Source organism: Musa acuminata, chromosome BXJ3-3, assembly GCF_036884655.1.
Source record: "Musa acuminata AAA Group cultivar baxijiao chromosome BXJ3-3, Cavendish_Baxijiao_AAA, whole genome shotgun sequence".
Lineage (NCBI taxonomy): Eukaryota > Viridiplantae > Streptophyta > Magnoliopsida > Zingiberales > Musaceae > Musa > Musa acuminata.
In genome coordinates this window covers 11399542-11540247 of record NC_088351.1, presented here as the reverse complement: position 1 = coordinate 11540247, position 140706 = coordinate 11399542, and the positions used below count along the sequence as shown (strand labels likewise).

Here is a 140706-nt window from a genome sequence, read left to right as displayed (position 1 = left end):
TAAACATAATCATGTATATATATATATATATGTATATATATATGTATATATGTATATATATATAAATGAATGCATACATATGTATATATACATATTGATAGAATTCCTTTACGCGTGAAAGAGGGAGTCAGTACGGCTTGGTTCGGTCCCGGGTGCGCAAGATCGTCCACGTCGGTGCACGGGCGACGAGGATCATCGTTCGGTGAGGTCAGGCTTGGGCTCTGGCTTCAGAGTCTGGAAGCTCCCCTTAGCTGGCCGCCTACCTCTCTATCTTCGGTCCCTGCACATAGGTCGGGGTCGGGAAGGAGGGTTCCCGACTTCGACCCCTCCGAAGATCTTATTATCACTAGGTCAAAAAATCAGCCGATCACGGTTACTAGCCCCACGAGTGGTTTTTATCCTCTCGCTTGGGGGCTAGTCGTACCTGTCATATTTATGATTGTCGGTGCTGTACTTGGTCGGTGCTGACCCGATCTTTACGGGATGGCATAGTCCTTGGTCAGCGCCAACCTGGTCTTCACGGGATAGCGCAGCACTTGGTCAGCATCGTCCCGACTCTCGCGGACCAACATCGTCCTTGGTCGGCGTTGACCCAGCCTTCATAGGATGACACTGTACTTGGTTGGCACTGACTCGGTTTTTACGGGACGACACTGTCCTTGGTCAGCGTTGACCCGGTCTTCACGAGATGACACTGTACTTGGTCAGCGTCGACCTGGTCTTCACGGGACGACGCCATACTCGGTTGGCGTCGTCCGACCTTTGCTGAATGGCATTGACCGGGGGGTACGGTTCGACATGTTGTCCTTGATGCTGATGTGGTCGTGGATAGTGGCAAAATTGACACTAAGAGGAGGAGAGGGTGGGGGTTGAATTAGTGCTTTTATAAAACTTACGCTGATTCGAAAACTCATTCAATGTAGAAAAACCGTTTCGATAAAACCCTTATTGGAAAATGTTTAAGCTTGACTTATAGTAAATGTAAAGTGAAGTGAGCAGCTAAGTAAGCAATAAAAGTAAGTAGCAAAGAAAAAGAGCACACTAGATTTATAGTGGTTCGGTCGTTCCAACCTACATCCACTCCCGATTTCTCTTTACTCAAGGCCATTGGCTTTCACTACCGATCTTCTTTCTAACGGGTAAAGATTAACTACCCTTATAACTCTTTCTAGTTTTGACAAGCTCAGGAAAGAACCTTTACACCCTCTTTTTATAAGGTAACCCTCGTACACCTCCCTTAGATCTACTTCTAAGCTCAAGGAGGAGGGAACTCAATATTTTGGTAGAGTTTTCTCTATTTTTTCCTTAAGAATTCTTGCTCATTTTTTGCTGCCCAAGTGGTGTATTTATAAGCCCCAAATGGTTTAAAAAATGGAGCTGAAAATTTAAATTTTTGGGTCTTCCGGGTACGGGCGGTACCATCGCCTACCAGTCTAGTACTAGTGTTAGGTGTTAGGATCGAGAGCACTAAGAGGGGGGGGGGGTGAATTAGTGCAGCGGAAATCTTACAGCAATTTAAAAGCTAAAGCTGCGTTCGTCCGATAAAAAATGATTTCGATATAAAAGCAGAATCACAGTGCAGTTTGCGTCTAAGCGCAGTTTTGCGTCTAAGCACAGTTTGCGTCTAAACACAGTTTGCGTCTAAGCGCAGTTTGCGTCTAAGCACAGTTTGCGTCTAAGCGCAGTTTGCGTCTAAACGCAGTTTTACGTCTAAACGCAGTTTTACGTTCAAACGCAGTTTTACGTCAAAACGCAGTTTTACGTCTAAACGCAGTTTTGCGTCTAAACGCAGTTTTGCGTCTAAACGCAGTTTTACGTCTAAACGCAGTTTTGCGTCTAAACGCAGTTTTACGTCTAAACGCAGTTTTACGTCTAAACGTAATTTTACGTCTAAATGTAGTTTTGCGTCTAAAAGCAGTTTTGAACCTTGAAAAGCGTTTTACGTAGAAAGCAATTTGCAGTTATAAATGGAATCCGAATGTAAGCGTAAACCGCAATGTGAAGATCGTACGAAAACACGATTTACGTTTGAATGCAGATTCTGAAAGATCAGAGCTTAGAAACTCGTTCGTAAAGGCGCAGAGGGCAGTAGCAATGTAGGAGGTTTGCAGTAATGATAAAGTGCTCAAGGTAAAAGCAAACCAGAGATTTAGAGTGGTTCGGTCAGTCTTGACCTACTCCACTTTTGGCTTCCTCCTCCGACGAGGTCACCGACGTCAACTAGCTGCCTTCCTTCAATGGGCGAAGGCTAACTGCCCTTTTATAGTTTCTCTCCTTTTGACAGGCTCAGGAGACAACCTTTACAGATCCTTTCTCTCCTCTCTTTACAACTCAAGACTTGAAGAACAGAAGGAGGAGAACTTTAGGACTTTACACAAATTTGAGCTTTTAGAATCACTGAAAAGATCAAGAATTCGGTGTGGATCTGTGTCTTTTCAGTGTTGAATGGGTGGGGTATTTATAGGCCCCAACCCAATTCAAATTTGGAGCTCAAAACGATCAAATCCCGGAATTCCGGGATCAGGCGGTTGCACCTCTTGACTGGAGAGGTGGCACCGCCTGGCAGAGCTCGAAGACTGAGCTCAGGCGATTGCACCTCTCTGCCAGAGCTCGAAGACTGAGCTCAGTGGTTGCATCGCCTGGCAGAGCTCGAAGTCTGAGCTCGATGGTTGCATCACCTGGCAGAGCTCGAAACTGAGCTCAGGCTGATGCACCTCTCTGCTAGAGGTGGTTGCACCTCTCTGCCAGAGCTCGAAGACCGAGCTCAGGCGATGCATCTCCTGTCCAAAGAGGTTGCACCTCTCTGCCAGAGCTCGAAGACCGAGCTCGGTGGTTGCACCTCTTGGCAGAGCTCGAAACTTGAGCTCTGGCGGTGCTACCTCTTGACAGAGGAGGTTGCACCGCCCAGTCTCGCTTGGAGACTGAGCCCTGGGCGGTTGCACCGCCCAGTCCCGCAGCCCAGGCGGTTGCACCTCCTGGTCTAGGCGGTTGCACCGCCTGGTGCAATCAGGGTCCGAATGGTTCGCTCCATTCGGCCCAATTTGAATCTTTTCAGGGGCCCAATTGCCCCAAGATTAAGCTAATGGGATCACCTCCCATTTTCAAGCTTAATCATCGTGCTAACTACGATTAACTCTAAGACAACTTCTGCAGCTATGCTCTGATGCGTCAATCGCTTCTTCCGGCGAGTTTCCGGCGAACTTCCGTCGATCATCCGATAAACCCTCGGTGATCCTTCTGCGGACATCCGGCATACTCCTGGACTTTGCGACGATCCACTTGGCGAGTTCCGACGAGCTTCGCTTGGCAAGCTTCTGGACTTCTCGGATCTGTTCTCGCTGAACCTCCGACGACCGTCTGAACTTCCGTCGAACTCTCGAACTCCCAACGTGATCATGATCTTGACTCCGGCGCAACACCTGCTGCTTGTCTTACTCTCATCATAGTTAATCCTGCACACTTATCTCAACACATAGATTAGATAACAAATGACAATTGACTTCATCATCAAAATCCGAGATTCAACAATCTCCCCCTTTTTGATGATGACAATCAATTGATAAAGGAGTTGTCCTTAACTCCCCCTATCTATATGCCATAGTTGAGATAAGTCAACCTTGAATTCAAGACCTAAGAATTCAAGTGACGTATTGATAAGTTAGATCAGTTAAACTTATCAATGCTCCCATCATGATGCCCATCATGATGTATCTCTTCAAGAATGATGTCAAGGCATGACATACATCATCAAGTTTGTATGATAGTGTTTGTAACTATTCATCATGTAATCATATAAAGCTACGAAGGACTTTTTACATGATGCACACATTTGAGATTTTCTAGCAAGTTTGCATTTTCTTCACAATATAGAATATCAAATCAAGACATGATGCAAACTATAGCACATGTTCACATATCTCTTGGTGATGCAAGGATGGCATAACTATAACATTGTTTATAGCATCACTCAAGTATTTGCAACTATGACATAGACATGATTATGGCAGTTCAGCTATGACATAGTGTTTATCAATTCATATGTTTCTCCCCCTTTGTCATCAACAAAAAGCATGATAGCATTATCAAGCACATAAAGGAAGTCATGACACATATAAGACTTTGAATATCTCTTTATTGTTTGTTGCTTGAAGGAGGAAAGTCATTTTTCAAAAAGTTTTCATAAGAGTGTACAGGAACATCCCATTTTTAGCATACAAACCGAAAAATGAACTTCTTACATGCATTTGGTTAAAAATATGTGTCACATAATTTGCAACATGTTATTTGATCAAGCGTTGTCAAGGCATGTAATAGTAATAACATCCGAAAAATAATTTTAACTAGTTTAAGTATTCGGACACATCAACATTCCTAATTCTCTTCTTATGTAATCAAATTGTTCTTCACATAGGGGTTTTGTAAAGATATCAGCTCGTACGATGCAAATTTTTGTTTGATATCTTGATACAGGGCATGATAGCAATCATATTAGTAATAGCAACCATATCAATGTCATACTGCTGACTTATCAACTACATTGGTATGTTGCTTCATATTTTTCAAGGCATAGGCTTTTAAACCTTTTTAGTTTCAGTGCAAAATCCGAGATAAACAACAAGAGATGTTTGCAAATATGCTTACACAAACAAAGATAACCATATCAGGGTAGCATATGTACAGCATATCAGGTAACCATAAAAACAAAGTCCTTCATGAATAACATAAGGAGTTTACAACATGTCATATCAAAAACAGCAGATGTTCATACAAGCTCATTCATGGGGTGGAAGATTAAAGTGCCTAAGTAAAGAGTCAAATTGTCGATGGATTTGCTGCAGCTCGGTTAGGATTTGATCTTGTCGAAGTTCAAGCCGTTCTTGTCTTTGTTCAAATCGGTCCATCCGAATCCCGATATCTTCGATGGATGATGTGTGAGTTTGCTCAACCGGATGTGTTTCCTCAAAGGGACAGATCGGAGGAGATTGGGTACTCCTAAAGACTGGGGTTTCCGGCTCTGGTTCAAGTTCAGGTTCAGGCTGAGGGGGATCAGTTCTTCTAGGCATTCTAACCCAGTTACCGTTTCTATAGTGACATCTTAGTCGGTGAAGTAGATTTTTGTTTATTATGCTGAATCTATCTACTTTCATTACTTCTTCTTCTAGTAGTATTTGAATGTCGTAAGCTTTCATTATTCTAGTAATTATTCCACCATATGGGAGCATCATATCTTTCGTAGATAATTCTAACATGTTTTGTTGGATCAGATAGCCAAGACAAATGTCACGTCCTTTCATGATTAGGTACATAATTCCTAATTCTAATTGACTCACTTCATCATGATGGTATTGTTTAGGAAGAATTATACTAGTCATGATATGATGAAGTATCTTAGTGTTAAAAGGCAGTAGATGTTCACAACTTTTAGGAACAGATTCTATGTTAGGATCGGCAAGGATTGTTCCTAAGGCTTCAACGTAGGATGTTTCAATGGTTTTTTCATCCCATAATCCTTTAAAGTAAAGTCCTATGCTTTTCATGGGAATACCTATCATATCACAAATGAATCTATCAGTGATTGAGATGTGTTGTCCTAAGAGATAGGTTGACATCCTTTCTTCATCATCTATTTGCATGTTGTTGTAAAACAATCTAACTAGTCTAGGATAGATGGATGGGTTCGTTGATCTGCAAAATTGAAAGTAGATTTAGGTTTGCAAACCATTGGATAGTCTCTACATCTCTTATTTCATTCAGATCTACGTATTTTCCCTTATTGATGCTTCTTAGTTCGAAGGAGAGAAATTTTTCAGCATGGTTTTTGGAATAAAAAAGAGTGAGATCAAACTCTTCTACTACTCTCCTCTTTCCCTTATCCCTTGAGGATCTTCTAGAACCCATAGCTACTGCTGTTTAAAGAGATAAAGATAAACAAGAGTGAACAAAACAGAATTTTAGAGGTTCTTAGAGAATACCTTAGTGAAATCTTTAAAATAGGGAGAGATTCTTGATGTTTTGCTCCGAAATGGGAGGTATTTGGGAGGCTAAATGGAGTGAAATGAGGATGGAGGAGGCTTGGAGGAGTGGAGAATGAAGGGGAAGTGAGTTGGGGTCGGTTTCACCGCCGGCCCTAGTGAGGGTTTAAAAGGGCAGAGTTGCGGGCGGTTGCACCTCTGGCTGGAGCGGTGCAACCGCTGGCAACTCGTGATGGCTGGAGGTGCCACCGCTGGCTGGAGAGGTGCCACCGCCGGCTGGAGAGGTGCCACCGCTTGTAGGTAGTGAAAATTGTAATTTGATCAGGTAGGTTTTGTTTTGAGGAGAGTTTTGATCCATAGCAATTAACGTTGCTTACATGATTACGTGTGTGTTTTGTTTCAAGGCACAATCGCTTGTACGATCAAGATAGAACTTTTTACGTGCATACTCCTAATGTCGTACATGTGTTTGTGATTTGAAAAGTCACATTAGGTTGTATCCAATTTGCTTTTGTGATTTCATAATTACCACTTGTTGTTGTCTCCGAAGGTGACATATCCTTCGTTTGAGCTTAGAGAATTGGGATGAATCTCCGGTCATATGCCTTGAGCATCCACTGTCAAGGTACCATCTCTTGCTCCTAGCTTGCGATGGTTTAGTTTTCTACAAGAAAGGGTGATGTTTAGGTACCCATTTGCTTTTGGGTTCCTCACAAATAGATCTACATTTTTTATCATGTTGCATAGAATTTGTCATGGTTCCTTTAGGAACCCATATCAATTTGTTTGGACTCCATTTCCTGAATGGACAATAATGTGTCTTGTGACCAAACTTGCAACAAAAGTTACATTTGCTTCTAACATGTAAGATGGGGCCTTTTACAAAGGTAGTTGGATTTTGGTGAGGACTCCTCACAAATCCAATCCCACTTCTTTTGGGAGCATGACCCTTGTTTGTAAGGATCATGTTTAATGACTTGCTACCAACCTCGAATTTCTTCAAGGTGTCCTTAAGTAGCAAGTTTTCTTTTTGACAGATTTCTAGATCATGACATTTTATACATGAATTTAAACTATCATGATATTCGATTTTCAACTTATTAAAATCACAAGTAAGACTATCATGTACCTTTTTTAGCAATTTGTATTTTCTATTTATAACTTTGCATTCATCAAATAAATCATGGAAGGCATTTAATAATTCCTCGAAAGATAAATCAGCATCTAATAAATCCGTTACCTCCTCTCCGATGGCCATTAAGGCGTAATGAGCAACTTGCTCGGTGTTGGACTCCTCTTCTTCAGATGCGCTCGAGTCATCCCATGTTGCTTGAAGAGCCTTCTTCTTTGATGTTCTTCTTTTGACTTGGGGACAATCATTGTTGTAGTGTCCCGGCTTTTTACATTCGTAGCAGATCACTTGGTCCTTCTTGGGTTCAAGTTTATTTTTCACATCGTTTTTAAACTTGTTTCTTTTGAAGAATTTCTTAAACTTTCTTGTCAAAAGTGCCAAGTCATCATCACAGTCCTCATCACTTGAGTTTTCTCTCAAGTGGCATTCAGAAGTTTTAAGTGCCATATCCTTCCTGTTCTTTGGAAGGATGTCTTCTTGCTCTTCATGAGCTTTGCAAGTCATTTCGTAGGTCATTAATGACCCGATTAGTTCTTCAAGAGGGAAGTTGCGCAGATCTTTTGCCTCTTGAATGGCAGTGACTTTAGGATCCCAACTTTTAGGAAGGGATCTTAGTATTTTATTTACGAGTTCAAAATCCGAAAAACTTTTTCCGAGTCCTTTTAGACCGTTGACGACATCCGTGAAACGGGTAAACATGTCGCCAATGGTTTCACTCGGTTTCATTCGGAAAAGTTCAAAAGAATGCAGCAACAGATTGATTTTTGACTCTTTCACTCTACTTGTGCCCTCGTGGGTCACTTCAAGTGTGTGCCAAATATCAAATGCAGTTTCGCAAGTTGAAACACGATTAAACTCGTTTTTATCAAGTGCGCAAAATAAGGCATTCATAGCCTTTGCATTAAGAGCGAAAGCCATCTTTTCCAACTCATTCCAATCGATCATTGGAAGAGAAGACTTTGAAAATCCGTTTTCAACAAGGTTCCACAGTTCAAAATCCATAGAAATAAGAAAGATCCTCATTCGGGTCTTCCAGTAGGTGTAGTCCGTTCCACTGAACATGGGTGGACGTGTAATAGAATGCCCCTCTTGGTTTCCGGCGTATGCCATCTCTCTTGGGTTTTAATCCTTTAGAGAGTTAACCTTGCTCTGATACCAATTGTTAGGATCGAGAGCACTAAGAGGGGGGGGGTGAATTAGTGCAGCGGAAATCTTACAGCAATTTAAAAGCTAAAGCTGCGTTCGTCCGATAAAAAATGATTTCGATATAAAAGCAGAATCACAGTGCAGTTTGCGTCTAAGCGCAGTTTTGCGTCTAAGCGCAGTTTGCGTCTAAACACAGTTTGCGTCTAAGCGCAGTTTGCGTCTAAGCACAGTTTGCGTCTAAGCGCAGTTTGCGTCTAAGCGCAGTTTGCGTCTAAACGCAGTTTTACGTCTAAACGCAGTTTTACGTTCAAACGCAGTTTTACGTCAAAACGCAGTTTTACGTCTAAACGCAGTTTTACGTCTAAACGCAGTTTTGCGTCTAAACGTAGTTTTGCGTCTAAACGCAGTTTTGCGTCTAAACGTAGTTTTGCGTCTAAACGCAGTTTTACGTCTAAACGCAGTTTTGCGTCTAAACGCAGTTTTACGTCTAAACGTAATTTTACGTCTAAATGTAGTTTTGCGTCTAAAAGCAGTTTTGAACCTTGAAAAGCGTTTTACGTAGAAAGCAATTTGCAGTTATAAATGGAATCCGAATGTAAGTGTAAACCGCAGTGTGAAGATCGTACGAAAACACGATTTACGTTTGAATGCAGATTCTGAAAGATCAGAGCTTAGAAACTCGTTCGTAAAGGCGCAGAGGGCAGTAGCAATGTAGGAGGTTTGCAGTAATGATAAAGTGCTCAAGGTAAAAGCAAACCAGAGATTTAGAGTGGTTCGGTCAGTCTTGACCTACTCCACTTTTGGCTTCCTCCTCCGACGAGGTCACCGACGTCAACTAGCTGCCTTCCTTCAATGGGCGAAGGCTAACTGCCCTTTTATAGTTTCTCTCCTTTTGACAGGCTCAGGAGACAACCTTTACAGATCCTTTCTCTCCTCTCTTTACAACTCAAGACTTGAAGAACAGAAGGAGGAGAACTTTAGGACTTTACACAAATTTGAGCTTTTAGAATCACTGAAAAGATCAAGAATTCGGTGTGGATCTGTGTCTTTTCAGTGTTGAATGGGTGGGGTATTTATAGGCCCCAACCCAATTCAAATTTGGAGCTCAAAACGATCAAATCCCGGAATTCCGGGATCAGGCGGTTGCACCTCTTGACTGGAGAGGTGGCACCGCCTGGCAGAGCTCGAAGACTGAGCTCAGGCGATTGCACCTCTCTGCCAGAGCTCGAAGACTGAGCTCAGTGGTTGCATCGCCTGGCAGAGCTCGAAGTCTGAGCTCGGTGGTTGCATCACCTGGCAGAGCTTGAAACTGAGCTCAGGCTGATGCACCTCTCTGCCAGAGGTGGTTGCACCTCTCTGCCATAGCTCGAAGACCGAGCTCAGGCGATGCATCTCCTGTCCAAAGAGGTTGCACCTCTCTGCCAGAGCTCGAAGACCGAGCTCGGTGGTTGCACCTCTTGGCAGAGCTCGAAACTTGAGCTCTGGCGGTGCTACCTCTTGACAGAGGAGGTTGCACCGCCCAGTCTCGCTTGGAGACTGAGCCCTGGGCGGTTGCACCTCTTGGCTGGGGCGGTTGCACCGCCCAGTCCCGCAGCCCAGGCGGTTGCACCTCCTGGTCTAGGCGGTTGCACCGCCTGGTGCAATCAGGGTCCGAATGGTTCGCTCCATTCGGCCCAATTTGAATCTTTTCAGGGGCCCAATTGCCCCAAGATTAAGCTAATGGGATCACCTCCCATTTTCAAGCTTAATCATCGTGCTAACTACGATTAACTCTAAGACAACTTCTGCAGCTATGCTCCGATGCGTCAATCGCTTCTTCCGGCGAGTTTCCGGCGAACTTCCGTCGATCATCCGATAAACCCTCGGTGATCCTTCTGCGGACATCCGGCATACTCCTGGACTTTACGACGATCCACTTGGCGAGTTCCGATGAGCTTCGCTTGGCAAGCTTCTGGACTTCTCGGATCTGTTCTCGCTGAACCTCCGACGACCGTCCGAACTTCCGTCGAACTCTCGAACTCCCAACGTGATCATGATCTTGACTCCGGCGCAACACCTGCTGCTTGTCTTACTCTCATCGTAGTTAATCCTGCACACTTATCTCAACACATAGATTAGATAACAAATGACAATTGACTTCATCATCAAAATCCGAGATTCAACATTAGGATCAAGTCATCACTAAGAGGGCGGCCTGAATTAGTGTTTTCGATAAAAATGATGTTGATTGAAAGATTTGTTCGATAAAGCTTGTATCTAAAAAATCATTTAAACTTGAAAACGTTTGTAAGTGATTGATGGTAGTAAACAAGTAAATCAGTGAGTGATGAGAATGAAAAGCATGAAAAATATAGCATAAAAAGAAAGCACACCAGATTTATAGTGGTTCGATCGTCGTGACCTACATCCAGTTTCGATTCCACCTCTGTTGAGGCCACCAACATCCACTAACGATCTTCCTTCAATGGGCGAAGACTAATCACCCTCTTACAACACTTTCTCCTTTTTACAAGTTTAGGAAACAACTTTTTACAAGCCTCACACCTCTCTTAGATTGATCATAAGGCTAAAGAAGGAGGAGGACACTTAGCATCTTTTCCACACTTTTATAACCAAAATTTCAAGACTTTTGTTCATACTTTTCATGCTCTTTCATGTAGAAAAGAATGGGGTATTTATATGCCCCAATGACTTCAAAAATAGAGCAAAAAAGTATCTCATCTCGAGTTTCCGGGGTACTGACGGTACCACCGCCAGTATTGGGTGGTACCATCGCCTACAAATTGACACTGGGCAATACGATCACCTAACAGAGCCTTGAAGACCAGGCTCTAGCGGTACCAACACCTGATAGGGTGGTACCATCACCTGACAACATTAATTGTCGGCGATACCATTGCCTAGACCACTTGGGAGGCTGAGCCTCAAGTGGTTCCATTATCTAGTTTGGGCGGTGCCACTGCGTGACGTGGCTCCAAGTGGTTGAATGGGCCTTTTAACATACCCAATTCAGTCCTATTTTGGGCTCAGTTAGCCCATAATTGAGTTAGTAGAATTTCTCCCAAAACTAACTTAAATTAAAGTCTTAACTACGATAGTTAGGCTAAAACAATTACGATATACGTAATCTAAGTTGTCTGACACATTAATTGTTCAATCGAACTCTCAGTGGACTTCCGACGAACTCTCGACGATCTTTCGATGAGCTTTCAGCGAACTCCCAATGAACTTCTAGTGAGCTTTCATTGCATCGTCTGATCCTTCGATGTATCCCCCGATTCATCGGGCCTGATGCCTAATCATTGACTCTAGCCCAACTTCGATTCTTCTTTAATCCTTTTGCCTTTCTCATGATTATAGTTAGTCCTGTATCACTTATCTCAATACATTGATTAGATCATTAATTCACCAATTGATTTCATCATCAAAATTCGAGATTCAACACCCTCCCCCTTTTTGATGATGACAACCAATTGATGACAGAGTTAACCTTAACTCCCCCTATCTATATATCATATTGAGATAAGTAAACTTGAATTCAAAAGGAATCATAACCTTTGAATTTAAGTAAAATAATTTCGATCATAGTGATCAAATGCAATATATGAAAATTTTATACATTGTGTATCATCATAATTTCAAATCATCAAAGTATACCATGTATAATTTCATCACTTCATGCATGATAATAAATTACTTTGGGCATAATCTACATGATACTAAATCATTCATCACTTCATGCATGATATCAAATTTAATATACATGATACTAAAGTATTTTTTAACCATTTATCACTTCATACATGATACCACATTCAACATCATTTTGGCATGATTCTAGATATTCATCATTTCATCCCCTTTATCATAAATAAAAAAGGGAATTATTCAATAATTTATGTGAGTATTTTAAACTATTCAAATAAGTTTTACACCAATTTATGTAAGCTAGCAAATTTGTGAAATGAGAAGTCAAGTAAAAACTTTTCATGATAACTACTTTTGCTTCTTGAAATTGGCAAGCTAGCATTTTTGCTTTAGATGTCTAAGCACCTTTTGGTTTTTCTTGAGATGTGCAAGTTTCTTTCTTCCTTTTATCATAAAAATAAAAAGAAGAGGAAGAAGAAGAAGGGAGGAATTCAAGTTATAAGTGTTGAGAAATCTTAGGGGGGCATCACATGCGTAACAGAAGAACATTAAAAATAAAATTTTAATTTTCCAAAGATGTGTTTGTCGTCGTACGAATATTGGTGCACAAAATTTGTGAAACTTAAAACTACGGATATGAAAGATTGTTTTACCTAGGGAGATCGTATATCCTTGAATCCCTGCAGATTTCCAAGAAAGGGTGGAGGAGGTCAAGCGTCCTCCTCTCTAGTGGTGATCTACATAGCAGGGCTGCGACAATGCTCCTTGAAACTCTAAGCCTACTATCTGAGGAGGAGAAGGGGAGGAGAATATGAGAGGCAATCCAAAAAGGCTCTAGCCTATGAACCATTAGTTCCCTCCTATTTATAGAGGTCCCTTGTCAACTTAACCCTAATGGATCATGCTTTATTGGGTATTAGATCTCCATCCAACTACCCAAGCCTTGTAGATTAGTGGATCTCTATCCAATAATCTCTCATTGGCTCTTATTGGATCTCATCTATATGATCCAATAATTCAATGGCTTATTGGATATCCAATAAGATAGGGGCTCCGAGTGATATCTCATATCTGAACCTCTATTTGTCACAACGCCTACCATATATGTGACTCTCTAAGGTCAATATCGAGCTTACCATAAGTCATACCTGTCAGAACTCCTTCTGGCTCAGTGAATTATTATCTCCATAATAATTCACTCGACTCATCGATTGTGAACGTACTAGGCCACTACGTCGTAATCCCGAGACGATACAAGAGAATCCAATTTATTGGACCTGTCTGTCCTCAGTTACCATATACCTATAGTCCATCATCCATCTAATATCCCAGAGACTATATATCGAGCATGGTGCTGTCAGACCCATACAGTTTCTGCTCGAGTCTTGCTCTAATCGGATTCTCTCAGAGAACTCTTTCTCTCTTAATCCGAATGATCCTGGCCAAGGATTTATCTAAGCAAGAATACATGGGATATTCCTCTTATGATACCAAGAGTGAATGATCCTCTATCAATACTCAATAATCATCGTAAAGTTGGGTACTACTCCCGATAACCAGTTATGCTAGATTTGAAACCTCCAAACATGTAAGTCTAGTATCAAAGAGTAGAGTACTCATACAGGATATCCTTGGTATCTCAAGTTTAAGGATCAGATATACCACTAGGATTACAGAATCACTATTTGACAATAAGGAATCATCAATCATCCAACATTCCGTAAGCGGATCAATTAGTGAACTCATTCTCCAATGAGCACCTGTACTGTATCCCTAGTGTCCCCACACGAGCAACTATGAGACTAGCTGCATCCATCATATGAACGAGTATATAGCACACCAGTATATCCGATTATCTCGATGTCCCTCTCGAGTAACCTATGACCGAGATTATTTAGGATCTGTGTTTAAAGGCAAACCAGTCTCATTATCGTGATTTCATCACGATCCGATTCTCATTGCACAGATCTATGGACATCGCAATATATTCAAGTAACATGCAATATAAAGTGATAAAATGCTAAATAATAATAACAAGCAAAAAGTCTACGTGTCAAGTCACACATATCATCTCTCACGTAATTAGCTTATAGGGCACCTATGACTAGCTATAAGAACTAAATCCATGAAAGGATTTGAACCAAATCAAATTCATGAAAAAATAAGTTTCATTGAATCAAGCTTCTACTTTCGTAAGGAGAAATGATTCGTCATAAAAGATCAAAATATGCATACTAGAAATTTATGAATTAAATCTTTATTCTTATAAATAGAAGGAAGAATGATTCAGAGAAATTGATTATCGCATAAAAGGTCAAGTATACCAAAAGTTTATAGATAAAAACTCTTCTTTAGCGAATTGTATGCAGAAGGAATAAAGGAAATGATCTTGATTTAAAAAGAAAACTCAAGTTACGAAAAATCGAGAAATCCGAAAAATGTATAAAGAAATTCATACATTCAGAAGATTTAACATACTTAATTCCCTTATAATAAAATCAAAATGTTCATTATTTAAAGGTTTTATAAAAATATTAGCTAATTAATTTTTTATATTAATAAATTCTAAAGATATATCGTGGTTATTAATATGATCTCTAATAAAATGATGCAAAATGTCAATATATTTAGTTCTAGAATGTTTGAATGAGATTTTTTGTTAAACATATTGCACTAGTGTTATCATAGTTTATAGGTATGTTTTTCAATCGAATTTCATAATCTTCTAAAGTGTTTTTCATCTATATAACTTATGCACAACATGCACTTACTACTATATACTCAGCTTCAGTTGTAGATAATGTAACCGAGTTTTGTTTCTTGGAAGACCGAGAGACAAGTGCATGACCTAAGCGTTGACATGTTCTAGGTGTATTTTTTTTATCTATTTGACAACCGGTAAAATCAGCATTGGCATTAGCAATCAATTCAAGATTTTTAGTTTTTGGATATTATAATCATATATTAGGAGTTCCTTTTAGGTATCTAAAAATTCTTTTAATAGCTTTTAAGTAAGATTGCTTGAAATTTGACTGAAATCTATCACATAATCCAATACTAAACATAATATTAAGTATAATTATTGTGATGTATAATAAACTACCTATCATACCCCTATAATTCTTTTGATCAAAATATTCTCCATTAATATCCATATCTAATTTTGTAGAAGTGCTCATTAATGTATTTATAACCTTAGCACTATCTATATTAAATTGTTTTAGTAGATTTAATGCATACTTAGTTTAATTAACAAAAGTTTCATCACTATACCAAAGTCAAGCATCATCATTTAAAGCAGAGAAGCACATTTCAGTACTTAGTTCATCAAGGTTGATAGTGTAAACATTATATTTTGTTTCAAAGTAATCATTGACATGTTATTGTTTGATTTTTCAATAATGCACACATTATATTCAAATCTAATGATATAATTTTTATCGCATAATTGACTAATACTTAAAAGATTATGTTTTAATCCATCAACTAGTAATACATCATCAATAGAAAAACTTAATTTATTACCTATGGTTCCCTTGTTAATGATTTTACCTTTGTTGTTGTCTCCGAAGGTGACATACCTTTCTTCTTTGCTAATGAGCATAGAGAAATGAGATGGATCTCCAGTTATGTATCTTGCTCCTAGCTTATGGGTTTGTCTACAAAAGATGATGATTTTTAGGTTCCCATTTGATTTTGGGTGCCTCAAAAATTGATCTATCAATTTGGTTATTCATTATTGAACTATTTATAGTTCCTTTAGAAACCCATATTAATTTATGTGGACTAATTTTTCTAAATGGGCATGTGTAAGCAACATGTTCGAATTTACAACAAAAGTTGCATTTCAAACAAGATGAAACATGTATTGTGGGTCCTTTAATGAAAGTGATAGGATTTTGGTGAGATCCTCTCACAAAACTAATTCCACTTCTATTTACGACGTGACCCTTGTTTGCAAGGATCATGTCCAATCCCTTGCTACCGACCTTAAACTTGTTTAAGGTCTCTTTAAGTAGCAAGTTTTTATTTTTTATTGCTTCTAAATATTCACACTTAGAGCATGGAGGAGTTTGAAGACTATCAAGCTTATTTTGTAGTAAGACACACTCTTTCTTTAAGATATTAAACTTCTTACTAATAGTTCTACACTCATCAAATAATTCATGAAAAGCGATAGAAAGTTCATCGAAAGATAAATCTTCATTAATTAAATCACATGCCTCTTCTTCTAAAGTCATTAGCGTGAAGTTTGTCTTCTCTTTGTTGCTAGCTTCTTCACTTTCGGAATCACTTGAATCGTCTCAAGTCACTTTTAGAGGTTTCTTCTTCTTTGGTTGCTTCTTTTTGGCTTGGGGCATTCATTTTTGAAGTGCCCTGGCTTCTTGCATTCGTAGCATATCACTTGGTCCATTTTATGTTCAAGTCTGTTTTTAGTGTTATTTTTAAATTTGTTCTTTCTTATAAATTTTTAAAATTTTTAAGTTAAAAGTGCAATGTTATTGTCACTGTCCTCATCACTTGATGTTCCTTTCAAGTGGTCTTCTTGTGATGTGAGCGTCATATCCTTCCTGTTCTTTGGAAGGGGGTTCTCGAGCTCTTCATGAGCATAGCACATCATTTCGTAGGTCATTAGAGATCCAATAAGTTCTTCAAGAGAAAATGCTTTAAGGTCCTAGGCCTCTTGAATGGCCGTAACTTTTGGATCCTAACTTTTAAGAAGGGATCTTAAGATTTTAGTTACAAGTTCAAATGTAGAAAAATCTTTACCAAGAGCTTTGAGTCCATTGATGACATCCGTGAAACGGGTGTACATGTCTCCGATGGACTCACTTGGTTTTATTCGGAAAAGTTCGTAAGAGTGCACAAGAATGTTGATTTTGGATTCTTTCACTCGGCTAGTACCTTCATGAGTGACCTCAAGAGTTCTCCAAATATCAAAAGTCGAATCGTAAATTGAAACACAATTGAATTCATTTTTGTCTAATATACAAAATAAGGCATTCATAACCTTTGTGCTTAAAGCAAAAATCTTCTTCTCCGATTCATTCCATTCACTCATCGGAAGAGAAAATTTTTGAAAATTTTGAAATTCACTTTCGACAATTGTCCAAAGCTAGAAATCCATTTTCGACAGTAGACAGTTGACTTCAACCCTAGCATAGAGTGGTTTAAAGAGGATGAAAGTTTTAGATACATGATTAGATTTATTATTCATAAGTATATAATATGGCCCAATCGCGAACTTATGAGATAATTATGACCTAAAAATTATGAATGTGTAGAACTAATAGCAATAGGAATGGGAAACCTACACCAACATGCAATCATGTTTCAGTCTTTATGCTGACCACACAAGTGTATGTGCTGCATATGTACGTAAAAATATATGTGCTTTGGACAATTCATGCTGGACATGTAGTGCAAACATTACAACTCGAGTAGAAGTAGCTTTCATGGGAACAGTAAAAGGGAGATCCCGCAAGTGTGCATGGGAAGCCAGGGGGTGATGGCTTCCTGCTTTTGATCAACACAAATAACGCCTCGGCTTGTTCTTTTCTTTCGCTGGTCCCCAGATCTTTGCCGGAGAGGACATATTGGTCTGCTTTCTGCGTTGTTCTAGTAAGACAAACATCTCATTCCACCTAAAGAAGACAAGTGGGATGCAATCCCTTCCCTCACATCATCCGACCTCCTGCTGCTGTTACTGCTGCTTCTGCTGCTGCTGCTGCTGCTGCTGCTGCTGCTGATGATGATGATGATGATAATGCACTCTGAGCATTACGCAGCTGCTCTGTAGTTGGAGCCACTTTATTTATATAAAGAAGGCAAGACATGATCTACATAGAGATGCATTCTGTTGCTGCACCAAAGCAAAAACATCCCTCATGGTGCCCAAAGGTGTCGGTGGCCTTTGTCGCTTTATTCGTATCCACCCTCTCTCTCTCTCTCTCTCTCTCTCTCTGTGGGTGTGTTTGTGTGCAGGTTACGGTTTAAGAACCTCTAAACTACTTGTGTTGGTCTTGCTTTATAGAGACGATCACGAGCAACTTAATCGTCCACACCAAAGTTGAGATCCATTAATTGATTCTCTTATCTTATTCATCGGTTGCTTTTTCTTTGAAGAACTAACATATGTTATATAAAGTTTGATCTTCTTCTGAATAGAATGACAACACGTATCTCTATTGGACAAGCTGTACCACTTAAGAAAACTAAGTTTCGGTTCCCGAGGATTAACGTCGGAGAAGATGGAATGCATAAAAGTTGAAATCTAAACATCTGATGCAAGATTTTTTGCAATCCTTCTTGTGAGGGAGTGTCGTGAATCAGTGGTTTCAATAGCATGCAAAACAACAATATGGCACGTGTGACAAAATTCGTCCATGGTTTTAAATTGATATAAACATTTTTTTTCATCGTGATTTTTCGAGAAAAATTGTGTATATTGTATGAAGCTTTAGAATTCAAGTCTCGGGAACAACCGATGGGATTACATATGTTGGATCCTTCCCAAATCCCACATAGGTCATGAGGGTGTGAGAACTATCGCATGCCTAATGCAACAAAGACTTTTTTGGTCCTCCAATTTAGAGGTCAGATGAGAATTGGGTCAAATTGGCATTTTTTGGTTTAAATGCATATTATATTAACAAAGCAATTCAATGTGCTTAATCAATTATCTAAACATGAATTCTAGCTTGAATGCCACAAGTAGGAATTGTCCGTGATAAGATATTAAATGGAAATTAGTTTTACTTTTCTCATTGTCTAGTTTCATCTTGAAGTCAGCAGGCAACTATTTTTGATGAGTGTGTGTGTGTGTATGTGTATATATATACATATATATATAGGTATATATATATATATATATATGTATATATATACATACATATACATATACATATGTATATATATACATACATATATATATACATACATATATATATATATATATACATACATATATATACATACATATACATATATATATATACATACATATACATATATATATACATACATATACATATATATATATATACATATATATATATATATATATATATATATATATATATATATATATCTCCCTATGAGTACTTTCATTTAGACAAAAGGCACAAAGAAGAACAAGAAAGCAATCAACTCATCTCAACATGCAAATGTAGATCATGACTCCAGCAGCAGTGCAAAAGCAGGTATACCAATAAGGAGCTCAAGAACCATCTAACGCAGCAATTCATGAATGTATAACATTTTAATCTTTTCTTCATCACGATCTAGTTCATCTTCAGTATGATCTTCTCATAAGTTAAGTGCAAAAACATAAGTATGATTTGCTAATGCAGCAATACCTGTTTTTTCCTAACATTATCTAAATCTAGTAGTTTCATTAAGAAGGCCTCTGAATTTATCCAAGTTTTAGGTGTGTCCATTGTCTCACTTGGACATCTTGAGGTCAAAATTCATTCTTAACATTGCAGTTAAAACTAGTTTCAGAAGCAGTTCAAGAAGGTAATACTTTGGTTAGCTCTTGTTTGGCATGTATGATTCATCATTGTTATGATCATTTATCCTAGTTTGAGGTCTTTGACACCTGGATATAGCGAACCCCAAACCATTAGAAGAACTGATATCTCTCAAATATGTGTGTATATATATATCATATCTTTCACTTTTACTTTCTTCACGAAAGAAGGAAAAAAAAAAAAAAGCTTCTACTTTTATGAATAGCTAATTCCTCTCTCTCTCTCTCTCTCTCTCTCTCTCTCTCTCTCTCTCTCTCTCTCTCTCTCCACCCCGCCCCCCCCCCCCCCCCACACAAGACCACAAAATAAAGGGTAAGGATAGCTTAAAATGTGAATTAGTTTTCTTCTCGAGCAGAAGGCTTGTTTTTTGTATTAACTCTCAGCTAATTGTAAAAGATGGTCATAGTTTGGCAACACTAGTGACAATTTCACATTAATCCATGACATTGAATTCAAATGAGTTGCTATTTTGGAATTATTATTATTATGATTATTCACTGAAACTATGACGAAAAGGGCCAAAAACTGATTAAAAGGAATGTTTGGAACATTGGAAGAACTGCGTGCGTTTCCTTTGTTGTATACTAAAGCAACTCTTTGGGAAAACCTTTTTATTTTGCATGCTATTGTTTAATCTCAAGTTAGCGTTGCCATAGAAGTCTGAGATCAATTAGGATCAAAATAGAATACGATTTTAAAGTTTTTAGTTAAATGTTAAGCTGCGTATTAGTAGAATATGTGGGTGAGGGTTAGCAACGTAGGGCTCATTAGATTCCCTTAGTCAAAAAAATTATATTTTCGTTATATTACATAGTGTTAGTATTTAGGTTGCTTAATCCTCTTTTACTATTTATTCAACACGCATCGAGCGCAATTAACGCTTGTAACACGTAAGCAAAAGATGTTGCAACATTTCTCTACTAGTCTTAGATTCCATTGTGTTGGTAAAGAAACGTTAGCTCATGCAATCTATAGTGCCAAGATTAAACCGATGATCCTCACTTAGGTCATGCATACATGCATACACGCTGACATGCTCTTGACGATGAGATCTTACAACAGAGTGTAAAGTGCAAAATTTTGTCTGAGGCTGACATAAACCTTGTGATGAGTGCATGCAGTGAACGTAATCTATGACTCTTTTCTTTCTCTTTCCCTGGTGCTTTTTTAATGTATCCCAAGACCTGTAAAGACTGCTCTTGTATGCAACTAAATCATTTCCTCTACTATTCTCACATGAAAAGTTGAGAGACCTAAAAGAAAAGGAAGCTCATCAAGATGATCAAAGAGGAGTTAAAGCAAGTTCCTTCAGTTTTGTCTTCTGCCTCACGATTTCCAAAGCCAATTACACAGCAAGTCATCCAGTAGAGATCGAGTATGTAAGGGTAGACTATAAGATCATGCATGTCCAAGTCAAATTAATAGTAGCCAGAGTACTCCCCAAACAAAGCATACGGGTGGTGTGATGATAGCTGGTAAAGAGAGGTTGCAAAGATACTCGAGCTTGTACAACAATCTGGAAAAGATAAAGCGAAAACTAGTTAGAGCTTCGAATCCTTCTAAATGCAGACGGGAGGCAAAGCACAAGGAGGGTGTGTGTGTGTGTGTGTGTGTGCGCGACCGAGAGAGAGAGAGAGAGAGAGAGAGAGAGAGGGGGGGGGGGGGGGCGGTGTGGGGGGGGGGAGAGGAGAGAGAGTTCGATGGCTCCGGTGGGTCTGCCGCCTGGCTTTAGGTTTCACCCTACAGATGAGGAGCTGGTGAATTACTACCTCAAGAGGAAGATCCATGGCCTCAAGATCGAACTCGATATAATCCCGGAAGTGGACCTGTACAAGTGCGAGCCATGGGAATTAGCAGGTCGTCTGATAAGCCAAACCTGTTCTTTGTTTGTAAACTAATTCTTGTTGAGAGAATCTTCAATTCTTCTTCTTTCTTTGCTGTATGTGTTGTGGCAGAGAAATCATTCTTGCCGAGTAGGGATCCAGAATGGTACTTCTTCGGGCCGCGGGATCGGAAATACCCCAACGGGTTTCGCACCAACCGTGCCACCAGAGCAGGATACTGGAAGTCGACAGGAAAGGACCGGCGAGTTTGCTCTCAGAATCGAGCTATCGGCATGAAGAAGACGCTGGTCTATTACAGAGGCCGAGCTCCCCAAGGCATCAGAACGGACTGGGTGATGCACGAGTACCGCCTCGACGACAAGGAGTGCGAGGACACCATGGGATTTCAGGTCCTCATCTTCTTCCTCTAGGACGCATGTGCTGATAGTTTAGACAACAACTACACGAGAAACCCTAGTCAAAGTTGACTTGCCGATGCTTCATTTCAAGGATCGAAGAACATAGCGACATAGCAAGAACACTCTCCTGCTACGTGAATATTGTGCATGGGAGCGCATGCAAAGTTAGGGTTGTGATCCATAGAAGCTATTCCTTTCTTTGGCTATACATAGATAATGCATTCGTTAGTTTCTGGGTTTGCTTTGGGTGTTCCAGTAAGACAAATGTGATATCCTCTTCTCTCACAACATTGCATCTGTCAGTAATTAGACCTACCTTTTTACTACCACCCGACATAAATCCATGTAAGCTCATGGTGTCTAATGGTGTCGGTGGCTTTCCACTTTATTCTTTGCTGTATCCTTCCACCTCCAAAGAGAAAAAGCACAGTTGGTAGTCTCAGTCACTCTTCTTCTTCTTCTTCTTCTTCTTCTTCTTCTTCTTCTTCTTCTGCAGGATTCGTACGCACTGTGTCGAGTGTTCAAGAAGAACGTTATCTGCACAGAGGTGGAAGAGCAGGCGCAGTGCAGCATAATCCTGGGGGAGAGCTCCCAAGGAGTCGTGGTGGCCGCCGAGTACGAGACCACGTCGCCGGACATGCCGGTTGGATCATCTTCATGCGTCGAGGAGGAGGACAAAGACGACGCTTGGATGCAGTTCATCACGGACGACGCATGGTGTTCTACATTACCGAGCAACGAGGGCGGCGAGGAGGCCTCATGCGTCGCCATTGTCAATTCATGAACAAACCAAACCTTTTTCTCCACATAGATCTGCTTGGGTGGTAAATAACAAGATTGGGTTTTTCTCCACATAGATCTGCTTGGGTGGTAAATAACAAGATTGGGTAAGATCATTTAATCAAATAATACTGAGATCATTAAAGTAAGCGTTTTTGGTGGATTCAGCTTTGCTCGACTCCACCCCACTGCGTTGCTTTCTTCTTCTTTTTCTCTACTTAGACCTTTCACTTTCTGTGTATTGAGTAATCAGAACATCTATATGCATTGAGGAGAGAAATGTTATACGGTTCACGGTTGTATGATCTCGATCTCTCTCTCTCTCCTTCTCTCTTCTTCCCTCTACTTCTTTCTCCCGCTATGGATAGAGTTGAAGCTGAACTACTTCTACATTTTGCGTACAAGATTAAGAGGACAGATACCAGCTGATTCGGTTCTTCTATTGATCTTTGATGCTGGATGTGCAAATTGCACATCTGACTTCCATTACAATAGCCTCTCTTTTCTCGAGTCACACCATTTCATGTTACTGGTCGATGAACTACTACAGCTCACACCACTGAGAGGAAAACCATTCAAGTCATTCGTCCCACATTCACATAAAATAGCAGCAGAAGAAGACATGTTGCTCATTGATTGCTGTTCACAACATCAGCTATAATTATAGACGGAGGGTTTCATGAAGAATGGAGGAGGAAATAAATCGCGAGCGTTCGACTACAGCTTCCAAGATTTCCATTTCGTGAATCCAAAATAAGATGACACCTTTTTTTATCTCCGATGGCCAGTAACCAAAAGGAAAACGCTACCCCGATCGAGCTCGCCAGGCATCACGGGCAGCGGCGGCAACAGCGACAGGGGCGGTGCGACTCGTTCACCCACCAAAGCCGTAGAGGGTGCGCCCCTGGCGCTTGAGGGCGTAGACGACGTCCATGGCCGTGACGGTCTTGCGGCGGGCGTGCTCGGTGTAGGTGACGGCGTCGCGGATGACGTTCTCTAGAAAGATCTTGAGGATGCCGCGGGTCTCCTCGTAGATGAGCCCCGAGATGCGCTTGACGCCGCCGCGGCGGGCGGGGCGGCGAATGGCCAGCTTGGTGAAGCCCTGGATGTTGTCGCAGAGGACCTTGCGGTGGCGCTTCGCCCCGACATTGTCGTGAATCAAAGCCCAATCCTACTAGTTAGGGTTGCCTGAGATTTAGCCGACTCGAGTGGGACGAATAAACTCCATGTGGGGGGAAGAAGGCTTTTATAGATGTTATTAGGAAGGTAAATGGATCCCCAATGGACGGTGAGGATTGGATAGCGTCATGGTTTTGGATCGGTGACATGGCGAGTAAAAAGCATAGATTAACATAACAAGAACGTTTCGCTTAAGGAGTTGGCCTGATCAGTCCGGCCCGGCCCAACCCACCCATATTTACTGGAGACCGGACCACGTTGGTCTGAGGCCCATGGCACACGGGCTCCATGTTATGTGTGTTGGTCTGTAGGCCACTTTTTATTTCAGAATTATGATTAATTTGTTTTTAATTATAAAATAATATTGATAATTTGCAAAAAATATATATTTTTTAAAAGCACTTTTTTCAATGGTTCAGTTTACAAAAAGATAAAGAAATAATGACCAACAATTCCGATCTACATCTTTCTCAAATTATATAATAAAACATATTTATAAAGAAGCAAATGTGCTCATTAGTGGATGACCCTTTTATTATTTTACAGAGGAAAGACAATAATTCATACTTTCATCATTCAGGCCAAAACTTGGATGTTTATTTCTGATATCTGCTGGTACATGAATATGTTTTGCCAGAAAAAAAACAAAAAAGAATATAAAAACATTGAATCATTGAAGAAAAAAAGAGTTACAAGACTTGCCAGCAAACATCTAAGCGTACATAATTTCATCAGTGGGGTGAATGAAATATAATGTTCAGGAACATGGATGTATGCTTGTCAGGTGAAGCCCCAAAAGATACCCAAAGGTTGCAGCTATAGAATCTGCAATCATCTGGTCCTCAAACCTACGTGATTCAAGACTAAGAAAGCAGGACCATAAGGATGGATTCCTTTGTTTAGCATTTCTTCTACCATAGGAGTAGCCATAGGATGGATTCAAGCTTTATGTAGCCATAGGAGTGCCCTGAATCAATAGCATAAATATCATATAGAAAAAGTTTGAGCGTCCTGACGATGAATCCATCTTTAAGTGTCAATCAATCGATATTGCGTCTAGCCACTGTTACAAACATCTAGCCACTGTTCTATCAATGCTGCAGAATAAACTGAATTCAGTCTTCGCTTCGTAGCTTCATAAATTATCCAAGGATTTCAGATACTTTCTCAACATCCCTTCGTTCATGACCAGCCTTATCGCAAGTAGTCTTCTATATTAACCATCCAACATTACCATATCAGAACCCATATACTCAACGCCTGCCTGTCGTCTATTACCTGCATAAACAACCAGGCTTCTCACAAGCAGTTGCCGCCCCTTGCAGTATCTGCTTATTAGTGAAGTATAAAATATCTAAAGGAAACCATATAGCAAATCCTAAAACAAAACACGGGCAAGCTCCAATCAGTCCATAAAAGCAAACTCCATCTATAGTAATTTGCATCATGGGGTTATAATGCCAGTTCCATCCACAGTTGTCCCTTGCTTTGAGAAGCCCAGAAAAAGCATGTCATCTTTTCTTGTGCCATGGTGTTACAGGTAATTACAAACCATTTCACTAAAAAACCACAAATCATGTAATTTTCCTCCTCTTCCAGTATTCTAAGACCTAATTTTGCCACTCAGAGCTTGCCACCTCCTCATAGATCATCAATTAATCCATATTTACAGTTGACATTGATGCAGAAGAGATCATATATGAAGACCGACCAATCTTCTTCATCCATCAAGGAATAGGGACTAGAGCTTTACAATGTTGAATATAAATCACAAGAACTTACTGCAGAGTTTGCTAAGCAGTGCAAAATCTGGGACTGAAAGAATTAAAACATTGATCAAAACTGAAACATATCAACCATATTTTAAGGCTAAGAAGAATTTGCACCAACATACCTTCTCAAAGCAATCCAGTTCCTTCAACCCCCACAGATAATGTTGAATAATTACCTAACAACTAATGCATGTTATATTCAGTTAGATCTCAACATAAAATCTGAAATGCAAAATGAAAAAAATGAACAAATGAAAAAAAAAAAGTAGCTGAAGGAGATTCATCCTTTAACACTGATTTTAAATCTAATCATACATCAAAACTTACATGATTTTGAGCATCTACATACAGCGTGAGGCAACAAAACCAGAAAAAGACACCTAGTTGAATATACATAATCAATAAAAATAATTTTGAACATAGGCAGAAGAAGAGAAATACAGAGGGCATGAATTAGGAGAGAACTTTTGCAATATTAGGATACAGATTATTCAAATTGGCAATCAAACACAACTTCAACAGATACTATCAATGGAAGAGAGAAATGATCCCATAAAATGGTAAAACCTGCTGCAGCTTTCTTCCCCCTATTTTCAATCTTACTAGACAGTAGTACAACATGCAATGGACACTAACGGATCATACATGGCCCTGAGAACCATGAAGAAATTGAAATTTATTACTTGTAATGAGAAACAAATAAAAAAAAAGAAAAAAATCTGGGATTAATAATCAATCTTAAAAACCCACCACTAAGAGAAAAGAATAAAATATCCTTGTACCTAGAAAGATGATCAAAATCATATCTGCAGTCAAGTCTGGTACATCACACAGACTATGAGGTGATTTATGCTGAAAATGCTTCAGAATTTGATGAGTAGCCTTTGATTCTGGACTTGGAAAGGATCAAATGGCTTTTTTTCCCCTCAAGAATCAGATGCAATTATTATCATGCTATTGATCCTTGATCAGCTTACCAGACCAGCCATGGGAAGAGCTTTCTGCAATGTGATTTAATTGCAGTTGAAAAAACCCAGAATAAAGAATCAAGTGTATCTCAAAATAGATATATTATTCCTCAACTATGTCCTGAAAAAGAAAGGAGATGGTAGTGATGCAAGATAAACAATGACTGCAACTGACATGATCTTTACCGTGCATTGAGATATAAATAAATACAAGAGTTAGATTTTCTTTCTTGAGGGAATAAAACAACAGACAGACCAGTTGATAAAGTTAAAGACGAAAATGAATGCCTGTAAACAACAAAAACAGAAATTGAGTTAATGTGATTCAGAGCGGCTAGAATAGGATTCTCCTGCTGAAGAGTCTCGTTGTAAAAAATAGACTATCATAGCAAAAACAATTCCAAGTGACATATGGTGTTTAGGCAGATTTGTCAAGGCAATTTCAATAGAGAATCTTATTAACTATCAGCAACATAATTAGGTTCATGCAGCATGTGATATATATTATTCACAAGCAAACTAAATGAAAATAATGTTCAGGAGAAAAGATAGAATATTTTTCTTTCTCACCTTTGAGGTATGTCCCTGATGCTGTCTGAGGTTTTGGAATAAAAAATAACTCAGCACATCAATTGTTGCTACTGAATCTGCAAACTTTTTGAACACAAGCTTCCACGGTCCAAGATTGAGAATGTAAGACTGCTGGGCTGGATTCCTTTGTTTAGCATTTCTTCCACCAGGCCTTCAGCCTTTTCTATATTCCCCTTGTTACAGTACCCAGAAATTAGAGCGGTGTATGTGAAAGCATCAGGTGTCAGTCCTTTTTCAATCATTTCATCGAAGAGTTTATGAGCCTCCTGAAGATCATCTATCTTGCAGTGCCAATCTATCAATGCTGTATAGAAAACGGAATCAGGCTTGACTTCCATATCTCTCATGCTATTTAACAATTTAGAGTACTTTTCTCTTACTTCAGTTTTCCATCTTTCCTTATCGGAGTCTGACCTTCCCTTTTGCAAAGTGTCTTTTAAATAACCATCCAACATTACTGTATAAGCAACAACATCAGGTTTAGTACCTCTTTGTATCATCTGAAAAAACAACTCACAGGCTTCTTGCAAGCGATTGGCTTTGCAATATCCTCTTATTAGTGTTGTATACAAGATGACATCGGGCGAAAGACCTTGGTGTACAAAATCATCAAACAAAATCTGAGCATTATGCATATCACCCACCTGACAATAAGCAGCAACAAGATTATAATAGCAAGGCTCATCAGGAGTAATTTGCATCTCTTGCATCAACCTGAAGGCAGCAGAAGCTCTTTCAATGTCCCCGTCTCTACAAAGTTCATTTATAAGCCTACAACGGGCAATCTCGTCTACAAGGGTCCCTTGCTTAGAGAACTTAACAAAGAGCATGGAAGCTTCTTTTGTGCAACCGGATTCCAAGTAACCACAAACCATTGAACTGAAAAGAACGGCACATTGTGCAATTTTCCTCTCTTCCAGTATTTTAAAAAGTATTTCTGCCTCCTTTAGCTTGCCACCTCTACAGAGACCATCGATTGCCACACTATAGGTGAGAGCATTCGGCTCTATGCCTCTATCCAACATATAATCCAGAAGATCAAATGCCTCCTTAACAAATCCATTCCTACAAAACCCACTGGCTAATACATTGTAAGTAAAAAGATCAGGCTCAACATCCTTCTTCACCATATCAGCAAACACCTTCTGGGCATTATACATTTCTCCTTTGCGACAATAACCATTTATTAAGTTTGTGTAGTGGATCTTGTCAGGATTCAACCCCTTACTCTTCATTTCTTTAAGCAATTCCGCTGCATCTCTCATTCTTCCCAGCTTGCAGTGTGCGATAATAATGATATCATACAGAACTTCATCAACATGAAGCCCTGAGTCCTTAAATTTCTGGAAGAACTCTATTGCTTCAAAATCCATACCCAATTTGCAGAAGCAATGAAGGAGAAAGCTTATAATGGTGGCATCTGGTTTGATGCTGTGAGTCACCATTTCCTCATACATATCCAGAGCTCTTATCAGATTGCCTGTGTCACAGTAACCTCGAATAAGAATTCCGTAGCTAAATGTATCTGGGTGCACACCTCTTTTTATCATCTCTTTTAAAAGCATTTCAGCTTCCTGTAGTCTCCTACCTTGAGACAGTCCATCAATCACCTTATTATAGGTGAAAACATTCACATCAATACCATTTCTTACTGTTTCTTCAAGTATTGCATGACCCGCTTCATATCTCCCACAAGCGCACAAGCCTTCTATAACGTCCGAGTAGATGATTGGAGAAGGTTCTAGTCCAGATTCCTTGACGTCCTCCAAAACTTGAAGTGCATCATCTAACTTCCCTGCTTGAAAGAGAGCCTTGATCACCACTGAAGATAAATTAGCAGCTATACTAGTCCCTAATTTCTTCATCTGATCATAAACTGTCATTACAGTCTCCAAGTCGCTATCTTTAGTGATAAACTTCAGAAGAACGACACAGGACCATGCCGATGGGATAAACCTCGACGAATTCAGCTGGGAAAACATATACACAGCCTTTTCAGGCGTCAAACAGAATGTGCATGCTTCGATCATAGCATCGACTGCACACGTCAACAAGCTCGAATCGTTCAGTTGACGTGCAAGGGCATCAAAAAGGGCCGGTACTTCGAAACCATGCTCCCTGCCAGAAGATATCAAATCGCAGAAGAAAGTCACCAATTGTTTGTGACAATGGGACTCCGCTAAGATTCTGACGATCGCCGAGTAGGTGGAGTGGTCGTGGCGGAACCCGAGGGCCACGCTGTCCTTAAAGAAGGCGAGGGGAACGTCGGGCTTCCCTCTCAGACACCGCAGCTTCCGCGCGACGCGAGAAGCCGACCCGCAGGAACTCTGCGAAAGGAGATGGGGAACGGGACGAGCCTTGGGTTCGACGACGCAACGTGTGTCCTCATTCAAGGCATCGGCGGAGGAGAAGGCGGCGGCGAGAGGCAAACTGCCGCAGTTTGACAGACGAGTTAAGATCTTTACGGATCGAAGCGCCGGCCGCTTGAGGAGTGATTCGGCTCTACGGGATCGAAGCATCCAGGGGATCAAAGACCGAGACTTGGCTATGGATGACTCATGGGAGGGCTCCGGCGGGGATGGCAGACGGAGTACGGTGATCGAATCGAGGAGGGAGATCGAGAAGGGCAAGGATTAGGGTTTGGATGGGGTTTTGGGGAGCCGTAAAGAAAAGCGTCTCGGGAGTGGTGGATTTAGCTGTTTGGTGTTGCATGGCTTTTCCGTGATGTCGGTTGACCCGTCTCCGTTGAATTTGACCGTTGACCCTAAATTAGCACACCAAATGGTTCTAATAGAGACAGACAAGATCGCTCCAAATTTAACTTGGTCTTCATCCTAATTCCTGGTCATAAGCAAGCTCAGGCTTCGAAGGGCGTCGACGTTGTCCCCCTTCCTTTCCTCCCCACCTTGTGCATTCACGTAGACCAAACCATAGAAACCAAAGAACCAACCATTCGCAAAAGGCAAATCGATCTCCTCCGCTTTCCTCGTCTCTCTCTCTCTCTCTCTCTCTCTCTCTCTCCCTCTAAGAAATCAAGCACAACGTCTATGGTTTCAGTGAAATCATGGTGATCTTTTCAGTGTTAACATTGTGCTCGTAGGTGATCCCGTCGTCGTTAGATGGGCAACACCTGCCGTGGCGGATCGTTAGTAGGAAGCAGGTACTTTCCCAGCTACAGCGGGCCTACCGACCGGTCCTCCTCTTGCTCGTCCTCCGACGGCACCCCTCGCTACCACCTGTCCTTCTCCCACCTCGACCCGGACGAGCCCCCGCAGCCGGCAGCAAAGCCCGATCGTGACGGCGCCATGCGGCGCAGCGGCGAAGGCAGCGCCACCTGGGTCCTCGGCCACAGGACCGCCAACCTCCGCGACCTCTATACCCTCGGCCGCAAGTTGGGGCAGGGCCAGTTCGGCACTACGTACCTGTGCACCGAGGTGGCCACGGGGAGGGAGTACGCCTGCAAGTCCATCTCCAAGCGAAAGCTGATCGCCAAGGAGGACGTGGAGGACGTGAGGCGGGAGATCCAGATCATGCACCACCTGTCGGGGCACAAGAACGTGGTCACCATCAAGGGCGCGTACGAGGACCCACTGTACGTGCACATCGTGATGGAGCTGTGCGAGGGCGGGGAGCTCTTCGACCGCATCATACAGCGGGGGCACTACAGCGAGCGCAAGGCCGCCGAGCTGACCAGGATCATCGTCGGGGTCGTCGAGGCGTGCCACTCGCTGGGGGTTATGCACAGGGACCTCAAGCCAGAGAACTTCTTGCTGGCTAATAGGGACGACGACTCCTCGCTCAAGGCCATAGACTTTGGGCTCTCCGTCTTCTTCAAGCCCGGTAAGCAAGAACGATTGATGATTGGTACTCGCCCTTTTGGAACTGGAGTCGAATGATCATTTTGATCTGTCTGATGTTGTCAATTATCTACCAGCATTGCTAATAATATCTGATTCTGCTGTTGTTGGTTCCATATCATCACATGTTTAATTTCATTAAAATGTTCTGCGATCCTAATTTTTGGAATTCATGTTGTTGCAGTGTCTTGTTGATGCATAGCTCGGTAGCACTATATGCATAGCTCAGTAGGAATAATCAAACACCTCTGATATGCCTTCAGTAAATTTACTGTTCCCAGTGGCGGTGGCAACATGGCTCGAATAAGCTACTGGATCTTTCGTTTGCTGAAACACCATTAATTGTTTTGTTGTGTGCATAATTCGGTACTGAATTGCTAGAAATGGTTAGCATAGTCTTGAGATCCTTTGAATCTGCATCACCAAATACAAAATTTACTTAACAATCCTCATTTAACTGGATAATGCTTGAAGCATTTAGAATGACTCTTACACCTCATCTACTGCATCGTAGAATTCCTTACGAGGCCAGATTTCTTTGTTTTTCTTCATCCAGAGAGGGGCTAAGCCTAAAAATGATAAATTGACACAGCACAATCATGAACCCTTCTATAATTGACTAGGAATTAATCCGAGCAGATTTCTTGCCCTTTTCATATATATTTTCCTCCAAGCTTATTTCAGATGCCATTAATCTGTTTTCTTGCTGATGCGATCCATGACTATAAGCCGAAGGTTGAGTTCTATTACTATATCTTCTATTGGTTATACAGGCAAATGATGTTGTTCTTAATTTAGGTTCTATCAACATTAACTTGGTTCTCTTGCAATTTCAGGCCAGATCTTTACAGACGTTGTTGGCAGTCCATATTATGTAGCTCCTGAGGTACTATGTAAGCACTACGGACCAGAAGCTGATGTCTGGACAGCTGGGGTGATACTATACATATTGTTGAGTGGGGTGCCACCCTTTTGGGCAGGTATAGTTCTTATTTGTGCTTTTACAAAATTTTGTGAATTCCTAGGACTGAATTGTGCCTGTTTTTCAGAAACACAACAAGGAATATTTGATGCAGTTTTGAAGGGAGTCATTGACTTTGACTCAGAACCATGGCCAATGATCTCTGATAGCGCAAAGGACCTCATAAGAAAAATGCTCTGCTCTCGACCTTCAGATCGCCTAACAGCTCACGAAGTACTTTGTACGTCATCTGTTTCATGATAATCATGTATATGTTGTTTGCGATAAATTATCACTATCTCAAATCTTGAGCACCAACTTTTAACAAGGCACAAATGCTCTTATTTTGGTGAACATTTTCATCAATTTATATTGTGTTGCATAAATTGATAACTTATTTTGCATCTGTGTTCCATTGACCTTTCTCTGATCTTGTCCAAATTATCTATTCTTATGAGTGAATTTAACTTAACTAACCATGAGCTAAGCATATTGCACAAGAGATTAATTATTATCTGCAAACATGTATAATGTGGAAAAGCCTGCAAACCTAACTGAAAATATTGTTTAATGATAATGCTTTGAATTACTCTCATTCTTAGGTCACCCGTGGATATGTGAAAATGGTGTTGCTCCAGACCAAGCACTGGATCCAGCTGTACTCTCTCGGCTTAAACAATTCTCGGCAATGAATAAGTTGAAGAAGATGGCTTTAAGAGTAAGTCCATATATTCTTCTGAGTAAGAAGTTCTGACAGATATTCGTGAATCAACTCATATATTGTTTAAAAAGTTTTATCCAATGTGAACTAAGGTTCATTTTCAATAATTTGTTGTTTTTCATTATAGTTTTACTGGATTTATCGTCTTCATGCATATATAATCAACCCACTTTACTTCCATACAAAACAGAGAGTTTTCTGTTTTGCTGAAATACTTGAATAAGAATTTATTTGCATGTTTTCACATAATTGTTTAGTCTCCTTCGCAAAATCATTAGTTGAGTTGGGGAGATAAGTATGGCACAGTGAGATATCCCCCAATGTGGAAATACCTCTATTACTTGGAATTTTTATGAAGCTGTTGTTGTTGTTGTTGTTTTTCCTTAAATGTTGTATCTATTATATTTTTAATGACTATTGACATAAACCATTTTGCTGGCTTAAACTGGTATCATGAGATTATGTTAATTACAAGATTTCTGTAGCCATGAAGTGACTTACAGCCGCATCCTGCATTCTGAGTGTATTATGACACTACTTGTGGACAATTTGTCAGAGTCTCTTTTTCATGTGTTGATGAACCAACCTCTGTTAGTTAAAAAAGAAAAAAACTGCTCTCAATCATGGTGCTGCAAACTTTTGACTATTTTCTGGTATTTTTTATTGATTACTTAAGGAACTAAGTGGACATACAATTCTTACTGTTCCCTCAGTTATTACTAGAGACTATTGTCACTAGATTTGGTATTTGAGCATTGATTTAGTTACCATGGTATTATCAAGAGTACTAATCTTATCGTACCACTCTTCTCAAGTACTGGTTGAGTATCTCCTATCATGCCATGGGTGTACACAGTTTGCAATATGACTGGCTAGAGCCATATCATCCAACTGGTACATGCCAGTGTTCCCAACAACCAACACAGGATAAGTGCACCAAAAGGCAATTATTGATCATGAGTATGAATTTGATAATATCTATTAATTTTAAACATGTATGATCCTTTGTTAGTTTTTGAAACCATCAATTTTTTTTATTGCAAAAAATATATTCTATAATCTCTGCCCCTTTTTTTTTTCTGGTTAGGGTTTATTAGTTCTTAGTTGAGAGATAGGAGATTTACTGATTGTGTTCCTTAACCGCAAGTGACAAGGGAAACTACAACTTCTCTTGTTCTTAATATACTTATGCTTGTATTGCATTTGATGTGGAATTGCATTGTCCATTCGCAAACTTTAGTTTTAAGTAAGGTTCTCATTGAGAGTGTTCAATTTCTATAATTGTCCTCAAAATTCATCAAAGGTCAATTATTTTTCAATGATATTCATTCTTATTGAAAATAAATGTCTCGTATTTTTCATAATTGTACCAGGTAATAGCTGAGAGCCTTTCAGAGGAGGAGATTGCTGGACTTAAAGAAATGTTCCAAGCAATGGATACCGACAGCAGTGGTGCAATCACGTTTGATGAGCTAAAAGAGGGTCTCAGACGATACGGTTCAAATTTGAAGGAATCTGAAATCCGTTCCCTCATGGATGCTGTAAGTGTATCATCTAGGCTTCTAAATTTCATCTATAGTTATATTAGATATGGAATTAAGAAAAGTAATTGTGGAAAGCAATTATTGGAATTATTAAGTTAAATTAAGTGTTCAAGTTAATAGATAGAACTAGTGATATAATTTAGTCTAAGACATATACGTAATAATTTTCAAAAGGGTGATGTAGTTTGAAGCAATTTTTCGAGTTGTGTTCAAAAGGGTGATTTACTGTACAAGGCTTCTACCAATATAAGGTATGGAGATAGGTCAATATATACAGCCTCATCTCATGAAAGCAAGGAGGTGGTTTTCATGACTCAGACCCTCTCCACCCGAGTTTCAAAAGAGCACCTTGCTAAGCTTGGTGTGCTACAAGGCAATATGGTTTATTGGATTCCCAAGATAAGCCTGAACCTAATTTAAGCTTTGTGTGCTAGAAGACAATAACTTCAGCGTACTCAAAATCACAAAGCAGCCTGATGATGGTTTTGGGGTAGCCTGAGGACCTTTCCATGTTCAATAGGCAACATCCTTTTTTAAGTTGTTTTAGCATGCAATCGCTCAAGTTTACTAGTAATGCTGCATCTGAATTATTATGTCTTTTTAATGCTTTATTTAAAACTAAAAAAGATAGATACATGAACAGCAGAAGAAACAAATTCCTGACTTAGACTACAACTAATGATGCTTTTGTTGTTTCTGAATTCACCTAGCAATTTGATCTATCTGTAAACTAATGTACATTTTATTCACATTGATGGTTGTCATGGAAGGAGTTGATATATCTTCTGTAATTTGAATGACCAATTCATTTGAAATTTAGGCTGATGTGGACAACAGTGGCACCATTGATTACGGGGAATTTGTAGCCGCAACAATACATCTAAACAAACTAGAGCGTGAAGAGCATTTAGTGGCAGCATTTTCTTACTTTGACAAGGATGGAAGTGGTTACATTACAGTCGACGAACTTCAGCAAGCTTGTAAGGACCACAATATGACTGATGTTCAGATTGATGATATTATTAGAGAAGTTGATCAGGATAATGTAAGTAATTCTTCTTCAATCTCTCTAATAAAAGTACAGCTCCAAGTTGTGATATTAGTCTTGAGTGCTGGAGTGCTATTCATGGTTAACAGCCAACAGATCGGGCACTTAATTTACTCTAGTTAGCAGAATGTTTTGTAGTTTGTCTTATTTTCCATTGATCATATGCTATACTTGACACATTAAGATTTAATTATGTTGCTTGTTTGACTTGCATTATTTGTGCTAGACATAAGATCTTTTGCTTATTGCTTCCTTTATCTCCCCCTTTAGCATGAACAATAAGATCATTTTATTGGATCTTCTCATAAGTTACCATTATAATGTTGTTTGCCACCTGGAAATTGGTAGCAGATCTCTCAATTTCAGGACATTTTTGTTGTTACCAAGATATAGTTGATCTGTTTGGAGATGAGCTCTGTTTTAACCATCTGCATATGCTAACCCTGGCTCATGACTAAGCAACAGGATGGAGAATTTCTTTTTCTTTTTTTTTCTTAAAATCTCTTACTATATTAGATTTATGCATGAGTTCTATATGCTTTGTGCATTGTGGGTTTTCCATAGTCAAAACTCATTATGCCATCTCTTTGAAGGTTATCAAATTTTGATCGAGCGGCTTAATTTGACAGTTCCTTTACTTGTATCTTAATCTTCTAGACTAGAAAAAATTGCATTACTTCTAAGAACTTAACAATACTGATTTCATGTCTCAGGATGGTCGTATCGACTATGGTGAGTTTGTTGCTATGATGCAAAAGGGTAACATGGGGCACGGAAGAATAACCATGCAGAGAATGCGGAATAGTTTGAATATTAGCATGAAAGATGCACCAGGAGCTCACTGATTTCAAACCGCATGCATTACAGGTTCTGTAAATTTGAACTTCTTTTTTTGTACTACGAAATGAACGTGAAAAAAAGACAACAAAGAAGTTTGTGGTATTCATTTACTGCTGTAAATCGAGTGAAAATGAGAGATGAGCAACACTAAACTTGAATGTTCAGAGGTAATCATCAAATTCCTAAGCTGTACCATATTCAGGATTTTGTATAAATCAAATTATTTTCATTTCAGTTTTAGCTTCGCGTGATCTGATTCAGGCACATTCTGACATCGTAAGGCTTGTGTGAGAAAAGAGATGAATAATGCAATCCATCAATATACGCTACAATCCTTTTTCTTCTTCTTCTTCTTCTTCTTCTTCTTCTTCTTCTTCTATATATATATTGGGGGTGCAAATTGGAAAGGTAATCAATCATATATTACCTCCATCCTCTGATGCATTTTACTGGATCATTAGGCAAAGCAGAAGATGGTCACCAGTCTCAGCCAATTCTTGTGTCTTTCTGTGCGTGTTTAGTATTCACTTGGCATTTCTTCTGGTGTTGTACTTCTGCCGGTGTTGTGCAATGTGTGTGCTCTGTTTGGAGTTTCAGTATCAATCTCACAGTAGTGTGACAGAGTCAGAATGTTGGTGAACTGACGACAGATGAGTCAACATGGTTTGGTCTACAGATCGATGTCGGGAGTTTGCGATCAGTTGAGCAAGGCGTCGAGGGTGGCTTCATCCGCAAGTCGGGGTGCCGATGTCGTCTGAGGGGAGGCGCTTCTCGATCGGGGCACTGGCGTCGTCTTCGGGGAGGGCGTCTTTCGGTCGGGGTAGTAGCACTTTCGAGAGTGGCAGCGCTCCTGCACAAAAGGCCCTCATCGGGAAGTTCCCGATTTTGGCCCCTCGATGACTAAATTAGTGGTTGATTCTCCTTTTTTTTCTCTCCCCTAGCCAGATGTCGGTCATGGGCTTTTATACTACTATGCGAAGACCGGCTGTACACGAGTTTGGCACAGTAATCGATCCCCGAGGGGTGAGGTGGTACCTTTGTACGGCCGTCGTCCCGGAATGCGTGGAACGGCACCAAGCGGCATCGTCCCGAGCTTTTCGGGACGGGACATATCGAGGGGTGCCTCGGCATGGCTTCTGACTTGGCATGTAGGGTCCCCCCTCGTGCCGATGTGATAAGGGCACGGGTGGCGACGTGGCTGGAGTCCAAAATATACCTTATCACTTCTTCCCCTACCCCCCAACACCCTCCCCCCCATCGAGACGTGCCATAAGATCCTTGCAAGAGGGAGAGGGGTGCGCTTGGCTTGTAGGAATGCTGCGTATGGATCAATCGCTTGCGAGGGGTGGCCGGGCTGATTTGATATTGGGTGGAGACTGGACCTGCTGGCCAAGCAACTGACCTCGACCATAGGTTTGGGACTTACGAGTCACTGGTCGGGGGATCGAACTGCATGACTCGGGTAAAGACTGAACCTAATGGCTAAGCGATTGACTTCAGGCCTAGGTTTGGGACTGGCAAGTCACTGGTCGGGGTACCGAACTGCGCGACTTGGGCAAAGACTAAACCTATTGGCCGAGCGATTGACCTCAAGCCTAGGTTTGTGACTGACGAGTCGTTGGTTGGGGAACCGACTTGGGCAAAGACTGAACCTATTAGCCGAGCGATTGACCTCAGGCCCAGGTTTGGGACTAACGAGTCGCTAGTCAGGGAACTGAACTGTGCGACTCGAACAAAGACTGAATCTATTGGTCGAGCGATTGACCTCGGACCCAGGTTTGGGACTAACGAGTCACTAGTCGGGGGACCGAACTAGGTGACTTGGGCAAAGACTGAACCTGTTGGCCGAGCGATTGACCTCAGGCGCAGGTTTGGGATTGATAAGTCACTGGTCGGGGAACCAAACTGTACAACTCAGACAAAGACTGAACCTGTTGGCCAAGCGATTGACCTCGGGTCCAGGTTTGGGATTGTCGAGTCGATGGTCGATGGACCGAGCTACGCGACTCGAACAAAGACCGAACCTGTTGGTCAAGCGATTAGCCTCGGTTCCAAGTTTGAGATTGTCAAGTCGTTGGTCAGGGGACCAAACTGTGTGACTCGGACAAAGGCTGAACTGGTTGGCCGGGGGACCGAGCTGCATGACTCGAGCAAAGACTAAACCTGTTGGCTGAGCGATTGAACTCAGGCTCAGGTTTGAGACTGACGAGTCATTGGTCGGGGGACTGAACTGCGTGACTCGGGCAAAGATTGAACCTGTTGAACGAGCGACTGAACTCAGGCTCAAGTTTGGGACTTACAAGTCGCTAGTCGGGGGACTGAGCTGCATGACTCGGGCACAGACTAAACATGTTGGTCGGGCGACTGAACTTGGGCTTAGGTTTGAGACTGATGAGTCGCTAGTCAGGGGACCAAACTATGCGACTATGGCAAAGACTGAACCTGTTGGCCGAGCGATTGACCTCAGGCCCAGGTTTGGGACTGACGAGTCACTGGTCGGGGGGACCGAACTGTGCGACTTGGGCAAATACTGAACCTGTTGGCCGAGCGGTTGATCTCAGGCCTAGGTTTGGGATTAATGAGTCATTGGTCGAGGAATCAAACTGCGCAACTCAGACAAAGACTGAACCTGTTGGCCGAGCGATTAACCTCGGACCCAGGTTTGGGACTAACGAGTCATTGGTCAGGGAACCGAACTATGCGACTCGGACAAAGATTGAACCTGTTGGCTGAGCGATTGAACTTGAGCCCAGGTTTGGGATTAAGGAGTCGCTGATCGGGGAATCGAACTGTGTGACTCGGACAAAGACTGAACCTGTTGACCGATCGATTGGCCTAAGGTCCAGGTTTGGGACTGTCGAGTCGCTGGTCGGGGGACCGAGCTGCGCAACTCGGACAAATACTGAACCTGTTGACCGAGCGATTGGTCTTGGGTTTAGGTTTGGGACTGTCGAGTCACTAGTTGGGGGACCGAGCTACGCGACTCGAACGAAGACTGAACCTGTTGGCCGGGGGATCAAGCTGCACGACTCAAGCACAGACTGAACCTATTAGTCGAGCGACTAAACTCGGGCTCAGGTTTAAGACTGGCGAGTCACTGGTCGGGAGACCGAACTATGCGACTCGGGCAAAGATTGAACCTATTGGCCGAGTGACTGAACTTGGGCTCATGTTTGAGATTGACGAGTCGCTGGTCGGGGGACTGAGTTACGCGACTCGGGCAAAGACTGAACCTGTTGGTCGGGCGACTGATCTTTGGCTCAGGTTTGAGACTGACAAGTCGCTAGTCGGGGGACTGAACTACGTGACTCGGGCAAAGATTGAACTTGTTAGTTGAGTGACTGAACTCGGGCTTAGGTTTGGGACTAACGAGTCACTAGTCAGGGGACCAAGCTGTATGACTCGGGAAAAGACTGAACCTGTTGGCTGAGCGACTGAACTCGGGCTCAGGTTTGAGACTGATGAGTCGTTGGTCGAGGGACCAAACTGGGCAACTCGGGCAAAGATTGAATCTATTGGTCGAGCGAATGAACTCAGGCTTAGGTTTGGGACTAACGAGTCACTAGTCGGGGGGCCGTTGGGCGGCGCACTGAAATGCACATGTGGTAGTGTACTCGCATGTCCAAGTGCTCATGTCGAGCATGGTAACATAGGTCCTGGTGGGAAACTTCCCATCACGAGTGGCTTCCGACGAGAGATTTCCTATCACAAGCGGCTTTTGGCAGGAGACTTCCTATCATAAGCGGCTTCTAGCGGGAGCATCGAGACTAGGGAATCTGGGAGTTATGATAGGTTTTAAGTGTTGCGATCATCTCTTTCCTCGGGGAGCCCAAACGTCAACTTGGGGGCAACGAGTTTCTTCTTTATAAACCCCTGACTGTGGGAGGGGGTGGCATTGCTTCGCTACTGCTTTCCCTGCTTACAACTCGGCTTGCTGCTCGTTGTTTTGAGGTCATGATGTCTTCGTCTTTTTCTCCCCCCTCTTCTAGTCAGTCAATTTCCGAGATCAACAGCTCAGGCTCCGGTAGTTGTAGGGTAGAAGTGATTAGTTCTTCGTCGAGTGGCTCGACCCTGGTGGATTCGAGGGCCTTTGCATCTCTATAGGTGATTAGGTCATGGCATGATGTTGACTCGGTGGTGCCTGAGAACTTGTTAGGTCTGATCCAGGATCGTTACAGTATCCCAAAGGATTATGAGCTTCACACTCCATATCCAGGTCAGCGACCTTACGACCCATTTCCCTGTGGATTTGGGCTGACCACGGACGTTTTGGAGGCAGGATTGCATTTCCTACTGCACCCGGTTATCCAAGATTGCCTCCGTTGGTGGGGAATTTTCCCGTCCCAGATGGCGCCGAACTCTTGGCGCTATCTGGTGGTTTTCCTCAAGGAGTGTCGGGAAGCAGGGATCGAACCGACCTGAACTCTCTTCTTGGCCTGCTTTCGCTTGTGCAAGGGGTGGGGCAGGTATTATCTAATTGCCCAAATTGGGTTCAGGATTAGCGATGCTCCCTCCAACAACAAGGGGTGGAAGGCCCGAATCTTCTTTGTGAGTTGCAGTTGGGGATGGGAGTTTTGCGTTGGGTGGACCTCTCGGGCGATCAACAATGTTCCTCCTTTTCTTTCGAACAAAGAGGCCGAGCGTGTGGAGTGACTGAGAGAGATCCTGTCCTCCTCTCAGGCCATTAGGGGGATGACCGAGGAGTGGTTGGTTGATGCGGGGCCAAGTCCGACTACTAGGGATACGATCAGATTCGTGCCCGGGGTGCTTTCTTTTTTCTTTTCCTGATATCTCACCGATCATGTCTTTATTTTGCAAAGGTGGTGAACCTCCAGATCCTGAAGGGGATGCCTTGTTCTGCGTGAAGGATTTGGTTTCAAGGCTCCCTCAAGAAAGGGGACACCGGCACGGGAGTCGAAGTTGCCTAGGGATCCAGAGGTGAGTCGGTCGAAGAAGAAAGCCAAGGTTGGCACCCTGAAGGTTTCGGAAAGTATGGCAAACTGCGAAAAGGCAACGCTAGGGACGGGTGAGCCGGGTGGAGGCTTTGAGAGCGAGGGCTCTGCGTGCCCGCGGGAGAGGGGGCGGTCGCCTGTCCAGGTGAGGGCCCATCGGAGAGACCTGCAGTCCACCCGAAGTCGATAGGGGACTTGTGTTGCATCCGCGCTCGCTCCAAAGGGGAGCTTTTCCAGGCCCTTATTATGGCCGACCTCGCGGAGGAGGGGCCAGGAGCTCCTTATAGCACCAGATGGCCCACTCTCAAAGCCGAGAGTAGGATCTTGTCTGATGGGTCGACAGCCCTGGAGTTCTCACGAGGGGTGCTGCATCCGACACTAGCGAAGCAGCTATACTATTCGCCCTCCATGGTACTGATGGATTGGGCGGCCAAGTACCTCGTTTGGGTGAGTTCAGCATTTTTCTTGCTACGGTCTGGAAACGGTCACTGATGCCGATCTTTGCGCAGAGTGACCGCGTCCACGACGCCGGTAGAGTGATCGAGCGAATGGGCAAGATGAACTCGGGCCTTCATCGAGAGATCAAGGAGCTAAAGGGCGGGCCTGGTCTAGCGGCCATGGTGGCGGCTGAGTAGTGTGTCACGGATTCTGAGGTCGAAGTCGAATGACTGAAGGCCAAGCTGGTTGACTCTCAATGCCAACTGAAGGAGAGTCGAGGGTGGGTTCGGGCTTTGGATGATGAGCTGCTAACCCTCTTGTGAAACATCAAAGCTACACGGTCTGCATCTCGGGCTACAGAAGATGCTCTAGCTAAGGAGCGTCGGCTGGTGCCTGAAAGGGTGAAGGAGGCGATCTCCGAGTACAAGAAGTCCTCGAGGTTCTAACTTAGTATGGTGAGGTCAGGCCAAGTGACCTATGAGTTTGGGTACTGGGTCGCCCTTGCGCGCATTCGGGCGAAGTGTCCCAACTTGGAGGTGGAGCCGGATCCCTTCGCTAATCTTCTTGAGGACCAGAGCGTCGGGATGCCAGACAAAGTCCCTTTCGACGATAACTTGGAGGGTCCCCCGAATTGAGGGATGTAATTTTTTCCTTTGTCCTGGTTGGGGAAAATTTTGGGTTGTATTGTCTCGACCACAATGTGTACACCCCTTTTGAATAATGGAAATTGTCCTTTTTGAAATCTTGACTCTTTACTTTCATGGGTAAAATCTTTTCAAGTTTGCTGCATTCCAAGTCCTTGGCATGGGACTCCCCCCCATGGTCTCGAGGTGGTAAGTTCCTAATTGGACCATGTCATAGACCCGGTAGGGTCCTTCCCAATTCGACGCAAGCTTCCTTCTTGCCCGGGTTGGGTCACTTACTTCAGTCTTTCAAAGGACGAGGTCTTTGATCTTGATCGGTCGTGGGCAGACCTTGCGGTTGTAAAGTCAAGATATAGCTTTCTTGTAGACCAGGGTGCGTAGGTGTGCCTCGGCCCTTTTCTCTTCAAGGAGGTCCAGGTTAGCCCTGAGGCCCTCCTCGGAGTTGCTTTGCTTGAAGGTGGCGATGCGCAAGGTCGAGAATACCACCTCGAGCAGAAGGACCACTTCAATTCCGAACGCCAGGCTGAATGGGGATTCCCCCGAGGCAAACTTGGGGGTCATTCGTAGTGCCTACAGAACACTAGGGAGTTCGTCCACCCAGGCCCTGAGCGCACCTGAGACCCTCTTCTTGAGTCCTTCCAGGATTGCCTGATTTATCACTTCGGCCTGACCGTTGGTTTGGGGGTGTGCGACCGAGCTAAACTTTAATTATATTCCGTACGACTAGCAATAGGCCTTAAACTTAGCATTGTTGAACCAAGTTCCATTGTTGGTGATGATAGCCCTTGGGATCCCGAACGGGGTGATGATGTTCCTCCATGTGAAACCCTAAACTTGTTTCTCCGTAATGGATGCTAGAGGTTCGACTTCGACCCATTTCGTGAAATAGTCAACCCCGACTATGAGGAAGCGTCATTGTCTCGAAGCTAGAGGAAAGGCCCGAGGAGGTCAAGACCCCATTGGGCGAAGAGCCAAGGCGCATCCATCGGGGTGAGAGTGACTACTGGCTGGTGATGCAATCGGGCGTGCTTTTGGCACTATTGGCACCGTTGTACATATGACTAGGCATCTCGGCGCATCGTCGGCCAATAGTATCCTTGTCTTAGGATCTTGAAAGCCAATATTTAGTCGCTTCCCCACAGATTCCCTCGTGGAGCTCGACGAGAACCATATTGGCCTCGGGCAACGCGAGGCAGCGTAGGAGGAGTTAAGAGAAAGCTCTTCAGAACAACTTTCCACCAATCTCATAGTACCAAGCATGGGTTCGCCTCGGGCAGCGCGAGGCATCGTCCCATCCTTCTTGAAGCGGAGGGTTTCCTCCATCCAGCTTGGCAAGACCTCAGTCCCGGTGATGTCATGGGTCGGCACTATCGGGGCCATGAGGAATTCATGTGCCAGGGCTCCTCCCGAGTCGGGAGCAGAGGCTAGTCTGGCCAAGGCATTGGCTCACACGTTCTGCATTCGAGGTATCCTTATAACTGAGAGGCAGTCAAAGTGGTGAGCAAGTCGTCTTACTTCCGCCAAGTACAGTGCCATGGTTGGGTCTCGGGCTTCGTAGCTGTTGAGAGTTGCTAAAGGTCTCGAGGTCGTCCACGTGCATTTCCAGGGCGAGGCGCAGTCCGTGGAGTAACGCCTCGTACTCGGCTTCATTGTTGGTGGCCCTAAATCGTAGCTGAAGCGATCGTTCATAGGTTTCTCCGATCGGGCTCCTGAGGATGAGTTCGGCCCCTCTCCCTCGGTGGTCGTCGACCCGTCCACATGTAGGGTCCACGTGCACTCGTCGTGTACCTATCTAATGGCATGATCCTCGAGAGTTAGTTCGGAGATGAAGTCGGCCAATACCTAAGCTTTTATGGCCGTCTTGGGGGAGTATTGGATGTCGAATTCACTTAGCTCGACTAACCACTACAGCATCCGACCTGATGCATCAAACTTCGGGAGGATTTGCCACAGGGGTTAGTCAATTATTATCTTGATTGTGTGGGCTTGGAAGTATGGTCATAGCTTTCGGGCCATCTTTATTAGTGAGAGGATCAGCCTCTCGATCGGGGGGTATCGTACCTCGGGTCCAATGAGAACGTGGCTGACATAATGGACGGGTTGCTGTGTCGATGATGCCTCTCGGATTAATACCAAGCTGACCGCCCATTTCGAAGCCGCTAGGTAGAGGCCGAGGACTTCGCTTGGCTCTGGTGATGCAAGTCGGGGTAGTTGAACGAGATGCGCCTTGAGTTTCCAGAAGGCCTCCTTGCATTCCTAGTTCCATGTGAAGGTGTCGATCTGTCGGAGTGCTCGGAAGAAGGGGAGGTACTTGTCTCTTGATCATGATATGAACCTACTGAGTGCTGCCAGCCTCTCGGTGAGGCATTGTACTTCCTTGATAGAGCGTGGAGGCTGCATCTCTATTATGACCCAAACCTTTTTTGGGTTTGCGTCCATTCCTCTCTGGTGGATGACGAACCCGAGGAATTTTCCCGAACGGACTCCGTAGACATACTACGATGGATTTAGGCGCATGCTAAATCACCTGAGGGTCTGGAAGGTCTCTGCTAGATCGGCCAGGTGTGTGCTTGCCGACTTGCTTTTTATGATCATGTCATTGATATACACCTCTATGTTTCTCCCGAGTTGTTGTTGTTGAATCTCGGATTTTGATGATGAAGTCAATTGTCATTTGTTATCTAATCTATGTGTTGAGATAAGTGTGCAGGATTAACTACGATGAGAGTAAGACAAGCAGCAGGAGTTGCGCCGGAGTCAAGATCATGATCACGTTGGGAGTTCGAGAGTTCGACGGAAGTTCGGACGGTCGTCGGAGGTTCAGAGAGAACAGATCCGAGAAGTCCAGAAGCTTGCCAAGCGAAGCTCGTCGGAACTCGCCAAGTGGATCGTCGCAAAGTCCAGGAGTATGCCGGATGTCCGCAGAAGGATCACCGAGGGTTATCGGTTGATCGACGGAAGTTGGCAGGAAACTCGCCGGAAGAAGCGATTGACGCATCGGAGCAAAGCTGCAGAAGTTGTCTTAGAGTTAATTGTAGTTAGCATGATGATTAAGCATGAAAATGGGAGGTGATCCCATTAGCTTAATCTTGGGGCAATTGGGCCCCTGAAAAGATTCAAAGTGGGCCGAATGGAGTGAACCATTCGGACCCTGATTGCACCAGGAGGTGCAACCGCCCCAGCCAGGAGGTGCAACCGCCTGGGCTGTGGGGTTGGGAGGTGCAACCGCCCCAGCCAGGAGGTGCAACCGCCTGGGCTGTGGGGTTGGGAGGTGCAACCGCCCCAGCCAGGAGGTGCAACCGCCAGGGCTGCGAGGCTGGGAGGTGCAACCGCCCCAGCCAAGAGGTTGCACCGCCAGAGCTCAAGTTCCGAGCTCTGCCAGGCGATGCAACCACCGAGCTTAGTCTTCGAGCTCTGGAAGATAGGTGCATCAGCCTGAGCTCAGTCTCGAGCTCTGCCAGGTGATGCATTCACCAAGCTCAGTCTTCGAGCTCTGGCAGAGAGGTGCATCAGCCTGAGCTCAGTTTCGAGCTCTGCCAGGTGATGCAACCACCGAGCTCAGATTTCGAGCTTTGCCAGGTGATGCAACCACCAAGCTCAGTCTTCGAGCTCTGCCAGGTGATGCAACCATCGAGCTCAGTCTTCGAGCTCTGGCAGAGAGAAGCAATCGGCAGAGCTCAGTCTTCGAGCTCTGCCAGGCGGTGCCACCTCTCCAGTCGAGAGGTGCAACCGCCTGATCCCAGAATTCTGGGATTTGATCGATTTGATCGTTTTGAGCTCGAATTTTGAATTGGGTTGGGGCCTATAAATACCCCACCCATTCAGCACTGAAAAGATACAGACCTATACCGAAATCTTGATCTTTTCTGTGATTCTAAGAGCTCAAAAGTGTTGTAAAGCCTTTAAGTCTCCTCCTTCTGTTCTTCAAGTTTTCAATTGTAAAGTGAGGAGAGAAAGGTCTGTAAAGGTTGTCTCCTAAGCCTGTCAAAAGGAGAGAAATTGTAAGAGGGAAGTTTGGCCTTCGCCCATTGAAGGAAGGCACCTAGTTGACGTCGGCAACCTCATCGGTGGAGGAAGCCAAAAGTGGAGTAGGTCAAGGCTGACCGAACCACTCTAAATCTCTGGTTTGCGTTTATTTTCGAGCACTTTATCATTACTGCAAACCTCCCTCATCACTACTGCTCTCTGCGCTTTCACGAACAAGTTCTAAGTGCTGTTCTTCCAAATCTGCATTCAGACGTAAATTCGTATTTTCATACATTACAGTTTACGTTTACGTTTGATTCTGCAGAACTGTTTTCCACGCTTTTACGAACGAGCTTCCTTGCAGTTTACGCTTACATTTTAATCCTATTAATAACTGCAATCTGTGCTCTACGATTTTACGAACAAGTTTCAACATTTAGACGTAAAACTGCATTCAGACGTAAATCGGCTTTCCTCGCTCAATCATCAGATTTCAGTTCACGTTTACGTCTTGATTTCAACTGCATACTGCCTTCTGCGAGTATACAAACGAGTTTCAAAGTTTAGACGTAAATCTGCGTCTAGACGTAAAACTGCGTTTAGACGTAAATCTGCGTTTAGACGTAAAACTGCGTTTAGACGTAAAACTGCGTTTAGACGTAAATCTGCGTTTAGACGTAAAACTACGTTTAGACGTAAAACTGCGTTTAGACGTAAATCTGCGTTTAGACGTAAATCTGCATTTAGACGTAAATCTGAGTTTAGACGCAAAACTGCGCTTAGACGTAAAACTGCGCTTAGACGCAAAACTGCGCTTAAACGCAATCTGCGCTTAGACGCAAACTGCACTTAGATACAAACTGAGAATTTGCTTTTGCATCATAATAGTTTTTGAACGAACGCAGCTTTTGGTTTTTAAATTATTATAAGATTTCCGCTGTACTAATTCACCCCCCCCCCCCCTCTTAGTGCTCTTGATCCTAACAATTGGTATCAGAGCAAGGTTAACTCTCTAAAGGATTAAAACCCAAGAGAGATGGCATACGCCGGAAACCAAGAGGGGCATTCAATTACACGTCCACCCATGTTCAGTGGAACGGACTACACTTACTGGAAGACCCGAATGAGGATCTTTCTTATTTCTATGGATTTTGAACTGTGGAACCTTGTTGAAAATGGATTTTCAAAATCTTCTCTTCCAATGATCGATTGGAACGATTTGGAGAAGAAGGCTTTCGCTCTTAATGCAAAGGCTATGAATGCCTTATTTTGCGCACTTGATAAAAATGAGTTTAATCGTGTTTCAACTTGCGAAACTGCTTTTGATATTTGGCACACACTTGAAGTGACCCACGAGGGCACAAGTAGAGTGAAAGAGTCAAAAATCAATCTGTTGCTACATTCTTTTGAACTTTTCCGAATGAAACCGAGTGAAACCATTGGCGACATGTTTACCCGTTTCACGGATGTCGTCAACGGTCTAAAAGGACTCGGAAAGAGCTTTTCGGATTTTGAGCTTGTTAATAAGATACTAAGATCCCTTCCTAAGAGTTGGGATCCTAAAGTCACCGCCATTCAAGAGGTAAAAGATCTGCGAAATTTCCCTCTTGAAGAACTAATCGGGTCATTAATGACCTACGAAATGACCTGCAAAGCTCATGAAGAGCAAGAAGACATCCTTCCAAAGAACAGGAAGGATATGGCACTTAAAACTTCTGAATGCCACTTGAGAGAAAACTCAAGTGATGAGGATTGTGACGATGACTTGGCACTTTTGACAAGAAAGTTTAAGAAATTCTTCAAAAGAAACAAGTTTAAAAACGATGTGAAAAATAAACTTGAACCCAAGAAGGACCAAGTAATCTGCTACGAATGTAAAAAGCCGGGACACTACAAAAGTGATTGTCCCCAAGTCAAGAAAAGAACAATAAAGAAGAAGGCGCTCCAAGCAACATGGGATGATTCGAGCGCATCTGAGGAAGAGGAGTCCAACACCGAGCAAGTTGCTCATTACGCCTTTATGGCCATCGAAGAGGAGGTAACGGATTTATTAGATGCTGATTTATCTTTCGATGAATTACTAAATGCCTTCCATGATTTATTTGATGAATGCAAAGTTATAAATAGAAAATACAAGTTGCTAAAAAAGGTACATGATAATCTTACTTGTGAGTTTGATAAATTAAAAGTCGAACATCATGATAGTTTAAAGTCATGTATCAAATGTCATGATTTAGAAACTATACAAAAAGAAAACTTGCTACTTAAGGACACCTTGAAGAAATTCGAGGTTGGTAGCAAGTCATTAAACATGATCCTTACAAACAAGGGTCATGCTCCCAAAAGAAGTGGGATTGGATTTGTGAGGAGTTCTCACCGAAATCCAACTACCTTTGTAAAAGGCCCCATCTTACACGTTCAACACCAAACCAAGTGCAACTTTTGTTGCAAATCTGGACACAAGACACATTGTTGTCCATTCAAGAAAATAAGTCCAAACAAATTGATTTGGGTTTCTAAAGGAACCATGATAAACTCTATGCAACATGATAGAAAATGTAGATCTATTTATGAGGCACCCAAAAGCAAATGGGTTCCTAAAGATCATCCGTTCCTATAAAAACATTAAAAGTCTAGGCCGGAGCAAGAAATAATGTTCTGCTCCTTGACTCTCAATGGTCATAAACCAAGAATCAAAAAGGGACTCGCAACGCTTAAGTAACAAGTGGAAGCTATGAAATCACAAATACGATACAATTAGAAATATATCATATCCAAATTCACATACCCCCCTGATCTTCAAAACCTGTTCATCTACGAATTAATTCTTGTAGAAACTAAATATGTCATGATCTTAAAAGGGACACCAAACAAACATACGTACGCACGTTAAAAGATCTATCTTACAAAGAGCTTCTTCCTTAAATAAAAACTCATACGAAATCATGTAACAAACATCAATTGCTCTGAAACTCTCCTCAAGGCAAAAGCTCCCTAATCAAATCATCTTAAGTGCTCACCTGCTGCAGGCGGTGGCACCTCTCCAGCTGGCGGTTGCACCTCCAGCTATCACGGGTTGCCAGAGGTTGCACCGCTCCAGCCAGAGGTGCAACCGCCAGCAGCTCTGCTCTTTAAAATCACGCTAGGGCCGGCTGAGGAACCGACCCCAACTCACCCCCATTTCCTCCTCTACTCTTCCAAGTCTCCTCCATTCCCATTTCACTCCTCTAAGCCTTCCAAATACCTCTTATTTCGGAGCAAAACATCAAGAATCCTTCCTTCTCTTGAAGATTTCACAAAGGTACTCTCTAAGAAGCTCTTAAATTCTGTTTTGTTCTTCATTTACTTTAGCTCATCATCATCCCTCTAAACAGCAGTAGTAATGGGATCTAGAAGATCCTCAAGGGACAAGGGAAAGAGGAGAGTAGTAGAAGAGTTTGATCTCACTCTTTTTGATTCCAAAAACCATGCTGAAAAATTTCTCTCCTTCGAACTAAGAAGCATCAATAAGGGAAAATACGTAGATCTGAATGAACTAAGAGATGTAGAGACTATCCATTGGTTTGCAAACCTAAATCTACTTCCCATTTTGCAGATCAACGAACCCATTTATCCTAGACTAGTTAGATTGTTTTATAACAACATGCAAAAAGATGATGAAGAAAGGATATCAACCTATCTCTTAGGACAACACATCTCAATCACTGATAGATTCATTTGTGATATGATAGGTATTCCCATGAAAAGCATAGGACTTTACTTCAAAGGATCATGGGATGAAAAAACTATTGAAACATCCTACATTGAAGCCTTAGGAACAATCCTTGCCAATCCTAACGTAGAATCTATTCCTAAAAGTTGTGAACATCTAATGCCCTTTAACATTAAGATACTTCATCATATCATGACTAGTATAATTCTTCCTAAGCAATACCATCATGATGAAGTGAGTCAATTGGAATTAGGAATTATGTACCTAATTATGAAAGAACGTGACATTTGTCTTGGCTATCTGATCCAACAAAACATGTTGGAATTATCTACAAAAGATATGATGCTCCCATATGGTGGAATTATTACTAGAATAATGAAAGCTTACGACATTCAAATACCACTAGAAGAAGAAGTAATGAAATCAGATAGATTCAGCATAATAAACAAAAATCTACTTCACCGACTAAGATGTCACTATAGAAACGGTAACTGGGTTAGAATGCCTAGAAGAACTGATCCCCCTCAACCTGAACCTGAACCAGAGCCGGAAACCTCAGTCTTTAGGAGTACCCACTCTCCTCCGATCTGTCCCTTTGAGGAAACACATCCGGTTGAGCAAACTCACACATCATCCATCGAAGATATCGGGATTCGGATGGACCGATTTGAGCAACGACAAGAACGGCTTGAACTTCGACAAGATCAAATCCTAACCGAGCTACAACAAATCCATCGACAATTTGACTCTTTACTTAGGCACTTTAATCTTCCACCTCATGAATAAGCTTGTATAAACATCTGATATGACATGTTGTAAACTCCTTATGTTATTCATGAAGGACTTTGTCTTTATGGTTACCTGATATGCTGTACATATGTTACCCTGATATGGTTATCTTTGTCTGTGTAAGCATATTTGCAAACATCTCTTGTTGTTTATCTCGGTTTTTGCACTGAAACTAAAAAGGTTTAAAAGCCTATGCCTTGAAAATATGAAGCAACATACCAATGTAAGTTGATAAGTCAGCAGTATGACATTGATATGGTTGCTATTGCTAACATGATTGCTATCATGCCATGTATCAAACAAAAATTTGCATCATACGAGCTGATATCTTACCATGTGATGCAATGCTACACTTGCTGAAATAAAAATCCTGCTATGCAATATGATATAATGCTGCACTTGAAATAATTGTGTTACTACATCAAAATTATTTTTCGAATGTTATTACTATTACATGCCTTGACAACGCTTGATCAAATAACATGTTGCAAATTATGTGACAAATATTTTTAACCAAATGCATGTAAGAAGTTCATTTTTCGGGTTGTATGCTAAAAATGGGATGTTCCCGTACACTCTTATGAAAACTCTTTGGAAAATGACTTTCCTCCGTCAAGCAAAAACAATAAAGAGATATATGTGTCATGACTTCCTTTATATGCTTGATAATGCTATCATGCTTTTTGTTGATGACAAAGGGGGAGAAAAATATGAATTGATAAACACTATGTCATAGCTGAACTGCCATAATCATATCTATGTCATAGTTGCAAATACTTGAGTGATGCCATAAACAATGTTATGCCATCCTTGCATCACCAAGAGATATGTGAACATGTACTATAGTTTGCATCATATCTTGATTCGATATAGTGAAGAAAATGCAAACTTACTAGAAAATCTCAAATGTGAGCATCATGTAAAAAGTCCTTCGTAGCTTTATATGATTACATGATGAATGGTTACAAACACAATCATATAAACTTGATGATGTATGTCATGCCTTGACATAATTCTTGAAGAGATACATCATGATAGGCATCATGATGGGAGCATTGATAAGTTTAACTGATCTAACTTATCAATACGTCACTTGAATTCTTAGGTCTTGAATTCAAGGTTGACTTATCTCAACTATGACATATAGATAGGGGGAGTTAAGGACAACTCCTTTATCAATTGATTGTCATCATCAAAAAGGGGGAGATTGTTGAATCTCGGATTTTGATGATGAAGTCAATTGTCATTTGTTATCTAATCTATGTGTTGAGATAAGTGTGCAGGATTAAATACGATGAGAGTAAGACAAGCAGCAGGAGTTGCGCCGGAGTCAAGATCATGATCACGTTGGGAGTTCGAGAGTTCGACGGAAGTTCGGACGGTCGTCGGAGGTTCAGAGAGAACAGATCCGAGAAGTCCAGAAGCTTGCCAAGCGAAGCTCGTCGGAACTCGCCAAGTGGATCGTCGCAAAGTCCAGGAGTATGCCGGATGTCCGCAGAAGGATCACCGAGGGTTATCGGTTGATCGACGGAAGTTGGCAGGAAACTCGCCGGAAGAAGCGATTGACGCATCGGAGCAAAGCTGCAGAAGTTGTCTTAGAGTTAATCGTAGTTAGCATGATGATTAAGCATGAAAATGGGAGGTGATCCCATTAGCTTAATCTTGGGGCAATTGGGCCCCTGAAAAGATTCAAAGTGGGCCGAATGGAGTGAACCATTCGGACCCTGATTGCACCAGGAGGTGCAACCGCCCCAGCCAGGAGGTGCAACCGCCTGGGCTGTGGGGTTGGGAGGTGCAACCGCCCCAGCCAGGAGGTGCAACCGCCTGGGCTGTGGGGTTGGGAGGTGCAACCGCCCCAGCCAGGAGGTGCAACCGCCAGGGCTGCGAGGCTGGGAGGTGCAACCGCCCCAGCCAAGAGGTTGCACCGCCAGAGCTCAAGTTCCGAGCTCTGCCAGGCGATGCAACCACCGAGCTTAGTCTTCGAGCTCTGGAAGATAGGTGCATCAGCCTGAGCTCAGTCTCGAGCTCTGCCAGGTGATGCATTCACCAAGCTCAGTCTTCGAGCTCTGGCAGAGAGGTGCATCAGCCTGAGCTCAGTTTCGAGCTCTGCCAGGTGATGCAACCACCGAGCTCAGATTTCGAGCTTTGCCAGGTGATGCAACCACCAAGCTCAGTCTTCGAGCTCTGCCAGGTGATGCAACCATCGAGCTCAGTCTTCGAGCTCTGGCAGAGAGAAGCAATCGGCAGAGCTCAGTCTTCGAGCTCTGCCAGGCGGTGCCACCTCTCCAGTCGAGAGGTGCAACCGCCTGATCCCAGAATTCTGGGATTTGATCGATTTGATCGTTTTGAGCTCGAATTTTGAATTGGGTTGGGGCCTATAAATACCCCACCCATTTAGCACTGAAAAGATACAGACCTATACCGAAATCTTGATCTTTTCTGTGATTCTAAGAGCTCAAAAGTGTTGTAAAGCCTTTAAGTCTCCTCCTTCTGTTCTTCAAGTTTTCAATTGTAAAGTGAGGAGAGAAAGGTCTGTAAAGGTTGTCTCCTAAGCCTGTCAAAAGGAGAGAAATTGTAAGAGGGAAGTTTGGCCTTCGCCCATTGAAGGAAGGCACCTAGTTGACGTCGGCAACCTCATCGGTGGAGGAAGCCAAAAGTGGAGTAGGTCAAGGCTGACCGAACCACTCTAAATCTCTGGTTTGCGTTTATTTTCGAGCACTTTATCATTACTGCAAACCTCCCTCATCACTACTGCTCTCTGCGCTTTCACGAACAAGTTCTAAGTGCTGTTCTTCCAAATCTGCATTCAGACGTAAATTCGTATTTTCATACATTACAGTTTACGTTTACGTTTGATTCTGCAGAACTGTTTTCCGCGCTTTTACGAACGAGCTTCCTTGCAGTTTACGCTTACATTTTAATCCTATTAATAACTGCAATCTGTGCTCTACGATTTTACGAACAAGTTTCAACATTTAGACGTAAAACTGCATTCAGACGTAAATCGGCTTTCCTCGCTCAATCATCAGATTTCAGTTCACGTTTACGTCTTGATTTCAACTGCATACTGCCTTCTGCGAGTATACAAACGAGTTTCAAAGTTTAGACGTAAATCTGCGTCTAGACGTAAAACTGCGTTTAGACGTAAATCTGCGTTTAGACGTAAAACTGCGTTTAGACGTAAAACTGCGTTTAGATGTAAATCTGCGTTTAGACGTAAAACTACGTTTAGACGTAAAACTGCGTTTAGACGTAAATCTGCGTTTAGACGTAAATCTGCATTTAGACGTAAATCTGAGTTTAGACGCAAAACTGCGCTTAGACGCAAAACTGCGCTTAGACGCAAAACTGCGCTTAAACGCAATCTGCGCTTAGACGCAAACTGCACTTAGATACAAACTGAGAATTTGCTTTTGCATCATAATAGTTTTTGAACGAACGCAGCTTTTGGTTTTTAAATTATTATAAGATTTCCGCTGCACTAATTCACCCCCCCCCCCCCTCTTAGTGCTCTTGATCCTAACAGTTGTTTGAATAGCTCATTGACCATTCTTTGATATGTTGCCCCGACGTTCTTTAGATCGACGGGCATTACTTTGTAACAATATACTCCCCTATCGATAATGAAGGCGGTGTGCTCCTAGTCTTGTGGTGCCATCCGGATCTGGTTATATCCTGAGAACACATCCATGAACGTTAGAAGTTCGTACCCTGCTATGGCATCCACCAGCTGATCTACTCTCGAGAGTGGATAGCAATCTTTAGGGCATGCTCGGTTGAGATGGTGTAGTCAACACACATCCTCCAGCTCTCGTTGTGTTTCTTAACAAGGACTATATTTGACAACCACCGGGGATATTTCATCTCGGTTATGAATCTAGCCTCTCTAAGGTGATCTACTTCATCATTGATTGTCTTCTATCGGTCGGGGGTGAACTTCCTCGGCTTCTGCTTCACCAGCCGAGCCTCGGGGTGGATGTTGAGGTGGTACTGGATCATTTCCTAGTCGATCCCTAGCATATCTTTTGAGGACCATACGAACACATTAGCATTTCTCTTCAGGAAGTCGATGAGCTAGAGCTGGTTTGCTTCGGGGAGTGTCGTCTCGACTTTCACGGTCATGTCGGGTCGGTCCCTCTTCAAAGGTACCTTGGCGAGTTATTTAGGTGGCTCTAGGTGTGTTGGTGTCCTGGCTTCCTCACGGGGACCCAGGGCTCGGCGGGGGTGTGACTTCTCCAGAAGAGTGACCGTTGTAAGGTAGCACTGCCTTGATTCTCCTGGATCACTTCGGGATTCCCTGACCCTTGCTGAAGTCGAAATTTTGATGGCCCGGTGGTAAGTGGAGACCATCGCTTTCAATTTGTTGAGTGTCGGGCAGCCAAGGATGTCATTATAGGCCGATTGCAGGTCGACTACCATGAAGGTAGTCATCATTATTTTGGCTCTCGGTTCTTCCCCGATGGTAACGGGGAGGATGGTGGTTCCGAGTGGGGAGATGGAATCCCCCATGAATCCGGTGAGTGTCGACGCCATGGGAGTGAGGTCCTCATTAGTTAGGCTGAGCTTCTTGAAGGCGTCGAGGTACAACATGTTGGTAGAGCTCCTAATGTCGACCATCACTCTTTTTACCCGGGTATTAGCGATCTGGATGGAGATCACCAAAGTGTTGTCGTGGTGGGAGCGTTCGACCTCTTCGGTTCTGAAGGTGATTTCGGGCTCGAACTCGGGTCTGGGGTGCTTTTCCACCATGCTACAGGCGTAGGCCTTCCTCACCGCCGAGCTACTACCACCAACCACTGGTCCACTAGTAATGATGTCGATTTGTTTCTCGACTGGACCCCTGGGACGCGGGGATGCTTCTTTTGGTTCCTTGAGGTAGCGCCCGAGGTGACCTCTCCGAATTAGTTCTTCAATCTGATTTCGGAGGTCGTGGCAGTCTTCCATATCATGGTCATAGTCCTGATAGAACTTGCAATATTTAAATCAGTCTTTATGAGTAGCCTTCAAGGGGTTGGGTTATCGCAGGAGGCCTTTCTCCTTGATCTAAAGAAAGATCTCGGTATGAGAAGTGTTTAGAGGTAGAGGCGAGGGCCTCGGGAGTAACTGCTCGGGTTAGTCGGGCCTCCTACGGGGCTGCACCGGTGGTGCCAAAGTCGTTCCTCGGGCTGGCTTCACTCTCGGCCTCTTGCTATTCTCGTGCCTTCCTGCCATTAGGGCTTCAACGACAATATACCGATTGGCGCGTTGAAGCATCTCGGGGATAGTTGCGAGTGGCTTCTCGATTAGTGACTAGAAGAACCTCGAGGGTCTCAGGCCCATCAAAAATGCCTGCAAGATCAAAGAGGGATGGGCATTTGGGAACCCCCGAATTTCAGTGGCAAAGTGCGTCACGAATTGTGAGAGTAATTCGTCTTCGCATTGGGATAACGCGAGCAATGTGGCCATGGAAGGCCGGGGTCATACTCTAGCCAAGAAGTTTTGCTCGAACTCCCTTGCGAGCTGATCAAAGGAAGAGATCGAGGATGGTCGTAATCAGTTGAACCACACTATCCCTCTGAAGGTGGTCAGGAATGCCCAACACATCAGGGCATCAGAGGTGTCGTAAAGGGCCATTTGTGCCCTAAACACGGTGACATGTTCCGTGGGGTTGGAGTCATCATCGTATGTTTCCAACACTGGGAGTACGAAATTGAGCGACATAGGCTTGTCTTGGATTTCCTAAGTGAATGGGGATCCACCTGAGCTACCGTCGCCCGACTCGTCACACGACTTCTGGAACTCATGCTAGAACTTGTCTAGTCATCGGTTGACCATGGACAGCTGGACCCTGAATGAGTCATTCGCCGAGTCTGATGATAAGGTATCGGGCTCGAGGGGGCGGGGGGCGGTGGACCGCTCTACTCAGGGAGGCTTCTCAAGTTTGCTGTCTGCTCTCGGGCTTCTCTTATCTCAACTTGTTCCCTATTCGGCCTCTGCTGTGTTGGGTTAGTCGAAGGAGTCGTTAGCTACACGATATACGGGATAAGCGAAACAATTGTTTGCATCATTCCCACCAAGGTTTGTATCTGCTTGGCCAGGTCCAGGAATGCCTCGAGCGAAATGACCGAGAGTCCTGCAGCATATCCAGGGGGGGAGAGCCTTGGATCGTTGAACAGACGCTAGCAGTGATCTAGCGTCGGAGCCAGAATCCCCCCGTCCCTGAGGACAGGGAAGGGCTGATCGCCGAGTCCGAAAGGGGGCTAGTCAGGTGGTAGCTCTCCCTCAGGGGGGAACTCCTACGAGGTGCTCCTACGATATCGGCCCTCCTTCTAGCACCAAAAATGTTAGTGAACTGATGCACCATGGTCGATAAGTCAGCACAGCTTGGTCCATAGGTCAATGTCGGGAGTTCGCGATCGATTGGGCAAGACGTCGAGGGTGGTTTCGTTCGCAAGTTGGGGTGCCGACGCTGTCTGAGGGGAGGAGCTTCTCAGTCAGGGCACTGGCGTCGTCTTCGGGGAGGGCGTCTCTTGATCAAGGTAGTTGCACTTCCGAAGGTGGCAGCGCTCTTGCACAGAAGGCCCTCGTCGGGGAGTTTCTGATTTTGGCCCCTCGATGACTAAGTTAGTGGTTGGTTCTCCTTTTGTTTTCTCTCCCCTAGCCAGATGCTAGTCATGGGCTTTTATACTACTATGCGAGGACCGGTCATATGCGGGTTTGGCACGGTGACCGATCCCCAAGGGGCGAGGTGGTACCTTTGTGCGGCTGCCGTCCTGGAATGCACGGAACAGTGTTAGGCGGCGCCGTCCCGAGCTTTTTGGGATGGGATGTATTGAAGGGTGCCTTGGCATGGCTTCAAGGAGGCTTCTCAGGTTTGCTGTATGCTCTAGGGCTTCTCTTATCTCGACTTGTTCCCTATTCGGCCTTTGTTATGTTGGGTCAGTCGGGGGAGCCGCTAGCTGCACGATCTGCGGAATGAGTAGCACAATTGTTTGCATCATTCCAATCAAGGTTTGTATTTGCTTGGCCAGGCCGAGGAACGCCTCGGGCGGAACGACCGAGGGTCCTGCAGCATATCCAGGGGGAGAGAGCCCTGGATAGTTGAACAGACACCAGTAGTGATCCAGCATCGGAGCCGGAATCCCCCCGTCCCTGAGGACAGGGAGGGGCTGATCACGGAGTCCGAAAGGGGGGCGGTCAGGTGGTAGCTCTCCCTCGGGGGGAACTCCTACGAGGTGCTCCTACGACATTGACCCTCTTTCTAGCGCCAAAAATGTTAGTGAACTGATGCGCCGTGGTCGATGAGTCAGCACAGCTTGGTCCACAGGTTGATGTCAGGAGTTCGCGATCAGTTGGGTAAGGCGCTGAGGGTGGCTTCGTCTGCAAGTCGGGGTGTCGACGCCGTCTAAGGGGAGGCGCTTCTCGGTCGGGACACTGGTGCCGTCTTCGAGGAGGCCGTCTCTTGGTCGAGGTAGTCGCACTTCCAAGGGTGGCATCGCTCCTGCACATAAGGCTCTTGTCGGGGAGTTCCCGATTTTGGCCCTTCGATGACTAAGTTAGGGGTTGATTCTCCCTTTTTTTTCTCTCCCCTGGCAGGGGCTTTTATCGTACTATGCGAGGATCGGTCATACGTGGGTTTGGTGCAGTGACCGATCCTCGAGGGGCGAGGTGGTACCTTTGTGCGGCCACCATCCTATAATGTGCGGAACGACACCAGGCGGCGCCGTCCCGAGCTTTCTATGATGAGATGTACTGAGAGGTGCCTCGGCATGACTTCTGACTCGGCCTGTGGGTGTCCCCTCGTGCCGATGTGGCAGGGGCGTGGTGACGTGGCTGGAGTCTAAATTATATCTTATCAAGTATCAATCTCATAGCAGTGAGACTGAGTCAGAATGATGCAGAGCTGTTCATTTTCCAAAATTTTAGAAGAACATGAAAAACAAATAGTCAAATGAAAGAACAGTCAAGTTATTTTACAGTCAAACTTCAACTGTATATTCATTTTAATGTCAACCCCATGGGCATCTGTACATTTTACACAGGCTGACTAGTTCCCACTTCTACTCATGAAACTACCAATGCACAGCACACTAGTTGCTCTTCTTCGACCAAGATGTTGGATCAGTCGTTCCCATGGTGTTCGACTGTTCTGGTATCAAAGATGGTTGACCAGTATCAAGAGATGAAGCAGGAGCAGCACCGGCTTCCCGCTCCACCGCTGCCGCCGAGATCGACGACAGTAGTGGGGGACTTGCAGCGGGCCGAAGCTGGTAGCCATGGCCGACGACGAAAGGTTTCTTCCAGTCTACCAGATCGTATATGCTCATGATCTGTGCTTCGGTGCGCAAAGGGGCGGTGATGTTTCTGATGTCATGTATGCTCGGGCGGCGCTTCCCCACGTTGCGTGCGTGTTCCATGCGGTTGAAGTACTTCTGGGCATGGCTGGCGACCTGCGTTGGGGTTCTGGTGGTGACGAAGTACTTAGCGATGTTCTTCCAATCACCTCTCCCATACACGTTCAACCCCATAAGGAACAGCCTGTGCAATAGCAGAACCGAACACTGTATGGCTTCTCTTTGGGAAGAAAGATAGCAGTGAAATCTTTGCAGATAGATAAATAGAAGATCTTTTACCGTAGCAATTGGTGATTACAGCGAAGTGCTTTTAATTAATACCCACGTAAGATGCTATCTAAAGAATCGATTTGTGAGAATAAACAGGATTTGAGAGTCAAATTTCAGCATTAACATACATCCAAAGACTCATATATGAGGGATAGAAATTTGAAACATATAATGAACATGTAGATGGTTAATTTCCTCTTTACAAAAGAAAGAAAAAGAAATCATATTATATATGACTAACAAGAAAATATTTTTTTTTTCCATTGTGATACGAAGAATTCAAAAAGAAATCCACTCGTATCTATCAAAAAAAATCCCATTTAATAGTTCATCCACTAGAATGCATGCACTTTGCTCGAGAACTTGGATTCATGCAGCAAAGAATGCATCTCAAGTTAATTAGGGCTGAATCCAATCGAACAGATTAAGAAGCAGCAAACCTGTGCTCCTCCTCGGTCCAATTCACCCCCTTCCTGGATGCAGGTTCTGCAACCCTAAGTAGCCTTCTCGTCCCTCCCGGCACCAACCTCTCTAAATGTTGTTTCTCAGAGTCAGTGTCGAGAGCCATCATATTGTCCACATATCCCGAGAACACTACTCCAGCTGTTTGATCCATGGCCTCAGACGAGGACGTTCCTGATCCATGCACTGAAGGCAAGGGAAACTCTAGGTCTCCATCCATCTTGTTCTTCTCAGAGTCTGTGTACTGATGCTCCATGTAGCGTCCAGATTCTATCAAGTCGATATCCATCACAAGATCAATGTAATGGTCCCTCACCTGGTCGATGGTCTTTGAAGGGAGAATCTCTGTTAGCTGTTCGAGCCAGTCGGGGCCATCGAGGTTGAGCTCTGCAAGTGCATTCTCAAACGTGTTGTTCTCCAAGAAGGTCCAGTCTCCATTCTCGGAGAAGGACATTGGGGAAGCAGACGTTCTTCTTCGGTTTCCTCACCAGGATTCAAGTTCGATCTCTTATGGAGCTTGCTGGCAACAAGACGAAGGCTTTTATATAGAGCATTGGCTGTCTTCGAGGCAGGTCGCCGGGTGGATGAACAAAACGAAGAAATCTGTGTACGTACGTACGTAGGATTTTCCTTGTCAGAATATAGTTTTTCTTTTACGTGTTTTCCTTCGAATGAGCAAGAAACATCAAACATTTTACTGCAAATAATTCTGATAATAACATATAAATTAATTGCACATGAGTAAGAGTTGATATATATTTGAAGACGATGAATAAACATCAAAGAATCAATTTTATGGACTTTCTTCTCTGACAGGAAATAGAAACCGTGTGCGAAGGAGATCTTTTCCACCTTTTCTTTCTGAGAAAAGAACAACGGAAGAAATCTAGAATTGACAGATGAAGACAAAACAAAACAAGTACATTCATCCCCCTCCATCAAAACTGACAAAAGAGAAGGTTGGTCGGTCGGTGGGAATCGGCCATGCTTGAAGCTGTAAATTACAATCCCCCGTAACCGGGCATGCAGGTGTTTGCTTCTCTGTACTGACAAGGAGATGGAGGTATTGCTAGCCATGGGGGACAAGCGGAAGCCGCGTTTCTAAGGGTTTCATCCTTCAAGTGTTTGGAGGTTGAAGCTGGTTTTGCATGCATGGAATGGCACTGCAGGATCGCAGCATAAACTAATATTAAACCAAAAGGATCATATGATAATCTTATGCACATCAAAATAATAATGTGTTTTGACTACATGAAAAGAATAAATGTTGGACTGGACCGGGCTGGGTTCAGGAAATTAAGGTGGTCTTGGGAGATGTAGATCGGGCTTGTTCTCATGGCCGATGCCGTTGATTTGTCATCTCTCTGTAGTTTCAGTTTTCTAATCAGTCAGTCAGCTGTGTGATAAGACTCTAAAGTATTATCGTAGGCTCTGATACCAAATGATAAGACTCTAAAGTCTTATCGTATGCTCTGATACCAAGTGATAAGACCCTAAGGTCTTATCATGGAAGAAATGAGAGAAAAGGGAATGATAATGATCACTTCGAGGGGATCGACCCTCCTTGATCTCTTCGAGGGGATCGGCCTCCTAGGGTTTATCCAAAGACAATAGTATTTTTTATCGATTACTGAAAAGAAGCAGTTACATCCCTATTTATAGAGTTCCACCCAGAGTCCATAAGGACTTGAACTCTAATAATAAATAAATATTAAATAAATTTCTACTTGATTCTAACTAAATCAAACCGACTCAATAAACAACTAGACTAAACAGACTCAATAAACATTATTCAAAAGCTTAGAAAAATGGTCCTAACAGGAGCCGATCCCCTTGAGGGGATCAAGGAGGCCGATCCCCTCGAAACAATCATTATCATCCTCATTTCTCCTCTTTCTTCCACGATAAGACTTTAGGGTCTTATAATTTGGTATCAGAGTCTACGATAAGACTTTAGGGTCTTATCACTGTGAAAAGATTGGAAGATGCAGTAACGAAAGCTTCCAATTTCATCAGGGAAGATGCAACAGTTTTCTATTGATTCCCACCTCCCCCGATTGGCTCCGATAGGTACTCGTTGAGACATGGAAGCCTGACTCCTCCGATAAACAAACAGATGAGCTTCTCCTCGCAACTACGGCTGCATTATGAAGCACACATGCACACCTCCAGGACTAATGTTCAGGAGTAGACCCAGAAAACAAAGTCCATGATTGATGTGTCTCCACCTGGCCAGTAATAGTTTACACTATGATTACATTGGGTGATGTGTATGAGATTCTGTGTCTGCAAACACATGGTGGATCGATCTCACAAGGAAACAAGGAGAAAAGATCCTCTCCATCTGATCCATGGTCTCGTAGATGATCACTGCTACCCCAACAAGTGCTCATGTTGCTGCTGCTGCTGCTGCTGCTGGGTATGAGCAAATTAAGTTTCATCCATGTTCCTTGTTCCACGATCGAAGCCATTTTGGAGTTCGGGAAGAACCTCTTGCAGTAGCATCCAACGTGATCGATCAAGACCGAGTAAAATATTTCCTGGAGGAGATTTGTGATCATGCCACGTGAAATAAGAATCGAAAAAGAAATAAGAGTAAATTGAGATGGAGTGATCGATAATGTCACTGACACACATTAAAAGCAGTTCTTTAAGGGAGAACAAAAGGATGCTTGAGTCTGTCTTTCTTGCTTTCCCTTTTCTCTTCCTTTCTGTGCACTTAAAGACAGTGGAGTGCAAGAACTGGTTTCTGATGTCTTGAAAACAAGAGCTAGATTTAGCATGAGATCATTATAGAATGATGACCATGAAGAGTTTGCAGAACACAAAAAAGCTGCACCTCTATCTTGATTTCAAGATTTATTCATTATTGTTAATTTTTGAGTTCTGCTACATTTTATTAAAATCTTAAGTTTTTTTTTCCCCCTTCAGAATACTCATTAATCTTTATCAATTAAAGATTTTTTTGATGTGGATATGCTTCAATTAATGTAATTAATATCATATTAAAGAAATATTTGATCTCAATTATTTTCCTTTAACATTAAAAAAAGAAGGGAGAGAAGGTAAACAAGAAAGTGATCTCAATTGGAATTTAACATCATCCATCTGTGGCCTGACTAGTTCTTGCAGCTGTTGGCTTCTTAGATCACTGGAATTCCCACAACAAATCAAGCTTACTGTAATCCTAGTTGGAATTTAGATTTCTCACGTTAGAATCATGTAAATAATATCAAACCACTAATTTTCTACATGTCTGACTTCCTCAAAGATTATCAAGAACAAAAAAAAAAAAAAAACTGTTATCCAAGAAGAAAATTGCATTTTTTTTGTCAAAAATATCTAAAATAATGTGCTCCCAAAAAGTGTCTTACTTAACAAGTTATACAAAAAAAAAAGTTGACTTTTTGCATCAAAAATATGAAAAATACAGTGGGCTACAGCAGGTTTCTTATGGTTCCAAAAGTTTTCTGGCTTCTCAAGTTGTCAAAGGAAGAGCACTTTTTAGGGTTTGCCAAAAGGTAAACGAAACCTTCAGATAACTGCATCACCTCAAGCTTCTTATCCTTCTCATCCAACCCAAACCAAAGCAGAACTTTGACTAGATTAAGCTATTGTCTCAGCTGAAACATATCTAAACAAAATAAGATCCTCCAGTGCATCAACAGCGAGATCAAACTCGACCTGAAGAATCATATAGTCAGATCTATCTTGTCTGGAACTTGTAACTCTCAAAACTCCTTGATGGAAGAGCATGATGCAGGTGGAAAGGAAGCATGGTGACAACTACATGGGGGGCCACTAAGTCAAGCTCGTTCTCCTTGACAGAACCTTTATGGATCACATTTTTGGCATCTATGCATGTTGTGGTTCAGTAATGATGTAAAGACTACAGGAAATAAACACACAAGTCTCTCCTCATGATCCACCCTCTCATATCTGGGGATGTCAAAAGGTGTTAATGAAGAAGAAGAAGTGGACTTTGATAGGGTTTTTGATGGAAACTTGTGAAGTAGATGATGTTATTCGTTATCCAGTAGATGCAATTAAAAACAAGATATGCTTCACCACAAAGTTTATCTTTCCCAATATTTTATGTTTTTTTTTTTGGCTAAGGAATTCTATGGTATAAATTATTGTCGAGATAATATGCTTGACATATGTACACTTTGGTCTTATCTTGGATTACATACATATTGTTGTAAAGCACATTATAATTTATATATACATATATATAATATTATTATATTAAATGATATATATGATGTTCAAGAGACACATCAATTACTTTGTACAATAATAATACACTAATTAATCTAAAAATTTACATTATATTATAAATTAGATATATTTCAAACATAACTTGTCCGACACTTGTGCAGATTTATCATGCGAGGAGAATATAGAAGTACATAATCTACGTGCCATATCAATCATCCGCATCATAAATCACGGGAAGTACACGTAAGGCCTGTATGGACAATGTTTTTATTTATTTATTGTTTGAATAAATTTTTTTATATTAAATAATAATAAAAATATTAGACTCCAACTTTGTTTTGTTTCTTAATGCATGTAGGTGGGACATCTAAACATGATATTGATAATTAGGAACAACCAAATAAGCACCACATCAGATTTGTAGTTTATTTTTGGTATTGGATATTTCAGTATCAACACCACGCGCAGTCTGTCTTTATTCAAATATTGGTGCTGAGCATGATGAATTTGAACAATAAGAATAAATTTAATCTAAATAATATTGATTTCAGTATCTTAATTTAGAACAATTAAATTGGTTTAAATGGGTGGATAGATTTTTTATAATTATTTTTTTACAAAAATATTAAATATAAATAATATTTTAATTCTTCATATTTTTATTTAATAATTTGTTTATTAGTCGTCACTCAAATCATATTTAATATAACATTTTTTAGGAATATAAAGAAGCTTATTAGTCTTAGAATGGCTATCTATATAATGGACGAGAAGGGAAGAGCTCCCCAGGGCACAATCATCTCCGGGGTCTCGATTCAACCCCGCCCGCCTCCTCCTCCTCCTCTCTCTCTCTCTCTCTCTCTCTCTCTCTCTCTCTCTTCCTTTCGCGGTCATTCCGATCACGTTGGTTTGATCAATGAAATAAGAAAAAAAAGGTGTACTTTTGATGATGAGTGGGAATCCATCATAACAAAGGCATCTTTTGGAGCATAGACAGATTTGACAATGACTGTCATGCTTCACCGATAACTGTAAGCATTCTTTTCTCTTCTAGGTTTGTTCTTGTGTCTTTTGTACTGCTTATTTCTTGAGTATGGAGTTCTTTCTTAGGATCCCAGAGAGGAGGAGAGGTAGAGACGCCGGGAACTTTGTAGCCGATCCGTAGGTCGAAAACACCCATTGTGCTTTGTCATTGAGGTCGAAACTTCTCCGCGGCATTGGTATGTTTTAGACGTTTTCTGTTGCGATCTTTTATTAGTATCTCTTCGTATTCGAAGAATATTTGATAAGTTGCTGGAGAAGTTGAGATCTTGGCTCGTTTCTCAGCGGAACTCGTCATAAAGCTGCGATCTTCGGGGTGTAGGGTAACGAGGAAATGTAGGCAATGCCCTGCTTGCTATTTTCCTCGATTTTTTTTTGCTTTTCCTTTTTGTCAGCAAATTGGTCTTTTATCAAAAATATATTTGTCATTTTTCTGCCAAGATTGACTCCCTGTCCGACAACAAATACTTTAGGAGCTTTCTGTGAAATCCACGAGGCAGATCTGCTCTTGATCTAGAGTGGTTTTTTGGGGCTTCTCATGGTTGATTCTTCTTCTTTCGATCACCATGTGTAACATGTTTGGTTCAGTTGTCCCCTAACTTCATTGTATTTCTGGATTTTCCAAGAAAACATGATTAAGTGAATAAGTGGTATGCTTCTGCTGAAATATGGTACACTCAATGCTGAATTATGGATTAGGTCTTCTTTGTTATAATCTAATGCTTGTTGAAACTCAACATGAGTTCCTTCTGTTCAGAGCTTGTTTTGAGTCGAAAGCTTAATTTGATTTGCCTATAGCCTTGCATCATTGTGGCAAATCTCTTTACCCTGATCGATTTATATTATTGCTTGTTTTGAATGGTCATTTGATGTTAGGCTGCAGGTCTATATACAGTGAAGTGTAAGTGCATCATAGGGAGAAAATGCAGGGAGCTGTTTTGGTCGCCATTGCTGCTGCAATTGGCAATATGTTGCAGGGATGGGATAATGCTACCATAGCAGGTAAATCACTTTCAGTGCTTTTTTTAAAAACTTGTTAGGTGAATATTTAGGACTGAAAAGCTGAAAGTATGATACTGGGTTCTGCATGTAGATATCAAAGATTTATTTTAGCAAAGATGATCGACGATGCATCTCATCTAACACGCTAGCACCTTTTCTGTATTTTTGCTCCTTCAGTTTTCTTTAATCTTGTTAACGACCATGAGTATGATTTCACTTGTTTACATGCTTCCATTTTGTACAGGTGCTGTTCTTTACATAAAGAGGGAATTTAAGTTGGAGGGCCAGCCTACTATTGAGGGACTAATTGTGGCCATGTCACTTATTGGTGCCACTATCATTACAACATTCTCAGGAGCAGTGTCAGATTGGATTGGTAGACGGCCCATGTTAATTATCTCATCGGTGCTCTACTTTATTAGTGGTCTGATAATGTTTTGGTCTCCAAATGTATATATGCTGCTCTTGGCAAGGCTTATAGATGGATTTGGAATTGGTTTGGCAGTCACACTAGTTCCAGTGTACATATCTGAGACGGCCCCATCTGAGATAAGGGGTTTGTTAAATACTCTTCCGCAGTTCACGGGCTCTGGAGGAATGTTTCTTTCATATTGCATGGTTTTTGCAATGTCATTAAATATCCAACCTGACTGGCGATTGATGCTTGGAGTTCTCTCTGTTCCTTCTCTTTTATATTTTGTGCTGACTGTATTCTTCCTGCCTGAATCACCGAGATGGCTTGTTAGCAAAGGGCGAATGAAGGAGGCCAAACAAGTTTTACAGAGGTTACGTGGAAGAGAAGATGTCTCAGGTTTGTTTTAAGATAGTATGCTTTCAAAACAAATTTTGATGAGCAACCACATAGAGTTTATGGTTGTAATTTCTGCTCTTCGCTACTGCTCAATTTCCACGTACAAACATTTTATACTACTGCTGCGCCTCCATGTATAAGATTTTATGCTGGGGGACACTGCTCAACTAATGATGGTCTCCCTTTTTTTTAATTTTTGCTAAAACAGAAATATGTATGATGGTCTCCTTTTTATTATCTCAAACTACACACCTCATACTACACATTGTGAAGATAAACATCCTGAATTCTGAAGCTACTCTAATAATTTTTTTGCTACTATCTTTTCATAAGCTTATTTATCTGAAGTCTTTTCTCTAAGATAGCATTTCTGTAGTTCCATTACTTAAAAAGAGTTCATCTGTTTAATGATGTGTATTTGGTCTTTGATGATCTAGTTTGCTTGCATTAATAGGTTTCTTAATCAACGTGTTCATGCAATTTGGTTAGTAGAAAATCAGTGGAACAGTAGTTAGCAATTATTTGTGTCTTTGTCTTGGCTAATGCATGCTGTAAGCAAAAGGATTAGCATCTCGAGCAAGATATTAATATCAATGTCAGGTCCTCAGAGATTTTTCTTGTTAATGAACTTGTTTGTATCTTAGTGGACTCCCTTGTTTGCTTGCTTCATTAAATTCGACTTTGATATGAGATTCAGAGGAAGGTAAGCTGTTTCAGCGGGATAAAATGAATTTGACTTTTTGATCATGTCTGTGTTATTGCTGGGTTATGCATTTGCAAGTTGCTTGTTTTTGAATGTGCTTTGTATGGGCTGCAGCCCAGCAAAGAGAACTTCTATTTCTGAGTCTATGAAGCAGCCCTTTTCATCATCTAATTTCAGGGTTGGTCATCATTTAAATTATTTCCTCATGCATTTATCTCATACTGTCCCCTTGATCGGGAACCTTGCCACGAATGGTGCTTCTGATAACTAACTCTAAAATAATTATGAGAAAGTCTTCTATATTAAATTTATGACCTGATCACTCTTTAGTAGCAATCATGTTTGGTATGTCTTCTTGAGCTACTGGTCTGGGTAGCAATCTCATTATCTTTATTGGAACCATGGTTCGTCTTATTGGTCCATATCGGTATACCAACCAGCTATCAGTACGATACATATCGAGCTGTATCAAGCCGTACTGATTATACCAACACATGGTACATGGGGGGTGTATCAATGTACCACCCATACCAGTTCTCTATCGAACCAGTACATGCCACCTATACTGAGCGGTACGACGAACCTTGGTTGAAACCAACAAAAAGCCCTTAGAGAAGAACAGAGACTTCAAACAAAGTAATAGATGACCGCTGTCATTTGTATGCTGCAATATGCTTTATGGATTCTCATTTATATCTCTAGCTCTCTTATCTCATATAATTCTCATGCAACATCACCTAATGCACTAGAATACATACCAGCAAAATCAGCCTTACGCTCTTGGGTGGTCTGTCATTCATATTTTATATGGTCCTTGTCCCTAATGGACCTCAATCACTGACCTCTTACCACCCTCCTCAGCTTTCAGTGGTATCTCATCCACGTTGCTTCCCTTGTTGCATCCCCTAGTTCACTTATCTTTTTCCTATTAAATAATGTCAATAGACTGTTAAATGTGTAAGAACCTTATCTTCACTCCTGTTCATGCTATCTGGAACATGGAATGTTCTGAATTGTGATACAAGTGCAGGTACAATGTAAAACAATTGGTTAAGATACATGGATCAAAAACAATAACGGTAAAGGACATGAAACTTGAGACATCAATGGTGATTTTCTCATCTTGTGATTTTGTTTCCTCAATTTTTGATGGTCCAAATTGTGCACTGTCGAGATGCATGATGCACAAGTATCATGATTTATGATGGGGAGTTTGGAACAAGTTTAAGGGGCCATGATCAATATCGTGTACTATAGCGATCCATGAAGCACAAGTATCATGAATTAGGATGGGGAGTTTGGATCAAATTTAAGGGGATTTGAATGATTTCAGTAACTATATTCCTTTTTATGAAGTAACTATATATCAGCTTCAATGGGTTTCATAGTTAATTTGCCTAGCTTCTCCTTTTGCTAGTTGCAATTTAACATGTAAGACATGTGCTAATTTTCTTTATTTCAGGAGAAATGGCTCTTCTTGTTGAAGGTTTAAGAGTAAGTACAGATACAACCATTGAAGAGTATATAATTGGCCCTGCAAATGAGCTCCCTGATGAACAGGATTCAACTGCTGAAAAGGACAAGATCATGTTGTATGGTCCACAACAAGGCCTCTCATGGGTTGCACAGCCAGTTACAGGACCAAGTCTTCTTGGAAGTGCATTTGGTCTCATATCACGCCAGGGAAGCATTGTAAATCAGAGCATCCCTCTTATGGATCCTCTAGTTACTCTTTTTGGAAGTGTCCATGGAAAGCTACCCGAAATGGGAAGCATGAGAAGTATTTTGTTCCCCAATTTCGGTAGCATGTTTAGTGTGGTGGAGAATCATCCAAAAGCTGAGCAATGGGATGAGGAAATTGGTCATCAGGATGGTGTGGATTATGTCTCTGATGGTGCAGGAGGTGATTCCGATGATAATTTGCACACTCCATTGCTCTCTCGCCATGGAACAGGCATGGATGGGAATGACATGATACATAACAGCAGTCTTATGCAGGAAAATGTTGGTGAGACAGTGAGTAGTATGGGCATAGGAGGTGGTTGGCAGTTAGCCTGGAAGTGGACTAACAGAGAGGCTGTAGACGGAACAAAAGAAGGAGGTTTCAAGAGGATTTATTTGCGCCAAGAAGGTGTTGTTGGGTCACAACAAGCTTCCCTTGTCTCAATTCCTGGAGGCAACATCCCAGAAGAAGGTGAATATGTTCAAGCTGCAGCATTAGTAAGCCAACCTGCTCTGTTTTCGAAGGAAGTCATGAGCCAGGATCCAGCTGGGCCAGCAATGGTTCATCCATCCAAGATTGCTGCTGAAGGGCCAATGTGGAGAGTTCTTTTTGAAGCAGGAGTCAGGCATGCATTATTTGTTGGCATTGGGATACAAATTCTTCAGCAGGTAATGAGATGTTATCGTAAACTACAGTTCACTGAAGGAACAGATCGATTCTTTAAAATTGTAGCTTTCATGCAATATAATACGTAATAGAGAAGTTCCCATCCACCTTGTTATATCATCTAAGATATTAATGGAAAATACCTTTTGTAGATGAAAACTCTGAAATTTCCAGTAAAAATATTCTTCCTCTGCATTCCATTAAAATCAGATATTCCTTCTAGATCATCATTGGTTTTAGAAAAGACTGCAATGGTTAACAAGTACAGTTATAGAAAAAGAGAAGACTTCATTGTTCATAGCATCAAGTAGGATGATCCATATTAAGTTGTTTGCAGTAAACTTTAGGATTTTGAGTTTTTTATATTTCTCTTGGTATATTACATGGTTGGAGGCATGTTATTGTTTGGTTTTAAGGGTACAATGTTATGTTGATTCCTAATTGTAATTTGAAATGGCATCAAAGTGTGAAGTTTCTTTGGTCTTGAACAACTTAGAGCTAACTTCTAGAGTATTGTTTCCTGGTTGAGTCTCTATTAAAAAGTCATATCTGACTGGATTATCTGGTTTAGGCCAAAGATATCCATGAATTCCTTAATACTTATATTCAAATACATAAAGTAGTTATAACATCCCTGTCCTAGTTTTGCATGGGATTCATGGTTCACAAATAGTAAATTATTGACTTTTGACTTAAAAAACTTACATTAGAAAAGGAGTCATGGTTCGATTATAAAGTTTCTCTCTGCAAGGTGGGTGACCAGAATATGAGTCATTGAAACAATTTATTTGCTCACAACGGGAAAGTTGTATATATTGGCCATATTCAGATCTCACGATACAGGAGCATCATGCATTAGGCTGCTCTAATTTTATTTGAAAATACCTTTCATGTTTCACCTCCTATGCTACCTGCCAGCTGGAGGATGATTTAATGATACTTGGGTGTGCTTGTTGCACTAGTTATCAAGGCTGACTTTTCAGGAAAAATTATAATTTTAACAAAAAAAATATAAAAGCTATGTAGACAATATATTCACAATAATGACAAATATGATATGATTCTTTGGGGTGTAAACTTTGTCATTAAGTTGATAGATTTAAATTCCCTGTATGATCTTCATGTCTAGCGATATGTGTCAACTTTTAAAGGGTTTGAAAGCTAATATTGAATCAATCTGTAACACTAGTTTTATTTTTCTTGACGAAACGTCGACTGTTACATATATTCAATTCCCAGAATTAATTATTTTCTTCCTAGTGTCTCACTTTTATCTGAAAACTTGGTTCTTGTTCAGTTTGCTGGCATTAATGGGGTTCTTTATTACACTCCGCAAATTCTTGAGCAAGCTGGTGTTGAAGTTCTTCTTGCAAATCTCGGAATTGGTTCTGATTCAGCATCAATACTTATAAGTGCTCTTACAACTCTGTTGATGCTCCCTTGCATAGCTGTTGCTATGAGGCTCATGGATGTCTCTGGAAGAAGGTAAAGTCTTACATTATCAGTCTTATTTTATCTCCATGGCTATGATACATTTATGTCCATCTTCGCATGCATGTTCTTTGTGACCTTGTCAAAGTCTTTGCATTCTTCATTTTTCTAATGTATCATTTCAACGGAATGGGAAGCACAATGTTTTTTGTTTTAAAAAAGGTTATGTTGTTTTCATCTGCGTTTAAATTCTCATACAATTTGTGGGCTGTTATATAACATTTTATTATAAGGAAGCAAAACCGATGTTTACTTTTTTCTCCTTTTTAATGCAGGAGTCTTTTGTTGGCTACAATTCCTGTTTTGATCGTATCACTTGTTGGTCTGGTCCTGACAAACCTTGTGGACCTCGGCTCTGTTGCTCATGCCGTCTTCTCAACCATATGTGTTGTGGTTTACTTCTGTTGCTTTGTCATGGGCTTTGGTCCTATTCCCAACATCCTTTGCTCTGAGATTTTTCCAACTCGTGTACGTGGTGTGTGCATAGCTATATGCTCCCTCACCTTCTGGTTTTGCGATATCATTGTTACCTACAGCCTTCCCGTGATGCTGAACACTATTGGTCTTGCTGGGGTGTTTGGGATCTATGCTATCGTCTGTGTCATAGCATTGGTATTTGTCTTCCTCAAGATTCCTGAAACAAAAGGCATGCCCCTTGAAGTCATCATCGAGTTCTTCAATGTTGGATCCAAGCAAGTCGCCAAAACCTAAATGAAAGATGGAAACTGCATCGGCAAAAGCATCCCGGTGAAGAAGTGCACAAATAATACCAAGACCTTCCTTCCAGGGATGTTAACAGTCGGTCAATTTCTGTTCTTGTTGGCATTGAGTTGACTAAAAGCAAAAATCGGTTTCCTTTCACTGCATTGTATTCAGCCTTTCTTTTTTTTTTTTCTATGAAATTTCTTGTAACACTCAATATGCAAAATCTTGTTCTTTAAGATGCAAGGAAAATAATCTGATGCAAAGAATCAAAAAAATCCATACCGGTTTATGATGTAATGTGAGTCCTTGATCATCTATGGAAATGTTTGTACTAGTTGTACCATATCTGGTTGAGGATCTCTTTATTTTTTGAGTTTTAAATAATATTTTATTGAGTTTATCTAATTTAGTGAAAATTAGATAGGAGTTTATTTGATATTTATTTATTAAGAGTCCAAGTCTTGGTGGACTTTTGGTGGAACTCTATAAATAGGGATGTATCTATTTTTTTTAAGAAATATTATTCTAGTCTTTTAATAAACTCTAGGAGATCGATTCACTCGAAGTGATGATCTCTTTTCTCTCTCTTCTTCTACGATGAAACCCTAGAGGTCTTATCATTTGATATAAGAGCAGTGATCCTCATCGTTCTCATTATAATTTCTCACAACACCTCGTCGCAGTTATCATCATCTAAAAAAAAAAAAAAAAGAAAGAAAGAGATAAAGCCAGCAGCCACACCCAACCTCCTCACAGCGGGAAAGGGTCGTTGCTTCCCGGCCAATGACCACCACCGCCACTTCCTACCCAGCGACTACCCCCCTCGTTGCTTCCCACGTCGACGTCATCGTTGTTTCTTCTATCGCAGCCCTGGTTGCCACCACCACTGCCTCTCGACCCTTGTCAACACCTCCTCCCAACCATGCCCTCAACATTGCCTCAGCCACTGTAGCTTTGTCCTCAACCGCTTGTGATCCTTTGGCATCACTAGCGTCTCCTTCTATGGTGCAATAGAAACAGAGCACCCTTTGCATCTTCTGCCACAACCGATTGCCACCATCGCTGCCTCTTGACCCTTGTCAATGTCGCCTCCTAGCCATACCCTCAGCACTGCCTCGGTTGTTGCCGGCCTCGCAGCCTTAACAGCAACTTCGACCACAACCGATTGCCACCATCGCTGCCTCTTGACCCTTGTCAATGTCGCCTCCTAGCCATACCCTCAGCACTGCCTCGGTTGTTGCCGGCCTCGCAGCCTTGACAGCAGCTTCGGCGGTTACTCCCAGTCGCACCATCATAGCCTCAACCCCGGTTGCTCGGTGATCACTCCCTTGGGTCATAGCAACTGCAGCCACACACGTAGCTGCCCGTAGTCGCTCCCCACGCCAACACCACCACCTTCCAGCCCCCAATGCTCTCACCCCACGCATCAATAAAAATAGGGCACAACCTTCGCTCCTCGCAACGACCGCAACAAGCCTTTACGCTGCCTTAACATCCGCTTTCTTGGTAGCTTCACATCCAAGCTACATGTCGATTGTTGCCTCGCTCCAATATCACCAAAAGCTACACTGAATAGGACAGTGCTAATGCCCTTGACCAGACATAAAAAATAAGAACTAAAGATTACAGATTTATAATCTTACATAATGGCTATCGATAACTCAATGAAAGCCCAAATTGAACCATTGAAAATCAGAATTGAGAACCGGTTGTAAAAAACCCTTAACGATTTCAAAAAGAGTCTATTGGAGAGCTTTAGCAAGTTTCAATAAGATGAAAGTTTAAGTCTTATATTGAATCGTTCTAGAGACAAGCAAAAGAAACTAAGAACAAGACACAAGTTATCCACACATGAATATAGAATTTTCAAGATGGGAAGATGGAGATTTGACTAGTTGGATCTCTAGGGCATAAATTTTTTTTTATTTTCATAGAACTCCAGAAGATTCCAAAGTAGAAATAACTTTGATCCAACTAGATGAAGATGCAATCCAATGGTATGATTGGTACGAAACTTGTCACGGGGTCCCCTCATGAGAGCAATTCAAGAAAGGGCTTCTCGTTCGCTTTGGATCATCTGAATATGAGAATATTGATGGACAGCTCACTAAAATTTGTCAAATTTCTATAATGCTAGAATATCATAGCATATTTGAACGATTGTCTAATCAAGCAAGAGACTGGTCCGAACGACAACTAGTGGGAGTATTTATTGAAGGACTTAATCTAAATATCCGATGTGAAGTCAAAGCTTGCCAACCCCGCACTATGACAGTTGTAATATCATTTGCATGAGGAAAAAATCAGTAGGAAAAATCATTAAAACAGAAGTGATAACAAACAAATGATTAGTAAGCCATCAGCTCCATCTATTCTCAGTCAAAACCCTAACACCAGAGACTAACTCGAGAAGAACTCAAGGAAAGATCAACGAAAGATTTGGCACTGTGATGAAAAGTGGAGTAGGGAGTATCGATGTAAACAAGGGCAACTTCTAATGATTGAATCAATTGGGGAGGAACCGAAAGCTAATAATGTGGACTCCGATCATGAAGGTATAGAGTTTGATGAAGATGTTGGACCTATCATACATATAGTGCATGCATTAGCCAACTACTCTAACCCACAAATTATGAAAGTTGGAGGAACTTTGGAACATTAGTATGTTATAGTTTTGATTAATACTAGTAGCACTAACAATTTTATAGATAATAAGTTTGCTGACTGATTGACCTACCACATTAAAGGCTATAACAAATTCGAAGTAAAGGTCGATGATGGACGGATTTTAACTTGTAATAGCAAATATTCAAAGATAAAATTGATAATACAGTACCAAGAGTTGCTTGTGGACTTCTTTTTGCTACCCTTGGAAGACTTTGAAGTGATACTTGAAATTGAATGATTATCAACCCTAGGTGATATTTCTTGAAATTTTTCTAAACTAATCATGAAGTGTTTTTTTAATAGAAAGCATGTGATCCTAAAGAGAAGACGTGGAAGTAAGGTTACAACTAACGCTAGCCATCAGATGGAGAGGATTATTCAGAAGACTGCAATGACTACTACACCAAAAGACTGACCTATTGCTTATACTATCAAGAAGTGAAGATCATATTTACTTAATCAACATGTTGTGATGTGTTGCAAACACCTTGTGACTAAAGTGTTGAAAGAGAAGTTTCCCGAGTTTGAAACTACTTAGCCTTGAGGACAAGACTGATTTGAAGAGAGAGGAATGATTATGATCTCTTTATTTTTTGAGTTTTGAATAATATTCTATTGAGTTTGTCAAAGAGTCGGATAAAGATTTATTTGATATTTATTTATTTATTAATAGTCTAAGTCCGGGTGGATTTTGAGTGGAACTCTATAAATAATGATGTATCTATTTTTTTTTAAATAATTAATAAAATATTATTTCAGTCTTTTAACAAACCCTAGGAGGTCGATCCCTTCAAAGCAATCAAGGAGATCGATTCCCTCGAAGTGATAATCTCTTTTCTCCCTCTTATTATAGCTTTTTGAAACATTCTTCGTTAAATGCTTGCGTTGAGTTCATGTGGGGAATTCTAAAATCCCTTTATCAATACTATTATAATATGATGATGACAAGGATAAATGCTAATTATTCATATTAAGAAACTGATTTCCAGTAATATTATGCATGGCCTTCTCAAGTTCCTAATATTTAAATAGGATTTGCCCTTTGTAACTAACTTAGCATACTGTGTTCTTCCTTACATTCTTCCCGTTGCTCTAACAAAGAACAGAGGTTTAAAGTTACATAGGAACTTTCATAAACCATTAGTTACATGAATCAAACTATTAAACTTGCTGCAATTGTCATTAAATTCTTCCCAAAATACTTGATCAAATGCTGATGTGTTGTCAGGTAGAAAATTAAAATTCAAAATTTCTAACCTTAATTTTTTTATGAAGGATAGTATCATAAACTTTGTAAATAGACTTTTAAAGCCAGAAAGAAGGAAAAAAATGTTTAAAATATAAGCTAGTATATCAAGAATATAGTATAGTAATTTCCAACCCTTATTATCATTATGCTTATATACTCATTTTTTTCTCAATTATTATTAATTAACGGGATAAATAATAATGTTGTTGATGATGATAACAATGAATAATAATAATAATAATAACTAGATCCATCTTGGCATGTTTCGGTGGACCACACTCGTACTCAATATTGGCCCTTTTATAATTGAATAAGATATATAATATAATAACTAATTGGGTTCCGTTCAGATATTTTAGCCAATAGACTAAGTCCACTTACGGAACAATTCATCCGAAGATAACCTTGCTGACCTTTAGGGGTTAGGATCTATTCCTTGCACTCCTTGCAGACGGTGACGGTGCCTGCAGCAGTAGATCAAACCAGATCTTTGAAGAGATGGCATCAAAAGGTACGCATCGTAATAATTAGATCTATACACTTGATTTCAATCCTGGCATATAAGTTATTTCTGCATTTCAGATATAGTATAATTATAGATTTTATGATTACAATTAGTATCAGAGCCCAGTTTTTGAAATCAAATGCATTAGATTTGTATATTTATTTACGATGCATAAAATTACCTTTATCTTTCAAGAATTGCTAAGCAGCAATGGTCACCATCGACCTCGCTACGAATCTGTGACTACGCCGGGTAGCGTGCACAACGCAGAACCCGTCCCATACGCGGGCATCACAGAACCCGTCCATGCGATGGCCGGCCGCACATGGCCAGAACCCGTGCATGCAACGGTCGGCTACACGCAGGCAGACATCCCAAGTGGCAGCCGTGCGTGAGTAGGCCGTGCATAGGCGGCGGCCGCGCACTGGCAGGAACCACCGCAGCGGTAGCGGCCACGCGTGAGCAATAGCAGTCCCGCGGTGGTAGCGCCGTGGCGGCAGCAATCGCATACAGGCTAGAACTGCCGCTGGCAGCCACGCATAGGCGATAGCCTGCGCACAGGTGGCACCCCGCAGCCGCGCAGTAGGCAGCACCGCTCGCGCAAGCGACGACGACGAAGGCAGATTAGGGTTTTTAGCATAATTATAGTTTTGCCCTTGAGGCTAGGGTTTTCTGAAATTTACAGTTTTACCTTTGTAAATTTCGTAATTTCAGGTTATGTTCTGTCAATATATTTACGATTTTACCCTCGGGTTTAATTTATGCCAAAATTACAATTCTACCATTCGTATATTTCTGATTTATTACATTTCAAATATTTATGATTTTATCAAAATTGAGAAATTTAATTCATATTCTCAATTATAAATTGATAAATATGATTTAATATAATTATGATTAATTTTAATCACAATTATATTTTTGATTATTTGATTGGATTTAATTTTTGATTTAAAAAAACTATAAATTATGATTTACTTTATAGTTTTCTCATATGAATTATTGATTTTACATGTGATAAATAAAATTAAAATCCAATTATTGTTTTTGGACTTTTATTTATTTATTCACATGTATATATATGAAATTGTAAAATAATGTATAACTTTCACATGCATCATTTATATAAATTATTGATTATATATGTGGTAAATAAAATTAAAATCTAATTATTATTTTTGGAATTTTATTTACTTATTCACATGTATATATATGAAATTGTGAAATAATGTATACCTTTCATATGCATGATTTATATAAATTATTGATTTTAATGTGGTAAATAAAATTAAAATTTAATTATTGTTTTTGGACTTTTATTTATTTATTCACATGTATATATATGAAATTATGAAATAATATTTACCTTTCACATGAAGGCATGATTTATATGTTATCATGATTATCATATGAGTTTTCGTACTGATTAATATTCAATAATTATTATTGTTATTTATTATTAAATTATTTAGCATTAATGTTTAATAATTATTATTGTTATTCACTATTGAATTGCTTAGCATTAATATTCAATAATAATTATTATTATTTATTATTTAATTGCTTAGCATTAATGTTCAATAATTATTATTGTTATTTATTATTAAATTACTTAGCATTAATGTTCAATATTATTATTGTTATTTATTATTGAACTGCTTAGTATTAATATTCAATAATTATTATGGTTATTTTATTATTAAATTACTTAACAAAAATTAAAGAAATTGATGAATATTATTTGTAATTCATTTTCCTAAGTTTTATTTGACTAGTAGTTGTCAAAGTGGCCTAAAATGATAGATTTTTGTGATATGAATTACAATAAAAGTTTTGTCATTTATAGGATATTTTTATTTTATATTATTGCATTAGTCTTATAGCCACCAAAGTGACCTAGACTAATGACTTATAAAATAATATTAAGGAATTAGTCCTAAATGATATTAAGGAAATAATATTCATAATGACACATATAATTAGGAGATTTAGATAATCCCAAAGGAGAATCTAATTCTGTAAGGATGGTATCAATCATCCATAAATATTCTTGAGTAAACACTAGATATGTCAATATTTCACCCAAAAGTGTAATATAGATGATATCAATAGTTCATCAATTTTTGATAAACTCAAAGCATTAATGTTATTCTATATTTTTGCAGTGGTACTTCCGCATATACATTCTTATGGATCTAGTGTCCCTATACTATCTAGATCAAATTATTCAGGTTAGAGAATGTGCAATTTACATTGGGTGTATTAGATCTTGATTTAGCATTACTTGTTGAAAAGCCTACAGACTTGACTGATAAAAATACTATAGAACAAGTAAATGAAATGAAGACTTGGGAAAGATCTGATAGACTTAGTTTAATGTTCATAAGAATGATAATTGTAAATAACATAAAGACTACTACTCAAGGAGCTAGTAATAAGAAAAGAAAGTTGAAGCATTATCAATCAAAGAAACTTGTCGGGTCTGGAAATGTTAAACAGACTAATGAAAAGAAAACATTTATTGTAAAGTGCTTCTTTTGTGGCAAGAAAGGACACGTGAAGAAGGATTGCATTAAACGCAAGACTTAGTTCGAAAATAAATGTATTAACTCAACCTTTGTGTGTTTCGAATCAAACATTACAGAAGTTCCTTTTAACACTTAGTGGATTGATTCTGGTGCTTCAACTCATGTTACAAATAACATGCAGGGATTTCTTTCAATTCGGAAACCAAAAGAACATGAAAGATTCATCATTATGAGAAATCGTCTTAAAGCGAAAGTGATATCAATGGGAACTTATCGTCTACGCTTAGAGATGGGTCACTTAATGGAACTTGTTAACACATGTTATGTTCTTACAATTTCTAGAAATTTAGTTTCTCTTTATGAGTTAGGATATTATCTTTCTTTTGATAGTGGCAAACTCAGTATGTTTTATGATTCAATAAAAGTTGGTTTTGGAATTCTCTGTGATGGTTTGTACAGAATTAATTTGGATCTTGAGTTTGCAAAGACATTAATGACCCTGCAATCAAGTATTGGATTGAAACGTAGTTTCAATAATGAAAGATCTTCTATATTGTGGCATAGACGATTGGGGCATATCTTCAAGGAAAGAATTGAAAGATTAGTGAAGGATAATATTTTAGAACATTTAGACTTCACAGATTTTGATGTTTGTATAGATTGCATTAAGGGAAAGCAAACTAAACATATAAAGAAAAATACCACAAGAAGTAAAGAACTCCTTGAGATTATTCATACTGATATCTGTGGACCACTCCATATTCCCTTAACGGAGAGGTGCGCCTGTACGTAATGTACCAACGCTCTCCCAACCCCTAGAGGTCCTATCCTTTTTATAGGCGAGAACAGAGGGTCTACGATAAGATCTCAGGAAATTTCCTCCCATTGGTTAAAATATCTGAACGGAACCCAATTAGTTATTATATTATATATCTTATTCAATTATAAAAGGGCCATATAATCTAATATTCTCCCACTTGGCCCATTAATTGATAAGATATAAAAGAGATATTCAAAATCAAAATAAACAAAACAAAATTTGTTTTAAAAATAATTTTACCTAATTGGATTCCAAGAAATTTTGAAAAATATTTTATACATGGCCATATTTTAAAATAAACATAATAATACTATATTAAGTCCAACTATCAATGCAAGTCATAGCGGTTGTATTTCATCAATGTCATACTCCCTTCTATATACTACAACATTGTTAGTCTTTCTTAATATAGTCCATAATGACCCCTGTAATTTGTCTTGTCAAAACAATCCTGTTATTATATTCAACCATAATATGCATAAACATAAATGTAAAAACGATAACAGAAAAAGATAACTTTAATTAAGCAAGAAGAATGTCAATAATAGCAGCCACATAAGCATGCATCACCATATCCTTTATGACTTGCTCACAAGCTCCATTCTAAGAACATGTTCTTTGAATATTTGACACTGTAAGACTTTTGTCAATGGATCAGCAATCATTATAGTGGTGCTCAAGTTCTCAATTGACACTTGTTGTTTCTGGACTCTTTCTCTAACCACCAAGTACTTTATCTCAATGTGCTTGGAACCACTAGAGTACTTGTCATTCTTAGAGAAGAAAACTGCTGTAGTATTATCACAAAATATCTTCAGTAGCCTGGCAATTGAGTCGACCACACTAAGTCCCGAGATGAAATTGGCAACCATAAAGCTTGATTTGTGGCCTCAAAGCATGCCACAAATTCAGCTTTCATTGTTGATGATACAATAAGCGATTGCTTTGCACTTTTCCAAGAAATTGCCCCACCAGCTAACATAAATACAAATCCTGAAGTGGACTTCCTACTGTCGAGGCAATTTACAAAATCAGTATCTGAATATCCTATCACTTCAAGCTGATCTGATCTCCTGTATGTGAGCATATAATCTTTTGTCCTTTGCAGATATCTCATTACTTTCTTTGCAGCTTTCCAATGTTCCATTCCTGGGTTGCTTTGATATCTTCCCAACATTGAAATTGCAAAACTGATATCTGGTCTTGTACATGTTTAAGCATATAATAGACTTCCAACCACGCACCCATAAGGAATATTCTTCATTTGATTCTTTTCTAAGTCATTTCTTGGGCACTGGTTTTGACTGAATTTTTCACCTCTAGTAATAGGTACATCATTGGCTTAGCAAAGCTGCATATTAAATCTTTCTAAGATACGATCAATATATCTTTTTTGAGATAATCCTAATAATCCTTGAGATCTATCCCTGAATATCTTAATGCCAATAACATAGGCTACCTCATTCATATCAATCATCTTAAAGTTCTTGTTGAGAAATATCTTGGTTTTGTGCAATAAACCAAGATCACTATTGGCAAGTAAAATATCATCCACATATAAGACCGATATAATAAACTTGCTCCCACTTACCTTCAGATATATACACTGATTAATAGTATTTTCCTTAAATTCGAAGGAAGTAATGGTATTATGAAATTTTATATACCATTGTCTGGAAGCTTGTTTAAGGCCATAAATGGATTTCTTAAGTTTACAAGCCCAATTTTCTTTTCCCTTTTCAATGAATCCTTCAAGTTGTTCCATATAGATTTCCTCATCCAGATCCCTATTTAGAAATATTATTTTCACATCCATCTGATGCAACTCAAGATCATAATGAGCTACCAATGCCATGACGATTCTTAATGACTCATTTCTTGAAACTGAAGAAAAAATCTCATTATAGTTGATATCTTTCTTCTGAGAAAAACCTTTGGCTACAAGTCTGGCTTTACATCGTTCGATATTGCTCGTTGAGTCACGTTTTATCTTAAAGACCCATTTACAACCGACTCTTTTACAATCATTGGGCAATTCAACAAGATCCCAGACACCATTCTGGACCATTGATTTTAACTCTTCTTTTATTGTATCATACCATTTTTCAGAATCGTTACTTTCTATGGCTTGTGAAAACGATAAGGGGTCTCTTTTTATTCCTATATTATAATCTGATTCTTGTAGATATATCACATAATCATCAGAAATGACATGTTTTTTTTTCCTTTGAGATCTTCTCAAATCTGCCAATTGTGATTGTTCTATAAGATCATCAGCGGCGACATCAACATCATGTGAGAGTTCTTCGATGTTATTTTGTTGTTCACTCTCATCAATACTCTCATTGATTTGAGGAACAACAATCTCTCGAATATGAGATTATATGGGAGAATTAACCTGAATCTCCTCGATATCAAAATTAATCCTTCGAGATTTTTTACTCCCACTGATTTCACCATTTTCTAGGAATTTTGCATTACCAGATTCTACTATTCTCATACTATGATTAGGGTAATAAAATATGTATCCCTTGGATTTTTCTGGATAACCAATAAAATATCCTGAAATAGTTCTTGGATCCAATTTCTTTTCATGTGGATTGAATAGTCTTATCTCTGCAGGACACCCTCAAATATGTAAATGTCTTAGATTGGGCTTCCTACTAGTCCATAACTCAAATGGAGTCGATGAAACTGACTTACTAGGAACTCTGTTCAAGATGTACATAGCTATCCTAAGAGCTTCACCCCACATCGACTCAAATACAGAGGAATAACTCATCATGCTCCTAACCATATCCATTAGAGTACGATTTCGCCTTTCAGCAATACCGTTTTGCTGTGGCACACCTGGTAATGCATATTGAGCACAAATACCCCGTTGTTTTAGGAATCTAGCAAAAGGGCCAATATTCTGACCAGATCCATCATATCTGCCATAAAATTCACCACCTCTATCAGATCTGACAATTTTAACTTTTCTATCTAATTGTCTCTCAACCTCATTTATGTATACTTCAAGAGTATCAATGGCTTGAGACTTTTCATGTATTAGATAAACATAGTCATATCTGGATAGATCATCTACAAATGTGATGAAGTATTTTTCTTCACTAAAACAAGGAATATGGAGTGGTCTGCAGATATCAATATGAATAATCTTAAGGAGTTCTTTACTTCTTACGACATTTTTCTTTATATATTTAGTTTGCTTTCCCTTAATGTAATCTATACAAACATCAAAATCAGTGAAGTCTAAATGTTCCAAAATATTATCCTTCACTAATCTTTCAATTCTTTCCTTGAAGATATGCCCCAATCGTCTATGCCACAATATAGAAGATATTTCATTATTGAAACTACGTTTCAATCCAACACTTGATTGTAGGGTCATTAATGTCTTTGTAAACTAATGATCTAAATTAATTCTGTACAAACCATCACAGAGAATTCCAAAACTAACTTTTATTGAATCATAAAACATACTGAGTTTGCCACTACCAAAAGAAAGACAATATCCTAACTCATCAATTTTAGAAAGAGAAAACAAATTTCTAGAAATTATAGGGACACAACATGTGTCAACAAGATCCATCAAGTAACCCGTCTCTAAGCGTAGACGATAAGTTCCCATTGATATCACTTTTGCTTTAAGACGATTTCTCATAATGATAAATCTTTCATGTTCATTTGGTTTCCAAATTGAAAGAAATCCCTGCATGTTATTTGTAACATGAGTTGAAGCACCAGAATCAATCCACCAAGTGTTAGAAGGAACTTCTGTAATGTTTGATTCGAAATACACAAAGGTCGAGTTAATACCTTTCTTTTCGAACCAAGTCTTGCGTTTAATGCAATCCTTCTTCACGTGTCCTTTCTTGCCACAAAAGAAGCACTTTACAATAAATGCTTTCTTTTCATTAGTCCATTTAACATTTTCAAACCTTGCAAGTTTCTTTGATTGATAATGCTTCAACTTTCTTTTCTTATTACCAGCTCCTTGAGTAGTAGTCATAACATTATGTGAACTTTCCTGTCTTAATCTCAATTCTTCCTAAACACACATGCTAGTCAACTCATTCAAGTCCCACTTATCCTTATTTGTGTTGTAGTGAATCTTGAATTGGCCAAACTGAGAAGGAAGAGAATTGAGAATAAATTACACGAGGAAAGATTCATCAACATTCATGCCTAATGTTTTAAGTTTTGCAGCTTTGTCAGCCATATTGAAGATATGATCTTGAATTCCTCGAGTGCCATCCTACTAAGTCATAGTCAGTTCTTTCGTTAATGTGCCAACCAATGACTTATTAGCAGATTTAAATCTATCTTCAATAACCTTTAAATATTCCTTTGTGCTAGTTGCAGTCGGTAATGAAATCTTTATGTTATTTGCAATTGTCATTCTTATGAACATTAAACTAAGTCTATCATATCTTTCCCAAGCCTTCATTTCATTTACTTATTCTACAGTACTTTCATCAATCAAGTCAGGGTTTTCAACAAGTAATGCTAAATCAAGATCTAATACACCTAGTGTGAATTGCACATGCTCTAACCATTCTGAATAATTTGATCAAGAGTGTACAGGGACACTTGAAGCATATGAATGTATATGCGGAAGTACCACTGCAAAAATATAGAATAACATTAATACTTTGAGTTTGTCAAAAATTTGATGAACTATTGATATCATATATATTACACTTTTGGGTGAAATATTGACATATCTAGTGTTGAATATTTATGAAGGACTGATACCATCCTTGTGGAATAGTGTTGTTACCTTTGGGTATACAACCATAAACTACAAGGATATCCAAAAATAATATCATCCTACCCCATCATATAATTATTTGAATTAGATTCTCCTTTGGGATTATCTAAATCTCTTAATTATATGTGTCATTATGAATACTATTTCCTTAATGTCATTTAGGACTAATTCCTTAATATTATTTTATAAGTCATTAGTCCAGGTCACTTTGGTGGCTACAAGATTAATGCAATGATATAAAATAAAAATGTCATATAAATGATAAAACTTTTATTGTAATTCATATCACAAAAGTCTATCATCCTATGCTACTTTGGCAGCTACTAGTCAGATAAAACTTAGGGAAATGAATTATAAATAATATTCATCAATTTCTTTAATTTTTGCTAAGCAATTCAATAATAAATAACAATAATAATTATTGAACATTAATGCTAAGCAATTCAATAATAAATAATAATAATAATTATTGAATATTAATGCTAAATAATTCAATAATAAATAACAATAATAATTATTGAACATTAATGCTAAGCAATTCAATAATAAATAATAATAATAATTATTGAATATTAATGCTAAATAATTTAATAATAAATAACAATAATAATTATTGAACATTAATGCTAAGTAATTTAATAATAAATAACAATAATAATTATTGAATATTAATTAGTACGAAAACTTATATGATAATCATGATAACATATAAATCATGCCTTCATGTGAAAGGTAAATATTATTTCATAATTTCATATATATACATATGAATAAATAAATAAAAATTCAAAAACAATAATTAGATTTTAATTTTATTTATCATATATAAAATTAATAATTTATATAAATCATGCATACATTATTTTATAATTTCATATATATACATGTGAATAAGTAAATAAAATTCTAAAAATAATAATTGGATTTTAATTTTATTTGCCACATGTATAATCAATAATTTATATAAATCATACATGTGAAAGGTATATATTATTTCACAATTTCATATATATATATGTGAATAAGTAAATAAAATTCCAAAAACAATAATTGGATTTTAATTTTATTTACCACATGTATAATCAATAATTAATATGAGAAAACTATAAAGTAAACCATAATTTATAGTTTTTTTAAATAAAAAATTAAATCCAATCAAATAATCAAAAATATAATTATGATTAAAATTAATCATAATTATAATAAATCATATTTATTAATTTATAATTGAGAATATAAATTAAATTTCTCAATTTTGATAAAACCGTAAATATTTGAAATGTAATAAATCAGAAATATGCGAATGACAGAACTATAATTTTGGCATAAATTAAACCCGAGGGTAAGACCATAAATATGTTGACAGAACATAACCTAAAATTACGAAATTTGCAAAGGGTAAAACTATAATTTTGCAAAACCTAACCTCGAGGGTAAAACCATAATTATGTCAAAAACCCTAATCTGCCTTCGCCGCCCTGCGCGGTTGCCAGCGGCATTTCTAACCTGCACGCGACCACTACCGCCACAATGCTACCGTCGCGAGGCTGCTATTGCTCATGCACGGCCGCTGCCGTCGCGACGGTTCCTGCTCGCACGTGGCTGTTGCCAGCGCGCGGTCGCCGCCTGTGCACGGCTTACTCACGCACGGTCGCCACCTAGGCTATCTGCCTGCGTGTGGTCGACCGTCGCATGAACGGGTTCTAGCCGTGTGCGGCCGGCCATCATATGGACATGTTCTGTGATGCTCGCATACGGGACGGGTTCTGTGATGCACACGTTACCTAGCGTGATCATAAATTCGCAGCAAGGTTGACGGTGACCATTGCTGCTTAGCAATTCTTGAAAGATGAAAGTAATTTTATACATCATAAATAAATTTATAGATCTAATGCATTTGATCTCAAAAACCAAGCTCTGATACCAATTATAAGCATAAAATCTATAATTATGTTATATCTGAAATACAGAAATAACTTATATGCCAGGATTGAAATCAAGTATATAGATCTAATTATTACGATACGTATCTTTTGATGTCATCTCCTCAGGGATCTTTTTTTATTTGCTAAGCATCATCTTTGATCCAAGATTGCTACAGCCACCGATCCAAAGTTGTAGGCACGTCACCGCAAGAAGTAGATCCTTTCTCCTCTACCGACTGAGATTGATGTATTTTTTTTTTTTGAGGAGAAAGGGTTTTGGGGGGGAGAAATTGAAATCCCTCAACGGAGAGGAATCTCATGAGAGATGCATATGTACGTAATGTGACAGGTTTCCTCTAGATTTATATATCTTATTCAATTATAAAAGTATCACAAAATCTAACAAACAGGTCGCAATAGCGGCAATCGCGAATCCCCTAGTCTCCGTTAGAGGCCCCCGATTGCAAGCGCTCTCCGGTGGTCTTCTCGCCTCGATTTTTAGGATCGTAGCGTTGGTTTTCCGGTTTCAAGAATCTCAAGATTTTAGGGTTTTTTGTTGTCCCCCATCTTTCTAATGGATTCTACTGTAACGCATTGGATCGATTGCTCTAAGTATCGTGTTCCTGTGCTGATGATTCATATTTTCTAGTTCTTTATTTAATCGGCAGATTCGTGGCGTTCCATTGGCTTATGATCGTTTTGTTTTGATGTTTTACGTTTAGGCTATACTTCGAAGGTGTCCGACAAGTCTCTTGTTGTTTGCCATCCTTTGAGCGTGTCGATTAGATCCCTTCGCCGGCGGAAAGCAGGAGCTGCAGGCTGCAATGGCCATTTTTTTCTCCGACCAGTTCACAGGTGATGTTACTTGCGGTGAAGTTTCAGCTTTGTCGGTTTTTACTCTATCGTTCCATTTGCAACATCTCATGGTTATGCTTGTTGTTTATTGTAAAGTTTATTTGTGGAGAAATTTGTCCTATAAATTACAATTTCCAAGTTTGGAAGCTTCGTATCAGTGTATGTCAGTCGATCTACGTGATCAACTGTACGGTGGGGAACCCTTTTCTAAACTTCATCTGTCTGTACTATCTCGCACCCATACGGTTTTAACATTTTGTCATAGTTGTATACAAACGATCACAATCATAGGATCCATGAGCTGATATATTAGATATCTAACATCTTAAATGAAGAGCAAGGCTTTTTCTGCCTTTTGGAGTTCCTTAAAAGAAATCATACCTATGTTAATATTAGTGATGTGATGGTACTAAGATTCGCCTTTCTGGCCAAGAATCACGAGATCAGAATCATAGGATTTAGGATTGGTATGTGCATTGATACCTTTGTTCATTTTGATTGCAGTCACTTAAGTTGTAGAGCTAGTGATATTCAAATTTAACCAGAGTACAGAGGTCAGAGAGTATAAGAAACTGATGATTTTGAGTGTCACAGTATATTTTCTCCATTCAGATACAAACTGTGTATGCTTTTATAGTTGTATGTTTAGCAGGTAAATGTATGGTTTCTCTTGGGAGCAGAATAATTTGATCTTTTAAAGTAAATTCCACATGATGAGCCCATCTTCAAATTCAATCTTATAGTTATGCTTTCTTTTCTCAGCTAAAATATGAATTGTCCATCTAATAGCCTGATAGACATGTTTGTATCAACACTACTCAGAATCTGTCACTAGTGACTGAATCGAGGTTTTCATGGAAGTTGAAGATGGTTTATGAACCTTTTGTTTGAACAAGGAGAATGCTGGCGTTGATTTGCAGGAACAATGTAATAGCATTTCTGCAACTCAATTTCCTATGATCGTCATAAATACTAACATCAGTCTGTAATCATTATCCTATTCCTGGCCTAGCAAATGAGAATGCACGCCTACATAATATTTTTACTAACATTTTCATTTATCAGTTATCTAATCTAGGGAATTGATAGAACCCTTATGGATTCTAAGCTTGGGGTTGATCTCTTTAGGGGATCAGCCTCCTTGGAACTCTATAGGGGTTCCTTCCTCCAGGTTGCTGCTCAAAGGTTGTTAAAAGGATTGATCTATTCATTTAGAAAAGAGGAGGAATACATGACTATTTGTAGGGCTTCTAAACCCCAACTCCTAATAGGACTCCTACTAAAGACTCCTACTTCTAACCAACTCTTAATGATTCTCTAAGAAGCAACTTCCAAACTAATCCTAACCTTAGCCAGCCTCTTCACCTCTTTAATAGGGGTTGGTTTGGTAGGTTTTACATAAATGTCCCTTTCAATGAAACTCAATTAAGACTCTCCTAGCCAGAGTCCTAACCAAGGTAGGCAATACCGAATGATACCGCCTGGTACCGGCGGTACATACCGACCCGACAGCATACCGGTACGCGGACCGCACGCTAACGAACGGAACGAAAAATAATAAAAAAATTATATATATATATATATATATATATATAAACGAGGCAACGTCGTGTCGCCCACGTGGGGAAGGAAAAGGCGACGTCGTCGAGGCAATGCGACGTCGCCTTTTAAATAAAAAAATATAAATATATATAATCTTATATATATTTATATATTAATTTATATATATATATATAAATCGCCCCACTTGGGAGAAGAGAGAGGCAACGTCGTAGAGTTATATTATATATATATATATACCAAACGGTATACCGCTCGGTATACAGTTTCGTACCGTACCGAGTGAACGTCGAAACTCCGATACGGTACGAAATTGCAGACCTTGGTCCTAACAGACCCGCCCTCTTTAAATCAACCTTGTCCTCAAGGCTGAGGCTCCATGAATTATGGGAATTTGATCTTCAAGTCGTTATAGTTCTCCCAAGTGGCATCTTCTGCTGATAGGTTCGCCCATTGTATTAGCATTGCAATAGTGGGTCGTCGTCGTCGAGTCACGATCTGTCGATCAATAATGGCACTCGGCTGGGTCTGAAGTTCTCCTTGGGTAGTCATATTTGGTAGATAGCTTTGGGCTGTCTCGTTTTGTCCCATCTTGAGCTTTAAACATGACATGTGGAAGACTGGATGGATTCGGGAGATGGCGGGTAAGTCCAATATGTATGCTACCGCTCCGATGCACTCCAAAATTTGGTAGGGTCCATAGAACCGAGGTGAAAACTTCATATATGCTCTGGTCTGGATTGATGTTTGCTTGTATGGCTGGAGTCGTAGGAAGACTCAATCTCGTACTGAAAATTATCTTTCGCCTTTGTGTTGATCATATTGCTGTTTCGTCCTTGCTTGAGATGCAGTGAGATTATCTTTTAGTAACTTCAGCATTTTGTCTCTGTCCTGTAGTTCCCTGTCTACTTGTTCTACTTTAGAGGTGCCCAACACATATTTTGGGATCACAGGGGGAGGTCGGCCATACATAGCCTCATAGGGAGTACATTTTGTGGATGAATGATAAGTTGTATTATACCACCACTCAGCCCAGGGAAGCCACTTTGTCCACTCATTTGGCCGATCACTGGTGAAGCATCTGAGGTATGTCTCTAAGCACATGTTCACCACTTCAGTCTGGCTATTGGTTTGTGGGTGATACGCCATACTCATTTTCAATTTAGTGTCCTGCATCTGGAATAACTCTGTCCAAAATCTGCTCGTGAAGACCCTATCACAATCACTTACAATAGATCTCGGCATCCCATGCAATTTTACAATATTCTCCATAAAGATTCGAGCAATACTAGAAGCAGTGTAGGGATTACGAACAGCGCAAAAGTGAGCATACTTTGTAAGGTGATCAACCATGATAAGAATTGTAGCTTTTCCTTATGATGAGGGAAGCCCTTTGATGAAGTCTATTGATATATCAGTCCATATTGAGTTCGAGACGGGTAGAGGTTACAACTTTCCGGGACTTGCCACTGTCTTGCCATTATGTCGTTGACATACATCACATTGTGCTACAAATTTAGTAATAATATTTTTCATCCCTACCCAATAAAATTTTTGCTTAATTCTCTTATAGGTTCTAAGGAACCCGGAGTGCCCGACCATAGGTGTGGAATGCATCTTTTGAAAGATGATTTTTATGCAAGTAGAATTTGGCACAAGCACAATGCATCCCTTATAGCGCAATTCTTTTGAGTCACAACTGTAATGAGCCACGGAGCTTGGTGCTTCCTCCAATTTTTTTATGATCTTACTGGTCTCTGGATCATCCTACCATTCCCTCTTAATATCCTTAAGGAAGTCGCTGGTCGGAAGTGAAACGACCGAAAATTCTACTTACTCGGGTAGCCACGAAAGCGTATCTGCAACAACATTCTCTTTCCCCTTTTTGTATGTTATTTCATAATCATATCCAAGAAGCTTTGTTACTCATTTTTGCTGCTCAAGGGAAGATATCTTCTACTTCAAGAAATATTTTAGGCTTTTATGATCGGTCTTGATTTGAAAGCGTCGCCCGATCAAGTATGGTCTCCATTTGGTCACCGCATGCACAATCGCGAGTATCTCCTTGTCGTAAATAGTTATCTTGAGATAGGAAGGAGATAATGCCTTACATGTATAAGCGAGGGGGTGGCCATCTTGCATTAGTATGATACCAATTCCGACTCCAGAGGCATCGACTTCAATAGCAAAAGTCTTGCTGAAGTTGGGTAGCGCCAATACATGCGTTATCGTCATTGCGGCTTTAAGTTCGTCGAAGGCGGTGGTGGCTTTGTCTGACCATTGGAAAGCATCTTTTTTCAGCAAGGAAGTAAGGGGTGCATTGATCTTTCCATAGTTTTTTGTGAACTTGTGGTAGTAGCCTGTTAAACTGAGAAAGTCGCATAGCGATTTTATGTTCCTCGAGGTCAGCCAGTTCTGCATTGCTTCAATTTTGGAGGGGTCCACCGCCACACCTTCCTCTGATATGATATGCCTAAGATATTTCACTTTCTGTTGAAGAAAGATGCACTTTGATTTTTTGACAAAAAAAACATATTTTCGTAAAATCGTCAAAACAAGTCGAAGTGCTGAAAATGACTTTCAAGAGAAGGGCTGTAAATAAGGATATCGTCGAAAAAAATCAGCACAAACTTAAGAAGATAATTATGGAAAATATCATTCATAAGGCTCTAGAAGGTGGAGGGAGCATTGGTGAGACCAAAGGGCATTACCAAAAATTCGTAGTGGCCGTTGTGTATTCGAAAGGCGGTTTTCGGTATGTCTTCTTCGCACACTTGTATTTGATAATACCCGGATCGAAGGTCCAGCTTTGTGAAGACTCATGCTCCCTTTAATTCATCAAGTAATTCATCTATTACTGGAATAAGGTATTTGTCTTTGACAGTTATATCGTTGAGAGCTTGGTAATCAACGCACATTCGTCATGTTCCGTACTTTTTTTGTACGAGGAGCACCGGTGAAGAGTAGGGGCTGCAACTTGGCCGAATAACTCTTGTTTTGAGAATCTCTTTTATAATCCTTTTTATTTCATCCTTCTGGAGATGTGGATACCGATATGACCGAGTATTTGTTTGAGGTTTGCTCGGAAGAATCGGTATACAATGATCATGCCAACGGGTAGGAGGTAAATTGCGCGGTTCGTCAAATATATCTGAAAATTTAACAAGAAAATGAAGTAGGTTTGGATCTTCAAATTCTCTTGGCTCTCCCTTAGTTTGCTGCTCAAGTTGTACCAAAAAGTCGCTGCATGCTTTATGCAAAACTTTCTCCATTCGTTGTGTGCAAATCGTCGTTACGTCCCCCCTCACGTTTCCCGTGCAGTATCACCTGTTTCCCCTTACTGTAAAATTTCATAATTAGTTTCATAAAATTCCAGGAAACATCACCTAATGTCGTTAGTCATTCGATGCCGAGCATGACGTTATAATCATCAAGAGGGAGGAGGAAGAAATATGCAATTATCTCTTGGTCCTGCAGCAACAGTTTCACCCATGGGCACTTATGATCATACTTCAAAATTCGTCCGTCGGCGATCTTAACGTCAAACTTGTTGCAATTCTCGATAGGTAAGGCCATCCGGACAGCAACTTTGCTGTGCATAAAATTATTAGTGCTCCTAGTGTCAATAAGAACGGTGATAGGTTGTTGCTTCAGAAGTCCTCCCACTTTCATCGTTTGCGGGTTCGCGTAATCGACAAGGGCATGCATTGTAATATCAACTGGCTGCTGTTCTTCATCCACGACCTCTTCCTCATGCTCCTGGACCTCCTCCTCCATGTCTTCAAGATGTTCAATCAGTAGAAGGCGGCCCTTTTTGCAGCGATGATCACGGTTCCACGGCTCGTCGCAATGCCAACAAAGACCCTTTGCTGATCGGTCACATAGTTCTTCTCTTGTCATTTTTTTTTGCAGCGAAGGACAATTGGGAGCAGAAGGAGGTTTATATGCCACGAGCCTAGGAGAGGTTCTCATCCTCCGAGCATCTTGGTTGAGCCGTTCTTCTTGTATTCGGGCGAAAGAAATTGCAACTGTCACGGTACGGAGCTGCCGCGCCTTAACCTCCCCCTTTATCTCTGGCTTGAGTCCTTCGATGAATGTTTCTAACAATTGACGGTCAGTCCAATTATGAGCAAGGTAGGATAGCTTCTCAAACCTAGTTTGGTACTCTTGAATCGTAGAGGTTTGTCGAATCTTTTCGAGTTGGCCATTGATATTTTCATACTCCGTAGGTCCGAAACAATTTAGTAGTGCGTTCTTAAATTGATTCCACGTTGGAGCCCCATAATTGTATTCTAGCCAATTGTACCACTGAATAGCATCTCCTTCAAGGTGGATGATAACAATTTCCACTATAGCATCATCCGACGTTCGGTAGTAGCGAAAGTAACGTTCGATGCGCGAAATCCACCCCGTCGGGTCTCCTTCTTCCCATCGCGGGAAGTCCACCCTCGTGCGTGGCTGAAGAATGTCCGAGGGCTATCCCTCCTTCTCTGGAGGCTTCTCTGAACTCTCTCTTCGCTGAAATTTGGTTGGACTCGACGGTTGTCCAATTTTAAATTCTGCAAACAATGTGTGCAATTTGTCCTCTAAGCGTGATTCAAGCCGCGATTCAATCCAAGATTCTAATGCTTTAAATTTGGCATCAATTGGATCTTGAGAAGCCATAGCATATGCCTGTAGATCAAAGATGTCCCCGTCTTTTTTCTGTTGACGAGTTAATGGCATGAGGTGGTGGAAGGTTCAGAAAAATTGAGGATCACGGAAAGGTATTGCAGCAAATTTTTACGTCTAAAGTGTAGTAGATTGGACGTAAAAGATTAATGGTTTATATTGAGAATTTTTTGACGAAACCAAAGGGAAATCCGTTGTTAGGAAGTGTCAAAGTTGTTGTAAAAAATTCGTAGAGATTTGGACAGAAAAAACGCAGTAGCAAGATCAAACAAACTGTGCTATGCGGTTGGAATTCTACAGCGCATCTTTCATCGTAGAGATGAAAACTTTGCGATGAAAAGTTTATGTAGCAATATAGGAACAAATTTTTTTTTTTTGGATATTTGAATAAGGATAACAAAATTGCAACAGCAGTAAGGTAGGAAACTATAACTTGTTGCAATTCACAGGGAGATCAAAGGATGATCCGCGGTGGTGGAGAGGACGGCAAAATTCGGCGATGATCTTTTAAGCAATTGTGGGAATTGCTTTGGGCGGTTGTGGAGGGCTAATGGATGGCTGTGGAAGGGCAGCGAGATGCCAAGAACGCTGCTCTGATCCCAAGTGATAGAACCCTTGCGGATTCTAAGCTTGGGTTGATCTCTTTAGGGGATCGGCCTCCTTGGAACTCTATAGGGGTTCCTTCCTCCAGGTTGCTGCTCAAAGGCTGCTAAAAGGATTGATCTATTCATTGAGAAAAGATGATGAATGCATAACTATTTATAGGGTTTCTAAACCTCAACTCATAATAGGACTCCTACTCAAGACTCCTACTTCTAACCAACTCCTAATGCTTCTCTAAGAAGCAGCCTCCAAACTAATCCTAACCTTAGCTGACCTCTTCATCTCTTTAATAGGGGTCGGCTAGATAGGTTTTACATGAATGCCCCTTTCAATGAAGCTCAATTAGGACTCTCCTAGCTAGAGTCCTCACAGAATGCTTATATCTTGATGGCTTTCTCTAAGAGAAGTTGGCAAATGGGCTTGTATATATGATCTTCGTGGGTTGCTGTTGGTAAGCATGGGATTAAATAATTTGGGTCTTGTTGAAATGACCATTTCACATAAGTTCCTAGATGATCATGAGGAATGGCATTAAAGAACTTATCATTTGCGTGGTGCAGGCTGCACTGAGACCTACTGTGTCTCCTATTGAATCTTCGATCTAGATGGAACCCCAAGGATGGTCCTAATAGTGGTATAGGATTTGATTTATGCTTTATGTAAAATATTGAATACTCCATTAGTAGAAAAAGGAAAGAGTGGACTTCTCCTTATAGAGAGGGTCATGCATCTTGGATCAAATTACTCCATGTCACTAATATAGCCGGTTGCTTGGGTCATTATATGAAATTCCACATCCAATTTATGGAGGAGATTATGCTATGGAGATTGTTGGAAATGAAACTTGAATTTTGTGGTTGTGTATATGTCTTAAGTAATTTAGTTGAGGAGGGTAGAATCACATGCAGATTTAAGATTCTCATTGGATAAGTTATTTTTATATGTGCAGCTTGAAGCACACATTCTCTTCTACTAGAAAATGTCATTATTGCTCTATTTAGTTTTTACTTGTGTTATTGAAAGTAGAAAAGGAAAAAATAATAACAAAATTACTGGTACTTTTGTTTCTATAAATGAACGATGCTTAAGATCCTGAAACTTGTAACAGTTTACCAATTTTTATGAGTTGGAATGCATTTTAAATCGTGATTAGTTCCAGAGAAATATGAACAGATTGAACGCCTTTTGAATTTGTAAATATGTTTGTCTGAATGGTGGTACTGTTGCCTGGATGTGTAATATGATTCAGGGAGAGTGGAAGCCCAGGCAATGCAGTCTTCTTCATTGGAGGCTTTGTGCTGGGAGGAATTATGGCTGGAACACTTGCTTGTGTTTATGCACCTCAGGTATTGGAGTGATATATTTTCTGTGTCTTACATAACCTTTCTAATATGTTTCCTGTAAACCTTACATTTGCTGAGCATCTATCTTAACTGCTATGTGGTGGGTGAAAATGAGATTGTCGAATACTTGTGCTGATATGAGTGCAACCTTTTTCAGCATTTATTTTGTAATAGTTTCAAGTGGAAAAGGTTTGTCAACATACATCTCTCCTTTCAGTGGAAGCTGTAGTAGGTCATCACACGGTAAATAGTAGAGTGGAAAACCTTGAACAATGTATTTTGCTTGACTCCTGGAGTGCTTGACATCGTATCTGTTGTGTGAGAGGGCATGTGCATGTGTGTGTATTTAGTAGTTAGGTCTCCAGTAGAGTTTAATCTTACACCAGCTTTTGCTAGAAACTAACATATGATGACCCTGGTGAAAATTCTACATTTCAGGATTAAGCAAATTTTTGAAGACATCAACAAACTTCAATTCATGATTTTGTTCTTATCTCCTTTCTGATGAGCAGTATTGTTTCAGATCAGCAAAGCACTAACTGGAACTGACAAAAAGATCTAATAAGGAAGTTACCAAAATTCATCTACAATGAAGAGAAAGCTTCAGAGGTATGTCTTATGACTATGGTATTAATATTCAAGTACAGTTTACAACATACAATTCTCTCTCTTTATCATGCTAGTTTGGTTTTGTTCTCTGTCAATCATTTTTTGCTTGATATTTTTTATTGGCTTCTGCTGCAAATTACCATTATCCTAGTTGTCCAATTGTAATTCAGTAGCACGCTGCCTCCTCATGCAAATAGGTCAAATGATTTGCTTTTGTTTTTTATTAGCTGGAATTGAACAATGTGTTGCTAGAATAATATTTTTATTATCCAGCTATCAGCGAATAGCGATCACATCCCAATCTAGTCTTCCTTCATCTTCAAAATTATATTTCATAGGTACTCATGTTATATGCCATGCCCCTAGTTTCATCATGTCTTGATGCTCTTAGAGGTCCCATCTAGTTTCCAACAAACTTGGTCTGGACTTTATTAGCTATTTTATTGCTACTTTATGTGTAATTGTTGCATTTTAAAATGTACTGAACTGTGCCCCTTGGCTTTCTAATTACTTCAAATTTCTGTTATTTCTAATGTACCATTGTTGCAGAACCCTGATTATTTTTATAAATATTCTTCGTTACAGGACAGACATAGGAATATGTGGTAGAATTTATTAAAGATCTAAGAGAAGAGTGCAAAATAGGGGAAGAAGGAAATATAATTGATGGAGAAAAACAATAGAAGCCAATTGTCAATAAGCTTCGGTATGCACCTGCAATTCAAACCAGCAAAACACCACCCTATTCGAACTATCCTAATTCCTAATTTGATTTAGAATAGGACCTTTTAATGGAAATGGCCACCCATAATTCTTCATTTATTAGTCTTGGTGGAAACATTTTTGGATAAATTTGATTGTTTTAATCCTTTGATGATTTGGCCCTATTAACTTCTCTCTCTCTCTCTCTCTCTCTCTCTCTCTCTCTATATATATATATATATATATATATATATCTCTTAATGGCCATTGATCAACTCTAAAACATCCTTAAAGCTGATGTAGAGATTCCTATGGTATTGGGAAATAATAAAGTTAAACATAGTTACTTATATCGCAACCTTATACGTCTAATCAAACCAAATCTCATGTGAGACATAACTGCATCAGTGGAAAAAGCTTCTCCAATCAGTGTGCCTCAAGGGATCATCTTCAAATGAATGACTAATGCAACTAGTCATTGGTTTATCTCCTTCATTTATATGACTAAGATGGATGATAGCTTTTCTTGCTGATACTTGATGCACAATCTAGTCACTCTATGTTAATTGAATGTGGATTTGCAATCTAGCTCTTTTATAACTTTAATAAATACAGATAAAAGTCCTATGCTTTGAAGATCATTGCAACATATCCATGTGTACTCAGTACTCAAAAGGAAGAAGCCATGTCTCTTGAGTGAAAAGATGGAAATATTTTCATCTATTGCTTTACTTGAGATGCACTAACAACCAGCCAATTGGTTTTATCAGAAATCAATCAAGGCACTGGCGGAGAAGATTGCACAACTTAACGCCACCATTGAGGATGTTTCTTCTCAATTCCGACCAGATGATGAGCCAAATGGAGTGGCTGTGACTTCTGACGAGTTTGAAGCTGCAAAATAAGATCAAGTTGGGGGGCATGAATGGTGGTGGGTAGCCATTCCCCATTTTCCTCTCTCCAATACGGAGAAATAACTAATTGATCTTGTTGGAATTTCGACCTCGGGGTTCCTTTTACTATCATCACAAGCGTGAATAATAAGATTTTGAGACGATCTGAGCACATATTTATAGGTCATGTAGTAATATGACAAAGAAAATAACACTTCCTACATTGTTGTTGATGGGTTCGCGAGTCTCAAAATAATTCACCTCCTACATTGTTTAAAATATCAATGTCGATTGAAGATTTAATAATTCGTAGCATTTGAACCAAAGAAGAAGTGTGCATTTGAGCAAATACGAGAGTTTGAATTCGATCCCAAGTATTGGGACGGATCCTCCTCAACTGGTAGTACTTAATAATACTATCGGATTCGGAATTCGATTAAAGGATCCGATCCGATACTTCCCTCCCAACCCATGCCTGGTACGCTCACCCTCGGCATTCGGACCAGCTTCCATCACCTTGGGTAAAAGAACCGGCACCCACCCGTTCCTCCCTCGCGGTATAGAGGCCGGAGAATGCAAGGTCAACGGGAGCGCCCGCGCGTGTTCACCGCCTGCCTCCTCCTCCTCCTCCTCTCTGCCTCCGCCTCCGCCCGCGCTGGTGCCACCACTCATTCCCGTGCCGAGGTTTTGATCTTCGTATCAGTTCCCTAACTTCGGAACCCTAGTTTTTTCCATTTGGTTCCACTTCTCAGCCTTCGACTTATTCGCAGGTCAATTGCAGTAATAGATGTGTCGCGGAGAACTGCAATTGTAAGTCGGTTTTGTTCTGGGATTGGGTTTCTGGTCCCGGTGGTTTAAAATTGGTCTTTGAGGTATTTGCGTACTAATCCGATGTTTTTTGTTTTTTGCAAATTGATCAGCCATTGGGATCCGATATGGGAAGTTCTGCGGTGTGGGTTGGACGGGTTGTCCTGGAGAGAAGCCCTGTGATGAGCTCGACGCTTGTTGCAAAGTCCATGATGAATGCGTTGAGAAAAAAGGTTGGTAATTCTTGTTGGCAGTTCGATGTAATCTAACAGATCACGCATGAGATTTCTTTCTTTATTTCTCTGTACGATGGAAGCGAATCAGGACGTACATAGTGATTTCCTGTTGCATTCGTGGATTCAATTGTGGATGAGATCACAGGTTCGCAAAAGGTTCTCAGAATATTATACTTGAACCTTTGGTTTGTACCCTGCTTTGCATGTTTTTGATATCACAAGGATTATAGTAGGCCATCAAGCATCTTTTTTGCCCTTTACAGTGCAGTCTATTTAGATGACAATTGAAACCATCTCTGACATACTGTGGGAGAAGTTGGCAAGTTTGTCCACCATTCTGCTTGAATTAATCTAGTTTAGGCCATCGTAAGCAGTTATTTGTTGATTCATGAGGCTGATGAATGAAAGATAGATGACAGTTGAAGTTATAGCTGACATATTGTGGGAGAAGTTAACTTGCCCAGCATTCTGCTTGAATTCATCTAGTTTAGGCCATGGAAAGCAGTTATTTGTTGATTCATGAGGTTGATGAATGAAAGATATAATGTTGATGTTGTTTGTTAGTGACCACCACAGAATAGATAGCCTTGTCTATGTTACAATGTGCAGAAATGTATGTTGGGTTCATGTGTCACATGAGTTTTCTGTTTAATGTGAAAAGGGTATATTTGGAGGACATAATATAGCATGTACCCTCTTCATGATAATATCTGAGGTGTACCAAGGTTATTTTTTTTGTTTCTGCTGCTTTCATTAGATCTATTAGTAGCATATGAGAACAAATTTATACATGTTTATTATAAAGACCATTGCTAAACTATAGAAACCATAAATTTCCAATTGGTGATAGTTCCATTATGCAAAACTGATGCATATAATGCACTGCACAGTGCATTTATCAGTAATAAGTAATTTGATATTTCTTAGATGACGTGGGTGCCTATTAAGTTGTCTAGCTGCAAGATATGGTCTATCGGAGCCCAGACCGAGTAACAATACTCAAGTTAGCCTAGATAATTACTCAGGAATTTGCATTCAAAATTTTCATATTTGAGGAACCTTGTGGCAATATTTTCTTGGTAGGGAACCTTATAGCAATATCAGGAATGATTTAGAAACCCCACATCTGAACTGTCTAAGATAGACATTAACAATTTCATGTTTCTAGGTTCTTTCCCTAAATTCAGGTACTTGGTTGAAGACAGGTCTTCCGAAAGGTTCAATGAGCGAGGATTAAATAACCATGAGACAAGCATATAAAGAGTGAGGTTGCTTCGATGCAATCGTGTGAAACCCATTGACCATATTGGATGTTTTACTGAGCCTCCACTGATTTCTAAAACTTGAACTAAAGTAGAGAACGAAATTTTAAGCTTTTGATCGTCGAGTTTCTTGAGATTTTGCACTTAAAGTTTTTGTGATCTTTTCTAGATGTGCATCCATCCAGGAAGAACATTTAAGTTGAGTTATACAAGCAAAAGATTATATCTTCTTCTTCCAAATGAGGGATAAATGACATTTACATGTGTCACAGAAATCATCTGTAAGCTTCCTGATAATGATTCCCATTGTTTGAAATACTTTTCAGGTATGATGAGCGTTCAATGCCATGAGAAGTTCAAGACCTGCATCAAGAAGGTGAAGAAGTCCAGAAAGGTTGGGTTCTCTAAAGAATGCCCCTATGAAACAGCAATGCCGACTATGATGCAGGGAATGGATATGGCCATTTTGTTCAGCCAACTGGGCATTCAGAAGGCAGAATTGTGATTTCAACCAAAGATTCTTCCTTAAAAATCCATCACTAAAGATACATGGGTCTCAACATTTCAAACCATTCTTTGTTTGATTCAATCCATTGGCACAGACACAGTAAGCCAAACACGGTTTGCCTTTTTTCCTCTTGTTTTATTCTTCAGAGATTGTTAAAGGAACTTTACATGTTATATAGTAACCAACGATGTGCATTTGCAACACACATTTGTTGTAAAAGAAGCTGTATACTGACATAGTCAATCGGTACAGTTTATGTTCCAAGTTCATTTCATAGTCTCATAATCTTATAGCTAAGTTGGTATTCAGTTATGATTTGATTGACTCCTCTAATATATAACAGCAGATGATCAATTGTTAGTGGGAGAACATATTTCCCCAAGGCCAGACATGCGTGACCCGGGCGGGCCCCGCCGCCATCAAAAGAAACATCGTGGGGAGCCGAGTCCAACAGAGGTGGAGCCATTGGTTGGGACACACCATGTTTGGGAATCTTATCAACAAGGGGGAGGGGGGAAGGGGGAGCGAGGGAGAAAGCGGATAAGCCTAACCCGTCGTCGCTAACGAGATTGGCTCATGGTGCTCCACCAACTCAGCTTTCCTTGCCTTTTCGGCCCCCGCGCTTAGTGCCCTTCCCCATGACGTTTACCCAATTAATCCACGCACATTCCATATTTATGACATCATGATTTGCAATTTTGGGTCGACTCGGTCCTCTGACCGCGGTGCCCTCAGGTGACGCCCCTGCTATTGAGCCACGCGGCGACGGGCCCACTCATCGAGCCACCCCGCCATCGCAGCCGTCCTCGGTCGACACCACGCATCGGGCGGTCCAGAAGCCGACGCGCTCCGCGATCGACACGCATCGGCCCACCTCTCCCGACAGTACGCGTCCATCGACAAGGCCGCCACGTCGGGGGTCCCTGCGCTCGGCTGCGCAGCGGATCGGGGCGTCCTCCCCGCCCTCCCCCCGGTACGGCGCGGCCAATCATACGCCGCGGATGTGGCGGGAATCACGTGGTGGGCCAGCCTGTCTTCGACCTTTCGTTGCCACGTCGACGTCCTTGCATGGGCCGTTGCGGCATCGGCCGAGTTGGGCCGGGCCTTGTCGTCTACCGCTACGCCCTAACGCTCCGCTTTTAAATCCCAGACGCCTTCGGGGAGTTGGCTGTATTCACGGGTGGGGGCTTTCTCTCTCTCCATTTTAGAAAGTGTAGTGAAGGACGCTCTCCGAGGCGGCTCCCGGAGGGCGACCACCGGCTTTCCCCCGACGTCTCCTGGTTTTCCGATCACGGTAAAGCGGTTTCCTCGTTTCTCCTCGGTGATCCTCTTCGATCCATGCAAAGATCGGCTCGATTCTGTCTCTTTCTGCTTCTTTTGCCCCCAGTCTCTCTGCACGGTGTGCTTTAGTCAAGTGGAGATTACCGCTAAGAAATGCGTCGGCATCCAGCTTGTTTTCCTTCAGCTGCTTTCGATTTTGTTCGTGGTTTAGAGCTCTTGCTTCAGTGTTAGGGTTCGGCTTTTGTCGTATTCGTTCCAGGATGCGAGTAATAACGGGGTTTTCTAGGGACAAATGTGCTGTGATATAGTTGCTGTCGTTGTGCTCCTTGATGCGGTTGACTAGTGTTAGAGAGCGTGGAAGAGTGCTTTTTGTGTACGGACGTGATGCGATTTAGACTCTCCAGACTCTGGATCTGCGATTGGGCCATTGATGGACGCAGATCTTCGAACCTTACTTCGTTGATACCGTTGTTTACGAAGGTCTTTGCATATCTATTTAGGTATAGTCTGTGCAAGCTTTTGCGCGGCGATGTCTCATTTTTTGTTCCAGTTTTTACGATTTTTCGTTTCCTTTTGAGATTTATTTCTGTTGCTTAGTGTTTTTTATTTACTGTTCTTTAAATGAATAACCACAATATTTGTTTTGGCCAAATGGATGATGCCTTGCTTTCAATAATTTTCTTGTTCTGTGATGCGGCATCTGTTTCAACTGTTAGTTGTCCAACTTCTTACCCTCGTTTTCTTTAATTGCCTTGAGCGTCTTGCACATGCATGAGAATATTTGACAGCTCAACTAGTTTAGATGACATCCACTGTTAATGGTTAATTAATGATGATTTAGAACCTTGACGCATCATTTCTGTTTTAAATTAACTTATTATTGCTCTCTATACAAGCATAAAGCACTTTGGAGCTATAAAGATTTTGGGTTGTAGAGGACAGAATCTTTTTTTTTACGTGACCCTAGTGGCACCGTTATCATATCCTCAAGTTTTGTAATTTCATGTAGTCTGCCGTCTGAGTTTCCAAATTTCGTCAGCTATTGATTTGAACCTTGTTATTCTCTTTAATCGTGCATGCAACGAGCTTTCATGTATTATCCAGACTAAAGGACACCCTTCCCTGCACTTTACTGGTGGTTCAATGAACCGGTTATGTTCAATGAATGAAGCGTGTTCAAATTAGATTCAGTACCCCTTGAAAATCTGCTGCTGTTCCCTGTGAAATCTGTCTCTTCCTAGGTTTGTTCTGTGATTCTGCTTTCACTCCATCTTGTTTATTCAGTCCCCCATATGGTGCTTTATTGCTTCCACTTATTATATCCGTTGGTTCTTAAGGCTACCGAAACTTTTTTTGCATTTCATTTCTCTGCCATGTTGGTGTTTCCTCTATTATAAATAGTTTCCTCCAGGTTTCTGGTTTTGGAAGGCATTTAGGGTAGACATTCTGTTCATTCTTGAGCTTTCATGTAGTAACAGTCCTGGATTACTGCAAAGGGTGGTTGTCTCGATAAGATTGGGCCTTCTAGTTACAAATGTTTTGCTACTATTGTGTTTGATCTTTTGAATCAACATTGTTTTTCCCAAAGTTTAGAGCTGGCATTCTTATGCAGTTGACAGCATGGTGAGGAAACGCAGAACTGAAACTTCTGGTACAGGGGAGAGCTCAGAATCTTATGGGACAAGCAGCGCCACTGGGCGAGCAGGGCCCCAGCGGCCATCAGAGAGGGGTCGTGCTGCACAGCAGCAGGGAGGTGGTGCAGGGAGGGGTTGGGCTCCACCCAGTCCTCAACAGCCCCAGCAAGGTGGTCGTGGTGGTGGGGGATACTATCAGGGGCGAGGCGGCCGACCACAACCTCGTGATGTACAGCAATTAGGTGCTTCATCTCAGTACCAGGGTCGGGGTGGGCCTCAGCCCAGAGGTGGAATGCCGCCTCAGCAACAGTATGGTGGACGCCGGGGTGGACGTGGTATGGCTGCCGGACGTGGGGTTGGTCCTTCAGCTGCAGGTCCATCTAGGCCACCGGCTCCCGAGCTGCACCAAGCAACGCAAGCTCCTTATCAAGCCACTCAAACAGTCCCATCACAGGCAAGTTCATCACGGCTGGTGGAAATATCCACTACTGAGGTTGCAGAACAATTTCAACATCTCTCTGTTCAAGGTGTAGCTTCATCCAGTCAAGCAATCCAGCCTGTGGTTCTACCAGCATCTTCGAGCAAGTCTGTGAGATTTCCAGTTCGGCCTGGAAAAGGTACCTTTGGTGTCAAATGTGTAGTGAAGGCTAACCATTTTTTTGCTGAACTTCCTGACAAAGACCTTCACCAGTATGATGTGAGTTTTCCTTGTTCCCCCTTGAATACTGCTATGAGATACAGGTTTCTCTTTCTTGTGGCATGATATTAACTTGCAGTTGTTACATAATTAATAAGGTTTCAATTACACCTGAAGTTACATCGCGTGTTGTCAATCGTGCTGTGATGGAACAACTAGTGAAACATCATAGAGAATCTTGTCTAGGAGGGCGGCTACCAGCCTATGATGGCCGGAAGAGTCTCTATACAGCTGGGCCGTTGCCATTCACCTCTAGAGAGTTTCAGATAACTTTAGTTGATGAGGATGATGGTTCAGGCATGGAAAGGTCTTTTACTTGACCAATTGATATGCCTCTTTACTATTATTTTGATTTTTTTTTTGGTCATAAAATGGTTCATGAAAAATATGTTTATGGTTTGCAGACGGCAGAGGACATTTCGGATTGTTATCAAGTTGGCTGCCCGAGTCGATCTTCACCATCTTGAGATGTTTTTGGCTGGGAGGCAGGCTGATGCTCCTCAAGAAGCATTGCAAGTTCTGGATATTGTGCTTCGTGAGCTACCTACTGCCAGGTAAGAATTAATGTTTTAATACCGTGATACCTGTTTGATTCACATTTATTGTTAAAGATTTAATATGATTATTTCTTGATGGTCTGCAGATACTTGCCTGTTGGTCGGTCCTTTTATTCACCTGATTTAGGGAGAAGGCAGCAACTTGGTGAGGGATTGGAAAGTTGGCGAGGTTTTTATCAGAGCATTCGCCCAACACAGATGGGCCTCTCTTTAAATATTGGTACAAGCATCCGATTCTCAATTTCCATTTAATTTTTTGAACTTCTTTTAGTGGAGAAGGTAGGTGAACCATGTTGGAAAAATGTAGACATTATTTAAATCATAGATCATGTAACTAGAAGTAATTTGCAGTTTCATGTGTGGAGGATCATTAAGACTCAGCTAGAGTCATAATTGGCTTGTTCCTGTTTGGTTCCTACAATTCCAGTAAATTTGGTCATTTATTGGCTGGTTGTGATGGGATTTATTTTCAATTGGGTTTTAATCCGATCAAACATGCTCCAGAAGGGTGGGAATGTGCTTCTAGCTGGTTCCTACCAAGTTCCACTTGGGTTGGCTGCTTCTTGATGGACCGAATCTTAGTCCAATTCAGACTAGCTTGGTCAACCCCGATTGAAGTTTTATGAATAATTTTGATCCCAATCCCAATCCCGAAGACTTTGTTTTATTTCTGCATTCCACTGTTCTTTCTGACATTGTCAGGTATATAATTTCTTGATATCTGAGGACAAATATGTAAACATCAGATTTTTTTTTGATATGCAGATGGGGCTTTGTAGTTGCTGTATTTCTTGTTAGGCAGTATGATATCTTAATTTACATTATGGTGCAGATATGTCCTCCACAGCTTTCATTGAGCCACTACCTGTTATTGACTTTGTCACCCAGCTTCTGAATAGGGATGTCCAATCAAGACCACTTTCTGATGCTGATCGTGTGAAGGTTTGGTTTCAATAGCTTTTTTAATTTGTCGTCTTGCCTCTATATATATAAATGAAGAACGTTTTTTTTGAATTTGTGAACATCTTAGTAATTCTGTTGAAACTCTGCTTCTTGTGAAGTGGTACTTTCATCAGTTTGTCTGTTTTGTTTTGTTATATCACTGTTTATCATATGTGTGCTACTCCAGATTAAGAAGGCTTTAAGAGGTGTGAAGGTTGAGGTCACTCATCGTGGGAATATGCGCAGAAAATATCGCATATCTGGTTTAACATCGCAGGCAACTAGGGAGCTAACGTGAGAGAATACTTTGTTGTTTACTGATGTAGTTCATTTTAACCTCTTCATTATTTAAAGGACATAGGAAATTTTAATGGAAATGTCATCCTCTATCAGAATGATTCTTATACATTTTTATTTTGTTCTGAATTTGTGAATGACAGTTTCCCAGTTGATGAAAGAGGAACAATGAAGTCTGTTGTCCAATATTTTCAAGAGACTTATGGTTTTACAATCCAACACACAAATTGGCCTTGCTTGCAAGTCGGAAATCAACAGAGACCAAATTACCTACCCATGGAGGTGAGCAGTTGTTGTCACAGTATGCCCTTTGTATTCTATGGTATACTTCTCATATTTATGACTTTATTATTGTGCTTATAAAGCTCAAAAAAATTTCTGATTAGAAAATGCATGTTGTCTCTCATTTTAATTTTGTAGGTCTGTAAGATTGTAGAGGGACAGAGATATTCTAAGAGGTTGAATGAGAGACAAATCACAGCTCTTTTAAAGGTGACATGCCAGCGACCTCAGGATCGAGAGCTCGACATTATAGAGGTTATGTATTTATTTTAACGTCAATGATTAGCTTATCTGCTCATGAGTTAGGTCACTTGCAATCTTTTTTATTATTACTCAAGATGCAAAAATTAATTTGGCTCTTGATGTTACTTGTTCTTTGATGCCTGTTCTCTAGTTGTTGTCTTTCCTCCTTTAGAACTATTGACCTACCGTGTTTTTAGTTTAGCTTTGAATCCAAGTTTGGTACAGTGTGGTAAATCATTAGGGTCATGACTGGGCTGGGCTGACCACATTTGGTAGGGTTACATTTGGATTGGGATGGTAGGATAATAAAAGTGAGGATACATATGACGTGATATTTCAACTGGTCAACAAACACTTGCATCTAACTTGTAGGACCTGGGTTGAGCAGGCTGATGGGTAAAGGTGGGCTGCAGATTGTTTAGTTATAGGTGAATGCTATTGATATTCTCACCCTCACTGAGTATAAGAGGAAATAGTGAAACCCTGTTGCATACCTCCACAAGCAGCCAAGGGAAGAGAAAGTAGTCCTATGAGTGGGGTAAGGTTATGTTATTATCATTTTCTCCCACTTCTAATTTTTAACAACTATTACTTGCTTTTTTAGTTTACCATTCCTATGTATATACCAGAATATTAAAACAACAATAGCAATAATAACAACAAAACTGTAAGGTTCGGCTATATATGGGTCTTTTGTTACTGTTAAGATCTCTAAAGAGTCATATATAAGTTAAGAATAATTAAATATTTATTTATAGATTTTATTAGAATCTTTATATAAATAACAGTAATCATTTCACTTCCTTTAACTATTATGTAGATCGCCTAAGCAATTTCTTTTAACCACACTGTCCATATCATCTTAAATGATTATACCTTGTTTTATCTTTTATCAAAAAAAAAATTTCTACCTTTCCTAATAACTTCATACATCCACCTCAGCATCCTCATCTCAACAATACATTTCTTAATTGTTCAACACTAAATACTGTAGGTTTAACAATTATTTATATATATATTTTCTAATCTCAAAGGTGTTCGATGATCCGATGGTCACACAAGATAATTATAGTAAAATACTACCCAACCAAAATATAAACCGTCAATCACTTTTTTTTTCCTTTCCCTTGGATTTCAGTTACTGAACCAAATGTTTCTTATGGTGACATCTTTGACCTGAGCTTGTTTGGGCCTGCTTTTAGTCAAATTTTTGGCACAAATCTGATATCTGAAGCTTTGGTTTCAACAGGATATGTTGGGTTATGTTTAACACTGGGTTTTGATCAAGACTCGAGATTGTCACCCATAAAGCTGTACTTGATCATCATTCACCATGGAGTTCTACCTTAATGATGATTTTGTTTGGAGAACTATATAGTTATAGAATGAAACTGCAATTATTCAGAACATTCATGGATATTTCCTGTATCTAGATTCAGCGTAGAAATAAATTTTATCTCTCTCGTTTCTGTATCTGTAACTATGTCCATGTCATTTTTACAGACAGTTCATCACAATGCTTACCATGAAGATCCTTATGCCCAAGAATTTGGCATCAAGATCAGCGAGAAACTTGCATCAGTTGAGGCTCGTGTTCTGCCTGCCCCGTGGGTAATTAACACAACTAATTTGATGTAATTAGTGTCTTTTCTGTTTTAATGAACTCCTGCAGCTTGCTATTTTCACATCATGCTAAATTTCAATGGATTTTTATTAGATTTTGTTGGTTGTGCAGCTTAAGTACCATGACACTGGTAGAGAGAAGGATTGCTTGCCTAGGGTTGGCCAGTGGAATATGATGAATAAGGTATTGCATTAAGCTGCTCTGTTTTAAGCTTACTAGGTTATTAAGCGAGAAGCTCATACATGTTGATTCTGCTTGTGTTATATGCTTGCATTCATTGATGATATTGAAATATGTATCTAACATTGTCAATGAGCTTTCTTCTCATCTTATATGTGTGTGCATGTAGCAACCTAAAGACAGGATTTTATAGCTACCTTTTGTATAGCAACTGATCATAGTATTTACCAAATATTTATAGTTCTGACGGAGATTCAGGATTTGGTCCTTGACAGTCCAGCAGGACAATGCTCTCTAAGACTTCGTTCAAGTCGATTTAGTTTTGCTGCGACAAACTTATATTATTATTTTTCTTCTTTCAAGGTCAAAGCATAGAATGGAAACTATCAGGGTTCTTTGAGATTTTTTCTTCTTTGTTGTGGGCATTAGTCTTGTGCTTGTTCACAAATATAGTCATCTAATACCTTTTTGGCTTGTGCATTATTAATTTGTTGCAATGGGTGCCGTTGAAGCTTTATGTTCTTCGTGCAGAAACATGAACAGGCCTTCTCTCCTATATATTTACCTGTGATACTAATCTGTTTGTTCGGCAAATTGTAGAAAATGGTGAATGGTGGGAGGGTGAACAACTGGACATGTATCAATTTTGCACGGAATGTTCAAGAAAGTGTTGCTCGTGGGTTCTGTCATGAGCTTGCTCAGATGTGCCAGATATCTGGAATGGTATGTTCTTGATCTTATTCTTGTCTGAACATATCCTATTTTAATTTGATAAATGATGTATAATATAAGAACCTTGGTCAATAATGTTACTTAAAATTTTAACAGGAGTTTGCTCGGGAGCCTGTACTTCCTCCATTAAGTGCTAGGCCTGACCAAGTGGAAAGAGCTTTGAAAGCACGCTATCATGATGCAATGAGCATACTCCAGCCCCAGGGCAAAGAACTTGATTTGCTTATTGTCATATTGCCCGATAATAATGGTTCTCTTTATGGTATGATAACATGCATGTGATCTTGTTCAGTATAACTTAATTAACTTCTTTTTTTTTCATCACCATAAATTTTAATTCGATCTCTGCTGCTAATTCACATAATGACAGGTGATTTGAAGCGGATATGTGAGACGGATCTTGGTTTAGTTTCACAATGTTGTTTGACTAAGCATGTTTTCAGGATGTCCAAGCAGTATCTCGCCAATGTTGCACTTAAAATAAATGTAAAGGTGGGTGTCTGGATGTGTGTTATCTGTTCCCTTTTTTTGTTTTTTATCTCCGTGCTCTGAAAGATGTTTTCATGGATAGGTTGGAGGAAGGAACACAGTTCTTATGGATGCCCTGTCAAGGCGCATACCACTTGTTAGTGACCAACCTACTATTATATTTGGTGCTGATGTCACACATCCTCATCCTGGAGAGGACTCTAGCCCTTCCATCGCTGCTGTAAGATAGCCTTCCTTAACATATTTTTTCTTCTTTTTCCATGTATCTTTTATTTGGATAGTATTGCTTACTTTGTTTCTATTTGCTTTTCAGGTTGTTGCTTCTCAAGATTGGCCTGAGGTGACAAAATATGCAGGATTAGTTTGTGCACAGGCCCATCGTCAAGAATTGATTCAAGATCTGTTTAAAGTCTGGCAAGATCCTCAGCGTGGAACTGTGACCGGTGGCATGATCAAGTATAACTCATTAATCTATAGCCAGTTATCTATAGAGAATTAGTTGGTAGTGTTTTTCCTGTGTTTTCATGTTAAGGAATCATCTGTTACATATGGGATGTGCAGAGAGCTTCTTATTTCCTTTAAAAGAGCTACTGGACAAAAGCCCCAACGAATTATTTTCTACAGGTATGCAATTAAGATAATTTTTGCATTTTAATATCTGTTCCTATGATGTAGATTCGCTTTTGGTCTTCTCTCTTCAGGGATGGAGTAAGCGAGGGGCAATTCTATCAAGTTTTACTTTATGAACTTGATGCAATCAGAAAAGTAGGATATCTTGTCACCAATGTGCATTTGTTATTCCAATGTTATCACTATCCAACGTCTTTCTTCATTTTTGTTTCAGGCGTGTGCCTCTCTAGAATCAAATTATCAACCTCCGGTGACTTTTGTGGTTGTCCAAAAACGTCATCATACTAGGCTGTTCGCAAATAATCATAATGATGACCGATCAGTTGATAGGAGTGGAAACATATTACCAGGTAAGTTTGTTTGACCACTTGATGCTGCCTACTTTAGTTGTCTGCCTCTTAGCTGTTGCAACGATGTTTCTTACTTTAGAACCTTAGTAAATATGGAAATTTGATCTTATTGTGGTGTTTTTTTGCCTTTGGAAATTTTAGGGACTGTTGTTGATTCCAAGATCTGTCATCCTACAGAATTTGACTTTTACCTGTGCAGCCATGCCGGCATCCAAGTAATATTATCTCATCACTACATGCTTTTATTTATTTATTTGTTAATTGAGGATCTGGTTGGCAATAAAATTTGACCAAGTTGTATTGAACATGAAGGGCACAAGCCGTCCTGCACATTACCATGTCTTATGGGATGAGAACAAATTCACAGCTGATGCATTGCAAACCCTGACAAACAATCTTTGTTACACGTAAAGATCCTACGCTTTTAATCATCCCTTTCTGTGCTTATTTCTGGTTCATCTATTTGAAACTTAACATTGATTTCTTTGCAGTTATGCAAGGTGCACGCGCTCTGTTTCAATCGGTATGTCTTCCTTTTTTCTTCTTCTTTTTTTTCTCCTTTTTTGTCGTGCAAATTCCCATGGCTGACTTGTCCTATGATTGTCCAACAGTACCACCTGCATATTATGCCCATCTTGCCGCCTTCCGTGCCCGGTTCTACATGGAACCGGAGACATCAGATAGTGGTTCCATGGCAAGTGGAGCAGCTGCAGGACGCGGGGCTCCGCCCGGTGGACCGCGTAGTACTAGAATTCCAGGTAGTGCTGCCGTTAAACCTCTTCCAGCACTGAAGGAGAATGTGAAGAGGGTCATGTTCTACTGCTGAGCTGACAAATCCCTTGGTGGCTGCCTTGTGTTTGCAACTTGACTCCACCTTTACGTCCGTACTACTATCTTGTTTGACTTCAAAATGCCACGCATGCACTCATTTTGGCCTTCGGTATGCACACTTGATAGTATTTTCTTTGGGAGAACGTACGTATTTGTAGACTCTGATATGTTGCATGGGATATTCTAGTCGTATGAATCGTCTTGTATTGACATTTTATGTTATTGCATCTTACATATATATTTATAGCACTGAGACATTTACAAATTTTTCATTACAAATACGAACGAGAAAAAGGGAAAAAGAAAACAAATTGATGAATGTGCACAATAAGATCTGTCACCATGATTAACCGACCCAATTCCATTGCTTGGTTGGTACACTCCTGTAGTATCTGCTCCTCTGGTTGCTCTAGTAGAATGCAGCTTTCGTGAGAGGAGGGAGTATTATTTCCTGGTGATTCATAGCTACTGGCCTCCCTTGTGTTTTCTTGTACAAATGGCTAATAGTTTGCGGATAGGATTTTGGGATGGTTGTGATGCAGGTATTGCCACTGGTTTCGGCTTTGCCTCCTGCTGAGCTTGATCTGTGGCTATCGGGACAGTTTTGGCCTGGGAACGAAGACAAATAGGCAAGAAACTTTAACTAAGTCGAAAGATCTCTTTGTGATGCAGCTCATGTAATCACTTCGTCCACTCGTTAACTCACCAAGTTTCTGAACTGCAGATTGTAGAAAAGCTGCAGGTACTTCTCCTTCGCCAGCTGCTCCTCCTTGTTTAGCTGCCTCCATAAGCCATAGATCGACCCCATGTTCAACACCTTGGTCGCGTAGATCTTCCAGGTGTAGCTGTAGGTCACAATTCCTCTTTCCTCTTAGATCTCTTTTACGTGGTTATACTACACTTACCTACGTACACCAGCGGATTCAGTGCAGTACCATTCGTATATGCGCTGGAGGCCGGCCGTGGAGATCTTGTTCCAGTAGCTCGCGTCCTTGCACCTCTCGAAGAAGTCCGCCATTTTGCCGCTGGCTTCCTCCCCGTCGGTGGGGTCGATATGGAAGCCCGACACGCCGTCCACGATGATCTCCGCCGGACCTCCTTGGTTCGTCGCGAAGGTGGGCAAGCCGCAGTTCATCGCCTCTATCACCGTCAACCCGAACGCTTCGTACAGAGCAGGCTGCATCAGGAGAACGTAACACATCTTACCATTTAATCGTGATTGCGGAACACCATGACGGGAGACGTTACAACGATCGATGAGACCTGCACGAAAGCTCCCTTGGTGTCTGCGATGCAGCGGTACAGCTCGCCGTTGCGGACCCGATCGGTCTGCGCTGCTATCCATCGCATCTGCCCGTTCAACTGGTACTTCTCGATCAGGGAACGCATCTTCTTGATCTCGCTGATCTCCTCCCTGTCCTTCGATTTTGAAGGGTCGAGGAAGCCCGCGACCACGACCAGGTTCACGAGCCCTCTCAGCTTCTTGTTCTTCCCGTACCACTCGACCAGCCCGGTGATGTTCTTCACGGTGTCGAGCCTCGCCATGGAGAAGATGATGGGCTTCTTCCTATCTTCAAGGTATCCTCTGCTTGGAACAAATGTTAGTGCTGCTGAGATGATCATGTCACTCACGAATTCTATCGGGGGGAAGGCCTACGTGTGCTCCTCGTTGTCCGTTTTACTGTACAGCAGCTCCTCGATGGCAGGATGAAGCGAAGTGAGGCGCTTCTGCTTCTGGGTGTAGGGGAAGTAGACGGATTGGTCGGCTCCAGGGGAAGCTATGTTGAACTTGGGATGGAAGACATCGATGCCGGAGACGAACCGGCACAGCCCTGGAAGCGTGAAGGCGTGGTGGCTCTCGTACTGCCCCGGCCGATCCTTGCTGCACCGCCAGAAGACTCGTCTTCACCCAAGAACAGCCATGAAGCATCTCAAACCAATCAAGAACAGCTTCCGAAACCGGTGGTTACCTTCCTGCAATTTCCTGGTACGTACTGGTGATGATGAAATCAGTGGTGTTCATCGCGATCATGTCGGCCGTGAATTGGCACGAGAAATGGTACTTGGGTTCCAGTTCTTTCCACTTCACATCCGAGTCCTCGTACTTGGTCTTCTCGAGAGCATGCGCGATCGTTCCCTGTTCGTCATGGTTATCTTAGGCATCCATTGGGTGTGAAATGCGGAATGGGCTTCAAGAGTATCTATCATCTGTTCGCCACACCTGAGTCACTCCGAGCTTGGTTGCCATGAGAGACGCCACCAAGTTTCCATCGGTGTAATTTCCGATGATGAGGTCCGGTTTCCCTTGCAAGATGTCGACTACTTTGGCAGCAGCATCCTGAGAATCCCACAACCAGATTTAAGGTCACGTCCACCATCAGGAGTCTTACTTGAGTTCAAGAACGACATGCCTGAGCGTATCTCTCGAGGTAAGGGTAGACGTCGAACCGAGAGACCCACTGTTGCACAACTCCGGTCTCGGTCTTGAATGGCACCCGGAGGATGTGGGAGTGCTTGGTGTTGAGAATTGGCTCCAGTTCTTGGTTGCATTTCGTCCCCTTGGCTTCTGGTATCAGCCTGGTCACCTGGATTCACCTCATCTTGTTGACTCTGCTTTCTTTCGTTCAAGGCTTTCTCATTCGCTAGTATTTGATCTACTTACCACAAGAATCTGAGGTTTTATAGTCAGTCCTTGTTGCTTGATCCTCAGCAGCAGCTCCTCCTCGAAAGCTTTTACTTGGTCCAGAATGTAGACAATCTGATGATGATGATGATGATGATGATGATGATGCAAAGAAAAACTCAAAAGACAGCACCGGCAGAGAATCTCTAGTTATCGGTAGAGAGATCGAGTTCCTTACATACCTGCCCACCGGTGTCGGGCAAGCCAAGAACATCTGCTTGTCCGAAGTAGCCATGCGGGGACAAGATCACGATGTTGAAGATGGAGGGAACTCTGCCGAAGAACTTCTCCAGATTGACAGGATCGGGTGCTTGGAGAACCTCAGATAGACAGTTGAGTGTCTCCTTCACAGTTGCCGCAGTGTCACCCCATCCTTTCTCCAGCCCCCACTCCTCAAATCTGCACACAATGCCGCATGAATCAGACTGATCTAAAGCTTCACCTGTTTATTAATTTCTTCAAGTCTTTCTTCCTTGTCCGCCACCTGGGTTCGAACTTTTGGAATGGCGTGTTCTTCGGAAGCCCGCTGACGAACACTTCCGCCAAAAGGAGCGCCGTCTGAAGCTTGTTCACAGTGTCGAACGTGTTGTTGATCATTAGTTTCTGCAAATAGACGGTAGAAATGTCAGCAACCAGAGATCTTCGACATGTTGGTGCAAGAAACTATAACCTGATGTTCTTACTTGGCCTCCGTGATTAAGGGCGAGAAGGTAATCCAGCAATGGCTTCATGCTCTCGGAACTGGCGTTGAGCCTAGCTGATATGAATCTGGATATAAACTGCGCGCCTTTGCCTATCGATGACGGCAAGGTGAGCAGAGGCGTCGACGGCTCAAGAGCTCCGAAGTCCACTTCCAGAGCATGCTCATCCGTTGCCCTGCGATTATGATGGAGGGTTCAAACAATGCTAAACGTAAAAGATTTTTGAGCTGTTCATATACCATTTCTCATCGTAGATAGTTTCTTTGTTCTTGAGGTACTCGCAAGGAGTGATTCCATCGACCGAAAGATCGACGGAGTGGACCTTGACATACTCCCATATCCCGGGATGCGGCCTCACTGCAAACGCCACGAACGGCGGAAGAACGACGGCTTCCTGTTGTTCGATGATGATTCCTCGGTCAGTAATGTGTCTACAGCAATCGAGAACGAGATGAGGACTTGTTACCTGTGTGGAACAGATGATGTAGCCGAGAAATCCTTCCATGACCTTGGCCTTCTCCGCCTCGTCATCGATGGACTTCTCCAGCTCCTCCATCAGCTGCGGGTTCTTCATGACCCTCTTGCCCTTGGAGACATACCTAATGTATCTCGTACGTTATCGAAGAGTCAAACAACACACCATGAATGAATGCTACAGAAAAATCCAAACTTGGTTAGTGAGGTGTTGCATGGCGATACCTCGCGAAGCACTTCTTCATCTGGTACCGGCTCTCCTTCAGTGCTTCAGGCATGCCCTCGGCGATGCTGTCGGATCTCTTGAAGCTGAGCGAAACGGCGGCCATCTCGGAAGCTTCGTTTGTTCTGTGGTTGAAGCCTAGAGAGAGAGAGAGAGAGAGAGAGAGAGAGAGAGAGGCGGTGTTCTGGGCTTCGTCCACGTCCTCGATGCCAATTTATAGCAAATGGTTTCGTTTGAGGTACGAGTTGCAGATGAGGAGGAGAAAGCACATTTTGTTGGAGAAGTAATCCTCACATACGTCTGGGAAGGGGACAAGCAAGGCAGAGATTCCTTGGCCTGGCTTGCAAACTCTTTTTGGGGGTTTCGTCAATCCCAAGTCTTCAATTCCGCTTGTGCTGCCTTCCTATCGCTGGATTTGCGGCAAGGAGAGAAAAAAGGCAATCTCTCTTTTGCGGCTGTTTCAACCTTGTGAGCTTTGCACAGACGGGTATAGGCATTAATCACAAGGGTATTTTAATGATTAATTATCTTATTAATAATATCGATTTTGATGATAGACAATAAATAATATCGATATTGATGATTCATATATATATATATATATATATATATATATATATATATATAAACTAACTATGCCAAAAAAACAAAAAAAAATCGATTTAATATGATTCAAATTATTAGCAAAAGCAATGAATGAATGTTTCATCACTACTTAAAAGCGCAACACATTTTCCTTCTCATTAATTTGATAGTCTTAAAACTACACGATCTCAAGTCTAAATTAATAAAAATATATATTTTTTTACATCTAAATGTCTGTTATAGATGCTTATAAGATCTGACATGTAGCTAGCTAATTGGTCGATCATTTAAAGGTAGAGTGGCAAGAAGAAACATAACACAATAATTGGAAGAATTTTCTTTTTTATCCTTTGGATTTGGATTCATTCTGAGACAGACAGAATAATAGTAATAGTAATAGATCCACTAAGCTGGGTGTTAATCTAAGCTTCCTCCTTACGGTATCATCCGCTCCAGTTACCTAACATCCTTTGTGAAGTAGCTCGAAAAGAATCGAGCTTGAGAAGGTGAATGCATTCCACAAGACAAGTCAAATAACATACATCTTAAACGATTCGTGTGTGTCCTCCCCTCCATGTCGCCCAGATACATAGGAGAAGAGAGTTTAAGGCCCAATGCTTTGTTTGGGTCCCCTATATATATATATATATATAGCTCTTCGTCTCGGTGAAGAAGGGTATACAGACAGAAACATACGATCAAGTTGGGGGACTCCCTGGACCTGTGCACAACCTGTGCGTCTGTTAACTCACTCAAAAGGTGAGACTACAAAGAGATCAAAGCAGAGATGCAACGTTTTGTTTCCCCGAGGAACAGCTGCTGCAAGTAGTAAAACGGCCATGAATCTTACTTGTCACTATGTGGCCGTGTGGAGTACATTGTTCACAGGAATGCATGTGCTCCGCGTCCTCCGCCACATTGGATTCTCCTTGCAATCAAATGGATATGCCCAACATTAACACTCTACATATGTTGTGTCTTCGTTTTCCTCTTCTTAATGTGCATACGAAAAGAGTCCATTGTTTTTTATGAGAGGTGTCTTTTTGTTGTAATTCCTTAAAATGATACTGCTATATCCTATAGACCGATGAATGGGTCTAATTCTTAGTTATAATAATGCCTTCTAATAGGCTTACGATGTCTTTGTGGATGTGTCAAAAAAAAACACTATAATTAACATAGAAAACTTCTATTTAATTATTTGTATTTCTAAACTAATAACAATACATATTCGAAACCTTTTATTTTTTATATATATAAGCTGACTTTCTATTGAGTTTTGAGCTCATTTGTTCCCATTATAATTTTCTAATCGACTTATAATGTTTCGATGGAGATGTTAAAAATATTATAAATCTATTCATAAATACTATAATTGATAGCATAAATGTTATACATGTGTAGCGAATCAATTTACCCTATCGATCAGAGAATATTTCAGATAGTATGATAGATAGCGATGTTTTTTTTTTTTTTGGAGAAATATGGAAAAGAAGGTTAGTCCCGGAAAAGAGAGAGAGAGAGAGAGAGAGAGAGAGAGATACTATATTGACACTCATCCATAGTGACAAACGCATGCATGTCCCTCAAATCCGCCTCATGTAATGCCTGCCAATCATGGCGACTGCAGCGACCCTCATATTATACAGTACAACGTCTGAAATCTATGAAACAAATCAGTACATCACCGATAGACTCGCAACCAAGCAAAGAAATGTTGTAGAGCCATGTTATTTACTGTTCTTCATGTGACCCAACAGGCTTTCAACTAACATCTTCTTCGTTCTCTCTCTCTCTCTCTCTCTCTCTCTCTGCTGAATGATATCTGATCTTACACATCAAAGAATTCACCGCAAAGAGAGAGAGAGAGAGAGAAAAGGACGATCGACGTGACTCGTCAGCATCAACCTGTCGCTCGAAGACGAAGCACGCCACGGTCGCGCCTCCCAATGCGCTGCCAAATATGGCAAAGCCAGAACGCATCCACCCCTCCGCTTTCTTTTCTCCCCTTACGATGTTGTTTAGAGGAGGAAACCGAGGCGGGGGGACCGCCACCGGACTTTGGCCGGCATTCACGGACGAGAGCCGTGGCCCTCCTCGCTGCCGAGATTCCGACGGCAGAAAGGTGGAGGTGGGAAATGGGAACAGCAGCAGCGTAGGCTTACGACAACCAGAAGCGTCAAGAGCCCACTGGTGGCCGGTGGGGCCGCGTTGTCTGCGTCGGTCAATTTCTCGTCTCTCGACAAGAGATACCGAGGGGGTCAACATGTGGCTGTGAAATTTGCGGTGGCTTTGTGCTCCGGCAAAACATTCTTCTCGTGATAGCTAAAGCTTCGCGGTACAGGTTACGTGCACAAGGTAACGTGGACTCGTCAGTCGCCACGCTCACATGCACGGACTCACATGACCGCCTTACTGTACTGCAGCAGTAGACCAAGAGGGGGAGGACATGTAAACGACAAGACATGGCAGCCGACGGCAGTCGGGTCTGTGGGGGAGACAATAGGTGTATGATGAAATATGTATGCCCCGTTCTAGCTGGCTTATAAAGAGAAAATAATAATGATGACAAGCAAAAACAAGGAGGAGCAACCTTATTTGTATTTCTTCGTCGAGTGTGTGAGATTACACCACCACCCCATAAGACGAATCCAGTTGGCTGGCTTATAATATTTATTTTATTTTTATGGAATGTATTGATATATATATATATATATATATATATCATAATCTTATTTTAAAAAATATTTATAATTATCCTATTCCAATTGCCCGATGAACCGATTCGATTCCGATCTGATCCCGGTTCGACACAAACAGGAACATCACATCAAATGCGTTCTACAGCGAAGGAGGAAAAAAAAAGGATTGCCATTTTATTGAACGGGAACGGTAACAAGCTCAACAAGTAGAAAAGCAGGGTCATCTTTTGACGGAGAAGATGCATGGGACTTGAAAGAGACATTGCTTGTCGAGATCATTAACACTAGTAGGTAATTAACTCCTACCACACTTTTTGATTCTGAGAATAACAACAGCTTATTCCTACGGATTGTTCCTCCTCGATTGCAGACTTCCATCTGTGGAAGGTAGACTACAGTGTCCCGACTTCGTTTCTGAATCCAGAGCGCCGGCCATGGCGACCCCAACCTCACCTCCTCTCTGTCTCGCTCCTGCCCCCATGCTTCTCATCACGCCGCCAACCCCAAGAAAGTCTCTGGTTAGCCCATCGGCACCTCCCATCCCGCCGGACGATAGGTTGCACAAGCCCGGACCGAAGCCACCCAAACCAGTCTCTCGCTCATTCCCGCCACCAAATATGCCACTGCTTCCATTCGCCAGAGAAAACATAAGGTTCTGGAAATGGTTATCGTTCTCTACCTGTGTCCTCGAACCCTGTCCAGGGCCACTGCTCCTGAATTCGTCTCTGAGATTTGCATGTTTCGAACCACCGCCGGAGGAGTAAGTGCTCCCGAAGCCGGTAAGCAAGGAGCTGCCGCACCGGCCGCTGGATGTTACACCCATTTGCGCCGCCTTCTGGAGCAAAGCAGTGGCAGACATCAGCGCCGCCGCCGCTGACTCATTGTGCACGGAAGAGGCGAGCAAACAAGACACATCGATGTTGTTGTTATTTCTCATCGGATTTCCATCGAACAGCTTTGCTGGCTCACTGTTTCCGTCGATGCTGTTCATTGCGCACATGCCGCGGCCGTCGGAGAAGAAGCTCAGATCGAAAAGACTCCCGGCTGCGGCGGCAGATGACGAGGAGCTCGTGGTTTGCATGTCTTGGATCAGACCAGAGAAAGTCTTATTCTCAAGTATTTGAGGGTCTCCACCGAACTCTTGGCTCGAGCCGCCACCGAGATACAAGGGCGAGGATCGAGGCTGAGGTGAACGGAAGGCAGAAGAGCTCAGATGATCGAACTGGAATGGAGCGCGGCCGAGGTCGGCTGACGGGAGGGACTGGCTCTGCAAGGAGGAGACGTGGGAATTCACCGGTGGAAGGCCCAAGTTTATGCTGCTGTTCCCGTACAAGTGGCTGCCGATTGCGCTCATGCCGCTCGGAAGCCTTGCGCTTTCTTGGGCAAGTGCGTCGCAGAAGGCTCTGTGGGTGATGAAGCTATCACGCCTACAATAAGTAGAAGACCTTAACGAACAGTCGTGCACCGAAGGAGGCTCTTCAAAATGGAAGGAACGTATACATGCATCAATCGAAATGGATGTTGAGGTTGACCACTCGAGCATGAATGGATCATGGCGAAGACTGGATTCCATTAAACGTCTTCTTGTTCATGAATGTTACCTAAACCAGGAAAGCTTGTGGGTGGATTTCCACAATTCGATCAGATCGATCAATCATTGGTCCAATCCCCTTGGCATCTATCTACTCTTTGCAGCAGCACAGGAATCGCGGGTACTCGATTCCAAAACCAAACGTGTTAGCTGCTTGTAAAGCTTGTGGGTGCATTGGGAGAAGAAGAATGTGTCGGTCAGTCAAAACCAAATGCAAAAGAAATTTACGAGATGGTCAGAACCTGCAGTGTTAGCGTTACGACCGGAGCGATGCCCAGCAGCCCGCATATCTCCAAATCACAACCCAACAAATTATCCTGCTAAGACTTCCCTCCATGTCACCCCCTGAACCGGAGGAGGGGAGAAAGACAGGCGTTGGTTTCGAGGACGGAAAGACGAGTGCCTTTTTTGAAATGTCGATGGCCATGGCAGTTCGGTTCCATGGCGACCATTCACGAGGGAGCAGTTCTTCTTCTGCAGCTCAGATCTTTATTTCTCACTCCTGTCACCGTGGAATCAACCCATAACGAAACTTAACCCTAACCCTAACCCTACCTCAAGAAACCTTAGTAACCATCGACGAATCCAAGACTGGTGTTCTGCGCGAGGGTATGTGCGTGTGAATGAGTGCAGGTGTGACCTACGTACTCAGAGATCTGCGGCGGCAACTATGATGACGATGAGGGAAAATAATGGCGGATCGATTTGATGAGCGAATGCATGGACGAAATGGATGGAGATAGGCAGAACCTGGAGAAGAGGGTGCCGCAGTCGCAGCGGTACTCGCGAGTGCCGCAGGTCTTGGCATGCGCCTTCCAGTCCGACTGCACGGCGTAGCGCTTGGAGCACCTGTCGCACTTCCACTTCTTCTCGCCGTGCTTGCGGCAGTAGTGCTTCTTGATGCCGGTGAGGTCGCCGAGGGCGCGCGACGGGTCGTGGTGGACGCAGGTGGTCTCGGGGCAGAGGTACACTCGGCGGCGGGCCTCCTTGGGGTTCTTCTGCTTCAGCTTCCACGGCAGGTTGTGGCCGCGCCGGTGCAGCTGCAGATTCTGCTCCCGCTGGAAACCCTTGTTGCACACCTCGCAGATGAATCGGTTCGTAGCCAACAGCGTTTTCGGTGACAGAGCTATAACCTCGGCGTCCGGATCTGTGGTCGATTGCAATCGAGTGAATTAGCACCCGTGACATGTAGCGGAAGCAGGAGGAGGTACGAAGAGAGACTAAATACTTGGATTCCCAGGGAGGTTTCTCTTCTTCTTCTTCTTCTTTGGAGCGATGGGTGCTGACGAAGAAGACTGTTGATTGGTGGGTGGCGGCGGTGGCTTGTTGTACTGCTCGCCTCCCTCTCTAATTCCAAAGAGAGGTACCGACGACGAAGCCGCTGCCATGGTCTTGGCCAAAGCAGCAAAACAACAAGCGACCTTTTCGAACCCTGATGGTGCGCGCTCTTCTCCCTCGCCTAAGTTTTGGCTTCTGGTAGAGCCACAGAGCAACCCCTCGCTAGCAAACACACAACCCTGATGAGATCGCCTTTTGGTCTATCGGCTTACTTCGCCCTTACCCTATTCTGAATCTGAGAGGCGAGGAGAGAAACAACAAAGAAAGCGAGAGCAAAACAGGAAGATCCCAAATCGAAGTACACAGGGGGTGTGGATCTACACACACCCACACACACCCAAGAGACAGTCCTAACCAAAAACCTCCAAAAATCTGCCTCCTGACGCTTACTGCCTCTGCTAAAGAACAAAGAGTCGACCCTCGGAGGAATCCAAACAAACAGTTGCACTCAAGTGACAAGAGCAAGATGAGAGAGAAAGATAGAACACAACAGCAAGCTCCAGGCTGACCAAACCGACACCTTCTCCTCCTCCTCCTCCTCCTCCTCCTTCTCCTCTTTCTCCTTCTACTCCTTCGGTGAGGAGAGAGACACAACAACAGCTATATCTCTTTGTTACCTGCCTCTTTACACCGCGCACACACAAAAAAAATCCGCCAAGCCTATATAAACTGGATGAGGAAGAGAGGAGGAAGGGAGGGGTGGGAATGTGGTGCAGTTGATGCAGTCGCGAGCAGGCAAGGGTGTCACCATACGGCGAGGGATGGGCCCCGTGGTACAGTAGCCCTTGCACTCTCCCATCTCCTTCGTTTGGTTTGGTGTCCGTTCCCATCGGTGCAAGGACAAAAGACAGCCTCTCGTTGCAACCCTCTCTTTTTAACCCATTGGTAAACTGACCACAACACATCTCTCCTTTCTTACTTCATATATATGTATAGTATACAGAGTTGATTAGTATTTTATCACATAAGTTATAATACATCATTTAATGTAAGAAAAATATTTTGTAATTTTTAAAGTAAAATAAAAAACTGACGTAAACTGAAAATTATGTGAAAGATCAATAAATGATGCGTACTGTAAAAAGGAGGGGAATGCGTGAAAATGGAAAGAAAATTATTTGATGGTGTCCATTCGCATATTCACTTCGATTGAGTTGCACAATGACGGAAGTCATAATGTCATAAGTATTATTTTGTTACCTTTATTTATAGTTTATAATAAGATCTTTTTAGGTTTTTCTATCTCTATTCACATCGTTAATATTAACTATTTTATCTTGTTTAATCGTAATATTTATGTAACTCATTAGAATATTCTAATATCATCCTAAATTTTTTTATTTTTTTATTTCGATACTAAATTATTCACAAATAAAGATTTTTTTTTTTTTTTATCTGTCATAGCTTCATATACCATTCAACCTTCTTAATTCAATGACATGAACATTTTGCATGTGTTATTTCTGAACCATCTAATACTTAAGTCAACCTTGGATAAGTATGCATAGATTTTATGCAAAGAATAAAACAAAGTCTTCTTTTTTTTTCTTTTCTTTTTTTGGTGAGAAAACTGTATCTTTATACCCATTGCTTTCCAGTAAGGGGAAAAAATAAAAAAGAAGAAGAAAGAGTTGACTTTGATTTATCTTCCCACATTTTTTGACTTCACTTTTGGTCTTTGAAATTATCCAAAAAGATTAGATGCACACGTTCATGGTTATCAGTCCCATATACATTCAAATTTTATTGTCAATCCAATTTACTTTTATTTACCTCCGTATCAACATGATATATATATATATATATATATATATATATATATATATATGTATATATGTATATATACACACACACAACTATGTAATCTATACACTCATATGTTCTCATCCCATCAAGAAATCTCCACCAAGTGTATACTGACTGGTCCTCTACCAATTATGTTCTTTTGGCACAGACACTCGGGAGAAGGGTAAACGTTTTCCTCAGCTTTTCTCTCTTCACCTGCTCTAAAGTTGTAGGGAATGGTCATATGGTGATGCAACTTTGACCTCGGTCAAAATATAATTAATGCAGCATAAAGAAACATGAAGTAACAATTACAGGTTAACGAACAAGTGGGGAAGGTTGTGGAGTTGGTGGGTTTCAGTAGCTTTTGTTGTGCTCTATGTGAGCTCGTTCTTTGCGTGGTTGACTTCTTTTTCTTGGTACTAGTACGTTGACAACTATTAGATCTTGAGGAACATAAGCTTTTGTTTCTACACACTAAAAGATTTGAACAACTCTCACAGGAGCTTCAAGGAATGCAAAGTTGATGTCACTGCATTAATTTGCAGACAGCTTGTCCTGTCTTGTTGGAGCTTGTTCTACGATCGCCCATTGCTCTCGACTGGTGTCAATGGTTTTTGAGCTGACGATGAAAAGAATGTAAAAGTAGAAAGATTTGTTCTGGAGTTGGCTTGTTGAGGTTTTGTATCGAGGACGGATTAATTAGATGTGTCATAAAAGCTGGTTTTCGAGATCACTCCATTAGTCCAAAATATTTAGTACTCATGAAAACTAATAGAATCTAAAATGGAACCAATATTTTGATCATGGATTTAGAATGAAACACTAGTAAGGAAAATCAAGAGAAAAGATGGCTGAAGTTGATGTTCGAAAGCCGAAAAGCTTTACGAGGGACGACATCATGCTTGGAACAGTGCAGAATGCAGAACCCAAGGTGACAGAAAATTTGTCGAAGTGCCTGCCGAGCAAAGCTGGGAAAGGAGGCAGCAGCTTTTCTTGGCTTTGAAGTGCCATGTTGACCTCTGAATGCAGTCATACGGAGAGTTGACGCACCCACAAGAAATAAAAAAGGGATAAGCAAACGAAAACCATCTGCCTTGTCTCGAGAATTACAACCCATCTCTCGTTGGCTGATTCCTACTTAGTAATCTATTTTTTATGACATATGTAAAGTTAATTATTTTTATACTCAACGAGAGAGTCCCCATTACATCTCTCCTATCTCACTATACAGTCGTTACACAGTGATGCGTGCCATCTTATAAACTCTGATCACATTAACTGTAACGTCTATGGGCAATCTTCGACATCAACATGGAGTACTGTTATCCCCAACTGTAACGTCTTGCAGTTCGATGTACTACCTAATAATTTAATGATTATTGATCATTCATATAAACGCTGATCACATTAACTCACTCGGGACAATTATCTCCGGATTCAACATATGCGATCTAAATAATATTCTTTGATTATTCCTGAATTATCGATCTTACTAATCGAGGGGATATATTTGTCAAACACCCCTCGATGTAATTTTTATAGGATTATTATTATTATTATTATTATTACATTAGACTTATGATGAGCTCGCTGGTTGAATTCGAATATTTAACGTAGCAAACTCAAAATTAATAATATTTACTATTTAAAAAGGTTTTGGTAAGTAAAATATTACACAGCTTTCCACTCGAAAGGCAAGAGAGAATTGTCATCGGATCCTCCTGTGATGTTCTTCTTGTTTGTCTTCATGAATTCCTCCACCCTCTCTCTCTCTCTCTCTATATATCTTTATTTGTGCAGCTTCCCTACACTCTTCTTTATCACCACAACGACGACGGTGTGGCTGTCGGAGGACGACATCTTTTTCCAGAATATATTCTCCGGAGAAAGCTAACAAACGCTATCTTCAAAGTTGTCTTGCACGATTAGTAGTTCTCTGGTTTTTGTCCTCTGCTGTTGTTGTCGCTTCCTTCTCTTCTAACTCCTGGAGCTACAATTAGTTCCACTTGAAAATACTCCCCCACAGGAGGAGTACGTAACAATGGAACTGAATTTGATGGTACTCATTTTTCCATCAGCGAAACCAAAGTTACGAGACATCTCAAGTGAAGATACGATCAAAGTTGAGAGGGGATTGACTTGGATATTATTCAGACATCACGCTATTGGCCAGTGACACTAATTTGGATATTCCATTATCCATCGACAAAGCGCTTGATAATATATATAACTGTAATCGTTATTATTAAATATTTTATTTAATAATAATATAACCGTTTTCATTAAGATTTATAATTCATTATCATGAATTTTTTTATTTATTATGGTTTAAATAATTTTATTTTTTTATTCATTATATATGAAACCGTTATTATTAAATTAAATATTTAATATCATTAAAAAAATTTATTATGGTCCAAACGTTACAAATTTGAATTAATTCTTGAACGTTATGAGTTGGTGATGATAAATGTTCTTGATGTGAGAACATCTATATATATGAGGATTTTGGTTCTTGGACTCAATCATCTCTGTGAAGCAAAAGAGTTTCCTACACTATCTAAAGCGAAAGTTCTAAGCCCAGAAGTGTTAAAGTTCAAGAAGAAACCTTTGCAGAAATTCTTGACAATAATGGCTGGAGGTACGCTATTTCGTTTCCGCATTAGTTTTATTGTTTTCTATTATAATGATTTAAAAACACAAGTTGTATAAATGATTTCTTACATTTGGTATCAGAGCCCATTGACCTCTGCCTTGATATGAAAGAGTTTTCATTTTTATGTCATGAAAATGATTTGATTTTAGTGTCTTCTTGGAAACTCCTTGATATATTTTATTGAAAATCATGAGAAAATATCATTTTCAATATTTTTAGTCGGTAAAATGCTCATATTATGTATGCATATTTAGTTATATAAAATTATGCTTATGAGTCAATTTTTTATGTTTAAAATGTCTAATGATCCATATAATCTTAATTAATTAAGAATTAGCTACAACATCCTTAATTAATTAAAATTATATATAAAGTTAAAATAAGGATTAATTAGATATCATATTATGACTGATTATATTTCATATAATAATTATTATCCCACAAGATCTTTTATTATATTTAATATAATTAATTAGGATAAAATATCAGATTATTTTCATAATTTACTCATAGGGATTATAAATTGGAATATAATTTGATAGTTTTATCATAAAGATCATTTGAATATATTTGAATTAAGATTTTAGCCCATAGGCAATTTTTATGTCATGAGATTCATATTTTTTGGCATGTTTCACATTGGTAAAACATGTAATTTAGTCTATTAAGCTTCAAATTTTGACATAAGCATGTTTGATTTTATGCAGTTTCTCAAACTGTTAATTTCTCTGATGTTCAATGTGATATTCCCGAACTTAGTGGTGATAACTATAAGATATGGAAGGAGAGGGTTCTCCTCCGTGGATGGATATTGATTATGCTATTAGGAAAGACGAACCATCAATAATCACTAATACTAGCACTCCAACTGAGATCACATTATATGAGCGATGGGAGCGATCCAATTGGCTCAGCGTGATGTTTATCAAAATTAAGATAACTGCTAGCATACGTGGTTCTGTTGACTAGCATGAAAATGTCCGAGACTTGCTAAAAGCTATTGATGAATAATTCGTCACTTCGGATAAGGCACTAGCAAGTACCATAATAATGAAATTCTCATCCCTTAGACTCACCAACATAAAGGGTGTGCGTGAGCATATAATGCAAATGCGAGATATTGCGGCTCAACTTAAGAAACTCGAGGTTAATATGTCAGAATCTTTCCTAGTACACTATATTCTGAACACCCTTCCACCTCAATATGGTCATTTTAAAATTTCATACAATACACATAAGGACAAATGGTCAATCAATGAATTAATAATCATATGTATTCAAGAAGAAGAGAGACTAGTGATGGAATTGGGTGAGAGTGCATTGGTGACAACCACTCGTGGGAAGAACAAAACCAACAAACATCAAGCCAATCAGAAAGCTCATCAGTAGGGAAAAGGTAAAATAATACCCCAAGCTGATATCAAGAAAGAAGCAACGTATTTCTTTTGTAAAAAAAAAGGACATATGAAGAACGAATGAACGAAATTCCAACAATGGCTTGAAAAGAAAGGTAAACCAACCTCGTTTGTGTGTTATGAATCTAATATGGTCAATGTTAATATTAACACCTGGTGGATTGACTCTGGATCAACAATCCATATTGCAAACTCTTTGCAAGGTATACAAAACCTAAGGAAGCCAGTGGAAAGTGAGCAAAGCATCTTATCAGGTAATAAGATGGGCTCACATGTGGAAGCAATTGGAACATGCATTTTAACTTTAAGTAGTGATTTTGTTTTAAAATTGGAAAGGACTCGTACCATTTGGGTATTCCTTTAATTTTAAAGACACGTCATTTCGTTTATTATATAAATTTGATTGTGTTGGGAATAGTATTTTGTCTGATGGTCTTTACCGTATTTTATTACAAAATAATAATACTCAAAGTCCAATGCATATTCACACTAGCATTAAGAGGTGTAATATTAATGAGGACTCATCTATATTATGACATCGGAGATTAGGACATATCTCTATAGAGAGAATTAAAAGATTAGTTAAAGATATGGTACTTAGTACTCTTGATTTTACTAATTTTAAGACTTGCGTGGACTGTATCGAGGGAAAGCAGACCATTAAATCCAAAAAGGATGCTAATAGGAGTTCAGACTTATTATAAATAATTCACACTGATATATGTTGTCCAAATATGGATATATATCGTCAGAAATATTTCATCTCCTTTATAGATGATTACTCACGATATACATATATATATTTGCTTCATAATAAAAATGAAGCATTGGATGCCTTCAAAGTTTTTAAGGCTGAAGTTGAGAACTAATATGGTAAGTAAATTAAAATTATGAGATCAGATAGGGGTGAAGAATATTATGGTAGATATACTGAAAATGGATAAGCACCTGGTCCTTTTGCTAAGTTTCTTCAAGAACATAGGATTATTGCCCAATACACTATGTCTGGTTCTCCAGACCAAAATGGTGTTGCAGAAAGAAGAAACCGAACATTATTAGACATGGTGCAGAGTATGCTTAGCAACTCCAATCTTCCTAAGTTCTTATGGACTGAAGCACTAAAGACGGCTATGTATATATTAAACCGAGTTCCAACCAAAGCTGTCCAAAAGACACAATTTAAATTATGAAAATGTTGGAAACTGAGTTTGTGACATATGCGCGTTTGGGGATGTCCGTCTGAAGTCAGGATATATAATCTATAAGAGAAGAAATTGGACCCGAGGACTATTAGTGGGTATTTCATTAAAGTCCAAAGGTTACAGGTTCTATTGTTCATCTCACACAACTAGGATTGTGGAATCAAGAAAAGCTAAATTTCTTGAGGATGATGTGATTAGTGGGAGCGATCATTTCAAGAACATAGTTTCCGCACATGATCATATAGAATCTCAACCTTCCACATCAAATAATAGATTGGTTATAGTTCATAACACTCCTCAAGTACAAACTAGTGCTGAACAATCAATCATTGAAATTTCACAAGTTGTTGATGATAGAAGATAAGATTTCCCAACTATATGAGGAAATCTTATATATTCTGTTGAGGAAAATCCTCTATTCTATCGAGGAAAATTCTCACTGTCGACTTATCACTGTTGCTTCTCCATCTCTGATGGCAAAAAAAAAGCTTTCTACCATTGCTTTTCCATCGTCAGCACATCGGTGCGACAAATCTTTCCTCTTCGGCGAATGGTAATTGTCTTCTTCACTGCCACTCTGTGCTAACGTCCATTTCCTTCATCTGCGGCGTCTCTAGTGCTGTGCTCACCAGCATTGCCCCACCTTTCTTCCTCGCTGTAGCTACCTCCTACCTCTTTTGCTGTAGCTTCCTCCTCTGCTGCACCTCTGCTGCAGCTTCCTCCTCTACTGCACCTTCCTCCTATGTTGCAGCTTCCTCCTTTGTTATAGTAGCAACACTGCAACATTACTGTAGATTTCTCCTCTGCCATCATCGCAGCCGTCGCAGCCACAATCGTCATCGTCGCAACCGCAATCGTCGTCGTTGCAGCCGCAATCATCACCGTCGCAATCGCAATCGTCGCCATCGTAGCCGCAACCGCTGCCGTCGTCGCAATCGTAGTCGCTGCCATCGCAGCCGCAACCATCGTCGTTGAAACTGTAGCAACAACAATAGCAGCAGCAATATGCTCTTGCCCTCCTCATGAAACCTCTCGCCTGTAAACCATATTTTGCATCGATCCAAGATTGGTATTTGTCAGGAGCACCATCTTGCGGGGGTATGATAGAAGATAATATTTCTCCAACTATATGAGGAAATCTTATCTATTCTGTTGAGAAAAATCCTCTATTCTATTGAGGAAAATCCTCTCGCTTAATCCCTATAAATAGGAGAGGACATGCTAATGTATTCAAGCTACTTCACTTCTTTAATAAAGCTTCTTAGAACTCCAGCTGATTGGATTACACCCAAGAAAGATGACATACCCTGACGTGGAGGTTCTATCATCAAAGTTTCCCGCCCAATCAACATCAGCAAAGGCATGGAGATGAAGTCGAGTGGTTTTGTGGAGAAAGAGACCATGATTAAGGGTCCCTTTAAGAATAAGAGAGGGACATCCTCTATTCTGTTGAGGAAAATCCTCTATTCTATCGAGGAAAATCCTCTCTCTTAATCCCTATAAATAGGAGAGGGATATGCTAATGCATTCAAGCTACTTCACTTCTTTAATAAAGCTTTTTCAATTATTGTTCTTATCTTCTATTATTTCTATCAGTTGATAGTATTCTAATAGATCAAGTAGTTCAGAAATTACAATAAACTCTTGAACAACTAGTTGACCTATAAGTTCCACAGGGAAATATTGGTACAACATTAAGAAGATCTACTAGAAATAAAAGATCAGTAATTCCTAGTGATTATGTTATATATCTACAAGAATTTGATTATAATATTGGAGCAAAAAATGATCCTGAAATATTTTCATAAGCCATGAGTTGTAAAGAATCAAATTTGTGGATGCGATGAAAGAAGAGATGAATTCCATGATGAGCAATTGAGTCTAGGATATTATATAGTTGCCTAATGAAACAAAGACTATTGGTTGCAAATAAGTCTTTAAAACTAAGAAAGATTCGTTATGCAATATTAAGAGATACAAGAGAAGACTTGTTACAAAGGAATTTACTTAAAAAGAGGGAATTGATTATATAGAGACGTTTTCTCCTATATCTAAGAAAGATTCTCTATGTATTATTTTAGCATTAGTTGCTCATTTTGACCTTGAGTTACAATAAATGGATGTGAAAATGGTATTTCTTAATTGAGATCTAAAGGAAGATGTTTATATGAAACAACATGAAGGTTTCTCCTCTAGTGTTGGTGAACACTTGGTTTGTAAGCTTAAGAAGTCTATATACGACTTAAAATAAGCCTCCCGCTAATGGTATTTTAAATTCTATGAAGTGATTTCTTCATTTGGATTTGTTGAAAATCCTATGGATCAATGCATATACCAGAAGGTTAGTGGGAGTAAAATATGTTTCCTTGTTTTATACGTAGATGATATTTTGCTTGCAACCAACGATAAGGATTTGCTGCATGAGGTGAAACAATTTCTTTCTAAAAATTTTGACATGAAGGATATGGGTGAAGCATCTTATGTCATTGGCATTAAGATCCATAGAGATAGACCTCGAGGCATTTTAGGTCTATCACAAGAAACCTATATCGATAAAATTTTAGAAAGATTTCGGATGAAGGATTGTTCACCAAGTGTTGCTCCTATTATGAAAGGTGATAGGTTCAATTTGAACCAATTCCCAAATAATAACTTTGAAAGGGAATCAATGAAAAATATCCCATATGCTTTTGCCATAGGAAGCCTTGTGTATGCTCAGGTATGTACTAGACTTGATATTGTATTTATTATGAAGATGCTAGGTCGATATCAGAGTAATCGAGGTATGGACCACTGGAGAGCTGCAAAGAAAGTGATGAGGTATCTACAAGGAACCAAAGATTACATGCTTATGTATAGACATACAGACAATCTGGATGTGATTAATTACTCAGATTCAGACTTCGTCGGTTGTGTTGATTCTCGTAAATCAACATCAGGATATATTTTTATGATGGTTGGTGGAGCTATTTTTTGGAGAAGCGCTAAGCAGATCTTGGCTGCTACTTCTACCATGGAAGCTGAGTTTGTCTCCTGTTTTGAGGCTACTTCACATGATGTATGGCTTAAGAGTTTCATTTCTGGGCTTAGAATCATGGATTCTATTTCTATGCCATTAAGAATTTTCTGTCATAATTCAGCTGTTGTCTTTATGGCTAAAAACAATAAAGGTGAAAGTCGAAGTAAACACATCGACATTAAGTATTTAGCCATAAGAGAACGTGTAAAAGAAAAGAAAGTGGTCATTGAGCATATTAGCACTGAATTGATGATTGTTGATCCTTTGACTAAAGGTATGTCACATTTGAAATTCAATGATCATGTAGAGAAAATGAGATTTGGTTCCACTTTGTAATGATATTGAAACTCCTATATATTGTGATGTTTTCTCATTCATATGCATATTCTTTTGAGAAAATATATTGTTACTGGACCCAGAATAAACATAATGTTTATTCGTTAAGTAATATTACCACATTAAGATTAAGAAACTAAATACATCGTGATAGATGGATAATAATACTCGCTCTTAGAGGACTTATCGCTATGATTCATGTATTTATTTCTTAAGAAAGTTGTTAGAGAAAGATTAATTCAAATTATTAAGATAAACATATGGAGGAAGAATGTAATTATTATTATTAAATATCTTATTTAATAATAATATAACCGTTCTCATTAAGATTCATAATTCATTATCATAAATTTCTTCATTTATTATGGTTTAAATAATTTTAATTATTTATTCATTATATATGAAACTATTATTATTAAATTAAATATTTAATATCATTAAAGTTCTTCGTTATGATCCAAACGTTACAAATTTGAATTAATTCTTGAACGTTATGAATTGGTGATGATAAATATTGGGAGAACATATATATATATATATATATATATATATATATATATATATATATATATATATATATATATATATGAGGATTTTGGTCATTGGGCTCAATCATCTCTTTAAAGTAAAAGGGTTTCTTACACCATCTAAAGCGAGAGTTCTGAGTCGAGAAGTACTAAAGTTTAAGAAGAAACATTTATAAAAATTCTTACACAACAATGGTTGGAGGTACGCTATTTCGTTTTTGCATTAGTTTTATTGTGTTTCTATTATAATGATTTAGAAACACAAGTTGAATAAATGATTTCTTACAATAACAATATTAATTGTAATATCTAATGATTCAATCTCGCCTTCACTAACTATTATCGCGAATTAATTCTTACTTGCTAAAGTTCACTATAAAAAGATGTCAAATATGCTACTTTACTACTAAGAAGAGATAACCTCGAACTATTCGAATCCCTTAAATTTCTGTGACTCATGAATCTATCTGTGAGGAGGCATCTTTGTTGAACACCTCCTCCATGAGGTTTCTTTTGTAAGACGACTCGATCAATTTTCGACACCAAACTTATATTCCAAAAATGAAGTAGACACCCTAATGTAATCAATCGTACATTAGATAACCTCGATTCGTAAAACTATTTTGGATGACATGATGACGGCAACATGTCAACGAAGGAAAGATCACATCTAATCTTCCCAGTGGGTCTTTTGTTCCAAACATTATTTATGATAAGAGGGGGAGTGGCTCACATAATGTCCAATCAAACATGCTACCTACTCCATCTATAATCCGAGCTATGGACCCTCAGATCACATCAACATCGGTCCAGCAAAGAAAAGTATGAAGTGGTTGTGCTGTCTCCGTCGTGTGTTGTATTTCTAGTAGTTTGTGTTCTCGAAAGCTTTCAGTAAAACAATGGCTAAATCATACAATCTTGTCCTGCACATAAATAATAATAATTACATATATATTAATTTTGATTTGTTCATAAAGGTCGATGTTGGATTCGATGATGATTTATAAATGATTTAAAGCAGGTGCAGTGGGAGGTTAACTTGAAAACGAGGAGGCGTCAATTGAAATGTCAAACGTTATGGATGATGAATCGTTACGATTAACTAACGGGTAACATGATTGATATATCATGATAAACTTCTCTCATATATCAAAACATGTTGTTGATTAAATCGATCTCCATCTCCTCGTTATTTATTGTTTTCTCCTTATAATAATGGCTTGATTTGTATTTTTCTTCTTTTTTTTTCTTTCTTTTTTTTAATGATTATGTAAGCTACAACCTAATCAAACAGTGGGCTCAAATCCGACCCGAAATCTCCAATGTGGGTTATCATTTCTTGGATCCATAAGCTTATTGGACGTACGTCCGTATTGGTTTCAACCCGATAACGCCTTCCATCGGGACCGAGTGTTCGATACGCCACGTGTACGTCTCTCGCTCCTTTCCCGTTGTTGAGAGCGCCACCTGCGACGGCTAACCGCCCCTTTTCGATTTGAATCCCGTCGATGCCGTCCCTTCCCGCCCCCTTCTCCTTCACGTTCCTCCGACGAGTCTTTCAGTCCCTCCTCTCTTCACCGCTCGATCGATCGACGGGATCCTGTTCTCCGCCTTCTCCTCTTTGGGGGTTCCTGTTCTTGATCGGTTCTCCGGCCCCAAGTGACCGATCGCCGGTGTTCCTAGGGATTGGCGTTCCCTGGGTTTCCTTCCGCTCATTCCGTGGAACACCATGGATCTTTCGCCGGGCACCGAGGAGTACATCAAAGAATCCATCGTGATCTCGTTGGGCCTCCCGGTGTCCGTCGAGAGCCTGAGCCCGAAGCTCCTTGTCTCCGAGGACACCCGCCGCCGTCTTCAAGATCAGATCTTTGTTTTGGAGGACCGCCTCAAGGAGTCCAGCAAGAGATTAGAGCAGTCCAGGGTTCGTTACCTACTCTCATCGCGGTCTCTCTCTCTCTCTCTCTCTTCGGCTTTTGGTGGCTTTTCCTTTTATCTGATTCATGATGGAAAAGATTGTGATTGATAGGCCGAGTCGAATATGAACGCCCAGGGAGTGAGGAGGTGCGTGGAGGAGAAGGAGGTGATTGCATCGCAGTACGCTGATCTGGTGAATCACTGCCGCAAGTTGGAGGAGGAGTGCTCTCTGTACGAGCGCGACTTGGAGAGGATAATGGAATCTTGTGATGAGTTAGCGAAGGAGAACGAGGAGTTGCGGGCACAGCTGCAGCACATTTCTAGCGTAAGAACCCTAAACCTAATTCGTTTAATTTGTTATTTCCCTTCCCTCTCCACCGCCCTTCCCATCAATATATCAACTAGTATTAGTCTAACTCATACAAGTAAATTTTTTTTTTTTTTTTCCCTTCTGGATATGAATATTTAGAGTTCAGAATTGACTAAAAGTTATTAATTTGAAATCATATTTGATTGTAAGTTGGCATCTACAATTAAATTAACAATGCAATACTCAAAAGGAAAAAACCTTCGCCACTAGCAATATCTTTTGTATGTCGCTCTTTTGCTATAAGTAATTTGAGAGATAAATCATGTCTCTCGAGTGCAATATTAATGGTCTTGATGTATGATTAATTTGCTGGGAGCATTGTCTGATTGGCTGAACAAACTTACAGAGAAATATTCTTACATCCTAGAATATTATGATTATGTTGCCGTTTTAGAAGCACAGCGACAGAAGAAGACTTAAAAGTCAACAAGTTTCAATTCATTAATTTTAGATTTCAATTAAAACTTAAAACTTGAGAGTTCAAGTAAGTTATGTATTGGAAAAAGAGGATTCTTGAAGCGAATATAGTAGAATCATTAGGTGGATAGTAACCTTTAGGATATTCTCCCTCTTAAAGGAATTGTTGGATAGCTACTTGGGATTATGAGTGATTAACCCCATTTCTATTGTTGATCTCTAATTTTGAGCTCTGCACAGTTTTTTTTTTAATTTATTTTTTCAGTATCCTCATCATTTTGCTTGTAGAGTTTCATGTCACTCTTATCCTATAAAGGTGCGACCTGATATTTCCTTTTTTTTATTTTCTTGGTTACACAATATTTATCTGAACATCTTTCATCTCTGCTTCAATTGTTTGATTGCGCTCTTTTATGTGGATCATTGCTTTAATTTTGACTTTTTTTTTTCTCTTCTTTACCTCTCTGAAGTTGCTGTTGTGCATCATCAACCATTTACCTTTTCTCTCATAATTTTGCTAAGAAAAAGTTGCAGCGTTTGGCATTGAAAAGAAAACAAATTCATCTTTCTCCTTTTTCCTTTTAAATGCATTTTTGTCTCTCCTGTATTTTGGAGAAAGCTGCAGTTTTTGTCTGTCTTTTTTATGGAATAGTTTGTTTATCCATTCAGCCAGTAGACACCATATGACATGAATTTTTTTAAAAAAGGAAATTTTGATTAAATCAAATGATGTACGAGAGATGCTCACATATATACTCGAATCTAAGATATATCATTTGTGCAACACTGGCACTAACTGCTGGGATGTCTCTACTGAGATATCATATAAATTTTTTTATAATAGTTTTGCTGTTGTAATGACCATAAACTTTTGCCACTCTGTCGTATGAGGTTCTACACCATATAAAATTTAGTGAAACATGTTGGTTTATGAAATCCATGCTTATAAGTTAAATTTCCAACCAAATTTCACTCAACTTTGGAGCATATATGGGGTGTCCTTTTAAGATATTTCAAACTGATCTTTTTTTTTTTTTTTGAAAAACAATTGTTCATATTTCAATCTAATATGAATATTTCCTTATTTTATGCTTAATTTCAGCCTACATCTTTGTTATCTATCTTCTCTAAATAATGGTCAGTTTCCTTCAGTCGCTTATACTTTGAATTTTCAACTCTAGAAGTTCACGAGATCATTGTGTTGAGTCAATCCTAATGACTCATTCATAGTCCTTGTCCATGTCTGGCTATTTAGGGTCTGGCAGAGTAGGTTCTATAATGTATTATTTCTTTTAGTCTAAAATTTATTGCCTTTTCTCTTTAAGATTTAATGATGTTATTTTCGATTTTTATGCATTTCATATATATATATATATATATATATATATATATATATATATACTGCTGATTTATAGCCCAGCTGTGTGCTTAATCTTTTATGCTGACCTTTTTATTGACTTTGTTGAATATTTTAGCTAGAATCATTGGCTGCTGAAGCAGAATCCTTGAAGAAGGACAAGGAACATTTGAGGACAAATCTCCACAGAGCTGAAGAGGAGGTATTCAATCTGATTCAGTTTCTTTTTCCCCTCTTTGTATCATGATAAGTAGTCTTTTGTGCTTTAAAATGCATTCAAGGTCAAGGTTTTCTTTGAAGAAAACAAAATTCTGGATGAAGAAAACAAGAAACTGCTGGAATTACTAAGAAAAGAAAGGCGTCGTCAAGGATCGGACAGCCACCGAGGCTCTGCCACACCTTCTGCTAAGGTGACCAAAACCTAAAACTTAATTCTCAATCTAAACTAAGGATTATCAATCATTTTACGAATTATTAGTACTATCGATGACTCGAGGAGGAGGAAGAAGAAGAGGAAAGGGCGGTGGGAGAAGAAAAGGATGAAGAAGATTGGAGGAAAGAAGAGAAGAAGGATAGAAAGGGAAGAGGTGATGAAAGTGCATGACGGGGCAACGGACGGTTGCATAAGATAAAATGGAAGAAGGCTCGCGTTCGGGACGAAGAGGACTCACGGCTGCCCCAAAGGTTTGATTTTTTTATGATTCAGATCAAACTGTCTAAAACAGAAGCGGATCTGTGCTCAAATCGATATATGCTGCCCATTTCGTATAGGTTCATGCGAAAACGTCAAACATCGATCTAAAGTCTAAACCATGAACAGTTGTCGGTTCTCATTGCAACACGTTAAGTTGTACTGCGCTTACTTTGGTCGCAACACGATTTGCATGTAAATGTGTGTTTTATTTCTTTTCCCCTCTTTTAACTATTGAGTTCTCTAAACCGAATATTTTGTTTATTTTGCAGGGAAAACGTAAGTCGAGTGGCAAAGATTGTACTAGTCCCCGGGGCTGATGATCCATCTTGGTGCAGCTGAATCTATCAAGGCAGCTGTTGTCATCTCTTCATCAGAACTCTCTTGCTTCTAGATTGCACAAGAAGTAAAAAAAAAAAAAATGCCGAGTAGCCAGCCATTCCTCCTCCCATCCTCGAGCTATGCTACTGCAACCAGCTGCACACAATCCAACAGCTCTCGTTGTCGTATGAAGCCTTTGAACTTGGGATACCGGTTCGAATTGCCCCTTTCTGTTTCTTTCTAATTAGGCCATCTTTTTGCTGACCCTTCAAATTTCTCACATCAACTTCAAACCAGCTTCTTCATATTACAATGACCATTCATCAAATGGTTCTGTTTGTTTCATCCAGTGAAGCTCTTCCTAATATTCCAACCTGTATATCATCAACATTCGGCTGTAACCAGACACGAATAAAGGTTCATACTCTGTTTTCGGTGTCTATAATATAATACAACCTAGTGATCGGCGTTTTAAGTCACAGAAGTCTCTTCTTTTTATTTATTAGATCAAGAGGAGAAAATTGAGAATGAAGGTGGTGATGTGGGGGGCATCTGTTTAAGTCGTGGCCTCGGGGCCGTCGCGGCTCGGTTCGGGGGTCCGGATGTCGGGGATCTCGGGCGACGTCCTTCGAGGTCTCCCGGTGGCCGGTCTCGGCGATCCGGTCGGGACGTCGCGTCGGGGGGAGTGCGTCGCTGCAGAGCCGGGAAGAGTCGATCCCGTCTTGCACCTGCACACAGGTAAGGGCCGGGAGCTCGACCCGACCCCTCCGACGATCAAGTCAGTGATGTGGAGAGGGTTTAGGAGGAGGAAATGCCTCCATATAGGTGGTGTCTGTGTTCGTCCGTCTCCCCTTATTCGTCTAGAACTCTGGGGCATTTATAGATGAGTTTGATGTTACCTGATGTGGTTGCCTGTAGGAGCAGGACCGTACCTCCGATGGCGTTTGACATTGCCACTGGGGTTGCGTGGAGAACCGGTTGCCGCAGGGTATGGGCGAGCCTCGGTCGACGTCCTCCTCAGCTGAGCGCGCGGGGTCAGACGGTGGAGTCGTTGACTGGGAGCGGGTGACGCTGGCGCATATCAAGTCGACGTTAATGCCGATTTCCTCGGGCAGTGTGTCGTCCAGGCGTGGCTAACGTCATGGTGTGTCACATCGTCATCTTTACCCTTATCATATCCCCCCCCCCCGAAAAGAGCTATGCGTCGGTTGTTGTACAAGGGGAGACCGATGCATGACTTCTATTTTCAGGCGGGCGGGCCGCGCGGATGCGGTCTCGGGGAACATGGAGCCGAGGAGCACGACGCAGGTGGGCTGGCCGCGCAGGTGTGGTCTCGGGCAACATGGAGCCGAGAAGCCGAGGAGCTGAGGAGCACGATGCAGGCGGGCTGGCCGCGCAGGTGTGTCTCGGGTCATGGGGTCGAGGAGCACGACGCAGGCGGGTAGGCCGCGCAAGTGTGTCTCGGGAGGGCACAAAGCCGAATGACCGAGGAGCACGACGCAGGCGGGCAGGCCGCACAGGTGTGTCCTGGGAACATGGAGCCGAGGAGCACGACGCAGGTGGGCTGGCCACGCAGGTGTGTCTCGGGAGGGCACAGAGTCGAAGGGCCGAGGAGCGCGACGCAGGCGGGCAGGCTGCGCAGGTGTGGTCTCGGGCATCATGCGACCGAGGAGCACGACGCAGGCGGGCAGACCGCGCAGGCGTGGTCGCGAGGGCCATGTGGCCAAGTAGCACGACGCAGGCGGGCAAGCCGCGCCGAGGTAGATCTCGATAGTGTGTGGCCGAGGTGCTCGGCGCAGGCTGGCTGCGGTCGCACGGACGCCGCTCAGGCGGGCAGGCCACGCTGAGGTGGGCTCGGCCGTCTATGGCCGAGGGATATGGCAAAAGCCGGGGTACTCGATTTAGGCGGGCAGGCCGCGCTGAAGTGCATCTCGGCGGCGTGGTCGAGGGACACCGCTCAGGCGGGCAGACCGCGCTGAGGTGAACTCGGCAGCGTATGGCCGAGAAGCTCGTCGTAGGCAGGCTGCGGCCGAGGGACGTGACCCAGGTGGGCAAGCCGCCCTGAGATGGACTCGGTAGTGCATGACCGAGGAGCTCGGCGTAGGCAGGCTGGTCACGCAGGCGCGTCTCGGAGAGTATGGAGCCGAGGGGCTCGACGCGGGCGGGCTGGCCGCGCTGGTGTGTCTCGGGAACATGGAGCCAAGGAGCACGGCGTAGGCGGGTTGGCCGCGCAGGTGTGTTTTGGGGATTATGGGACCGAGGAGCACGACGTAGGCGGGCAGGCCGCGCAGGTGTGGTCTCGGGCATCATGCGGCCGAGGTCACGACGCAGGCGTGGTCGCGAGGGCCATGCGGCCGAGTAGCACGACGCAGGTGGGCAGGATGCGCAAGCATGGTCTCGGGCACAATGCGGCCGAGTAGCACGACATAGGCGGGCAGGCCGCGCCGAGGTGGATCTCGACAGTGTATGGCCGTGAAGCTCGACGTAGGCAGGCTACAGCCGAGGGACACCACTCAGGCGGGCAGGCCGCGTTGAGGTGGACTCGGGCAAACTGAGATGAAGGGACACGGCTTAGGCGGGCGGGCCATGCAGGGGTGGACTCGGGCAGTCTACGACCGAGCTGTGCAAATGCAAAAAAGAGGGGGGTTAGGCCGAAGCTAACTGTGAGCCAAGAGGCAGTCAAGTAAACATGGAGCCTTCACTTGGAAGAGACTGAGGCAGGGGCTAGATTCCTTGCGCGAGGATTACACCGGATAGCAACCGCGGGTGCTTGACCGCTGTTACGGGGCCCGCCGCCCAGAGTCACTCCTCTTCCTTGCGGTCACCCAAGCTTCCGCTGCGATGTACCGGTTAGCTCGCTGGAGCATATCTGGTACTGTGGTGGGGGGTCGCTCTACGAGGGACCAGCAGAATCTGAAAGGTCGCAAGCCTACCATAAACGCCTGCACTAACAGAGAGGGGTGAGTGTCTGGTAAGCTCCGGATTTGCGTGGCAAAGCGATCCACGAAATGTGAGAGGGGCTCGTCCTCTCTTTGTTTGAGTCCGAGGAGCAGTGCCGCGGAGGGCTTTGGCCGGGCATGGGTTACGAAGTGGAGCTCGAAGTCCTTGGCGAGTTGGCCAAAGGAAGTGATCGTTCCGGTCTTCAGGCCGTTGTACCATGTGCGGGCCGGACCCCTCAGGGTCATGGGAAACGCCCTGCACATTAAAGCGTCAGACATTCCGTACAGTGCCAATTGGGCACGGAA

At 41.0% G+C, this 140706-nt stretch overlaps 13 protein-coding genes across 21 annotated transcripts; 7 read left to right on the top strand and 6 right to left on the bottom strand.

Annotated features, from left to right (window-relative positions):
- Positions 1–21112: 21112 nt before the first annotated feature.
- On the top strand, positions 21113–22601 carry LOC135634162 (NAC domain-containing protein 54-like). The gene is made up of 3 exons (XM_065144428.1): positions 21113–21287; positions 21386–21663; positions 22169–22601. Exons 1-3 carry the CDS (start codon positions 21131–21133, stop codon positions 22454–22456), a joined length of 723 nt encoding a protein of 240 aa, XP_065000500.1. The 5' UTR covers positions 21113–21130; the 3' UTR covers positions 22457–22601.
- Positions 22602–23057: 456 nt separating this feature from the next.
- LOC103978264 (histone H4-like) lies at positions 23058–23921 on the bottom strand. The gene is made up of 2 exons (XM_018823226.2): positions 23874–23921; positions 23058–23623 (listed from the first exon to the last, which is right to left on the bottom strand). Exons 1-2 carry the CDS (start codon positions 23919–23921, stop codon positions 23327–23329), a joined length of 345 nt encoding a protein of 114 aa, XP_018678771.2. The 3' UTR covers positions 23058–23326.
- Positions 23922–24206: 285 nt separating this feature from the next.
- Positions 24207–29619, bottom strand: LOC103978220 (pentatricopeptide repeat-containing protein At2g26790, mitochondrial-like). Of its 6 annotated transcripts, none has more exons than XM_065144423.1 (4): positions 26942–29619; positions 26186–26492; positions 25526–25586; positions 24207–25446 (listed from the first exon to the last, which is right to left on the bottom strand). In XM_065144423.1, exon 1 carries the CDS (start codon positions 29479–29481, stop codon positions 27010–27012), a length of 2472 nt encoding a protein of 823 aa, XP_065000495.1. In that variant the 5' UTR covers positions 29482–29619; the 3' UTR covers positions 24207–25446; positions 25526–25586; positions 26186–26492; positions 26942–27009. The 6 variants fall into 6 exon arrangements, with proteins under 6 accessions (XP_065000495.1, XP_065000494.1, XP_065000496.1 ...); XM_065144422.1 differs by having other exon boundaries at positions 26186–26404; XM_065144424.1 differs by having other exon boundaries at positions 25526–25579; positions 26186–26404.
- A 222-nt stretch (positions 29620–29841) lies between these two features.
- Positions 29842–36112, top strand: LOC103978219 (calcium-dependent protein kinase 26). Of its 2 annotated transcripts, XM_009393932.3 has the most exons (7): positions 29842–30802; positions 31656–31799; positions 31869–32021; positions 32383–32498; positions 33875–34042; positions 34866–35090; positions 35807–36112. In XM_009393932.3, exons 1-7 carry the CDS (start codon positions 30082–30084, stop codon positions 35936–35938), a joined length of 1659 nt encoding a protein of 552 aa, XP_009392207.2. In that variant the 5' UTR covers positions 29842–30081; the 3' UTR covers positions 35939–36112. The 2 variants fall into 2 exon arrangements, with proteins under 2 accessions (XP_009392207.2, XP_065000498.1); XM_065144426.1 differs by having other exon boundaries at positions 31656–32021.
- Positions 36113–54592: 18480 nt separating this feature from the next.
- Positions 54593–55378, bottom strand: LOC135632491 (uncharacterized). The gene has a single exon (XM_065141099.1). It carries the CDS (start codon positions 55376–55378, stop codon positions 54593–54595), a length of 786 nt encoding a protein of 261 aa, XP_064997171.1.
- Positions 55379–58503: 3125 nt separating this feature from the next.
- LOC135632490 (transcription factor DIVARICATA-like) lies at positions 58504–59953 on the bottom strand. Its single transcript, XM_065141098.1, has 2 exons — positions 59478–59953; positions 58504–58951 (listed from the first exon to the last, which is right to left on the bottom strand). Exons 1-2 carry the CDS (start codon positions 59951–59953, stop codon positions 58504–58506), a joined length of 924 nt encoding a protein of 307 aa, XP_064997170.1.
- A 4563-nt stretch (positions 59954–64516) lies between these two features.
- Positions 64517–72180, top strand: LOC135633203 (monosaccharide-sensing protein 2-like). 3 transcript variants are annotated; one of them, XM_065142394.1, is made up of 7 exons: positions 64517–64751; positions 64831–64940; positions 65645–65763; positions 66008–66574; positions 68740–69668; positions 70964–71151; positions 71433–72180. In XM_065142394.1, exons 3-7 carry the CDS (start codon positions 65685–65687, stop codon positions 71866–71868), a joined length of 2199 nt encoding a protein of 732 aa, XP_064998466.1. In that variant the 5' UTR covers positions 64517–64751; positions 64831–64940; positions 65645–65684; the 3' UTR covers positions 71869–72180. The 3 variants fall into 3 exon arrangements, with proteins under 3 accessions (XP_064998466.1, XP_064998465.1, XP_064998467.1); XM_065142393.1 differs by having other exon boundaries at positions 65638–65763; XM_065142395.1 differs by lacking the exon at positions 64831–64940 and having other exon boundaries at positions 65638–65763.
- A 14313-nt stretch (positions 72181–86493) lies between these two features.
- On the top strand, positions 86494–97799 carry LOC135633280 (uncharacterized). The gene is made up of 5 exons (XM_065142580.1): positions 86494–86666; positions 87056–87188; positions 95272–95368; positions 95889–95974; positions 97447–97799. The coding sequence occupies exons 1-4, from the start codon at positions 86579–86581 to the stop codon at positions 95925–95927; spliced, it is 357 nt and encodes a 118-aa protein (XP_064998652.1). The 5' UTR covers positions 86494–86578; the 3' UTR covers positions 95928–95974; positions 97447–97799.
- A 229-nt stretch (positions 97800–98028) lies between these two features.
- LOC135633279 (probable phospholipase A2 homolog 1) lies at positions 98029–100656 on the top strand. Its single transcript, XM_065142579.1, has 4 exons — positions 98029–98253; positions 98340–98379; positions 98490–98609; positions 100201–100656. Exons 1-4 carry the CDS (start codon positions 98143–98145, stop codon positions 100377–100379), a joined length of 450 nt encoding a protein of 149 aa, XP_064998651.1. The 5' UTR covers positions 98029–98142; the 3' UTR covers positions 100380–100656.
- An 883-nt stretch (positions 100657–101539) lies between these two features.
- Positions 101540–111416, top strand: LOC103978223 (protein argonaute 1B). Its single transcript, XM_009393938.3, has 23 exons — positions 101540–101676; positions 103276–103994; positions 104093–104301; positions 104399–104548; positions 104638–104771; positions 105384–105493; positions 105681–105787; positions 105934–106072; positions 106211–106327; positions 107819–107926; positions 108051–108122; positions 108720–108842; positions 108948–109113; positions 109222–109343; positions 109423–109560; positions 109654–109796; positions 109902–109964; positions 110042–110105; positions 110185–110320; positions 110462–110535; positions 110633–110727; positions 110812–110843; positions 110932–111416. The coding sequence occupies exons 2-23, from the start codon at positions 103284–103286 to the stop codon at positions 111144–111146; spliced, it is 3228 nt and encodes a 1075-aa protein (XP_009392213.2). The 5' UTR covers positions 101540–101676; positions 103276–103283; the 3' UTR covers positions 111147–111416.
- A 14-nt stretch (positions 111417–111430) lies between these two features.
- On the bottom strand, positions 111431–115395 carry LOC103978224 (sucrose synthase 7). Its single transcript, XM_009393939.3, has 15 exons — positions 115235–115395; positions 115002–115134; positions 114775–114929; positions 114518–114710; positions 114319–114437; positions 114017–114233; positions 113814–113909; positions 113563–113736; positions 113373–113489; positions 113122–113288; positions 112809–113033; positions 112415–112736; positions 112087–112328; positions 111858–111996; positions 111431–111760 (listed from the first exon to the last, which is right to left on the bottom strand). Exons 1-15 carry the CDS (start codon positions 115336–115338, stop codon positions 111617–111619), a joined length of 2547 nt encoding a protein of 848 aa, XP_009392214.2. The 5' UTR covers positions 115339–115395; the 3' UTR covers positions 111431–111616.
- A 3277-nt stretch (positions 115396–118672) lies between these two features.
- On the bottom strand, positions 118673–122118 carry LOC135633149 (zinc finger protein GAI-ASSOCIATED FACTOR 1-like). The gene is made up of 3 exons (XM_065142279.1): positions 121339–122118; positions 120861–121257; positions 118673–119946 (listed from the first exon to the last, which is right to left on the bottom strand). Exons 1-3 carry the CDS (start codon positions 121496–121498, stop codon positions 118863–118865), a joined length of 1641 nt encoding a protein of 546 aa, XP_064998351.1. The 5' UTR covers positions 121499–122118; the 3' UTR covers positions 118673–118862.
- Positions 122119–133901: 11783 nt separating this feature from the next.
- On the top strand, positions 133902–137877 carry LOC135633069 (uncharacterized). Its single transcript, XM_065142132.1, has 5 exons — positions 133902–134312; positions 134418–134630; positions 136568–136651; positions 136731–136859; positions 137413–137877. Exons 1-5 carry the CDS (start codon positions 134121–134123, stop codon positions 137458–137460), a joined length of 666 nt encoding a protein of 221 aa, XP_064998204.1. The 5' UTR covers positions 133902–134120; the 3' UTR covers positions 137461–137877.
- Positions 137878–140706: the final 2829 nt, after the last annotated feature.

What these genes read in the sequence shown, in the direction of transcription:
- LOC135633279 (XM_065142579.1), top strand. Translation starts at nt 98,143, where the DNA reads ATGCAAGGTCAACGGGAGCGCCCGCGCGTGTTCACCGCCTGCCTCCTC. An exon ending in CCACTCATTCCCGTGCCGAG is followed by an intron (nt 98,254 to 98,339) that starts GTTTTGATCTTC and finishes ACTTATTCGCAG; the next exon opens with GTCAATTGCAGTAATAGATG. An exon ending in TGAATGCGTTGAGAAAAAAG is followed by an intron (nt 98,610 to 100,200) that starts GTTGGTAATTCT and finishes AATACTTTTCAG; the next exon opens with GTATGATGAGCGTTCAATGC.
- LOC135633149 (XM_065142279.1), bottom strand. Translation starts at nt 121,498, where the DNA reads ATGGCAGCGGCTTCGTCGTCGGTACCTCTCTTTGGAATTAGAGAGGGA. An exon ending in AAACCTCCCTGGGAATCCAA is followed by an intron (nt 121,258 to 121,338) that starts GTATTTAGTCTC and finishes AATCGACCACAG; the next exon opens with ATCCGGACGCCGAGGTTATA. An exon ending in TGCGGCACCCTCTTCTCCAG is followed by an intron (nt 119,947 to 120,860) that starts GTTCTGCCTATC and finishes TACTTATTGTAG; the next exon opens with GCGTGATAGCTTCATCACCC.
- LOC103978220 (XM_065144423.1), bottom strand. Translation starts at nt 29,481, where the DNA reads ATGCTTCGATCCCGTAGAGCCGAATCACTCCTCAAGCGGCCGGCGCTT.
- LOC103978224 (XM_009393939.3), bottom strand. Translation starts at nt 115,338, where the DNA reads ATGGCCGCCGTTTCGCTCAGCTTCAAGAGATCCGACAGCATCGCCGAG. An exon ending in ACATCATCTGTTCCACACAG is followed by an intron (nt 114,930 to 115,001) that starts GTAACAAGTCCT and finishes ATCGAACAACAG; the next exon opens with GAAGCCGTCGTTCTTCCGCC. An exon ending in TACCAGGAAATTGCAGGAAG is followed by an intron (nt 113,034 to 113,121) that starts GTAACCACCGGT and finishes CTGGCGGTGCAG; the next exon opens with CAAGGATCGGCCGGGGCAGT.
- LOC135633069 (XM_065142132.1), top strand. Translation starts at nt 134,121, where the DNA reads ATGGATCTTTCGCCGGGCACCGAGGAGTACATCAAAGAATCCATCGTG. An exon ending in AGCTGCAGCACATTTCTAGC is followed by an intron (nt 134,631 to 136,567) that starts GTAAGAACCCTA and finishes TGAATATTTTAG; the next exon opens with CTAGAATCATTGGCTGCTGA. An exon ending in CTGCCACACCTTCTGCTAAG is followed by an intron (nt 136,860 to 137,412) that starts GTGACCAAAACC and finishes TTTATTTTGCAG; the next exon opens with GGAAAACGTAAGTCGAGTGG.
- LOC135632491 (XM_065141099.1), bottom strand. Translation starts at nt 55,378, where the DNA reads ATGGAAGACTGCCACGACCTCCGAAATCAGATTGAAGAACTAATTCGG.
- LOC135632490 (XM_065141098.1), bottom strand. Translation starts at nt 59,953, where the DNA reads ATGTCCTTCTCCGAGAATGGAGACTGGACCTTCTTGGAGAACAACACG. An exon ending in TGGACCGAGGAGGAGCACAG is followed by an intron (nt 58,952 to 59,477) that starts GTTTGCTGCTTC and finishes GCTATTGCACAG; the next exon opens with GCTGTTCCTTATGGGGTTGA.
- LOC135634162 (XM_065144428.1), top strand. Translation starts at nt 21,131, where the DNA reads ATGGCTCCGGTGGGTCTGCCGCCTGGCTTTAGGTTTCACCCTACAGAT. An exon ending in CGAGCCATGGGAATTAGCAG is followed by an intron (nt 21,288 to 21,385) that starts GTCGTCTGATAA and finishes GTGTTGTGGCAG; the next exon opens with AGAAATCATTCTTGCCGAGT. An exon ending in AGGACACCATGGGATTTCAG is followed by an intron (nt 21,664 to 22,168) that starts GTCCTCATCTTC and finishes CTTCTTCTGCAG; the next exon opens with GATTCGTACGCACTGTGTCG.
- LOC103978223 (XM_009393938.3), top strand. Translation starts at nt 103,284, where the DNA reads ATGGTGAGGAAACGCAGAACTGAAACTTCTGGTACAGGGGAGAGCTCA. An exon ending in CGTGAGCTACCTACTGCCAG is followed by an intron (nt 104,549 to 104,637) that starts GTAAGAATTAAT and finishes GATGGTCTGCAG; the next exon opens with ATACTTGCCTGTTGGTCGGT. An exon ending in GTGTTCTGCCTGCCCCGTGG is followed by an intron (nt 107,927 to 108,050) that starts GTAATTAACACA and finishes TTGGTTGTGCAG; the next exon opens with CTTAAGTACCATGACACTGG.
- LOC135633203 (XM_065142395.1), top strand. Translation starts at nt 65,685, where the DNA reads ATGCAGGGAGCTGTTTTGGTCGCCATTGCTGCTGCAATTGGCAATATG. An exon ending in GGATAATGCTACCATAGCAG is followed by an intron (nt 65,764 to 66,007) that starts GTAAATCACTTT and finishes CATTTTGTACAG; the next exon opens with GTGCTGTTCTTTACATAAAG. An exon ending in ATGGATGTCTCTGGAAGAAG is followed by an intron (nt 71,152 to 71,432) that starts GTAAAGTCTTAC and finishes TTTTTAATGCAG; the next exon opens with GAGTCTTTTGTTGGCTACAA.
- LOC103978219 (XM_065144426.1), top strand. Translation starts at nt 30,082, where the DNA reads ATGGGCAACACCTGCCGTGGCGGATCGTTAGTAGGAAGCAGGTACTTT. An exon ending in CTCCGTCTTCTTCAAGCCCG is followed by an intron (nt 30,803 to 31,655) that starts GTAAGCAAGAAC and finishes TTGCAATTTCAG; the next exon opens with GCCAGATCTTTACAGACGTT. An exon ending in TCCGTTCCCTCATGGATGCT is followed by an intron (nt 34,043 to 34,865) that starts GTAAGTGTATCA and finishes TTTGAAATTTAG; the next exon opens with GCTGATGTGGACAACAGTGG.
- LOC135633280 (XM_065142580.1), top strand. Translation starts at nt 86,579, where the DNA reads ATGTATTTTTTTTTTTTGAGGAGAAAGGGTTTTGGGGGGGAGAAATTG. An exon ending in ATCTCATGAGAGATGCATAT is followed by an intron (nt 86,667 to 87,055) that starts GTACGTAATGTG and finishes TTTTACGTTTAG; the next exon opens with GCTATACTTCGAAGGTGTCC. An exon ending in TTTCTCCGACCAGTTCACAG is followed by an intron (nt 87,189 to 95,271) that starts GTGATGTTACTT and finishes AATATGATTCAG; the next exon opens with GGAGAGTGGAAGCCCAGGCA.
- LOC103978264 (XM_018823226.2), bottom strand. Translation starts at nt 23,921, where the DNA reads ATGGAGCCCGTGTGCCATGGGCCTCAGACCAACGTGGTCCGGTCTCCA. An exon ending in CCAACGTGGTCCGGTCTCCA is followed by an intron (nt 23,624 to 23,873) that starts GTAAATATGGGT and finishes CCTAACTAGTAG; the next exon opens with GATTGGGCTTTGATTCACGA.